The sequence below is a fragment of the Monodon monoceros genome, unplaced genomic scaffold, assembly GCF_005190385.1.
Source record: "Monodon monoceros isolate NGI ecotype Baffin Bay Population unplaced genomic scaffold, NGI_Narwhal_1 Super_Scaffold_13, whole genome shotgun sequence".
Lineage (NCBI taxonomy): Eukaryota > Metazoa > Chordata > Mammalia > Artiodactyla > Monodontidae > Monodon > Monodon monoceros.
In genome coordinates, this window is record NW_021703769.1 from 14,370,359 (window position 1) to 14,487,757 (window position 117,399).

General features: G+C 48.7%; 3 protein-coding genes across 11 annotated transcripts; 1 reads left to right on the top strand and 2 right to left on the bottom strand.

Annotated features, from left to right (window-relative positions):
• The first annotated feature begins 17,989 nt into the window (after positions 1–17,989).
• NCOA5 (nuclear receptor coactivator 5) lies at positions 17,990–48,768 on the top strand. Of its 8 annotated transcripts, XM_029220519.1 has the most exons (9): positions 18,002–18,136; positions 29,886–29,952; positions 38,442–38,768; positions 40,424–40,560; positions 42,057–42,183; positions 44,051–44,250; positions 45,604–45,924; positions 46,374–46,817; positions 48,614–48,768. In XM_029220519.1, the coding sequence occupies exons 2-9, from the start codon at positions 29,915–29,917 to the stop codon at positions 48,757–48,759; spliced, it is 1,740 nt and encodes a 579-aa protein (XP_029076352.1). In that variant the 5' UTR covers positions 18,002–18,136; positions 29,886–29,914; the 3' UTR covers positions 48,760–48,768. The 8 variants fall into 8 exon arrangements, with proteins under 8 accessions (XP_029076351.1, XP_029076352.1, XP_029076354.1 ...); XM_029220518.1 differs by lacking the exon at positions 48,614–48,768 and having other exon boundaries at positions 17,990–18,136; positions 46,374–48,330; XM_029220521.1 differs by lacking the exon at positions 48,614–48,768 and having other exon boundaries at positions 45,604–45,947; positions 46,374–47,169.
• Positions 48,769–49,113: 345 nt separating this feature from the next.
• On the bottom strand, positions 49,114–87,267 carry SLC12A5 (solute carrier family 12 member 5). 2 transcript variants are annotated; one of them, XM_029220516.1, is made up of 26 exons: positions 87,077–87,267; positions 73,842–73,936; positions 73,363–73,494; positions 72,841–72,987; positions 71,975–72,029; positions 71,344–71,474; positions 69,143–69,384; positions 68,144–68,355; positions 66,343–66,513; positions 65,935–66,033; positions 65,729–65,786; positions 63,671–63,845; positions 62,970–63,088; positions 62,552–62,650; positions 61,514–61,633; positions 61,058–61,162; positions 59,343–59,511; positions 56,747–56,942; positions 55,748–55,917; positions 54,973–55,104; positions 53,973–54,080; positions 52,938–53,060; positions 52,646–52,845; positions 52,288–52,302; positions 51,888–52,021; positions 49,114–51,677 (listed from the first exon to the last, which is right to left on the bottom strand). In XM_029220516.1, exons 1-26 carry the CDS (start codon positions 87,195–87,197, stop codon positions 51,586–51,588), a joined length of 3,420 nt encoding a protein of 1,139 aa, XP_029076349.1. In that variant the 5' UTR covers positions 87,198–87,267; the 3' UTR covers positions 49,114–51,585. The 2 variants fall into 2 exon arrangements, with proteins under 2 accessions (XP_029076349.1, XP_029076350.1); XM_029220517.1 differs by lacking the exon at positions 87,077–87,267 and adding an exon at positions 79,616–79,824.
• A 4,234-nt stretch (positions 87,268–91,501) lies between these two features.
• On the bottom strand, positions 91,502–99,097 carry MMP9 (matrix metallopeptidase 9). The gene is made up of 13 exons (XM_029220909.1): positions 98,955–99,097; positions 98,216–98,448; positions 97,704–97,852; positions 97,279–97,407; positions 97,017–97,190; positions 96,639–96,812; positions 95,693–95,869; positions 95,416–95,571; positions 94,080–94,365; positions 93,820–93,959; positions 93,322–93,472; positions 93,127–93,230; positions 91,502–91,805 (listed from the first exon to the last, which is right to left on the bottom strand). The coding sequence occupies exons 1-13, from the start codon at positions 99,090–99,092 to the stop codon at positions 91,687–91,689; spliced, it is 2,130 nt and encodes a 709-aa protein (XP_029076742.1). The 5' UTR covers positions 99,093–99,097; the 3' UTR covers positions 91,502–91,686.
• Positions 99,098–117,399: the final 18,302 nt, after the last annotated feature.

A 117,399-nucleotide genomic window follows, 5' to 3' on the forward strand; every position in this document is an offset into this window, starting at 1 on the left:
CAGGGAACTGTCACTCAATAATGTTTGGACTGGGCCATCCCTCATACCTATCTTGATTCCTGGAAAAGAGGATCTTTGTAGCCAGAGGCCCACAGGGAGCCCAGGCATATGCTGGATGCTGAACAACTGTTGAATGAATGTGGGACCGTGAAATGAGACTGAAGGGATCCATTGGAATCCACCTGCTCGTTCCCACACCATCCAGGGTAACTGCCCATCTTCCCCAGATGACTGGACTCTCTAGCTGGGATTCCCAGGCCCAACAGTGGACAAAAATCTTTCCCCTCAGCTCAGCAGAGCTGGGTTGGAATTTATCAAAGGGAACTAAGGAACTCAGGAAAGAACCTAACCAGAAATTAAGGAAACCCACAAGCTAGCAAAACAGACGGGTGAGTTGACAAAGAAGTTCTTTATCATGATCTGGTTAAAGCCACTCACTGCCTTAGCTGATCCTGATACCCAGACAAGGGGACCTCAGGTCTGATCCTCAGCCTTCTCAGACTCTGATGTCTGGAATAAGAGATGGATTCGGTTGGCGGAAGGAATCCAAGTTCTTTACCATGACCTCGAGATCCTGCGTGATCTGGCTTCCGCTGACCTCTCCCCCAACTTGCCCACTTGCCTGCTACACTGCAGCCATCCAGGCCTCTCAGCTCCCGCCTCAGAGCCTTTGTCCCTGCTGCTCCCTCTGCCTGAAATGTCTGTCCTTCCACACTACATCTGCTGGCTATCTCACCATTCAGCCCTCTGGGTAAATGGCACCTCCTCAGAGGGGCTTTCCCTGATTACCTTATCTAAAGTGAGTTCCTCCACTACCAACTCACCTTTCCCACCGCTGTCCTCTCCTGTAGCACCCGTTTTAGTCAGGGTTGCCATTGCAAGCAAAAGAAGACAGAGTTGGCGAACGGAAATAGAAGAGAGCATTGGAAGGATGTCAGGCAACTCGTAGAATTGATGGGAAGGCTGAAGAATCAGACTCAGGCAGGAACCACAGGAGGCAGGACACAGTCAAGACTCTGCTACAAAACAGGTCTTACAAACCAGCTCTGTGCTAGCCCAGCTCCAAGAGCCCTCAGTGATCCTGCCTCCTGGCCTTCCCGCCCTTGGGTAGTACCCTCCTCATTGCGCCAGGGTTGGTCTGTGTGACCAGGAGAAACCAGAAGTGATGATATGTCACTTCCAAAGTTAGTTTCTAAAACTACTGAGGCTTCAGTTTTATGTGCTCTGTTGCATATACTCTCTCTGCCTCTCCTTCCTCTCTCCTTCTTTCTCCCTATCTCTCTCTCTCCCATCAGGTGCTCTGGGGGAGCCAGCTGCCATGTCATGAGGATACCCAAGTAGTCTATAGAGAAACCCACATGGATGGCAAGGAACCGAAGCTTCTGGCCATCAGCCACATAAGAGAGTTTAGAAGTGGATCCTCCAGCCCCAGTCAAGCCTCAGATGACTTCACACCCAGCTGACACCTTGACTGCAGTCTTGTGAGAGACCCCCTAATCAGAACCACCCACCTAAGCTGCTCCTGGATTGCTGGCCCACAGAAACGGTGAGATAATAAATGTTTGTAAGTCACTAATTTTAGGGTAATTTCTAACACAGCAATGGTTAACTAATACAACCTCTAAATGACTCTGAAGTTGAGCATTCCCTCAAGGTTCAAAGTCTTGGGAAGGGACATCAGAATGGCCATCATGGCTTACGCTCCATATTCTGGTTGCCAGGAGGTAGGAAAGACTATCTGTGTCCTCTTGTTCTCCTTGGTCAGTCCTGCCCCTGCCCCATTCTCCTCAAATAAGAAGGATGTTTAGATGCTGAGCAGCCAAAACAACTTATTTGCACTGCCACAGTCCTTCAGGACATTTGCCACGAGTTGTAGTTCTTTATGTGGAAAGGCATTTTCTCCTTTTCCCTTCCTCCTCCTAAGTTTGGGCATACACCAGACCCCCAAAACAAAGAATGCAGATACTTTCTTGGCCCAATAATGTGGAGGAAATATCCTCAAAAGTCAAAAGTCTGATTGCCTTCAAAAATGCCAAACCCTGAGGAAAGAGCTATTCTTCTCAGCGAATTAATAAGGGAAAGAAAATAAAGTTTGGGAATCTAGATGAAGAAATACAATTCTGCATCTTTTCATATAGCTGAAGCCCAGTGAATAATCAACTCTTTCCTGCTCACGGTATATATATGAAGCAGACACTTTAAAAAGACCACAGAGGGGAGTTCCCTGTCGGTCCAGTGGTTTAGACTCGGCACTTTCACTGCCGTGGCCCAGGTTCAATCCCTGGTCGAGGAACACAAGCTCCCACAAGCAGAGCGGCCAAAAAAAAAAAAAAGACCAAAATATTACCTATGGTCCCATCCTGAAATTAAATCATTATGTTTATTTGTACGTGTCACCTTGTTGTCCTTGTCCATATATACCTTCAGATTTTTCTTTCCCAAGGATATCATAGGTAAATTTCCTGTTCTATATTTTCCTATAACATTATACCATACGTATTATTTTCACTTTCATAAATGCCTGTTTTTTTCTCTGTCTTTACCGCCCCCTCCCTGTAACAGCCTGTTAGGTATCTTCCTTCATATCTAAGGATATGTTTGGTTGTTTAGTTTTGGGGGGTTTTTTGTTTGTTTGTTTTTTTGGCTGCTTTGGGTCTTCGTTGCAGTGCGCAGGCTTTTCTTGTTGCGGAGCACAGGTTCTAGGCACGCGAGCTTCAGTAGTTGTGGCACATAGGCTCAGTAGTTGTAGCACACAGGCTCAGTTGCTTCGTGGCATGTGGGATCTTCCCGGACCAGGGATCAAACCTGTGTCTCCTGCATTGGCAGGCGGATTCTTAACCACTGCGCCACCAGGGAAGTCCGATATGTTTGTTTATTTCATAGAAAAAGAAATCTTATCACTTTTCTGCAATCACTTTCTCACTTAACAATATGTGGTGGAAATCATTCCAGGCTAGTAGACACAGATCTGACACATACCTTTTTTAATAACTGTGTAATATTCCATGGTGTGGACTTGTCACAATTGATTCAACCATTCTTCTGTTGACGTACATTAAGTCTGCATCCAAGTTCTTACTACTGCAAAGCATGTTGTAACAACACACATGCTTGTACACATGTTTAGGCATTTGTACTTTTATTTCTATAAAACAGATTTCTAGATATGGAATTTGTGGGTGTGTGTATTGTAAATGCTAACAGATATTTTCAAATAGTTTTTAAAAACTATATGAAGGGACCTTTACTTTCATTCTCACCATCACTAGACGTCATCATTCATTTTACTATTTGAGAGTTTGATCGATGAAGAGAGATATCTCATTGTTGCTTTAATTTACACTTTCCCAATTATTAGTGAAATTCAACACCCTATCAGAGGTTTATCAACCATTGGAATTTCCTCTTCTATAAACTAACGGTATATATCCTTTGCCCCCTTTTCTACCAAATTGTCTTTTTCTTATCAATTTCATTTATTCATTCAACAAATATTCTTTGAGTATTTACTGTGTGTCAGATGTTGAAGTTATACTACTAACTAGACAAAGTCCCAGACCTAATGAAGATGAAACTGCACAATTCAGATGGGACTTGAACCCACGGGCCAGGACTTGAACCTAGCCAGAACCCAGATTGGGACTTGAACTCACTGTCTTTTCATCGAGATCACACACCTGGTCTCAGGACTTAATGAAGCTCAGGTTCTTTACGTCTCATTACAGAAAGAATTCAGTGAGAGACAAAGTGATAGGTAAGAAGTGGATTTATTTAGAGAGGTACACATTCCATAGACAGATGTGGTCTGTCTCAAAAGGCGAGAATGGCCTTGGGAGAAACATACTCCTCAGACAGACTGTGGACCATCTCAGAAGGTGAAACGGACCGAAATATGGGATGGTTAGTTTTTATGGGCTGGGTAATTTCACAGGCTAAGGAGTAAGAGGATTATTCCAACTATTTGGGGGAAGGGGCAGAGATTTCCAGGAATTGGGCCACTGCCCACTTTTTGACCTTTGATGGTCGGCCTCGGAAACTGTCGTGGAGCTGGTGAGTCATTTAGCATATGCTAATGTATTACAATGAGCGTACAATGAGGCTCAAGGTCTACTGGAAGTCGAATCTTCTGCCATCTTGGACCTAGTTGGTTCTAACCAGCTTATGTTGTATCCTCAACGGCTATGTCATTCTTATAGAGGTTGTGCCCTGACCCGTTCCCTCTCAAAGAGATCTTTGTATATCAGTATTAACCCTTTACTCTGTCATCCATGTTGAAAATCAGCTCAGATGTCTAATTGTACCTCCAGGCTTTCCCTGTAAACATTTTCTGGCAGACTGTTAATCCTTATGGTTTCAAATTTTATGATGTAAAAATACCTAATGCCAAGCTCAACTAGCCACTAATTTGTTAAAGAGAGCACTCAGTCCAATCTCCTATGTAGCATCTTGTTGGTACCCCACTCACATGCCCTCCATATACACGTCCCTGTTCCCTACTTCAAGCACCTGTGGCCTCTGCCTGGGGGGCCTTGTGTGGTTACTGGAGCTTGTTTAGCCCTTGAGCTCAAGACATAAGTGCCAGAGTTAATGCTTTGGGGAACAGCCATCTACAAATGACAAGGATTTGATGGATGAATACCTATCTCCCTCGTTCCTTAGGTGGGATAACTCAGAGGTGCATGTTCTACACTGTCTCCCCCATCAAGATTAAGCTCCATTGCCCACAGTGTAACCTGGTCCTTAACCCACCCTGTAATGGCTTCCTTCCCCTCCCTGTTTCACTTCCCCACTCCCCCCTGTGTACTTCCTGAGGCCACCTCCCAAATAAACCAGCTGCACTTAAGTCCTTGTCTCAGTTTCTGTTTCTGGGAGAATCCAACAAAGGCGGCTTCATTTGCATATGAGGAACCGGGGTAGTTAGGTGGGTAGGAATGTGGCCTCTGAAGTCAAAGGCCTCAGTCCAAAGCCAGGTTCTGCTCCTGACCATGTGACCTTGAGCACAGTCTTAAACTCTAGTTTCTCCTCTGTTAAAATCAGGGGCTTCCCTGGTGGTGCAGTGGTTAAGGATTGGCCTGCCAGTGCAGGGGACACGGGTTCGAGCCCTGGTCCGGGAAGATCCCACATGCTTCCCGTGCGCCACAACTACTGAGCCTGTGCTCGAGAGCCCTTGAGCCACAACTACTGAAGCCGCGCGCCTAGAGCCCGTGCTGTGCAACAAGAGAAGCCACCCCAATGAGAAGCCCAGGCACCTCAACCAAGAGTGGCCCCCACTCGCCACAACTAGAGAAAGCCTGCACGCAGCAACGAAGACACAACACAGACAAAAATGAAGATAAATAAAATAAATAAATTTATTTTTTAAAATGGGCCTAGGGCTTCCCTGGTGGCACAGTGGTTGAGAGTACGCCTGCCAATGCAGGGGACCCGGGTTTATGCCCCGGTCCGGGAAGATCCCACATGCCGCAGAGCGGCTAGGTCCGTGAACCATGGCCGCTGAGCCTGTGTGTCCGGAGCCTGTGCTCCGCAACGGGAGAGGCCACAACAGTGAGAGGCCCGCGTACCACACACACAAAAAAAAAAAAAAAAAAAAAAGGGGCCTAATAGCTCACATGGTTATCATAAGAATTTAGTTAATTATGTAATTTTCTTATAATATCCAGTAAAATATTTATATTACTCATTAATATTAGAAAACTGAGTCTTAGAGAGTATATGTGCCAGGTCACACAGGAGCCTGGCACTCGTCTGTCCCACTTCAGAAGATTCTACTCTTGTCTTCCCATGGGCTGAGGATGTTACAGTCACAGGGTTCCACTTGTCCTGGACTTCAAATTCTCCTACACTTATAGGTAGAATTGGGTGTTTATCAGTGCTGTCCAATAGACCTTTCCAGGGTGAGGGACACATTCTGTGTCTGTGCCATCCAATATGATAGCCACGAACTATATGTGCCTATTAAACACTTGGGAGGTGGTGAGTGCAGCCAAGGAAGTGGGTTTTTTATTTACTCCTAATAAATGTAAATAGTCACATATAGCTAGTGGCTACCATATTAGACAGCTCAGGTCCAGAGAATAGGGGTTGGGTGATGGTGGGAAGAATCTCTTAGTTCTTTTCTTCTTCTCCTGTTTTCTCTTTCCTCCTGTCACCTTTCTTAGCCCCAGCTATTCAGCCCCCTCTTCATAGCACTCTCTGTCTTTCCCTCCTTTGTACATGCTATGTTCTATGGAAGGAAGCAGTAGGGACTGTGACAACCGTTGTATTTTCATACACCCAGCAAGGTGAAACAAACTCCTTTGTGATCCCCATTTTGAAAGACAAGACGAATACCTGCTATAAATAAAGCTGAATAAAGATCCTTTTCTAGACGGCTTCCACTGTTCCCTGTTCCCTGTTCCCTTACGGTATTCACGCTGAGATAATTTCCAGCTTCTCAGATCCTCAACAGTTATAAAACATACCATTACCTCATTTTCATTTCATTAGATTTACAGGTCACAAGACTACTTTGATCTTTACCAAGTTCATCATTAATGGTTTCAAAGTAATGGTTCTTTCCGCTTCAGCATGAGCTCAATACAGAACTTCCTACTTGTGTATTCTTTTATCTCCTGCTTCCTACTTTTAACTCTGTCTAGACAATAGCAGCTAATGGAGTTTCCCAGATGCCAGTGTGTATTTCACATCCACGAAGATGTTCCATACAGCGCTCGGTAACCCCATAGCAAAAGCAGCAAAAGTAATTTCTTTCTAAACAGTCTAATCCTAGTGGATGGCATGAAAAGGTCTGCCTGAGTCATATATCTGATAAACCATCCACTCTCCAAGCCTGATGGTACCTTTCATCAACTCTGCAGGGCATGGTGGGGCACATGGCCTTTGGAGCCTGACAGACATGGGTTTGAATCCTGACTCTGTTGTTTATCTGTGAGAAAAAATAACTAATCATCTTTGAGTCTCAGTTTCCTCATCTGTAAAATGGAGGAATAGGATACTTACTTGGCAGGATAGTGGAAGGACTAAGAGGGTTTATATAGGAAGCAGGATATTGAAGTCATTAAAAGCATGGACTTCACCACTAGTAGAGTGTCCCGTGACCTTGGGTAATTTACCCACCTCTCTGAGCCTCTATTTTCTCATCTATAAAACGGGAATAGTAATACCTACCTACCTACCTATTAGGGTGTTACAAGGATTAAATAAGGATATGTATAAAGTCCTCAGACTGTGACTGACTCACCTCTTAGTGTACCCTGAGAAGAGTGCCTCATCCCAGTCATTGACTACTTTCTTTTTTTTGGTTGAAATATAGTTGAGGTATATGTGAGAGGTGTACAATATAGCAATTCACAATTTTAAAGGTTATACTCCATTTATACTTATTTTAAAATATTGGTTATATTCCCTGTGTTGTACAATATATTCTTGTAGCTTATTTTATACATAATAGTTTGTACTTCTTAATCCCCTACTCCTATATTACCCCTCCCCCTTCCCTCTCCCCACTGGTAGCCACTGGTTTGTTCTGTATATCTGTGAGTCTGCTTCTTTTTTGTTATATTCACTGGTTTGTTGTATGCTTTAGATTCCACATATAAGTAACATCATACAGTATTTGTCTTTCTCTGACTTATTTCACTTAGCATAATACCCTCCAAGTCCATCCATGTTTTTGCAAATGGCAAAATTTCATTCTTTTTAATGGTTGAGTACTATTCCATTGTATATATAAGCCACATCTTTATCCATTCACCTGCTGATGAACACTTAGGTTGTTCCATACCTTGGCTGTTGTAAATAATGCTGCTATGAATATTGGGGTGTGTGTATCTTTTCGAATTATTGTCTTGGTATTTTTGGATGTATATCCAGGAATTGCTGGATCACATGGTAGTTCTATTTTCAGGGTTTTTGTGGGGTTTTTTTGGCCATGCCACGCACGGCTTGTGTGCCCCAACCAGGGATTAAACCCGGGCCCTCAGTGAGAGCACAGAGTCCTAACCACTGGATCGCCACGGAATTCCCAACTTTTAGTTTTTTGAGAAACCTGCATACTGTTTTCCACAGTGGATGCACCAATTTACATTCCCTCTAACAGCATATGAGGGTTTCCTCTTCTCCACATCCTCGCCAACATTTGTTTCTTGTGGGTTTTGTTTTTTTTTGTTTTTTTTTTTGTTTTTTTTGCGGTACGCGGGCCTCTCACTGTTGTGGTCTCTCCCGTTGCGGAGCACAGGCTCCGGACGCGCAGGCTCAGCGGCCATGGCTCACGGGCCCAGCCGCTCCGCGGCATGAGGGATCTTCCCGGACCGGGGCACGAACCCGTGTCCCCCGCATCGGCAGGCGGACCCTCAACCACTGCGCCACCAGGGAATCCCCTCTTGTGTTCTTTTTGATGATAGGCATTCTGACAGGTGTAAGGTGAGATCTCATTGTGGTTTTGATTTGCATTTCCCTGATGATTACTGATGTTGAGCATCTTTTCATGTGCCTGTTGGCCATCTGCATTTCCTCTTTGGAAAAATGTCTATTCAGGTCTTCTGCTCATTTTTTAAAATCAGGTTTTTTTTTAATGTTGAGTTGTATGAGCTGTTTATATATTTTGGATATTAACCCCTTATTGGTCGTATCATTCGCAGATATTTTCTCCCATTCAGTAGGTTTTCTTTTCGTTTTGTTGATGGTTTCCTTTGCTTTCAAGTTTAATTAGATCCCGTTTATTTTTGCTTTTATTTCCTTTGCTTTAGGAGACAGATCCAAGAAAACATTGCTACGATTTATGTCTAAGAGTGATTGACTACTTTTTTTAGATTCTTAAGTTTTTTTGTGTGTTATGGACCCCTCTGACCATCTGGAGAAGCCTAGGGACCCTTTCAGGAAAATGTTTGAAAATGCATAAAATATGATAAATAGGGTTACAAAGAAAATCAATTATATTGAAATACAGTCATCAAAATATTAAAAAGACAAATGTGTGATATAGCACTGTATGTGCTTCTTTATTAATGGTTTAACTAATAAGATCTAGTGGTGAGTCTAAAATTTTCATAATTTCAAAGTAATTATATGTGCAAACAATAATTCAAGACATCTCTAATAATTGTGATATGAAATATCTGTGATTTCTGTTGGAGACAATATAGCAGGCTCTGCTAATACTGTTGTTTGTTGACTACATTCCTAATTGAAATGAATGCTTAATTTCTGTAAGAAGTAAATGAAAATATGGAAGTAGGTTTTTCCCAGTTCGTGAACCTCAGGTCAAGGGCCCCTGCTTTATACTTAGTACCTCTTTATCCTCAGCTGTGGGATTAGGAGGTAACCCATTGCATATCCCATTGCATAACCTCTGACTGGAAAGGTAATTTTAAGATAGAAGAGCACGGTTCTATGAGTGTGCAATAGGCTGGCAAACTACGACCAGCTAATGCTCATTGAGCAGTACATGGCAGGCACTGTTCTAAGTGTTTTAAATATGTTAACTCAGCAACATTCACAATAATCCTTCGAAATAGGTCTTTTTACTATCTCTATTTTACAAAGGAGGAAACTGAGGCACAGAGAGGTTAGGTAACATGCCCAAGGTCACACAGCTAGTAAATGGTAGAGCCAGGATTTGGACCCAAGTAGTCTGAATCCATAGTTTGTTCTCCTAGCTACCATGCTATACTATCTCTCTACTCTGAATGGAGAGGGGGAGTGAGATTTAAATTAAAGCCCTCAGGATGAATAGGAGTTAAAGATGTGGCAGAAAAGGGAGGAGAGGGAATGGGAGGGTCAAAGGTCCTGAGGTGGAAAGAATGCTGTGAATGTAGGGCCTGAAATAACACCAATGGGGCTGCAGGTTGGAAAGCAAGGGGAACGGTGTATAAAATGAGGCTGGATGGCAGAAGGTTTCCAGATCTTGCAGGGCCTTGAAGGCAGTTTTATCGTTATCCTAAAGGACAATGGGAAGTGACAATCAGATTTCTTATAAATATGTATGTATACAAACAAACTCTAGCTGTAGAAGAGAAAGAATTGGAGGCAAGAAAAGTGGAAGCAAGGAGCCTAGTTTGGAGGTAAGCTAGGAGTGATGATAGTTTGGACTGGGTGGTGGCCAGAGGTACCTAGAGAAGGTACCTAGAGAAGTGGACAGATTTGAGAAAGACTTGGGGTCAGGTGCACTGAATGTGGAGGCAAGGGATAACTCTGGGGCAGACTCTATTTCCCAGAGACAGCCAGAGCTATATCTCCGATCCACACACTCTTCTTTTTTTTTTTTTAACTTTTTATTTGATATTGGAGCAGAGTTGACTAACAATGTTGTGTTAGTTTCAGGTGTACAGCAAAGTGATTCAGTTATACATATACATGTATCTATTCTTTTTCAAATCCTTTTCCCATTTAGGATGTTACAGAATATTGAGCAGAGTTCCCTGTGCTATACAGTAGGTCCTTCTTGGTTATCCATTTTACATATAGCAGTGTGTACATGTCAATCCCAAACTCCCTAACTATCCCTTCCCCCCACCCTTCCCCCCTGGTAACCATAAATTCATTCTCTAAGTCTGAGAGTCTGTTTCTGTTTTGTAAATAAGTTCATTTTCTATCATTTCTTTTCAGGTTCTACACATAAGCGATATCATTTGATATTTCTCTTTCTCTGTCTGACTTACTTCACTCAGTCTGACAATCTCTAGGTCCACCCATGTTGATGCAAATGGCATTATTTCATTCTTTTTAATGGCTGAGTAATATTCCATTGTATATATGTACCACATCTTCTTTATCCATTCCTCTGTCGATGGACATTTAGGTTGCTTCCATGTCTTGGCTATTGTAAACAGTGTTGCAATGAACATTGGGGTGCATGTAGCCTTTTGAACCATGTCTTTCTCCGGGCATATGCCCAGGAGTGGGATTGCAGAATCATATGGTAGCTCTATTTTTAGTTTTTTAAGGAACCTCCATGCTGTTCTCCATAGTGACTGTACCAAGTTACATTCCCACCAACAGTGTAGGAGGGTTTCCTTCTCTCCACACCCTCTCCAGCCTGTATTGTTTGTGGATTTTTTGATGAGAACCATTTTGACTAGTGTGAGGTGATATCACATTTTGGTTCTGACTTGCATTTCTCTAAGAATTAGCGATGATGAACATCTTTTCATGTGCCTCTTGGCCATCTGAATGTCTTCTTTGGAGAAGTGTCTATTTAGGTCTTCTGCCCACTTTTGGATTGGGTTGTTTTGATGATATTAAGCCTCTTCACACACTCTTCTTACAGTGGGACCATGCTATTCCTCTCATGGAGAGGTGGGCCTATGTTCCTTCCCCTTGAATCTGGGCAGCCTCATGAGGCTATACGACTTCCAAGGCAATGTCATACAAGGCCATACAGCTCCTGCCTGGTTCTTTCAGCCACTCTCTCAGAGCCCTGAGCTCCATTTAAGGAGCACAAGTGCTCTGAAACCACCATGCTGTGAGGAAGCCCAAACTAGCCCATGTGGAGAGACCACGTGGGGAGGCCCTGAGACTATGTGAAGCGAGATGTCCAGCCAGCCTGCAGCGACTCCATCCCCCTGCTGTTCCAGCTGCAGCCACTGTCTGACTAACTCTGAAGCAGAACTTCTCAACCAGGCCCTTCCCAAATTCCTGATTCCCAGAAACGATGAACAAGGATAAAATGGCTGCTTTACATCACTAAGTTAGAATCTGGAACACTCATCCTTCAGATTTTGTCTCTACTGACTTGGCCGGTTTTCCAGTTCTAAACCTGGTAAGAGAGATTCAACATTCTCATTTGGGGTTATTTGTAAGGGACTCTGAAACATGGTAACTAGCATTTACTTATGCTATCTCTGCAATTTTAATTACCCAGCCCAGTGGTTTGCAAATCTGGGAGGGCTTTTTTAACAAAAAAATGGATTCTCAAGTTCTACCCTAGACTCACTGAATCATAATCGCCAGGAAAGAGTGAGCCATTGACTCAGCTGAACTGTCTTACTCGCTGATATTATCCTTAAACAGTTTTATGATTATTATATTTATATTCTATTTCTATACCCCAACCTATGTAGGCAAATTAGGAGATGGATCCTTTGAGAATTTCAAGGGAAGGGAGGCATTAATCAGTTTCCCTGGTCATCTGAGGAGTACAAACAGCATTCAATTACCTATGTCAAAGAATTCTCTTGAAATGTTTTCACTAGTATATTTTACATGGCTCTGGAAATAAAATAACTAAATATATTCCATCCAGAGTAACAATAATTGAAATGGTGTGAATCGCCCCAAAAAGGAATATTATGAAAACAATGAATAGCCTTTAATTTAATCCTCCTATAGAAAAGAATGTTCTATTTTATAATAAAGAAAAGATACAAAAATGCCACCTACCTGTGACATCATACATCAAAACCAATCTTAACTGAATTAAAGATTTAGTTATTTAAAAGAGGAAAGTAAATCATGGTAAAATTAGCAAAGGAAAATATATATTTATAAACTTTCTGGAGGGAGGAAAGTAAAAAATGGGTCAGTTGGGGGGCTTCCCTGGTGGCGCAGTGGTTGAGAATCTGCCTGCTAATGCAGGGGACACGGGTTCAAGCCCTGGTCTGGGAAGATCCCACATGCCGCGGAGCAACTGGGCCCGTGAGCCACAACCACTGAGCCTGCGCGTCTGGAGCCTGTGCTCCACAGCAAGAGAGGCCGCGACAGTGAGGGGCCTGCGCACCGCGATGAAGAGTGGCCCCCGCTTGCCACAACTAGAGAAAGCCCTCGCACAGAAATGAAGACCCAACACAGCCTAAATAAATAAATAAATTTATTAAAAAAAAAAAAAAAAAAGGGGTCAGTTGGGCTTCCCTGGTGGCGCAGTGGTTGAGAGTCTGCCTGCCGATGCAGGGGACACAGGTTCGTGCCCCAGTCCGGGAAGATCCCACATGCCGCGGAGCGGCTGGGCCCGTGAGCCATGGCCACTGAGCCTGCGCGTCCGGAGCCTGTGCTCCATGATGGGAGAGGCCACAGCAGTGAGAGGCCCGTGTACCGCAAAAAGAAAAAAAAAAAAAAAAAGGTCAGCAAGGCTGTGTTCCTTCTGGAAGCTCTAGGAGGAAATCTGTCTTCTCGCTCTCTCCTGCTTCTAGAGGCCTCCTGCATTCCTTGGCTTATGGCCCCATTCTCCATCTTCAAAGCCAGCAGTGCAGTAACATCTTCTGATCTCTCTCTCCCCCTCCCTCTATCTCTATCTCTGTCTCTCACCCCTGCTCTGCTTTTGCCATCATATCTCCTTCTCTGACTCTGACCTTCCTACCTCCCTCTGATAAGGGCCCTTGTGATTACACTGGGCCCACCTGGATAATTGAGGACTATCTCCCCACCCGAAGATCCTTAGTCTAATGACATCTGCAAAGTCCCTGTGCCATATAAGGTGACATATCCACAGGTTCCAGACATTAGGCTGTGGACATCTTTTGGAGGACATTATTCTGACTACCACAGTTGCATAGAGCTATCCTGACATAAATGGGTGTGTTGTGGAGGCCGGACTCCCTGAAGGCTGGGAGGGACCTTAGGGTGACTGCACTGCATTTCTGAGCCACCTCTTTCAACGTACAACACACTTGCCAAGTGGGGGCAAAGTCATTCTGATCCGCTTTGTTGGCAGAATCTTGCTTTGAGGAGTATTAGGTCTGTTGGGCTCACCAGGAACTCATTATCATCACAATAAAGTCCCCTCCACCGCCACCCCAATGTCCTGGGGAAAAGGACGCACTGACCAGCTTCCAGCGACATTTGTTCCATCTGTGAACAGAGTAGGCCATGAAAAGCCAAGGGCCTCTGTTTTCTAGGGATGGTCTAACAACTGTTAGCAAAAGCAAATCTATAGAAAGGTGCAAACCATAATGTCATAAAATAAACCTAGATGAGATCTATGAGCTGACGAGGCCACATGGTGAGCCAGGCATGATATGTGCTACTTCATTTAATTTAACTTACTTCATACTGACCTTACGAGGTACGTCCTATTCTTATCCCCAACTTACAGATGAAGAAAATGAGACGGGATGCAAACTATTATATACAGAATGGATAAACAACAAGGTCCTACTGTGTAGCACAGGGAACTATATTCAATAGTCTGTGATAAACCATAATGGAAAAGGATACGAAAAAGAATGCATATATATATACGTGTGTGTGTATATATATATACATATATATATACAACTGAACCACTTTGCTGTGCAGTAGAAATTAACACAACATTGTAAATCAACTATACTTCAATAAAATACATTAAAAAATAAATAAATAAGATAATGAGACATGGGAGGTTAAACAACAAGCTCAAGTTTGCCCAGCTACAAAGTGATGAAGCAGAGTAGTGGACGTGGGACTGTCTGATTCCACAGTCCACATTTGGGGAATCTGGGTGAAGGACATTCAGGAATTCTTCATCCTACTTTAGCAACTCTATTGTAAATCTGAAATTATTTGAAAAATTTCAAAATATTTCTAAGAATCATGAAGTCTAGAGCCAGAGGGTTCCGTGATGTAGTAAATGAGAATTGCACTTAACCTGCAGCCTGTCTGAACTCTGCACATCCTCCACATCAATAGAAAAAGGCTGAGAAGTGGTCTCATGAGACAACTAGCAGAACAGGGTGGCAAGAGACTCCTCAGTTGTGGAGTGCAGTGCAACCCGGGGGGTCAAGAGCCCAAGTCACTCACCTCCAGTCTCTGTGGCCTTGGGCAAGTCATATCAGCTCTCGGTGCCTCAACTGACTCACCTGTAAGATTGACATACTAAGAGTATTTACCTAGGAGAATACCTACATGACATCACAAGAGGGAAGGAATCCTCAGACAAGACACTGAACACTACAAACAGTAAAGGGAAAGATTGAAACATATGACTACATTAAAATTTTAAACTTTTGAATGATGAGCTACCATTAACAAAGTAAATCGACAAACCACAGAAAGAAGACCTAACTAACGCAAGATCAGTATCCAGAATATGTAAACAACTCCTATGGATCAATAAGAAAAACATAAATAAACCCGTTAGAAAAATGGTCCGGAAATATCAACAGGCAGAAACCTGGATAGCCTGTAAGAAAAGATGCTCAATATCACTAAATTCAAGAAAGTTAAAACTAAAACAACAAAGATATCATTTCACACCTATTGTCATAAGCAAAAATAAATGAACAAAGTCTGAAAATATCAAAAGTTGGCAAAGATATCTAGAAATGGTACTTATACATTGCTGGCAGAAGTATGTATTAACAATTCTTTGGAGAGCAATCTGGCTATAAACCTCCTAAAGCTCAAGATGTGATATACTACAAAGTCATCAGTTCCACTCTTAAGTGTGTATTCTAGAAAAGTATGACATGTATACACAAGGAGGTATGTACCAATGTGTTCAATGTAGCACTCCTTGTAATAGAAGTCTAAGTGTTCCTTAGTACAGATACATAAACTGTGACTGATTCATACAATAAAATACTATGCAACAAAAAAAAATGCATAATTTAGAGCAGTAGTTCTCAAACGTTAGGGTGCATCAGAATCACCAGAAGGGCTTGGCAAAGGGCAAATTGCTGGATCCTATCCCTAGAGTTTCTGATTCAATGGATCTTGGGTGGAGCCAATTTTTTGCATTTCTAACAAGTTCTCAATGTTACTACTGCTGCTTGCTGGTCTAGGGACCACACTTTAAGAACCACTAAACTAGCTATATGTTTCAACACAGTTAAATCTTGAAAACCTAGTCCAGTTTCCAGCAAGTTGTGAAAAGATACATAATATATCTCTAAACACAGTAAACAATAGCATACAGATTATGGATATATATTTTTTTCTTTATAATAAAGATACAAAATATACCTGAAAATGTATAGAGAGTGATTATCTCTAGAAGAGAGGGGAAGGAAATGGAAGGAGAATCTTAGTAGTGAGTAGAAAGGTATGTGTTATATTATTTTATGTAGTTTAACGCATGTTTGAAATGTTAAGGAATTTTTAAAGTTTAAATTATATAGTATCAGAACAGAATAGAGAACCCAGAAATAAAAATAAAATTTTAAAAATATATAGTATCTATCACATAGAGTTGTTGTGAAGAGTAAATGAGATAATGTGAAACTTCTGGGTGGGTAAAAATAGCAGGATGCAGTGGAGTCACAGAATCTCTGTCCTTGTGTACCTAACCAAAAAGTAATAATAAAAAATTAAGTTAAAGGATACCCCCCAAAATTAAGAGAATTCAACCAAACAGTGAAAAGGGTACAATTTGGACTTTCCTGGCGGCGCACTGGTTAAGAATCCGCCTGCCAATGCAGGGGAGATGGGTTCGAGCCCTGCTCCGGGTAGACGCCACATGCCGTGGAGCAACTAAGCCTGTGTGCCATGACTACTGAAGCCCGTGCTCCTCAACAAGAGAATCCACCGCAATGAGAAGCATGTGCACCGCAAAGAAGAGTAGCTCCTGCTCGCCGCAACTAGAGAAAGCCCGCGAGCAGCAACAAAGACCCAGTGCAGCCAAAAATAAATAAATAAAATTTGTTTTTAAAGAAAAGGGTACAACTTTATGGCATAAACATCAAAAAGGGGTAATCAAGGAAAGAAACAGAAGATTCTAAACTGAGTCAGCGTGGTTTTCAACCTGACCCAGAAAAGGATATCAGGAAAGCAGGTGAATCCACAAAATCCTGAGCCTTCTCACCTAGAGTGAGTGAACAACCTGGGATAAAGGGGAAACTCCTGGGAGGAGAAGTCCCTATCTGCCTTCAGAACCTCTCAGTGGAGTCGGAAAAAAACACACAGCTTCCATTTTCCCAGGTGCCATGATGAATTATGGAAAGGATCTGAAGGCCAAACATATCTGCTCATAGGCATCAGACACACCCTGTACTATTCACAAGGAGAAAGACTAGACAAAAGAGTGGATCCCTATTTCTTTCCTTCAGTTATTTTTGTTTGTACACAAGTGTGATTATTCGCCTAATTCTATCTCTCCACTGCACAGCATCTCCAAGATAGCAGGGATGGGCCTGCCTTTGCTTATGATAGTGCCTAGCAAGTAGGTGTATAATAAATCATAGGGCCACCTAGTAGGTGTATAATAAACATTCAGTGAATAAATCAGTGAAGGAGGGAGCATATGAGTTGGTGTCAAAGAAATCTGATTTCCCATAGTGTTCAAATTTCACAGCCACCGTTTTTATTTTGCATGAACTATTCACAAGGAGAAAAACTAGACCCCATGGGGTCTGGGGCATTTCCTAACTAATAAAAAGGCCTACCTGATTCACATAGCCATCGGTGTGATTAATAGAGTGTATTTACAATTGTGTGAGCAAATTCTATTCCCTGTGACAAATATATTCTACAGATTAAATGAACAATACAACATTTTACATGCTTCACGGTCAACAACTACATTCTGGGAAATTTCTTTTTGACACTGAATGAATATTCCAGAAAGAAAGAAATAATTCAAAAAGAACCTGTGACTATATCACCAGAATCCTTTTGCCTCTTGTTAGTGAAACTAATAGGACACACAGCCTCTTTAAATGTAAATTTAAATAAAACATTTTCTCTACCTCTCTGCTCTCTTTGTTCCTTGTGATCCGCAGATTACGGGAATATATATACTAGTCTCCAATACACACATCTATAGGTGTTGAGTTTTATGCAAGACGAAATCAAGGTATTCTAGGATTTAAATGATCTATTTCCACAGTTAGAGAGGAAAGAAAGTACTCTGAACATCAGAAGAAAGGCGAAGCCCTTTAGGGGGAGGGGACCAGGACTGGGACCCATCCTCAGCCGGGGACGCCGTTACTAGGCAACCCCTCGCGTTCTCAACCACCGCCCGAGCCACTTCCACGCCCTCATTGCTAAGGAGATCGACGCTCCAACTCAGCCCTGCCGCAAACCTGCGCGCTCTTGCGACATTGCCGCGCCTGCCGCTGCGTGCGCGCCCTCTGCCCCCACTCTCCGCCCCGGCCGCCATTGCCTCGTGCCCGCGCTGGTCGGTTGGTGGCGCCTTTGTCCTACGGCGGGCAGGTGGGCTGAGGCGGAGGCGGCAGCGGCGGGCCTAAGGCGGAGAAGCGGCCGGGAGCCCGCCGCGCTGGTAGCGGTGAGTGCCGGGAAGCGGTGGCCGTCCGCCGAGGCGTGGGGCTGACGGGCAGGCGGTTGAGGGGGGCCGGGGCCGGATGGGGAGGCTGAAGCGGGAGGGCCCGCTCGACGCGCGGCCGCGGCCTCGGCTCCTCTCCGGGTGCGCGCTGGGCTGCGCATGCCCGGTGCGGGGCGCGGCCTTCTTTGGCTCCCGTCGGGCACAGGCCCGGCCAGTCGGAGCGGCTGGAGGTGGGCTCCGGGCGGGCGGCGCCGCATTGCCGCCTCCAGTCTGTGCGCGACCCGCCGATAACAGCCCTCCGGGCTCCTCTGTAGGCTAGGGCTGCACACCCCGCGCCCCCTTCTCGAAACGTGAAGTCGCTCGCCTGCGGGTCCTCAGCGAGTCGGTGGCGCAGTCGGGATTCGAACCTGGGACGAGGTGGCCGGCCTCACCGGGCGTTCCGCTGGGCGCGCGGCGCCGGGCGGCGAACCGAATGCTCTGTCCCCCATCGCCGCCGCCCGCCTCGCGGCCCCTTGATAGCATCCTCGAGGCGTCTCGTTGTTCTGTGACACCCTCCCCCCACACACCCGTTTTATAACGCGGACCCGGGTCCAGAAAACGGGGAAAGCAACCGGCCCCGCGGTTACCCTGGCAACTAGCGACCGAGCCAGCGTCCCAACCGGCTGTCTCTCTTTCTCTGGACCCCGGGCACTTTCCGCACCCGGACGACCCGCCGGGGGCTTTTTTTAGAACGGCGTTTCCCCTGTTTCAGTCTCTCGCGTTGCACTTTTATGTGCGTGTACCCATTGTACTGCTGTTTATTTACCAAATGTTACTTTTTTCTTCTTTAAACTGACTCTTTTCTCCTTATTAAATATATTTGTTTAAGGTGGAAACGTAAATCACGAAGCGTATGATGGAAAGCCAGTTATTTTTCTAATGCTCATAAAGAAATAAATACTTATGTATTAAAATAAACAGTGCGTCCTGATTCCTCCTGAAATTATTCTGCGTTCCACGCTCTGGGAAACGCTGCGCTAGGAGTATGGGGTTAATTGTGCTCCTTCTGCGTTTAGCTCTGTGCACAAAATTGTTCCCTGAGGCATAGCAGATTCCATGAAATGCCCCAGGGTCTTCGGGGATAATAATGTTGTAAGCTTCCTCGTTGTAAACTGTTCTCGTTATTGACTTAACGCGGGATAGTCCCAGAGAACTTCAGGGACTGCGCTCAAGGGCATCCGGTGTGCCTCCTCAGTTTTCTTGTAGCATCGTGGTGTGGTAGCTACCGGACAGTTCAGAAAAGATGTTTCTGCCAGCGCCGATGGATTTGGCTTTTGACAACTCTAGGTTTAATGTTTTGTGTATGAGTCAGTCTGGGTGTGAAAACTAACTTTGGTGTTGACGTTTCCAAAACAGTAAAGCCCAAGCTTTGCGCTGTGAATATTGGAGATCACTTGGCTATATTTCGACATCAGTTTCTTCCTTCATTCTGATTTCTTTGCCTTTCTTTTAGCTCATCTGTCACTCTCCAGATATTCTTTGAAACCTCTGACAGTCTTTTAACCTAAAACATAGAAACAGTGATTTTCCTTGTAGGCTGTGCTGGAGAAGGCCCAGTGGAAGGAATTTTTCTAGGCGCAGGTTGTTCAATGGCACACGCCTCTGAACACCACACTTTGAAGGAGGCATTGGTGAATTAACTTATTCATTAGTTAACCGTCTGTTCCTATTTGCAGTATGTCCATAAGCTCTCTTTTTGTGTGTGAGAGAGTAGATTGACTCTAACTCACTGAGAGAAAAGTCAGCATAGGCCATTCAAGGGTTTTTTTCCCTCAAAGGCTGTGTGAAAAATCCATATTCCTTGGGATTACTTTGTATGAGCACAGTGTAGAATTTACGGAAGGCTAAGGTAATTTTCTTCACATTTCTAAGCAGCAGTCCTGTGTGGAGAAGAAATGAGAATGTTACTTTACTCCAGTCAGTTTCAGAACTTCAGCAAATGGAGCCTCATCTACCAGTGCTCCAAGCCTAAGAATAAACATTTTTTGGAAAGGCTTTAGAAGTCTGATGAGAAGGAGCACCTGATGGTTTGAAACTTCATTTTAAATAACCATTGCAAGCATTCATTCTCTATGGCCTGCAGATGGCAGTGCCTTTGTACAGCTTATTATTTTTGTGCAAATTGGTGGAGTTCAGTTGTGCTTTTAAGAATGGAAAACCTTTGGAGGAAGTGTATTTAATATTTTATTCTGTTCTGTTTACATTGTTTCTTTGTGTTGGTTTTTTGTTGTTGTTGTTGTTGTTTGCGGTACGCGGGCCCCTCACTGCTGCGGCCCCTCCCGTTGCGGAGCACAGGCTCCGGACGCGCAGGTTCAGCGGCCATGGCTCACGGGCCCAGCCGCTCCGTGGCATGTGGGATCTTCCCGGGCCGGGGCACGAACCCGTGTCCCCTGCATTGGCAGGCAAACTCTCAACCACTGCGCCACCAGGGAAGCCCTGTTTCTTTGTTTTTGACTCTCCGCACTAGGAATGAAACATCTATTCCTACACTCACTATTACTCTTGGTGGTAATGATAACATACAACTAGCAGTGCTTATGGTTCACAAAGCAGGTTTACAAATACCAACTCATTTTCTCCTGCCAATCCTCTTGTGAGATAGGTAGACCTGTCTTATTGTTATATCTTTTTTGCATATGAGGAAACAGTGGCTCAGAGAGGTTATATTTCTTGCCCAAATAACATATTAGTAGAACATATTCAAGAAATTATTGAAGGTAAAAGATTTTGTGGTCAAGCAAAATTGGGAATTGTTGAGGTAAAGCATTGTTCTTACTCCAAAACTTCTCAGAGGCTTTAATATACTAAACATGTGCAATGTAGATGTCCAAGAGAGGAAGGTATTGTGATGCCTTTCTCTTGCTCTCCTCCCAGGAACATCCTATGGTAGTAGTGTTCCCCCAAACTGACCACTCTTTCTTCTTTTCTCGGTTTGCTCTCTGTACCTTGCCGTTAACTAATGATTACCATATGTCTTTAAGACAAATACTTTTAAAGCTCTATCAGCCTTTTTGTGCCAAAAGATTTGTCCTGTGAACAGCGTACACATTGTCCAGACTATTCAGTTACTTGAAGTAAACTATCAAGAAGTTAAAAGAGCAGTGACCAACAGAAAATTACCCTCTGTGTAATTCTCATTAATGAGAGGCATTAAGGAAAGGATCAGGGTAAGGCCACTGGCTGAAGCAGCAGCACATTAGGGAAATATGGACTGTACTGACAGCTAAATATATAATACCAGCATGCCTGCTGCTTTTTAAATGGTGGTTTTATTACCACCAGATACGAGTATTTATAGGGATGGTCATTTTCATTCTTTATCCTGTCACTAAAAAATAAAAGATAATAGGTCAACTGGACCAATTACTTTTATGTTAAGAAAATAATTCCCCTCAAAGAATCAGAACTTTTCCAGACCATAAGACTCGTTTCCCTTTATTTCATGTTCAAAACAACATTATTGTTGACCTATGCAAAGACCAACAACTTTAGGCAAAGAGCAGGGGAACTTAAGTTGCATTCGTGAACAGTTATAAAGCAGAGTGTCTTATAACTTTAGTTCTAAAAAATATCTTGAGTGGTCCCCTGGTTTGGATCTGGAGTGATTGAATTACTGAAGGTTAGGTTGATTCTGCAATTAGTGGGCAGGCTTTGAAGAACTTTGAATTGTAAGTACTTTGGCTTGAAGTTGCATACTTAATCATGCAGTTGGAGCTTGAGATAGTAATAACAAGTATTTAGGGTCAGAGATGATACAAGAAATTAATTTTTAATCTCTATTCAGAAATTACTTCTGATATCCAAAAGAAAAAATAGGAAAAACATGACTTTCACTCAATTTTACAACTTAGAGTTATAAATATATAATTGAACTTTTTTGCAGCCTTTGGTAAACTTACAGTAGGACAGCATCAGAGTCACTAGAACAGCTTTTTGGAAATACAGATTCTTGGATGCAGCTCCCCACCCCAACTCCTAACTGACCTATCTTTGGAAGAGAAAGCTAGAGAATCTGCCTTTCAGAAGCCACCCGTGCAGTTTTTATGTACGTTAAGCTTTTGAGAACCCCTGATTTAGGACTTTAGAAAATGAGCTTTCACTGAAAATGGAAGGTTGAAGCAGGTTCTAGTACTAATCTATTTGTATAAGATTACTAATGGGAATTGACAGCTCTGGTTTATGGTTGAGTTTCCGTTAATGCGTTTGTTTTAAGAGAGACATTAATTTTAACTATAAAATGTTTTTTGGCTTCATAGTTTGAACTAGAGGTAAGAAGAATAGTTATAATGTCTGGAGTTTTCAATATTTTAATCCCTTCCATTCACATCAGTCAGATGCTTTCACCTTATGGAGAAGAAAGCAGACCTACCAAGATTGCATGGTCTGCTTAATAACTTTAGATTTGCTTCACTTTGCTTGTAATAGTGTGAATGTGAAATTATATGTATGTGTCCATTTTTCTCTTTGTTGCATTTAGGTATGAAAGCAAAATGCCTCAGAAGTTCTAGCCCCTGCCAGCAAAACTATACTGACAGCTCTAGTTTGCAGAATTTAGAGAGAACTTTAATGGGTAGTTTGACCTTTTTTAGCCAGAGAAGTGGATAACATGCTGTTAAAAAGTGGCAAGCTTGGTGGTTAATATTTTTCCTGCCAGTTTATAACTACAGGATTGGAAAAAGAAGCTTAAATTTTCAGGATACTTTTTAAATGATCAGATGAAATTGAAGGGAAGTGATGGACTGTACACTCCTTGTGGGGGGAGGGGGCACTGACCTTATAATTGGATATTATTATTACCTTTAGCACTATGGAAACTTGGGTTGATCCCATTTCCTTTGGAGGTTGCTATGTGATTATACTTTCTATACTGTTTTCAGGGATTGTATTTTTACAGATTTTAGCCATTGTGACATGTTCTTTGTAACATGTTTATGAGCTATTTCCCCTTGAACACAGGAGTTTAGAAGGGTTTTTAAATGGAGAACCTAATTATATGTTATGCATAAACTACAGGGATAAATAGATAATAGAGTAGTACTGTAGTTCCCAAATACCTGCCAAGAATCACCTGAGAAACTTGTTAAAATGCAGATTCCTAGGCTTCATCCTCAGATTCTAAAAGTTTGAGAAGGGTCTGGGAATCTGATTTTTAAACATCTTCTCAGATGGTGCTGATGTATCTTCATTAAAGAAATGTGATGTGGAGAGTCAAAAGAATATATATATAAACGAAGGGAGAGGGTGAGGAGTTGTTTAATGGGTATAAGAGTTAGTTTTGCAAGGTGAAAAAATTCTGGAGACCTGTTGCACAGCTGTGTGAATATGCGTAACACTACTGAACCATACACTAAAAATGGTTAAGGTGATAAGTGTATATGATGTGTTTTTTATCACAATTAGATTTTTTTTTACGATATTAGAAAAAAATGAGGAAGAGCGGTTTGTTGTTTGTTTCTTCGTAATCAGTGGATTGTTGCTATTAAATACTGATTCCTCTGGCCATCAGTTCATTTTATATCCCTTTATTGAAGGTAAAATCATAACGTTTTAAATATTTTTCTACCACATGGTCCCTTCAGTGTCAAACCGATGATCCTTCAAGGACATTATTATAATGGGCAGTAGTTTGAATGTCTGAGGTTTAAATACATTCTTTTTTTGAATATACATACAGTAAACCTTCCTTAATTTGGCTTCACTGAAACTCTGTTTATGGTAGTTCAGCGCATAGACTCCTAACAGGCCCTCTTGCCACCAATTTCTTCCTTTGCCATGGCAAAGTTTTTTGTTATCTAGTTTACTCTGGCTTGCATCTGTAATTTCTCTCTTTTCCTGCTCCTATCCTCCCATCCCCTACATTAAACTCCTATGGTATTTCTAACTTATGTCCTTCACACCACTCCTTTCCCTTTGCATGTGCTGTAGTGACTTCTCTCTTTCTGGTAAACTTCTGCTCATTCTTCAGGACTCATTTTAAATGTTACTTTTAGGCCTTCCCACCTCCTCCACCTCTCCCTTGCCCCCTATTCCTCCCAGTCTTCTCTCTGCCCTGCCACACACATACACATAGTTAGGCCTTCATTATCTCTGCCACAATCCCACTTTAAATTATATTGTGATTATATACATGTGCCTCTCTCCTTTATTAAGCAGTGAACTCCTTTAAGGCAGAGACTTTAGCCTTGTTGTTTCCGTATATCTTAAGACCTAGTATAGAGTGTGACACGTGGTATGTATAGAAGCATTTGATGTACTGTACTTTTTAAGTTCATTAATTTAGTTCTCTAAGGATCTCTACTTGTACAGTTTACTGAAATTTTACCTGTTTTAAATACACCTGTATTTTGAATTTTTTGTAGGTACAACTTTTTTAGTAGTTTAGATTAGCTCAACCTTTGTCAATCCAAATTAGTGAGCTTTTTCTCTTAGCTGATAATCTTGAATCAATATAACTAATACAGGTAGAATATCCACTTTATCAGGTTCAGAGAAATTAAGTGACTTGACTAAATCCGCCCGCATCCCCCCAAAGTAGGACTAGAACTCAGATTTGCTGATCCGAGCCAAGTGTTCTTTTCTTAAAAGAAGTCAAAAGGGCCGAAAATTAAATGTTGACAGAGAATTTTTGTCTGAGAGGTTGAAGTGAATAGAATGTCAGTAGCAAAAGCCAGAAACATTGTGGTTTGAGGTGATAGAAATCGAAGTTGTAATTGAATAAGCAGGTCCTATCCTATTGAGTGTCTGGGGCACTTACACATTGCAGTGACCAGCATAGACTGTGCCTTTTCCAGATACCATCAGCATTTGATCAGGGAGTCCTCGCCAGTATTTAGAATGGAAATCAGGTCTTTCTACTCCCTGTTGGAGTCAGCATAACATGTTTAAGCACTTTAGTGTCAGACACACCTGGTTTTGAGTTCTAGCTCTGCCTTTTGATCATCTTGTGACCTCAGCTAAGTCACTTAATTTCTCTAAACTTCAAATTTCCTCATTCACAAAATAGAGATCATAATAGTACTTAACTCCAAGAGTTGTAGAAAGGATTGCATGAGATAATGCACATAATGTTCTTATGCAGGCTCTTTCCCCCATTCCTGTTCCCTGGAATAATATTCTAATACCATTAAGGGCATAATAATTATTTTAATTAGAAATTGAAGGAGATAATCAAATATGAGGGAACGTGTAGTTTTCAAAGTGAGCTTAAAGGATTGATTTAGAAACAGCAAGCAGGGCATTCTCTTATCCCTGACTCTTTACAGTATAACTCATTATGATATCCCTGATGTTACAATATATCATCAAAGTCATCTTCATAAGTATAGTTTCAATGAGAAGTCCTGTCCTTTCCCTTCCCAGTTTTAGGAGTTACTGTGTGATATCCACTTCTCATCAGTATGGTTTTCCAAGTACATCACCTTTGTCATCATGTATCTCCAATTTAATAATTCCTGATTGTTGGTTGGTTTTCAACTAGACCTTTTGGCAAGCTTTATTTCATTTGTAATCACTTATTGAAATTGTAGTGAATTCCCTGGCGGTCCAGTGGTTAGGACTCTGCTTCCACTGCAGGGGGCCTGGGTTCAATCCCTAGTCAGGGAACTAAGATCCTGCAAGCCCTGTGGCGCAGCCAAAAAAAAAAAAAAGAGAGAGAGAAAAGAAATTGTATAGGCTTCTGGGTTATTTCAACCAGTCGTGGTACTGTCAAATGTTGTGGTTCAAAATGCACTTGTTTAAAGTAGTTCTCACTGTTTTCCATTGTGATAGTCTTTGAAGTATAAAAATTGGTGTTAAGGTGAAAAGAATTATTTTACAGTGATACAGTTAAAAAATAGAGCATGGGGCTTCCCTGTTGGCACAGTGGTTAAGAATCCGCCTGCCAGTGCATGGGACATGGGTTTGAGCCCTGGGCCGGGAAGATCCCACATGCAGCGGAGCAACTAAGCCCGTGCGCCACAACTAGTGAGCCTGTTGTGCTCTAGAGCCCGCATGTCACAACTGCTGAGCCCACGTGCCACAACTAACCAAAGCCCGTGCACCTAGAGCCCGTGCTCCGCAACAAGAGAAGCCACTGCAATGAGATGCCCGCGCGCCGCAACAACGCAGCCAAAAGTAAATAAATTAAAAAAAAAAAATAGAGCCAAAGCAGTTTCTGATACTATGAATGAAACATGCATTTTTATTTATAACATATCTAAGAACCATTGTGTGAACCCTGTCTGGCATATTAGTCTAAAATAAAGTTGTAGATTAGGCATTGTGTCTTCCTTTGGGAGTTCTTTACCCCATTCTTTTGTGATTTAAAATAGCTCTGCCACTTCCTGTATAACATTATGTTTTCCAGATTTTTTTCCCATTTTTTCCTTTTATGTAAATCCCTTCAATTGATGCTGTTTTTCTTGTCTAAAAATTCTTACCTGAGTAGTACTTTTAACTGTTTTCACCCGTTGGAAATTATAGATATTCAGGTGAAAGTTAAGCACCTTGTGGTGATGGTGATTTTGAATGGCATTCACATTGCTAATAAATTGACAAAGTATAGAACTACCAGCCAAACTGAGGTGGAAGAGACACTAAGAGACTGAGTTGGCCCGGATAAAGTAAAGCAGGAGGGAAAAGAAGCACCATTTCTTCCCTTTTCTATGCAGAGGAGGCATTCCACCTCTCCTTGGAGGCTCTTAAGTTACCACTGCCCTCTTGTTAATTATATTCTCTCCAATTTTGTTTCCCACCTAATGTCCAGAAAGATTCCCAAATTGTCTTTCCGTCTGTTTTCCCTTCTCCTTTACATTAATATTTCTGTTTCCTTGGTGTAGATTATGTATCTCAGTAAGGATTAAGAAATAAAATAATCTAATTCAACTAATTAATACAAAAGCCTCCTTTACCAGTCCCAGTATTTTCATTTTCAGAGAGAAACTTGTTCAAATGAACCTCCAATTGATGAGTTTTCAAATTGTTTGACAGAAAATTGGGATGGGGCAAGGTTTTTTTTTCTGATTCTTTAAATCTTTGCTGTACCATGATAAGCCCCCTGAAGTTATTTCCACTTTTGGTAGCTTCTGTACTCTACCTGTATTTCTGAACTCCTAGGTTTTCCAAAAGTTCTGTGTGCATATATGTTAGGATTTTTTCTGTATGGGAATTGGTGGTGATAATAGTTTTTCATAACTCTCACTGAAAACCCCTCCACCTCTACCCTAACCTGAGCAGGGAGTCCTCTTAGATGGCAATGAGACTATCAAAATTTTCCAGGTCTCATTTTCTCCATATCTTACTCAAGATGGAGGTTTAAGGAACTCTTAAATAGGAATGAATAAACAAACACTTGACATACCACACTAAAAGTTTGCTAACTCCTAAAATTAAGAAAATAGTCTAAGAATTCTCTTTTTTGCAAAAGAAACGTAAGCCACACCATCCAAATATAATTCCTTTGTACTACTCCATGAAAATAGATACTAGGAGGCAAATTACAATCAGAATCGTTTAAAGATATAATCTTGAATTTTTAAATCTTTCAAATGATTGCAAAAAAATTTCACCAACTTCAAAGGAAAATATTTACCTCCTTCATTCTAACCGGAACCAGTTTTGCTCCAAAGGTGTATGGTACACGACTACTTTGGTCTCCCCAGTCCTGTATATAATGGCCCTCACAGAATTGGATATAATTATACAATGTAGTAGTCCTTTTCATATAATGAGGGCAAAATTATATAGTATTTATAGACACCGATTAGAGTAGTACCATATGTTCCATACTGTCACCTAAACATTTGCCAGGTCAAGTCAATGTTTAGATGAGTTTTCTTCATTCACAAGGCCATTTAATAATACATGGAATCCTGCTGGGAAATATGGTACCTATTTATTTATTTTTAAATAGCTATTTATTTGGTTGCTCCGGGTCTTAGTTGTGGCAAGTGGGCTCCTTAGTTGCGGCAGGCAGGCTCCTTAGTTGCGGCTTGTGAACTTTTAGTTGTGGCATGCATGTGGGATCTAGTTCCCTGACTAGAGATTGAACCCAGGCCTCTTGCTTCGGGAGTGTGGAGTCTTATCCACTGCGCCACTAGGGAAGTCCCTATGGTACCTGTTTAAAAGAATCTGCACACCACCAACACCACTCCCCATGTATTCCAGTGATACTTTGAAAACTACTTAAATAAAGACATTACATTTGTCTCTGAATCATAGTCACCGTATATTAGAAAGCAGTACAAAGTAAGTGAGCAGACTAGGTCAGTAGGCCCTTCTAAACCTGAAATGATACTCTTCACAATTATATATAAAAGGAACTAGATACTCCCTGTAAGACCTGTCATTATACAACATGTAATTCAGGCCTCAGTGAACTTTAAGGGTTGTAACTTGTGACATGCAGTACCAAACCCATGGTCAGGTATTACTGGCCAAGTCCTTCAGAGAACATATTTTGTTACCTTCAGTTTGGTCAAAAGCCATTCTACTAAAGATAATGGACTTTGACTTAAAATGGAATTGAAGATCATTCTCATTTGAACAGGAACTCAAAAGTTGACAACATAGCAGGGTAAAGGCTATACAAGACCTCTTAAGTTTCGTTATTACTGTGGTCTTTCACATGATAAGATTCTGGTTAGAATTTTTCAAACACATAATTACTATTTTAAAGCACTCTATGTGAGTGCTTAATACCATTTAATGTCACTAGATACACTGTTAACTGCTTAATATGGAACAAGGAATAAAATTACACTGCAGCAGAAAGCAGTTTTATTTCTCCATTTACTAAAGTATGAAATCTTTAATGTACTTATTTATCTTTAAGGCATATAAAAATTGTCAGGTGTTATCTTTGGGCATGGATTGGTACTTTAGATACTTCATCAGTTTTTACTTACATAATGGTGTTTTTACTATTCAGTTTTTGCAGAGCAGGTTTGTTTTGTTTTTAGCAGGGAGGCTTTAACTGCACAAATTGGCTTTCTGTAAGTTTGTATGTTTCCACTGTTCTTTATCTGGTTGTGTATGCTAGGCTTCTGTAACGAAAACTTACGATCAGTGTTTTATTACCTAACCTTACTATACCAAATGCCAGTTTTTATTCTTAGGTACTTGCCTATGAGGGTTATAGATGTTAACATGTCATATACTTTGTTTAAAAAGTAATAAATTTCTTTCCTACATCTCATCCTGGAAGATTGTATCCAGTGGAATGCAACACAAGGCAAACTAAAAGGAGGCCCTGCTTCATGGAATATTTGAAGTTTTAAGACAGTGGATTCCAGCCATTACTTCTTTATAGCATAAAATGGAACTATTTGCCTTTGCTCTTTCTTTTTTTTTTTTTTAATTCTCTTTCTTCCTTTCTCCTCCCTCAAAAAAGAATCTTACAGCTGGTTCTCCAAGAGTTTAGAAGACAACCTTTTCCCCTTTCAGAGGGGGCAGTTGTTAGGGTTAGGCTTGGCATAGTGTTAAAGCATTGACATAATCAGTTTTACACAAATTATGTGTTAGCTAGAAAACTAAGGGACATTCCCTACGAAGCCATGACAATGTACTGCCGTAACTTAATAAAAATTGCCCAAGTGACTGTGCGTCTGCTGAATGGATTTTCTTACACCATCTGGTTGTCATTGTAGTTTTTTTGTTGTTGCTTTCATTTGAAATGTGCTGATGATCTTGTTTTTATTCCGTAGCATTGAACAGATGGGTTGATTATTCTTTTCAGATATTAATAAGGCAGCGGAAAGAAGAAATATGAATACGGCTCCATCAAGACCCAGCCCCACACGAAGGTAAAGTACCCTGAAGCAGTGAGTTACCTTGGGAGAGTTGGGCTCTGGGGAGTTAAGCCCAACTTCGTACATCAAGGGTCTTTTCTTCCCCCCAACAAATCAGAAACGTTCAAGCAAACAATAAGAACATGAACCTTGTGTGAAGGGCCTTGCTGCTTTTTTAAAACTTACATCAGGAGATGCAGAGGAAGCTTTGTGTTTTCCGTGACAAACCCAGCAAGTTCAGCTTGCAACATAAGTTGCAGGCGATTGGAAGAGGATAAACCTCTGTCTGTCCCCAGCTCACGTGTCAATGGGAGCCTCCACAGCAGGAGGAGTGCCCGAGGGTCGTTGGTGTGTGCTGCGCTGCCCTGCAGCAGGCAGCAGAGATTCGACTCTTCATTCCAAATGGCTGCTGGTCCAGATGTTAACCCAGGTTTACAGAAAGTGCTGCTTGAGAGATTGCTACTGTGCCTGTGCTGCAGATCCCCTGTGTGCTCGCATGCTTGGGTTACCTATCGAGGGGAAATAAAAAGGGCAAAAACACCCCACCTCTCAGAAGTCTCCCTTTTTCTTAGCTTTCCTGGAAATAAAAGGCATTTCCCCAGATGTTCTTCCACTATTTACAAAAGAGGTAGTCCTGATGTGTATCCTCAAGATGTGCATTAAATTGGTCCCTTCTCTTAAAGAAGAGCCTTATTAACGTTACCATTTATACCAAAGATGAGAATATTGTATTCAAACTGTCTGACTCCGTAAACAGCACACAAGTGGATGTAGTGTGTGCGGTTTTGTGTGGAATGTGGACATATATATCTCATATCTGGTGTCTCTTCATGGCCCAAGTGGATATTCAGTATGGGTTTTGACTTTTTCCCTAAGTAAAACACCAGTTTTCTGCCTAAACTATATACCACAGTAAACTACATTTCATATGATAAACTGAACACTGCTGAGTACCATGAATCCTAGTCTGTACTGGTAGCTCCACAGGTCACCTAGGGATATACCCAACTAGCTGGGCATTTACACATAACATACAGTTGTCCTGCTTTGGAACAAAAACACCTATAGTTTGTTACCTACTTATAGGAAGGAATGGCTGCTGTGTGTTTGGTGTATATGCCCCCACTTGGATGTGAGGATATTTTCTAAGCTACCAGGATTAAATTACGCGTGTCTGTTCTGCAGAGCTCAAGCAGACCCTAGAGGCAAAGTAATGCTGCTGATTTCAGTTAGATTCTTTGAGCACTCTGCCTGCACAGAGGAGTTGAGTCTGACACCACAACTATAGCTACACCACAGCTGTTAGGTGGATACCCTGGTCATCCATTGGTTTCACTGCAGAAATGAGCATATACATTGGTATTCTGTTTGTTCTCTCTAACACCATAACGAACACCTGCAGCTTGCAGGTAAATACTGTATTGATTCATTTTGTGTGTATGTGTGAGTATGCTAAAGAACATAAACGAATCCTGTAGAACTTCAGCAAATCCATATAATGTCTGCTTCCGTTGTGCTGCATCTAACCATGCTGCAGATGTTGGGCAGTCCCTTCTGTGTTGCTCCTTGCCCCAGTAAACATGGAATACAGGTGGCTAAGAGTTTGCACCTGTTGGTCAGAAGTATGGGGCTCCACTGGAAGTTGTGGTTGCTAAATGACTTGAAAGGAGATACGGTGTATATCTAATTTCTAAGGGGCTCTAATGTGTGTGTTTCTGAAGTAGGTAGCTTACCAGGAGTGTGGAATTGGTCACTAAAACACTCCATTGGTAAAACCCTCCTCCTTTCTGTTGTCCCCATGATGCTTATGATATCTAGATAATGTTGGTGTGTTTCCGCAGGCAAAAACGGGGCAGTGCACATCACAGAATACAGAGTAGTTCCCATTTGTGCTATGGGTTGAGAAGAATATTTTATGTCATTCCATTAACAGTATACCTAACCAGATGCTTTTAACATTTCCAGGTGATTGTAGGCATTCAACCTGCATTGGCAATGTAGGGGAAATAACCAACTCACCTGGTTGGAATCCAATATAGCCATTGCCAGGGCAATTTATATTTTAAATTGCATTAAATTTAAAAGATTAATTTCATCCCAACCTAAAATGCCACTCCATAATTTCATCTGTGATAGAAGAAATATTTTATGCTGTTTTTCTTCTTTTAATACCCCCCCCAAGGAAAAACATACAACATTGGAGGGGGCCTTTTAAAATGTTCTCCTTAACCAGATTTACAAATATAAATACACGTTACTTTTATATACCTTTTAATATATCATCTTCCTCAGAAATAAATTCTAAAATGAGGTTGTTTGGGATGTGGATAGGGCTGTGGCTTCCCACTTTATTTACAATCAATAGAAGGGACAGCTAGGCTAATTCAAATTCCATTAAGAATCAGTCTTCCTTGGTGATAGTCCCTAACTGGATTCCTCATCGTGTTGTTTGCCATGATTAAGTTTCATATAGTCATGCTTAGTAAGGTTCGGGGAAGAGGGGTGTTCACATTTAGTAAAATCTTTTCTGGGCCCCATCTAAAAATCTAAGCAGAGTTTTTTTACATTTAATAAAAATAAAAATTTTCAAACCTTAAAGCCAGATAAATTGAACATTGTATTCAGAATAGAACACTAACATTTTGATCATTGCCCTGATCACGAATTATCTCAAGATATACCAATAGGGTAGAAATAAAATACAGTAAGTAGGCAAAGTGTGTGGTTAGTCTGGAAGGGGCTAATCATTTCTCTGAGGGTGAACACTGGATAGCACTGTCTTTTTGGGTGCATGCTTCCAATCAGAACCTTGAGATAATTCCAAGCGAACCAGTATGTTGACAACAATCCAACTGCCTTCATTTGGCAACCCTAATCATTTTATGTGCCCCCAGGCATAGAGAAATGCATTATTCACAGGAAAAAACCCCACTACCTATAGCACACATTTCCCTTAAGTTGTAACTCTGTGTCTTCAGTGTTGCTACTTTTAATAAGAGAATTGTTTTTAAGCATGTTGGCAGGACCTTTGTAACATCTTGTTTTGCTGGACTTTAACCTTGAGTGTCAAAACACCTCAGTATCTTTGGGAGTTTTCACAGGATTATCACCTCTTCAAATGTCTCTGTAAGCCACGGTTCTGCTGGCTTTGCTCTCCCGTTCAGTAATATGCCTCCCTAATGACTCCAGCTGTCAGAATGTGGTTCTGACAATATTGGCCCAGCCAAGCACAGAATTCTGCATCAGGGATCCCTGCTCTGGATCAGATTTCAGCCTGAATTCTCATCGTTTAATCCTTGGACCACTTCATTGGACTCCATTGTATGCATTGAGTACATTGCATAGTTACCATGCAGCTTGTCTAGCATTGGTGCTAGGCATCAGTCCTTACCTTCCTCAGAGACTGGACCATGATTCTAGTCGTACCTCAGTTCTCAGTTTTCATCTTCAGCTCAACACTTCGTCAATCCAGGTCTGGAATATATCCTTATGCAGACGTGGCCTCCAAGTGAGACTCTGCATTTCCTAAACCTTCCTGCATGACCTGAAAAAAAGCAAATAGAATTAACTTGTCTACATCAAGAACTCTGCAGAGAATTTCCCTATGTATTCGTGAAGGATGTTAGGCCTGGTGCCTCTTTGGTGAAAATCATCAAGGATTGGTTCATCAAAAATAACCTAGTCATCATCAACTATATTTCAGTTCTTTAAAGAAGAAAAGAAATAACCTAACTGTAGACAAGTTTCTTATGTAGCCCGAGGTGATTTCTGTGTATCCACAGTGTTAATTCCTTTGATAACTGCTTGCTCCTTGGGTATGAGACAGCCCTAGCTCTAGGTGGGCTTCACAATTAAAGATTGCAGGCTGTGATTACCTCTGCACTAACACTTAAAGAAGAGCCGTCAGTTCTCAGCAAGTGCCGCCTCTCTCTACCAACAGAAGAGTCGTATTTGTGTTTGAGAAAATCATCAGTGTGCTTCCTAGGGAGAAGCATGGGCACTTATAAAATTTGGATTTGTATGTGTGATATCTCATTGCACCCCATTATCCTACCTGCACCTAATGGCAAAATTCTGTACAAGTCTGTTGTCTCTGTTTCTAACAGCATGGAGCGCATGGTGGGGGATCAACATCACACAGCAGCCGGCCATTTAGAGAATGGTATTTGTGGACAGTATCTGTGACAGAACAGAAGTACGAAGAGCTGATGAAGGATTTTTTTTTCAGGAGCAAAAAAAAAAAAAAAAGGCTGGCCTCCCAAGGAAAATATTAATGTGAACAGAAAGAAAAAAAGGAGATGCTGACAAAGAATAGGACAGAGGCCTTCCTCCCTAACCTTCTGTACAGCCAAGGCCGAAGGACACCATCCTGGGCTTGAGGTCTCAGTCTCTAGACAAAGAGAAGCTCAAAGTCCATCAGTTGTCCAAGATAATCATCTTATCAGTAAGCTGTCAAATGCCTAGTGCTCTGCACCCCCCTGTCACCCCAGGAAGAGGAGCACTTCTGCCGGAAGCACCTCACTTGCCACGGTTTTTCCCTTCACCCATCCCTCCTTACCTCTCAGATGTTTCCAAATGGTGTGACTTTATTTCTCTCAAGGCAAAGAGTATTTGGCCTTTTCCCCCCTCCTGCTGAATAGCTGAGGAATTTGCAACAGAATTTTAGTGGGTTTTATCATTTGCCTTCAGTTTGTGGACTCTGGTTCTGAAATTTCTTTAACAACTATTCAGTTTCTTTTTAGCCTCTAGTGACCTAGTACCTGAGGGTACAATGCATTGGTCTCCAGTTAAACACCTCTGGTACTGTGGGATGATATAGTGAACTGTATTCTCCAGAAACTTACTTCTAACCCATTTGTTATCTGAGGTCAAGCATCTCATTGAGCAGGCTTCACTTGCGGCACTCTGGATCCTGCACACTGTACCACCTTTTTGTTACCCGGTTCTTGCTTTGAGAAACATGTTGGGGCCAGAAGCAGGAGCCCTTTTGTTCTGGGGAGTTCTTTGTTTGGGTTCTAAAGTGACCTTAAAGGGTTTTTTGTTTTTGCCTCCAGAAGAGCAGCAGTCTGCCATACTGCTCGTCTTTTGGAGAAAGGAAAAAAGCGTTGCCTTTTCATTTTAGAGAATTACTATCCTCTCTGTCCCTGTTTCTACCACTCCTTTGGTTCTTCCCCATGTGAATATTGTCTCTTCTACATTTTTACCCAGAAGGTAATTGAGGGGAAATTTGTAGTTTTGTTGCACACAGACTTTAGATTCATTGAGGGGAGGAGAGTGCTTGCCTTCCCAAACTGGAAGCACGAACCCAGATTTGGGGAATCTAGGGTGTTATGGTCAACCTCCAGGGAAAACTCTTGACAGGTGAGTAAGGTATTTCAGTGGATTCAAAAGAACGAGCACCAAATATGGCATTTATAATTATCCTGAGTCTGTGAGAAACATGCTCTGACATGGTGTTCTTATCCCTGTCCCCACCCCTGTTTTCACCAGCCCACGGCTTTGTGTGTGGTCTGTGGTCTGTCAGGTTCATGATCCCTTTCAGCCTTGATTGCCAGGGAACACTTGAAATCTGATTCCACCTCTAATAACTGTTTCTAACTGCTCCCCAAGGCAGGTTTATCTGCTGATCATTAATCCAGAAATACTTTACAGTTGTCCCTTTCCATTAGATCCTGGGTATTTGCCCATATTATATACACTAGATCAGATGTTACACGTGTTAGGCGGATTTATGTGACATAATAAAAGTTGAAGTAAAAATCTTGGTTAGTCTGCACTTTTATTTTAATAGGAAAAATGTTTAGCTGTCCTCATTTAAATTCTCTAGTCTCCCATATGTTTGCTCCCACAAATCAGGAGTACTTGTGAGCCTTAAAACATATGACAAGGACTTTTCATAGAAGCAGAATTGGCATTTAAATTGTTTTTGCTGTGACCATGTGGATGAAGTGAAATTGAGGTTTTCTTCCAAGCTGAGGGCATCATGATGAATGCCCATATGTGTAGTCATGGTAGATGACAAAACTACAAAGAAAACATGATGCCTGCTCTTGAGAGGCTTACATTTTTAGTTGAACAATTCAATTCATTAAACATTTACTGAACTCTTTTCTGTGTCCTATGGATACAAAGCATTTGGAAGAACTTACTGTTTGGTAGGGAAGCCATGTAAACAAATAACTACAGAACAGTGTGATAAGTGCAGCAGTAGAAATATGTGTGCAGAGCAAGACTCATTTAACATATTCATGGAGCGTCTGCTACATGCCAGACAATATAAACCTATGCGGTGGCTTTATCGTGGAGAGTGAAACTGACAGTCCTTGTCCTCATGGACTTACAGTCTAGTAGGGCAAACAGACATTAAACAAATTGATACGTGACGTCAAATTGTGATAAATGAGTGAAAACAAAGTGCTATGAGAGAAAGTGGCCAGGATTTAGGGACAGAAGATAAACTTTTAAACTAACAGAATCAGGGCTAGTTATAGCTGAAAGGTCAGTATGGTAAGAAAGTGGTGAACTAGGGAGAAGGTGAGACTAGGTTGAAGAAGACAGGAGCCAAGGCCAGGGAGAATCTTACTAGCCTCAGTAGAGATTTTAGACTGAATTCGAAATACTGTGGGAAACCAGTGAAGGGTTTTATATGTGTAAAAGATCACTTTAGAGTAATCTGGAGAAAGATTGGGAAACAGGCAAGAGAAGAGGTGAGAAGACTACTTTAGAAGGCTCTTGCTGTGGTTTTGGGGAGAGGTGGTTTGGGGTTGGCCTTCAGTGGTACTTTATAGAGGTAAAGAAATGGGCAGAATGGACATCAATTTCAGAGAAAGAGTTAACAGAATTTGGAAATGTGATTGGAAGAGTGGATGCGACTTTAAGGAAAGGATGACATCCAGTTTCCTGGCTTGAGCAACTGAGTAGGTAGATGAGATGGAAAAGAATGGAGGAGGAGGAGCATATTTGTTGGAAAAGATCAAGAGTTCAGGGTAGGTTCTACGGAGGAGGTAATCCTTAAAGTGGGTCACACGAGAAGACGTAAAAAGGTAAACAGATCAAGATGAGTAATAGAAATAGTAAGTGCTCAGAGTTTAGCAGGAGGGGTCAGCGGTTGCTAGAGATTAGAGATTCCGTGGAAGACATGGGACATGAACTTGCCTTTGAGGATTGGGTGACACCTGAGTTAGTGCAAGAAGAACATTCCATGTTGAAAAGCCATATGAACAGAAATACTGAGATGCGTAGTGTGAGTTAAGTCATAAGAACAGCTTAAGTAAAACTAAGGAGGTTGAATCAGGAAATGGGGGAGAAATAATAAATGCAGAGGGGCCAGATCTGTTAGGGAAGGGTGCCCTGAAGCGTGATAGCCAAGCTGCAGTTGGTGACAGGTGGAAAGTCAGATGATTAATCTGGTATTTGCTGAATGAGTTGAAATCTGGAAGATTGGGTTTTGATCTTGTTTTTTGGAAACTCTTGGTGGTGCCAGCATAAAAATAAGAGTTTGGATTGAACTTAGAAATCCAATGAGAATGAACAAGAAAAACAAGCAGGATTCAAGTGACTTAATGGGGATAGAGAAGAAAAATCAGTTAACTTTCAAGAACTTAAACCATGGTAAATGGGAAGATGATTTTAGGCAGAAATGAAAAAGTCAGTCTGGGTCTGATTGGGTTGAATAAGAAGTTGGGGATGAGTTCCCAGTTGGGTGGGATGTCTCATGAAGAATATTGAAGCAGATCAGGCCAAACATACCTGTGACTTCAAATACTGTTTTTTTTTAAACAAAAAAACACCTTGGCAAAAAAGGAATCAGGTTCTACATAAACCTCAGACTGAGAGAGACCACTTCTCAATAAGTATGTTAAGAAGGTAGAGAAACTGAGTGTTCCTGTACCTGACTGTATGTCTCATATTGTACTTCTTTCTTTTTTCCCCTTAATTTGATTAATCCTGCTAGATGTTTTAAGTGACGTTTTCTGTACTTTAAGGACAATGCCTTTGATCACCGTTACTTTGTATGAGATGGTGCCATTTGCTCATTTTTTCTTCATGAGTCTTGCCCCTTATTATGACACACGCACGCACGAACGCATGCAACGTTCCGCCCCTTTTAAAGTCTCTTTCGAACAAGTCTGATGGGAGGAAATAGGTTCTGGGGGAAGACACTTTCACTTTGAAAACCTGTTGAGATAGAGATGATAGTTTGACATGTATACAGAATACTGAATTAGTCCCTGAAGCCTGATGAACACTATGATCCCAGTCAGAACTTTTGACTCTGGATCATACATTCTTCCCTCAATATCCTAATCTTTTGAGATTCTAGAACCTACTAGTCTTTATTTGCTGACCAGATGGTAACTATCCTTAAAATTTTAATCATGTTCTCACTGACTGCCGTATTTTAGAGAAGAATGCTTGGAGGGTGGGGGCTTCCTCCAATAAAGAGCTGAAAGGTTGGCTCCTTCAATTTCTTTGTCTTAGCATTTTCTTGCTACCTCCCACAGGGATCCATATGGCTTTGGAGACAGCCGAGATACAAGACGCGATCGATCCCCCATTCGAGGAAGTCCAAGAAGAGAGCCCAGGGATGGCAGAAATGGCCGGGATGCTCGAGATAGCAGAGACATGCGAGACCCCCGAGATTTGCGGGACCACAGAGAGAGCAGAGACATTCGGGATCACAGAGACAGCAGAAGTATGCGTGATGCTCGGGACATGAGGGATCCTAGAGACTTTCGTGACCTAAGAGACTCTAGGGATTTTCGAGATCACCGGGACCCCATGTACGACAGATACAGAGATATGAGAGACTCCCGAGATCCCATGTACAGGTACCTGTATAGCTGTTCTGCTTGGCTTTTTTGTAATAGTCTTTTTTATGTGTGTTCTGCTGAGCTAATGGAAAGCTCTGTGTAGCAGTGACTTTATCAGCCCTATATTTCCAGTGTCTGTCAAATGGTAGATGTGCTGCTTAATAAGTATGTGGTGAATGTGTGAATGATGATGAACTGTGCTTAGTGAATGAATCTCCCTGTGGCCTCTGAAAGGCGACATCATGCAAATGGAAAAAAAGATGGAGTACAAATTGTTTTGGCCGTGCAAAACCGCAGGGAAGATGCACAAATGGCCAATAAATACGTGAAAAGATGCTCGACATACTTAGTTATCAGAGAAATGCAAATTAAAGCCACGATGAGATACCACTTCATACCTACTAGGATGGCTATAATAATTTATTTTAAAAAGAAGTGTTGGCGAGGTGTGGAGAAACTGGAATCCTCATACATTGCTGGTGGGAATGTAAAGTAGTATGGCCACTGTGAAAAAGTTTGACGGTTCCTCAAAAAGTTAAATATAGTAGAATTAATGATCCATCAGTTCAACTCCTGAATATATATCCAAAAGAATTGAAAAGAGGAACTCACACAGATGAATGTGAATTACATAGCAACACTATTCACAGTAGCCAGAAGGTAGACACAATTCAGATGTCCATCAATAGATGGATAAAAAAATGTGATATATCCATAAAACAATATTATTTAGCCATAAAAAGAAAGGTAATTCTGACACCTGCTACAACCTTGATGGTCCTTGAAAACATGCTATGTGAAATAAGCCAGACAGACACAAAAGACAAATACATGTTTTCACTTATATGAAGTATTTAGAAAAGGCAAATTCATAGAGACAAAGTAACAGCAAAGGGGGTTGAGTCTCTGTTCGGGGTGATGAAAAATTATTTATGTGGATTTTTTTGGTTTTTAACCACAGTTTTTCAAAAGCACAGGGAAGGAGGCTTGGGGTGGGGGCATGGAATGGTTCCTCAAAACTAATATCAATAATTACTACCAGGGCTTCCCTGGTGGTGCAGTGGTTAAGAATCCGCCTGCCAATGCACAGGACACGGGTTCGAGTCCTGATCCGGGAAGGTCCCACATGCCGCGGAGCAACTAAGCCCCGTGTGCCACAACTACTGAGCCTGTGCTCTAGAGCCCTTGAGCCACAACTACTGAAGCCCGTGTGCCTAGAGCCCATGCTCTGCAACAAGAGAAGCCACCGCAATGAGAAGCCTGCGCACCACAACGAAGAGTAGCCCCCGCTCACCACAACTAGAGAAAGCCCATGTGCAGCAACGAAGACCCAACACAGCCAAAAATAAATAAATAAATTAAATAAATTAAAAATAATAATAATAATAATTACTACCAGTTATTTTGTATTTACTTTAGCCCAGAGAGCTTACTTTATGCTGAGAACTTTCTGTACATCCTCCCAGTCATTTTGGAAGGTAGGTTAACTCAGTCCCAGCCACAGAGCTGATAAGCAGTGAGTCCCAGATACTAATTTTGTCTGTCTGATCCCAAAGTCCTATGCCTTACTGTGCTTTACTTCCTCACAGACAACTGGGTCTTGAAGAATTCTCTGTATTTGATTTTTTCAGGATAAGACTTTTAACTTTGCGCACATTTCTGTAACTTTTCAGGAGAGAAGGCTCTTACGACCGATACCTGCGAATGGATGACTACTGCAGGAGGAAGGATGACTCTTACTTTGACCGTTACAGAGATAGCTTTGATGGACGAGGCCCTCCAGGCCCAGAAAGTCAGTCTCGTGCAAAAGGTAAAGTAGCAGAAACAGCACTTAGCACTGGTAGGACACTTTACAAAAGAAAGAGGAAGCTAATAACCAACTGGAAAGGGGCTAATGACTTGGCTAAGAAATTCACAAAAAGAAGAAATACAAATATCCTATTCATGTGTAGAGAACATTCAGCTTGAAAATCATTTTTAAAATGCAAAGTAGTCCCATCATCTGGTTTAGTCATCTAACAAGAAGAAATAGATGCGAAATTCCAGCAATAAGAAAAAAAATGAACAAAAGATGGGAGCAGAAGAGGTCATTTGCTTTTTTTTTTTTGCTCATTGACCAAGTAACTAAAACTGTTTGCATTATCTATGTAGTACGTGGGGTTTTTTGTTTTATTTATAATTTTTACCTAATAGCATTTACTTTTTAGGTAAAGACAAACATGTTTTTTATTGATAAAAGCCTTGATTTTCTCAATATATTCAATACATCTTTAAAGATTTTTAGATTGTTTTACACCTGGTCAAGTTAAGAACCTCTTTTTTTCTTTCTGCCTTTCTCTCTCTCTCTCTCTCTCTCTCTCTCTCTCTCTCTCTCTCTCTCTTTCTCGCTCGCTCGCTGCATTGGGTCTTCGTTGCGGCTCTCAGGCTTTCTTTAGTTGAGGCGAGCAGGGGTCACTCTTCGTTGCAGTGCGCAGACTTCTCACTTCGGTGCAGAGCACGGGCTCCAGGCCCGCGGACCCCAGCAGTTGTGGCATGTGGGCTAGTAGTTGTGGCTTGTGGGCCCTAGAGCACAGACTCAGTAGCTTTGGCGCACAGGCTTAGCTGCTCCACGGCATGTGGGATCCTCCTGAACCAGGGCCCGAACCCGCATCCCCTGCGTTGGCAGGCGGACTCTTAACCACTGTGCCACCAGGGAAGCCCAAGAACCTCATTTTTAATTTGTTACAAAACTTACACTTTACTGCCTGATTTTGTTTGTTTGGGGTGGGGGTTGTGTTTGTTTGTTTACTGCCTGATTTTTTTAAACATATTACAATTACCCGTCAATAGGGGACTTAAATAGCTGTCCCCAAAATGAAAATTAGAATAATAATGAAATACCATCTTTTACCTATCAAGTTGGCAGGAGGTTTTTTTGGTTTGTTTTTTGTTTTGTTTTGTTTTTTGATGACAATACTCAATGTTCACTAAGATGTGGAGAAATAGCACTAGGTGCTCCACCCCTGTGAAAGGATAAATTAGTAACAGCCTTTCTAGAGGGCATTTTGGCAGCATGTATGAGATTAAAACAACCACGCCATTTAATCCAATCATTCCATGTCAATGGGTTTATAATAGTAAAAAAACAATAATAAGGGTTATTTTTAGGAGGTAGTCTAGAGGATTAATTCAGAGAAGTGTGTGTGTGTGTGTGTGTGTGTTATGACCTTTGCCTACAAGTAGTTCAGGATTGAAAATAAGGCCTGTGACTTACTTTTATAGAAAGGCACGGTCCATGTTTCAGTTTTCTCTGGTGTCATCCTGCAGAGCGTTTGAAACGTGAGGAACGGCGTAGAGAAGAGCTTTATCGTCAATATTTTGAGGAAATCCAGAGACGCTTTGATGCTGAGAGGCCTGTTGATTGTTCTGTGATTGTGGTCAACAAGCAGACTAAGTAAGAACCCTTTGGATATTTTTCCTGAGTGAGGAGAAGGATCAGAAGAGAAATTTAGGTTCCTTGGCAGCTGTACCCACTTAACTTGGGCTGTTGTGTACTCTGGCATTGTTATACTGTGTTAACCAGGGTTCTTTCACTTGTAGGTGACAGAAGACCCATTGCAAACTGGCTTAGGCCCAAAGGGAAATTTTTAGTTTGCTTGACTGGGAAGTTCAGGCATGGCCACATACAGGGTCACACTGTCATAAAGACTTGTCCTCTCTGTTGCCTTCACTCTGAGACAAGCGTTCTACTCAAAAAGGCAGAACAGCACTGGCTCTAGACATGTATCTTCTTAGCTCAGCAAACCAGTGGAAAGAGAGCTGCTCTTTCCCATTGCTTCCACCTGAAGTCCTGGAATTGTTTCTCATTGGACTGCCCAGGCTTACTTTCCCATCCCTGAACTATCACTCTGACCAGCAGTGCTGGGATGCCCTGATTGGCCAGGGCTAGGTCATGTGCCCACCCCTAGAGCTAAAAGTGGAATTAGCCCTGTGGAACCATATGGACTGAGTGGGAAAGGGGTCCCTTCCCAAGGAAAATCAAAGAGGGGAATATATGCTTGTCAGGCAAAGCAATAAATGTCCCCTTTGTGAGACAACACTGAATCCCCAGTACTTTGGAAGGCATACGTCTCTGCATTTGTCAGCCAAGAGCCAGGCTTTCTTTGTGAAGTGCCGTGGCCTTGCAGAGCTGTTAGGTGACCATGCTAGCCAAGCCAGAGTTATAGCAGTATTTTACTCTACCTCTGTTTCACATTCTTTCCTTGAAGAAGCAGAGTGGAGGTGTAGAAGGGAGTATATAGCAGCTTGCAAGTTTGAGAGTAGCTATGTTCCCTTTCCCCAAGTGGTTAGTAAATAACTTCATGTATTTTCTAGCAGTTTGGGGTTAAAGAGCTAATTTCAAGGCAGAGACTAGGGAAATAGGTGTTGAGACACCAAGCAGTAGGCAGCATTCACAGGCTCTGGGCTGCCTTGTTTAGAAACAGATGCTGCTTTAACTTGCAGATGGCATTTTTTTTTGCCCCCCCCCTTTTTGACTCATGATAATGTCATTTTCTGAGCACCTACTCCGAACTACTACATGCTAGGCACTTAAATACATTTTTTAATCTTCACAGTAATCCTGTTTCATGTGTATTCACTCATCAAATTTTTTCTATGTGTGACAGGTGCTAGGTCCTGGAGCTGTAATGCTAATAAGCACACACACATGGCCCCTTCCTCTTGTGGAGCTTATACCCTAGTTGGACAAATGACAGAAATAAATGTATTGGTGATGTGTCTTATAAGAAATATATCAAGGATCTGATTTAGATTGCAGAGAAAGTCAAGGAAGTGACGTATCAGCTGAGCCATATTAATCCTGTCTGACTGGTAAAGAAACTGAGGTTTGTAAGAGGTAAAGGGACTTGCTTAAAGCTTCAACTTTGCAAGTAAATGTTAGTGGTAGGATCCAAGCCTGTCTTTCTAGCATTTAGAACCCATGCTTTTCCCACTATGTTGTGTAGCCTCTACAAAGACAGACATGTGTTACAAGTCTTAGGCATCAGGATGGTGTTTAGGAATGAACATCAGAGTAGAGAATGAAGAGAAGGACCTGGGTACTAAATACTGTGCTATTGGCAACTTTATGTGTGACCATTCTGAGCCAATATGGAGAAGGAATTGGTCTAGATTCTTGGAGCCTGAAGAGGGCACTAGGGAGACACTGGTAGAGCTGGGATTTGAAGTCTTCATAGGAGCTCATACAGCTAGCTGAGGTGCCACAGTGGGAGTTGGGAGTTGGTCAGGGAGTACTCACTGGGTCCTGTTTGTTTCTACAGAGATTATGCTGAATCTGTGGGGCGGAAGGTTCGAGACCTAGGCATGGTAGTGGACTTGATCTTCCTCAACACAGAGGTGTCACTGTCACAAGCCTTGGAGGATGTTAGCAGGGGAGGGTCTCCCTTTGCTATTGTCATCACCCAGCAACACCAGATTCACCGCTCCTGTACAGTCAACATCATGTTTGGAACCCCACAAGGTATGGAGGCCCAAGCGGGTCAGAATTTCAGAAGTAGTCACTAGTCCATTAATTTTTTTATGCCTTACTCAGAAGCAACAGGTTTTAGGTAAATGTATTTCAGCTCAAATGTAGTAGGGCCCTTTTATAAGTGCACGGCAGAGACTTGCATAGTCATTTAGTCGTCTGATACTCTTTCACTGGATACAGTTCTGGGCCTGCTGTATATGACATTATATTTAGCACTTAGGTATATACAGTGATGTGCTGGCAAATGTTTAACAACCAGTTCTGGGGTGGGGGGGCGGTGTGGTTTATAGCATTTGCTGATTTCCATGGTGTAAATACTCCCACTGTGTTCTATATCAAGCTACCAACATGAAGTCGCTTCAGGGCAAGTTGGGAAGAGATGCACACAGTCTGCTCTCAGCAGTGAGGGCCGACTCCAGCGCAGCTCTGGCACATACTACACTGAATGCAATAGAGTCCTTGCTTTCACCAGATTTTCTAATGAGGGACAAAGCATACAGCAGGCAATTAGGACACTCTGTAAGTGTGCTAGAGAAGTGGGTGGAGGGGCCGTGAGAACAGGGAGGAGGCCCAGAGTAGGTTCCTTGAAGTCCTTCCCTGAAGTAGCTTTTAGCCCTTTGCTCCCAGATTGTTGAGACTCAGCCAGCTGATTCCCTGCTCATTGCTTGCTCTCACAGCACAAACCTTTTGCTTTTCCCACCACCCTGGGGCTTTCTATTTGCCCCACCAGTTTTACCCATAACGATAGAGTGTAGAAGTCTCTCCAGCGGGTCATTTGTCTTTCTGAGGAACAGTCCCTCAAGATGTGTGAAGACATTTATATCGAGTGCTGAGAAGTCTCACAACCCTGTAAATCATTGTTGCCCAGGGGTGAGGAGAGGAGGTTATTTAGGGTCACAATTTGATCTTAATCCGTAACCTTTGAACTGATAAATTAAAAACACAGCTCTATCCTTAGGAGTACAGCAGAGAGCCAGGCTTTACAGAAGGGCTTTTTGGACCCCCGTGGCCTGCCTTCTGTGGTTATTCTCCACATGGTCTTTTTGAATCTGTGAGAGACTGTCATTTTTCTTTGGTTTTTACTACACGTCTGTGATCTAAGAATTCCCCAAAGAACTAGCTCTGTACAAGGGTGTCTGTTGCCCAGCAAAGAAATCCATTCCCCTATCTTCCCAACCTTCATCCCCCTCCTCTCCCAACCTCTCCCCATCCCCATCCCAAGGCTTTTTGTCACTGTAATGGTTTTCTTGCTCATTTGAGGTTAGGAAGGGCTTGGTAGAGTCCAGTAGGTGGGCACTCAAATCTGTCATGGGAGAAAATAACTCAGGTCATTCCCTCCTGCAGAGCATCGCAACATGCCCCAGGCAGATGCCATGGTGCTGGTGGCCAGAAATTATGAGCGCTATAAGAACGAGTGCCGGGAGAAGGAACGCGAGGAGATTGCCAGACAGGCGGCCAAGATGGCCGATGAAGCCCTCCTCCAGGAAAGAGAGCGGGGAGGCCCTGAGGAGGGGCTGCGCGGGGGGCACCCTCCAGCCATCCAGAGCCTCATCAACCTGCTGGCCGACAACAGGTACCTCACTGCTGAAGAGACTGACAAGATCATCAACTACCTTCGAGAGCGGAAGGAGCGGCTGATGCGGAGCAGCGCCGACTCTCTGCCTGGTGAGCTACGTGGCAGGGCCGAGGTGAAGTTCTGACTCTGCATTTCTCTAATCCCCAGGCGCTGTTGGGAGGGTGGCAGGCCCAGGGCTCTTGGGGTGGGCAAGGGAAATGAGCGCATCCCTTGGGCTCTCCCGTGGGCCAGCCATGCTGGTGTAATGATAACTTAAGACCTGGGCTCTGCTCTGTAGTTAACGTGGTGGGTGGGCTAGTATGCTGGCTCCCTGGGAACCAAGGTGGACGCCCTTCTTTCTTTAAGTAGTTGTCTGGAGGAATGAAGCTGTTTTCTGGGAACAGCACGTACCATGAAGTGGCTCCTTTGGGAAATTGATGTTATAGTCTGTGTACTGTGTGATTGATGTGATCAGTGATTGTTGTTCTTCCCTGGGCTGCTAAGCCTCCTGCCCATGGAGGGTACTTTCAACCAGATACCTCCTCCTTCTGTCTTGTAGGCCCGATTTCCCGTCAACCACTCGGGGCGACCTCGGGTGCCTCGCTGAAGACACAGCCAAGCTCCCAAACGCTCCAGAGCGGCCAAGTGCTCCCCTCTGCTACACCCACTCCAGCGGCACCTCCCACCTCCCAGCAAGAGCTTCAGGCCAAAATCCTCAGCCTCTTCAATAGTGGCACGGTTGCGGCCAATAGCAGCTCTGCATCCCCCTCAGTTGCTGCCGGAAACACCCAGAACCAGAATTTTTCCATAGCAGCGAACAGCCAGCCTCAGCAAAGATCACAGGCCTCTGGCAATCAGCCTCCAAACATTTTGGGACAGGCAGGATCTGCTCGGAACATGGGCCCCAGGCCTGGGGCTCCTTCCCAAGGGCTCTTTGGCCAGCCTTCCACTCGCCTGGCACCTGCTAGCAACTTGGCTAGCCAGAGGCCCGTGTCTTCCACAGGTATCAACTTTGACAATCCAAGTGTACAGAAGGCTCTGGACACTCTGATCCAGAGTGGCCCTGCTCTCTCCCACCTGGTTAGCCAGACCACAGCACAGGTGGGGCGGCCCCAAGCCCCCATGGGATCATACCAGAGGCATTACTGAGGCTAAATCTCAACTACCCCTGGTCCCCTCTTCCTCTGGCCTCCCACCTATTGCGTTCTAAATAGAGTTATTTGGAAGATGTTCTCTGCACCTATCCAGGTCCACATCGAATGTCATAAGTTTCTACCATCTGCTCTCTTCTGCCCAAGGCTATGTTGCTTACCCCTTCCAGAGTCTGAGTTTATACTGCACTGGAGGTGTATTTTGGTGGTGGTGGGGTGGGGGTTTGGGGGGTTTTGTTTTTGTTTTTTTGTGGGTTTTTTTGGTAGAAAGTAAATATCTCTGGGGTCATGGGCAGTATAGATGTCTGGGCTCCATTTGTATTTCAGTTGTCTCTCTGTCAGCTGGATGTGGGGCGGGAGAGGAAGAAGCAGCTGAGCCCCAGCTGGGTGAGCTTGGGGTAGCATTTTCATGTTGAAAGCCACTGCCTTTGTTCATTCTGAACCTACCATGGGTGTCCAGCCTCACACAGGCCCACCAGAGCTCGAGCTTCTGCCTGCAGCTCCTGTGTAGGGTTCCAGAGCAGCAGGTTGGGCTTGGTGGGCACAGTGTCCTCTTACCCCATCCCACATAACATGGGGTCTGCTTGAGGACTCAGAAGCTGGCTGGCTACTCAGCTACTGGAGTTGTTGAGGAGTGGCCAAGCCGGCGGCTTTTCTGCCTGACCCAGGGTTGTTGGTTTTTGGTTTTCTCTTTTTTTCTTTTTGGCTTTCATTTCAATGAAAGATCTCCCGTGGACTGCACAGCTCCAGTCACCAGCAGTTTAACACAAACTGTGAACCTGGGCCCCAGCCACTCTTACCCCCTAATATTTCTGTTAGCCTCTCCCTCACCAGTGGTAGTTTCATGGAATCGGCTCTGAGAAGGCAACTCTAGACTCTGGCAGTGAACACCCATTTTTTTTTTCAGTGATTGCTTTGAGCTTTTGGCTCAAAAATCAGGCTCTTGTTCTGTTTTCTAAGCAGCAGGAGATAGGGACCATTTTGATGTCAGACTTTTGGTAGCTGGACATGTTCTTGATACAGGAGGCTGTTCATAACTTTTGAGCCAGAGTGAAGATACTAGAGGGAGGACTTCTGGCTGCTGCTCTACATGGAAACAAAGGAAGCTGCCCTCTCCCTAGGGATGGTGCTCATTAGAGCCTTGCGGATCAGTCTCAAGGGGCCCCTGGCAGAAACGAGGGAGAGCAGTGACTTCACCTGAGTCCCTGCCAGTGGCTGAGTAAACAGTGGTTTCAAAAACTCAAGGTCCCCAGATGGCAGCATTTTATGTTCTGACCTGTTTGTGTTATATAGTGTTTTTTTCCTCTTTGGAACTTTTGTGTTGTTAATAAGATGAGATGATTACTTTTTAATTAAAACGAAAAAGTGAAAGCTGTGTTGTCTTTCTTGGGTGTGCATATCCGCAGGGCCTCTTTGTGAGCGTTCCTTCCCAGAGTTTGAAGGTGAGGTTCCCTGACAGCACTGATGGGTTTCGGTCTGCCATGAGCCTGCAGTCAGGCCTCAGAACCTCTTAACCCTAGCTTCTCTCCTTATGCAGCTCACCTAGTACAGTTCAGAGCAAAAGCCTGCTGGTTAATTATAATGCTATGTAAACATCCTTGTTTGTGGCAGACTTGCATTGTGTCAGAGACTTATCCTCTTATTCTAGGAAAGGAAAACAGGACTTGTGAAGAGGCCTTTCCTGGCCAAAGGCGAGTGGAGAGTGGGGTGCTCTCCTGTTTTGATTTTGTCTCACTTGCCGCCCTTTGTCCAGCCCATTATGCAAGGAGTTGGCAGAAGCAGAGTCACAGGTAGGAGCTCTGGAGAGCATTTAATAGCCCCATCAGGAAATTTGGAGTGGGTGTGGTGAAGTGACTGGCACAAGGCCTCCAGTGGGTTAGGGACCAACATGCTGACATTGCTGAGCCTGACCTGGAAGTGCTCACCATCTCATAGGAGATGATGTGGTTGCAATGCCCCTGCTGCCAGTGCCTTTGTCCCTCTAGGACAGGGCCCCAGAACTACCAGTACACTAGGCAACCCACCTGGAGTGGTGGTCAGTGTTTCTGATTAAGAGTCTAGGGTCCTCCTGGAGGGCCACCTTTTAACACCCCTCTTCCCACCTAATTCTTCCCCCTGGAGTGTCCAAACAGCACACCTCAGGCTGTGAAGGGTATAATAAAATTATTTTTATTGCATTTTGTGCAGATGGGAGTCTAAAAAATTAATACATAAAAGCTATAAAGCATTAAATGGGAGCATTCAACAATAAAGGAAAGAACCAACCCTCTCCTTTTCATATTGGCACAAAGAACACAAGATCAATACTGAGGCAGAATGCGGAATACTGAAACACATGGAAAGTTAAAGGCAGGCCTAATAATAGTAATAAATACTCTTGATTTGGTTTGCAACCTCTCCTATTTACAAGGGTTTTCAACTTCATTGCATTGCCCTGCACATAGATCGTCTAAAACAAAAGCAACACTCGTTATCACTACAAGGCTATTGAAATATTGCACTCAGAATAAAAGTCACTTGAATGGACATGAAACATCTAGCTACATGATTATAAAGATAATTTGATGAGTGACGTGTGATAACGTTCATAACAAATATTGCACATGTAGCACAGAAAACTTGGGGTTTTGTTGTGGGATGTCTGTTTTCATCAACCGAAACTGCTCTTGCCCACCAGTCTAGGCCCAGATAGTGCAACTTTGGTTCCCTAACTGATGTTAATATACCCCCTTTCCCTTCTACCTAGCCCAGGAGTGCTCAGCACCCCAGAAGGCTAGACCCAGCTGCGTCTGTCAGAGGGAGGTTCTTTGGAGGATGAGCGTGGGGAGTGCTGGTGTCTGATACCTCCGACTTCTGATTACTACCTGGAAGAATCTATCCAGCCCCCTGATCAAATTTCAGAGGGGCCTTGGCCTAACCGGCAGACATCCAAACCTACCTCCAGCCACACCTGGCCCAGTCTAGGTGGCACCAGCTCCAGCTCTGCCTTGGGCTCAAAGGAAAGGAGGTGGTGAGGTCAAGAGTACCCAGTAGCCTCAGCTCTGGGAGGTGGGCAGGATGTCTAACTAGATGCAAAGTCCAGGGCCCAGTCCCAGAGGGCGCTGGAACGAGCATGCAGTGCCTGCCACCCTTAGTAAGGTGCCCTGGGGGAAGGGAGCCCGGCCAATGCGGTTTCTCTAAGGGTAGAGGGCACCTCCAACCGGGCTGGTGGAGCAGAAGCGCCAAGGACTGGTGTTGGAGAAGCCAAAGGCCTTGGGTCCTAGTTGGAGGAGGGCAGAGAGGCGCTAAGAACAAAGCACATAGCGACTCCAGCCCTCCCCTACGCCCAGATGCCTGGGAGACGCAGCTAGAGGCAGCGAGGCCGGGCCCCGGGACGCGGAGAAGGCGGCTGGGTCCCCGAGGCCAGAGCTGCCAGATGGACACAGAGGAGGGAACATCAGGGACAGCGCTGGGGCCTCCCCGGTGAGTCCGGTCCCCAACCCAGAACCGCCCCTGCCTCCCTCATCTGTCCCAGGGAGGAAACTCCAGGGGAAGGGACGCCCTCCAGCTCCCCGATTTCAGTCTTTGGCGAAGAGCCATGGGATAGGGGGAGCAGGCGACAAGCCGATTGAGGAGAGCCGCCTGCTCCCCCAGCGAAGGCACCGGGGCGGGGCTTCCTCGGTGGGGCGAGGGCCTCTCTCGGTTTCTCTTCCTTGAGGAGCGCCCCTCCCCTATCCTGGCCCCAGCTTGCATAAGAGCCGATGAGAAGAGGCTGCGCCCGTCTCTGCAGCCACAGTGGAAGCTCACTCCGCTGGGAGGCGAATCCAGGAAAAGCTGGACACTTGTCTCACTTCGTCTCCGAGAAGAACTAGAGGGAAGGGTCGGAAGCCAAGGGCGCGAGGAAAGGGTGAGGAGACGTCGAGGGGGTGTCGAGGGACCACGACTCTCGCCTGGGCCTAAAGCACTTTTGCTCTCAAAACTCTCGGACGTCAAGGAAAACCCAGCCTCCCGAGGCCTCCGCCTTCCCTGGGCGCCCCCAGCGGGAGAGCTCAACAGTGGCGAGAAGAGAAGTCCGTTGCGCTTCTAGTCACAGAAATATGGGGACGTTAAAAATACACGCGATGTCTCCTGTACACTATGTATAGGCTCGGCCGGCCGGCGCCTGCGGCCGCGCGAAGACAAGTGACGTAGACGGCGGAGCGCAGCCTCCCCACCCCGCGCCCTCCGGGCCGCCGGGGGAGGGGTGCAGAGCGAGGACGGGGCGGGGCGCGGGAAGAGAGGGAAAGGGCCGCGCGGACTACCGGGGGTCCTCAAAGCCCCAGCTCCGCTCCTCTCTGCGCCTCCTCCGACCTTTATTGCAGCGTCTCCTCCGGCGGGGCGAGGCCGGGCTTAGAAAAAGGGCAGCCGGGGCCGACAGAGCGACGCGCCAACGGGGCGCTCGGGGCTCTGGTCTCCGCGCGGGGCGGTCCTCTCCGAGTCAGCCCCGACCGACGTGGCCTCCGGGCTTCAGGAAGCGGGGAAGGGGGCCAGGGCGCGGGCACAGGGTCTGTATGTAAACGGTGACAGCGGCGGGGGGCGCGGCGAGGGCTCCGGGGCCGCGCGGGCCGGACGCGCTCGGGCCCGGGTGGCAGGTCCTGGCTCTCAGGAGTAGATGGTGATGACCTCGCGGCCGCCGCCGCGGACCAGCATCACCCGGTCCAGGTGCTCGGTGAGGACCTCGAGGAACTCCATGTCTGAGCGCCCGTCAAGGAGAAAGACCGTCCCCTTCCCTCCCGTTGGAATTAGGGTCGCGCGTGTTGGGCGCCAGGGGAACGCTGGGTTCGCGTCCCTGTTCGCGGTGCTGATTCTGAAGCAGACCCGGCTCAACTCTTCCTTCCCAGGGCCAGGACCTAAGTCCCCTGACGTCCACCTCCCGCTTCCTCCCAATTTTAAGCCCAGGATACAATTTTCGTCACCGTTGCGGTTGCGGGGAGGCCCTGGCATGTTGAGCAAAACAAGCTTGGCGTCCCGGGATTTCTTGACGATGACCTCGTTCAGCCGCACAGCGGTGTGCATGCGCCGCACGTTGGACTGGTTCCTGAGGGAGGGACGGAGGGAGGCACGTAAGGCTGGGAGAGGGGAGAGTTGGATCCAGTCGCCCTTCCAGCCCCCACCCCCACCCCAGCACTGGGCTGCTGGGATCTAGTCCTTGCAAGCCAGGGACCACCAACCCTAGACTTCTCCAAGCTGGGCTATTCAGAGACCCCAGAGGTCAGGGACACGAACTGAGGGTTCATGGTGGAGTGAGAAGAGGAGGGACTCTGGCCAACCTAGGTGAGAAGTTAAAAATTCTGAAGCACTTACAAGTTCTCCCACTCCCTTCGGGAAACATAAGAGAAGCAAAGAGAGGAAGAAAAAGAGAGGGGTCAGAAAAAGCAGGAGAAGCTGAGGACTACTTGAGCCACCATAAACCACCCTGTGTGCAAACTGGTCCCGCTCTCCCAGACCCCCAGGCTTCGCCTTTCCACTGCCTGCCCCTGGGAGTTCTGACCCTTAGCAATCAAGCCCAATCTGAGTCCTCAGATGGGGAAACCAAAACAAGGTCTGGGCGGGGTCTTCCGACTACCAGGCCAGGACCCCTTCTGCTCATTTGCTCTGCCATGGGGAGCAAGGACCCTGTAGGCTCACCCCAGACCCTAGCCCTTAGCCCCCAGGCCCGTACGGCTTCATGCTGAAGAAGTCCTTGATGCCCTCTGAGGAGACAGGACTGGGGCCCTTGTTCTTCTCTGCCACAGATTTGTCCTTGGTCCAGGTGAGATGCACTTTCTCTGGATCTGCCTCGCCCTCCCGTTCGGGCTCCTCCCCGGGGGACGGTGAGCTGCTGGGGCAGCTGGGAGCACTCTGGTCATGTATCAGCTGCACCTGAGGGATAAAAGAAGGGACAACATGTGACTCCTTTGGAGGCCAAAGTTCCTGCTCGCACTGGCTGGAGCCAAACCACCCCCGCTGCATACCTCCTCTTCCGGCTTCTCCTCACTGTCACCAGCTGTCTCTTCTGGGACGTTGAGGCGGAGCCGAGTGTTGGCTGGATTCTTTCTCCGGATTGAGCCCCGAGACTCATCTGTGATACTCTGGATCTAGGGAGTGACACATGTTGGTGCCAGCTCTGCCGGAAATCACTACCCATGCCCTGCAAAGAGCTACCCCCAGAGCTGATGTTCAGCCAGGATGTGCACTTTCGGGACCCCTACCAGTTGTTAAACTATTGCAATGCTTCCACATCAAATAGCTATTGCCGCCACTGACCTGGCCACTCCAACCCCTCTCCAGGACCCCTGGCCTCTCCACTATCCAGCAACCAAAGGGTTAACACCTGGTCCAGCTGGGCTCTACCTTAGCACTACGGTCCAGTGCCAGTTCTGACTGGTCAGAGCACATGCCATTTCTTACAGTTTTACTGTCACCCACCTCCAAGATCTCTTCTGTCCCCAACCCCCAGGGTACCATAGCTCATTTCCCCAAGGACCCCACTCCCTGGGGTGGGGCTTTCATTCAAATGCCAGAGGGCTAGTGGTCCCACGTTACCCACACTGGGGAGATCTTACACCCATACCCCATGAGAGCTCCTCATTGTTACCCCTGAGAACTCAGAGGTTTGCCCCCAACTCTCATCACCAGCTGCATCCTGAGATATCCACGTTACCCACTCTCTCTAAGACTCTAAGGGTCTATCACGTAATCCCTTGTCCCCCACACTGGCAGCCCACGCCCCTGAGGAATCATCATCCATACATATTTAACACCCACTGTTCTCCCTCGGGCCCCAGAAGTCACACAGTGAGCGGAAGATCTGTCACGCATGCCAAAGCCCCTCTGCGTCCTGGCTGGGAGGCTTGAGAGATGCAGCCACTGTGTGTACCCCTGCTGCTGGGGAACCCAGTGCCAGAAGGTGGCAGTGCCAATGGCCAGGATTGGGCCATCCCAAACCCGTGCACACCCAGAGCTGGCAGCAGCTTGAGACTCTCCGAGCCCAGCCAGGGCAACCTCACCTCCCTCTCCCGCTCATTCTTGGTTAAATGCATCTGCTTGAGGATCTGGGAACGCTGCTCCATCACCAACGTCTTCTCGTAGGTGTAAGCCGAGATGTCGCTTTCATGCTGTGGGCAGGCAGGGGTGGAGGAGGGGAAAGGGGGGGAAAGTATGAGCTTAGGCGCAAGGCCAAGGGGAGGGAGGCAGGCCCCCTTCTTTCTGCCAACCTAGGGTTTCCCTATCCAATGACCTAGTTTAATCAACAGTTGTGGGAGGCAAGGACAAAGCAGAGGGCGATGCTCTTTGAAGGCAATGCGGCTCACTCCCTCCTCAGCCAAGCACAGGACTGGGCGAATGAATGGGTGAATTAATGAATGAGTGGATTAATTAATTACCTGGGTGAATGGAGACGGGGGAGAAATATAAAAAGGAACACAGAGATGAATGAATTTTGTACATGGATGAATGGATGAGTGAGTGAATAAATACATTAATGGATATGTGGGTGGATTAATGAATACACAGAGAGATGGGTAAATGGATAAATAAGCTGAGAGGAATGGACAGACAAGAGGCTGTAGAATGTGAGTGCGAGGAGCATGGACTCTAGAGCCAGTCTGCTTGGGGTTGAATCCTGGCCCTGCCACTTAGTATGTGTTCGGGGCAAATTACTTAACCTTTCTGTGCCTCAACTGCCTAATCTGTAAAATGGAAATGCTGATAATTGTATCTATTTCATTGATTGCTGTGAGAAGTAACATACATAAAGGGCATAGGACAGTGCCTCGCATGTAGTAAGCATCATTAGACATGGCTGTTCTTACGAAGGAGAGAAGCGTGTATGGATGGATGGGTGGGTGGGCTTTCGGGTGAATACGTGAGAGGCTAAAAAGTGGAGGCAGGGAAGGGATCCAGCATCACAAGCTGATGGGAATTGGAGTTCCCCATTTGGTTCTGGGGCCAAAGGGAAAGAGTCCAGAAGGGATTCCAAAACGTCAGAGGTGGCTCCTGGGGACTCACCATCTCCACCACTTCGACCTCCGCGGTGATACGTAAATGGTACAGAAATGTGGTCAAATCCTTCTTCATCTGGATGCTATTGTCGTCCATCTGGGCCACAGTGAAGATTCGCATCTTGCACTTCCGCCAGACCTGGAGTGGTGAAAGGGACCCAGAAAGGTCCAGTCCAGGTGCAGTGCAGAGACCCAGGGCCAGAACGTAGACAGGACCCTGTCCCTCACCCTTCCCACGCACCTTCCCACACATACATGCAGCCCCCCAATCCTCTATCTCAAAGGCCACTCCCTACAAAGACGCCTCTGCGGGGCTTCCCTGGTGGCGCAGTGGTTGAGAGTCCACCTGCCGATGCAGGGGACACGGGTTCGTGCCCCGGTCCGGGAGGATCCTACATGCCGCGCAGCGGCTGGGCCCGTGAGCCATGGCCGCGGAGCCTGCGCGTCCAGAGCCTGTGCTCCGCAACGGGAGAGGCCACAACAGTGAGAGGCCCGCGTACCGCAAAAAAAAAAGTTTTGAAAAACGCCTCTGCGTAGATGAGGGTCCCCTCATTAAAGCATCACTCGATTGCGTTAAACATTGCTCTCCTTTATAATTCAAGGACATCTGCCAGGGGAGACACCTTCAGCTCCCAGCACCTCAGAATTAAGGAGGGGATTGGAGCCCTTTCCCAGGAGCTCACGTGGAGGCTGGCCCCTTCCGGAGCCCAGAAACCCCGCCCATGGATGTGGGCACGAGCACACAAACGCGCGGACGCTCACTCACGCACACGCATGCGCACCTTGTGGTGCCGCAGCAGGAAGGGCAGCAGCATGAGCATGCCGCCGTCGTGCACAATCCACCAGACGTCGATGCTGCCCTCCGAGAAGCGCTCCGGGTTACCAGGAAACATGGAAACGTTCTTGGTGACCAGCAGAGCCAGGTGACCGGCCGTGGTTTCCCGGACCAGCTCTGGAGGAGACCAAAGAGATGGCCAGACGGTAAGACAGTGACCCTGGTCCCCTTCTGGCACCCAGCACCCCACCCCCACCCCATCCCGCCTTGGCCGTGGGCTGAGGAGTCAGAAAAACCCCACCTACCTGGGCCTCATCGCTTGTTTGAATTTGGGGAAGCCTCTCTGGGCCTCCGTTTCCCCACCGTTCAAGTGGTGATAACACCTGCCCTTTCTGATTAAGAACTCGACCATGCAGGGCTCACTTAATCCTCCCAACCACCTTCTAACTAGGATCTACCGGTAAAGCCGCCTCAGGGTTTACCAGCTGCGTGACCTTAATCTCTCCGTGCCTCAGTTTCACACCAATAAAATGGAGGCAGCAATGCCTAGCCCTCACAGGCCTGCTGAGAGAATGAGAGAAAGCCTCCACTTGTCTGGCACACAGAACACAGTCTGTAAGTGTTAGTTATTGTATTACTTAGTACCCACTACTACCAAGGCATCTGATGCCCAGAGAGGGTGAGGCACTTGTGAACAGTCACACAGCAAGGAAGGGCCAGAGGGGAGATGTAGACCCGGGCCTCAGCGACTTCAAAGCTGTAGCTCTTCCCACTCCCTGCACTGTCTTCCTGCCAGGGTTGTGAACCCTGCCGGAGCCAAGACTGTCTCCTCCACACCTGAGTCCCTGGGCTCCCCGCACAGTGCCTGGCACATGGGAGGCTTTGAGCGCCATCACCTGCATGTGCCGACTCCATACCTGTTACGCCTGGGAAATGATCCCCAGGCCCAAAGAAGGACCGCCCCCCACACCCAGGCCTCTACCACCCCAAGCCCACACAGCTTTACCAATGAAGTTCCTCCACGTCTGATGAGCTTCCTTCTGCCGCCAGTTTCGGGGCCAGCCAACGAGCACGGTGTTGTGCTGCAGCCCCCCGAGGCCCCCGGACTGAATCAGGTGGGACACACCATCTCGCAGGTTGGAGGAGATCACTACCTGGCAGAAGCCCTTCACCTTCTCTGCCTCCATCAGGCGCCGGATGGACTGCGGGGAGGGGAGGGCTCAGAAAAGGACCAGCCTCAGGCCTTCCTAGCCCTGCCCAGCCCCTTGCAGCCTCCCTAGCCCCCATCTCTCCCCACCATCAGCCCTCCATTCCTGAAGCTCAGCTCTGAGCATGTCGGCCTCTGGCACCCCATCACCTATGGCCCCCGTTCCCCGCTGCTCAGTCAGAGCTCTTCATGTTGGGACACCACACTTCCCACCGCCCTGCCGTTGCTCACACAGTCCCCCTGCAAGCTCTCACCCACCACCCAGAGCCCCTCCCCGGCCGACCCCATTGTCCATGACACTCTGCCTGGCCCAACTCAACCATCACCTTCCTCAGACACCACCCGTCCACCCAAACCACGATGAAACTGGGCCCCTCTGCATAGCCAGACAATTTGGTTTTTAACAGCTTTTAAAAGTCAGCATGACAGTAAGCATTTAAAACACACATTCAATCTGCACAATGAGGGAAGTGTTCTTATTACTCTCACTTTATAAGTAAGGAAATTGAGGCTCAGAGAAATTAAGACTTGCTTCAGGCCATACAGATAATGGATGTTACTGTAGAAGTTCAAGTCCGGGGGTCTGACGCCATCCTTCACACTCTTAACCAAGCCTCTGATGTCAAACAGAAAGGGCTCCTGGGCTTTCCTGGTGGCGCAGTAGTTAAGAATCCGCCTGCCAATGCAGGGGACACGGGTTCGAGCCCTGGTCCAGGAAGATCCCACATGCCGCGGAGCAACTAAGCCCGTGCGCCACAGCTACTGAGCCTGCGCTCTAGAGCCCATGAGCCATAACTACTGAGCCTGCATGCCACAACTACTGAAGCCCACGCGCCTAGAGCCCATGCTCCGCAACAAGAGAAGCCACCGCAATGAGAAGCCCACGCACCGCAACGAAGAGTAGCCCCCGCTCGCCGCAACCAGAGAAAGCCCGCGCACAGCAACGAAGACCCAACACAGCCAAAAATAAAAAAGAGAGAGAGAAAAAAAGAGAGGGCTCCTATTTCTATCTCTGCCCCCGCCTGTTTAATTCAGCATGCAGCGGCTGAGAATGCGCTGTGCACGGGGCCAGGCCCCAGGGGAGATGGAGAGGCACAAGACCAAACCCCAGCCCTCAAGCTGGTCACAGGCTGGTGGGGAAAACAGAACGTACACGGAAGGCTCTCAAGCCCACCTGAGGTTGACAGGTGCTACGCTAGAGTTAATAACTGCAGAGCAATGTTGGGCAAATCACCTCCCTCTATGAGCCTCAGATTTCTCATCAGTCAAATGGGCATCGTGACAGCTACCTCGTCCAGGAAGAGGGTGGATGACATAACATGATGTGAGTAGAGCTTAGTATATACAGCCTGAGAGATCCTAAACACTCAACACATTGTATCGCTCTGCAGTTATTCACTCTGACCTCAGACGGGTTTGAGAGCCTTCTGTGTGTGTTCTGTCTTCCCCACCAGCCTGTGACCACCTTGAGGGCTGAGATTGGTCATCTACCTCTCCACGTCCCCCGGGGCCTAGCCTGGTGCCTGGTACACAGCACATTTGCAGCCACTGCAAGTTGAATTAAACGGACCAGTGGAGGCCTCCAGCCCTGGGCCCTGACAGATCAGTGTGAACGGCCCAGTGAGGCAGAAACAGCAACTGTCGCAAGCCATTAGGTGTGTCCCTCCCCCTCTCATCTCACCTCCCTCAGGCCCCCTTTCCTCTCTCCACTTCTAGCCATGGCCCCGAGAGGAGAGAGACCTGAATCGCAGACAGAACCCACTTCCCCTGTCACCCACCAGACACCTGTTAATGACGCTTAATGCAGAGCCCAGCTGCCCCAGCCCACACTGGCTGTGTACACTGCTCTGTGGACACGGACCAGGGGATCAGAACAAGAGCAGGTGACCCAGAGTCAGGGACCCGGGTTCAAATCCTGACTATGCTTCCAGTCACCTTTGTGACTTCCAGCAAGCTGCTTTCCGTCTCTGGGCCTCTGTTTCTCCCTGGGACAAACGGGTATTCACCCTGCCGACTCCACTTGGTGTGGGGACCAAAAGAGTCTACCTATGTGAAAACACTTTAAAAGATTTATGCTTCGGCAGGTGGAGTAGGGGTCTAGCAGTTTTAATGTGAGTCTCTGTTTTCTGTCCTTAAACAAATGACCTGACTTCTCTAAGCCTCAGTTTCCTTATCCATAAAATGGGCACTTCCGGCTCTGATCGTCTTTGGTTCTGCGAGTTGGATTCTAAGGAACTCAACTGCTGAGCCCTTGGACTCCTCTTCTGAGGAAGAGGACAGAAAAGCCGGAGCCCCAGCTGATGGCAAAGGTGGTAGGAGGGAAAGTGGAAAAGAGCAAGGACTGTCTTCCTGAGTGCTGCATCCTTCCGCCCTCCCCACCAGGGCCTCTACTTACCTCCTCCGCCCGCTGGGCCTGGGGATGGTTGTCCAGAAAGGTGCCCTCAAGGACAGAGCCCACAATGGTCAGGCCCTTCCCTGCCTTGAGCTGGGAGGTCAGCGAGAGCAGCTGTGGATGTGCCACGTTCTGGTCTTGGTCCACACGCACCAGCACCAGCAGCTGTGGCCTGAAGAGGGTGCGAGGTCACATGATCCATCCACCACCTACCCAACCGCCATAAACTCATACACCCGTACGCCACACGCTGGTGAGTTCACTAACCACACGACCTCCATACTCCTGTCCACCTATACACCCACCACTCACCCATCCACCTACACATCCATCCATCCATTTCCTTGAGTATCAAGACATCCAACCATCTCCCACACGTCTATCCATCTACCCACCCATCCATCTCTCCATCTACCTCAGTCACCCATGTTTCCATCCACCCCCCCACCCATTTTATCCTTCAGTTATCCACTCATATCCATGTTAATTTACCTACACATCCTTCTACCGCCATCCATTCACACATTCACCTATTCACCCAACCACCCTCCCATACATATACACATTCAGCCATCTACCCATTGATTTATCTGTTCATTTCCTTATTCATTTAGCCACTGCAGCCAGCCAGCCACCATCAATTTAATAGCATTCTCTAAACACCTACTCTGGGCTAGACCCTGTGCTAAGCATTTGAGGATTCACAGACAAATTATGCAAAGCCCCGGTCTCTGGAAGCCCAGTTTAGTAGACATCAGCAAGGACAAGCCAACGATGTCCTAGGCATAGTTCAGGGTTCCAGGCCTTACTCTTAGCAAAACGAACTTGAGGGAGAAGAAGGAGGGATTGGCCTTGCAGAGCAATCAGTTAGAAAGCACCCTGGGGGGCTTCCCTGGTGGCGCAGTGGTTGAGAATCTGCCTGCCAATGCAGGGGACACAGGTTCGAGCCCTGGTCTGGGAGGATCCCACATGCCGCAGAGCAACTGGGCCCGTGCGCCACAATTACTGAGCCTGCGCGTCTGGAGCCTGTGCTCCACAGCAAGAGAGGCCGCGACAGTGAGAGGCCCACGCACCGCGATGAAGAGTGGCCCCCACTCGCCGCAACTGGAGAAAACCCTTGCACAGAAACGAAGACCCAACACAGCCAAAACTAAATAAATATTTTTTTTTTTCGAAAAGCACCCTGGGCTGAGAGGCAGGAGGTGAAGATTCTGGGTCCAGTTCTGCCTTCCATGACCCCTGAGACCTTCTCTAGGCCCTGACTGTCACGTGAATAAAATGGAGATTGTTATTCATCTAGAGATTTCTAAGAGGCCCTATAACTCTCAAGGTGGATGATTCACCTCTCCCAGAGCAAATGCTACATGATACTACGTTTACCTGTCTGTGCGCATGCCTTGTCCACGGAACTGTGAGCTCACTACATCCCCAGAGACGGGAAGGGGGCAGGGCATAGATCACGTGTTCATATATTTTTTCTAACGCATGATGGAATGAATGGATGGATGGATAGATGGTCGGGAGACTGGCCTGGCGGGTGGGGTTTCGGAGAACAAATGTCTGGAACTCAGCTCAGCCTCGGTGTTGTAGGTGGGAAGGGTTCAGACAAGGCTGAACACCACTCAGCAACCCCAAAATAAAGCAAGCGGGGTGGGTTGGGCCCTGTTCCCTGCCTCTCCCCCCCGCTGAGCCCTCACGCTTGTACCTCCACCACTGACCTCCAGTTCTTGGTGTGCGGGGGCCCTTCCTCTAGGCGTAACAGGGCGTAGCGAGCCGCACTGAGAGACAGGCCTCGGATGCCATCGCCCCACTCCTTCTCCGCCCTGGGGCCGGGAAGGGGGATCGCAAGAGGCAGAAAGCCAAGGAGAGTCAGGGAGAGCCGTCCACCCTGAAGTGGCCACCCCAGCACAGAGCCGTCTATCTCAGGCTCAGAAAGGAGGTCCCTCCTGCCACCTCCATTTCTCAAAGCTTCAGCCCCTCCCCCTGCTCCTGTTTCGTCTCTCCCCATCCCATCCCATCCCCCTTTGCCCTCCACTCTAGTGCCACCTTCTCCCACTTCCTGCCTCATCCCCCCGACCGCCCCACCCCCGAGCACTCATCACCCCTCTCTCTCCCCTCCTCACCTCCTCCCATCCCTCAGTCTCGCCCAGCCCTCCCCGCTTCCCCGCGCTTACCCACGGTACTCGATATACTTGTAGATGAGCCCAGCAATGAGCATGGCCACCAAGGCATAATACCAGGAGCAGATGAACATGAGGGCCAGGCAGAGGCTCATGCCCAGGAACGAGAGTGTCCTGGACAGGGGGAGGGAGAGCCGGCCTCTGAGCCCTGGTGGGGCTGTCACTGGTGCCTGGGCTCAGACAGCAAGAGTTAGATGGGGCGGGGCATGGGCAAGACCTGGGAGGCTACAGCCAGGTCTAGGGGAAATCACACCGTCATCTCCATGAGCACCACGGGGACGTGGGGCCTCTGGATGAATGAGCAGCCACAGACAGGGCACCTCCCCTCGCCCCACCCAACTCCTAAGTCACCACCCTGCCCTGTCCCAGTGCCTTAGACCCTGCCAGACCGCCCTGCCAGGGAGGTTCTGAGGCAGGAGTGTCTGGGGAAAGTTGGAAGCAAGATCTCCCAGGAGGAACGTGACCCCAGGGAAGAGGTGACTGGCACAGCAGTAGCACTGAGATGGGGGGCAGGCAGCCTGGGTTCTGGGCCAGGTGTGCCATAGTCTTGCTGGGTGGCCTTAGGCCACCTTTCCCTATTGGAGCCTCTGTTTCCCTTTGGTAGAACAAGCATGATCATTCCTGCCCTGTCTGCCCCACAGGCCTATTGTGAAGATAAAGAGCCATCAAGGAAAACGATCAGAAGTCCAGCCCCACATAAGGAGCATCTTCCGTGCGCCAAGCAGTGTAATGCTTACAAGGGCCTATGAGGTAGGTGCAGTTATTGTCCCATTTCACAGCTGAGGAAACTGAGGTTTCCTTGTCAAGACTGGAAGGTGTTGCACACTATTGACAGGAGAGGGATTCTGGCTGAGACTGTTTATACAGTGTTATATTATTACTTGTGATTATAAGGAGACCTTCTCCAGGACTTTTCTCATGCTAGTTGTGAAAAGTGGAGTTTGGGATCCTTAGACCTGGAGGGGATGGGCTGGGGTGAGGGGGAGATGAGAGGACAGTCCTCTGGGGCAGGGAGGGGGAACGGGCACCCACCAGTGGTAATAGCGAAAGCGTGGCCGCCAGTTGGGCGTCCTCAGCAGTGTCTGTACCGCACAGGCCAGGTTCACAAACATGTAGCACATCAGAAAGAACCTAGAACACAGAAAGGTCCCAGGAGAGACAGAGATGCAAGGGGAGACAGAGTCAGAAGCACAGGGAGAGAAAGGAAAGGGAAAAAGAAACTGGGGAGATGGCCGAGTCATGTTCTGGGGCTTAGGAAGAGGTTCAAAGGCCAAATCCCCTTACAACATGCCCTGGTGCATGTGGGGGTGAATCTCCGTATAACAAAGGACAGGTTTCTACGACAGTGGGGTTGTTAAAGTGTTCGGGTGGGCTGTCCAGGGTCACAGCTGAAGGATCCAGGTAGAGAGACCCCCAGAGATGATGGGGAGGGCAAGAGGCCAGCACGCACATAGAGAGGATGGGGGCGACCTCGTCCAGGGATGCAATGAGGATGCCAATCTCGCAGATGCAGGCGGTGAGAAGCAAGGCCCACGTTGGCTCTCCGTTGGCTTTGCCGTGGCCGAAAACCTGAGGACAGAGCAACCATCACAGGGGGCTGAGACCTTAAGGACTTCTTGTCTCTCTCTTCCAGTCTTGGAGACGAGTACAGCAGAGGCAGGGAGAGGATGCTGTATTTCTCATCCTTTAAATGTACCCAAGGGGATACCAGGTTTTTGCTGTATCTTGCCCACTCTGACATTGGTACCCCAGTGCAGTGCAGTTCAAATGATCCCTGAAGGGGAAAAGGAGGGGACACATGGAGGAGGAGCTGCAGGGGGCCAGCAAGCAGCCATGACTGAGTTCACCATAAATCTTTTTTTTTTTTTTAAGTACCACAGAGAGCACCCTCCTCTTACTTGCCCTTTGGCTGCCTCCCTGAGTCCCCGCCCAATCACGAGGCCAAAGGAGGACCATTCATTTTTCCCCTAAGCGCGGACAACCCTGCCCAAAGAGATGGCCCTGATGTTGGGCCCAAAGGCACACCCGTTCTTCTTAGTGGCGGCACAGGGCAGCAGGGCCCTGCTCCCTGGGTGGCCGCCCTGGGCAGGGGCCTGGCTGGCTGGTATAGGCGGTGGACTGCTGTCCCCACACCCTGCCCCTGCCGCTGACCTGCAGGAAGGGCACTATGCCATCGCGGGAGATGGCCTGCAGCAGGCGTGGAGCCCCCGTGAGGCTCTGCAGCCCAGCCCCGCAGGTGGAGAAGAAGGATCCGATGACAATAACCCAGGGGGACGGCCAGGCCAGGGTGCCCACCACCAGGTTGCCATTCACAGCTTCGCCAAACCTGGAATGAAGCAGCAAAGGGACAAGAGATGCTGGGTGAGCACCGCCACCTGGATTTCCAAGGTCTCCCGCACAAACTGCGGGACAAACTGTACGTCCTCTATGAGGCTAGGCTGTGCAGGGGAGAAGGGACAGACAAAGCCCCTGATGACCTGGGCACTTTCTGTCTGTGTGACCTTGGGCGAGACATTCAACCTCTGTGTGCCTCAGTTTCTTCAGCTATAAAGTGAGGATCGTTATAAACCTATCTCACACAATTGGTGGGAGGGATAAGGAGATAACATATGTAAAATACTTGGCACAGTGCCTGCTACGTGGTACTAAGAGTGATACTATTTTTTTTTATTGAGGTGTAGCTGATATTCAAGATTATTTAAGTTTCAGGTGTACGACATGGTGGTTCACAATTTTTAAAAGTTGTACCCCACTTATAGTTATAAAATATTTGCTATATTCCATGTGCTGAACAATATATCCTTGTAGCTTATTTATTTTGTACATAGTAGTTTCTACCTTTTAATCCCCTACCCTTATCTCGCCCCTCCCCCCAATAGTGATTCTAGTACGAGGTCAATTGTGTAATACTATGTCATCCTGGGCAGATATCTCTAACTATTAGAACCTCAGTGTCTCCATCTGAAAAATGGGGGTTCTGGCCTCATCGTGTAGTGATGGTATGTGGCGTGAGGATCAAGAAAAGCATTTTCTAACAATGACACTGTCTTCAAATGGAAGATGCTACCTCAGTAGGTAGAGAGAGCCCTGTCCCTTCAGTGTGCAAGCAAAGGTACACTCAGATGGGCCGTTGCTAAAGGACTTCAAGAAGCAGATGAAAGATTATCCTGAATGACCTGCCGAATCCCTTGCAATCTTGTGGGAGGTCTACGATGAAATGAAATGAGATAAATGGAGGTTAAGTTGCCCTAAAAGCTAATAGGTGTAATATATGCAAATTGCCCATTTGGCCAGGTCACCTCCCTACTTAAAATCCTTCAGGGTTTCCCCCATTTTTTATAAAGTAAAGCTCCAGTTTCCTGGCACCAAAACCCAGGCGTCCAGGACTGGCCCTAGCCTAGGTCTCCAGCCTCATGTCCCCACTTCCTGGAAGCCAAAATGGTGCCTTGGAAACTGACTTCTGTGACAGGACCTCCTGTTTCACCCCGCTGGTCATGTATGCACACACCCTCCAGAGGTGTGTGCTCCAGAAGCCCTGAATGCTTACAGCTACTGGTACCCCTACATGCGCGCGCACGCACACACGGCTCTTGGTCCCCTCTACTTTGGCCATGCTGTTCCCACTGCCTGGAGTGCCCTTCCCCCTCCTACTTTCCTAGGTAGTCTCTACCACTCAGCACGTAAAGTGGGAAGGAGAGATGAGAAAGCGTGTATAAGGCACTCCCACAGCATCTCCTCTTCCCCGACCCTCTGGGACTGGATCGCAGCCTCCATAACCCCCAGGCTTTGCTTTATCGCCACCCCTACAAGTCTGTTGACAAGTATGGTGACCAGCTCCAAAGAGCTCCTTCAGAACAAAAATCATGAGTTATTTATCTTTGTTATTTATCCCTGCCCCCAGAACCCTGGACAGTAGCTAACACATAGACATCCAGAAGTAGTAAATGAATTAGTAGATTTTAAAGAAAAAGGAAAGGAAAGTATCGTTATCTTAAAGGAAATCAGACACCGCTCATGCTTCTTGAGTTGGATTGACAAGAGAAAGGTGATTTATAAGAAAGTGAGTTGACAGGCAAGCCCTGTGGCCTCCCTCCCACAAGGCCCCTTGCCCACGTTTCAACTACCCTGCCAGACCTGTTTCCCAGAACCCGGCCCTCCATGCCCCCCCGCCCCCCCCAGAACAGGATCCTCCCTGATCCCCTTACTTACTTGTCCCGAAGGACGACCCCCTCGATGCAGGCCCCAAACAGAACAACGGAGCTGATGTCTGCAGCGGAGCATGAAGGAGAATCCCCAGGGTGGCGCTGTCCTTCTTCCCCACCCCTCCTGAGCCAGCCAGGTGAGGCGGCAGCTTCAGAAGCCCTCCGTCCAGCCCTCCCCACCCACGGTGGTCCCAGCCCAGCAGTGAAGGATACAGACAGCGGAGGTGGTGGCGATGGCCAGGATGGTGCCAGTGGGAATTGACTTCTGGGCATCCCGCAGGTCCCCAGAGCGGTTAGAACCAGCCATGATCCCTGTGAACAGAGGAGCAGCTAGGACAGGAGCCACAGGAGACCAGACAGACTGAGAAGAAAGGACATCAGCCTCAGAGTCAGGAAGCCGGGGATCTAGTCCTGGTCCACTGACTCCTATGAGACCTTGGACTTGTTACTTGGCTTCTCCGGGCCTTAATTCCCTCACCTGTCTGTCCAGTGGGAACTGAACTGTTGGCTCCTGCCTATGTAATGGGGCTGTTGGACTCAGAAATTCCCCACATCGTGACTGACTCTCTCCCTACCCATCCACTCCCAGCCAGAGTCCTCCCTTTCTGAGCTCCCCTTCACCTGTGACCGAGGGGAAGTAGATGCCAACCAGCAGGGTGAAGTAGGAGGTCATATCGCTGAAGACATAGGGATGGTCCATGTCGACAGGGGTACCATCTCCCAGGCCCACCGAGGGCATCCCACGCCTTTCCACAATCACCCCCTTGGTCAGGTAGGAGCTCCAGAGGTTCTCTGTGGGAGAGACAGGATGCTCAAGGAGAAGACCAGACGTCAGGGTGCCAGAGCTCTGGGGCCAGGAGGTGGGGTGGGCAGAAAGAAGGGTCAGGGTCAACCACCTCTCACTCCCCCTGGGCCTTATTTCCACCAACATTTCCGAAGCTCCCGCTTTGGGCCAGGTCATGTGCAGGGGCTTTGCACATGGATCAGATCTAGTCCTTGCCCTCAAATGGTCCGGTCTACTGGGGGACATAGACACACACATCTCAGGCTGATTCAGTGTGTCCCAAACTGATCTCACCACCTACTCACTCCAAATGGCTCCTTTCCTGTATCCCTTATTTTGGTAAATGACACTACCATCAACTCAGAGAGCTTGACATTGCCCTCAACTGCACCCTTTCCCCATCTCCGTTTCAAAAATCTCCAACTCCTGTCCCTTATTCCTCCTAAATATTTCTCAAATACGCCCCTTCTCTCCTTTCCAGGGTTCCTCCACTTCTGCACTAAATGTCAAATTTAGTGATAATTGTGACGAGAACAGGCAATTCTTGTGTGGAGGGCTGTCCTGTAGCACTGTAGGGTGTGTAAGAACATCCCTGGCCTCAGCCGCCAGATGCCAGTAATAACCCTTCAGTCGTGATAACCCAAAATGTCTCCAGACGTTGCCACACATCTCCTGGGGGGCAAAACAGCCCTGGTGGAGAGCCACTGTGCCATTCCCACTGCTGTCACTCCATCACTCCAGGTAAGAAAACCACTATCTCTCACCTGGACTCAGCATTAGCCTCCTCCTAGACTCCCTGACTCGGTTCCCTCTCTGCTTTTAGCCCATCCACGTTAGCAGCCAGAGTGAACCTTCACAAGCAACAAGCTGACCCGGTCCGTCCCTTTACTCAGAACCCTTTGGTGGCTCCTCGTTGCCCTCAGAACACTGTCCAAACCCTTCAACGTGGCTTCCAGGGCTGACCACAGTCAGGCTCACGCCAGCCTCTCCAACATCATTTCTTGATTGCCCCTCCTTCCTTTGTACTTTATGCCCCAGTCACACCAAATTACCTGTGGTTGGAAGGACACAATATGCTCTTCTGTGTCTGCATACTTTTAGGCAAGCTGTTCTTCTGCCTGTAATTCCCTTATTCCCTTTGTATAACTGAAAACCTCTTATTTGTCCTTCAAAACCCTTCTCAGATGAGTCCAGGAAGCCTTGTCTCACCACCTTATACACATGACCACTCCCTCCCTTGGGAGGTCTCTGTTCATTGAATGCACACCTACACATGTCCTAATTTATTTGCTATTACTTCTGTCTCTGCTATTAGACTCCTTGAGGCCAAGAACTGTGACTTATTTATGTTGTGTTCCTGGTGCCCAGTGCAGTGCTAGGCAGTTAGCAGGTACTTAGTGAATACTTGTTAAGCTGATAACTTTCTTTCCCACTAGGTGGTAAGGTACGCGAAGGCTCCCTTTCATCTCTACCTCTCATCTCTACCTCTCCGTGATCCCAAGGATAGAACATGGCCCAGAGTAGGTGCTCAATTAAAACTGATCGAATTTAACTGAATCCCAAGGAGTCCCTTAATCCTGTTTAAGCCACAATCCCTGCAGCATTCCCTGGGCACCAGACCTCTTCCCTCCCTCAGACCTTTGATGAGGCCACTGGCAGCGCCAGGAATGCCCTGGATCTCCGTGACATTGTTTCGGGTGAAGTACTCATCACAGGTGGCGTTGAGGAATCGGGAGGAGCAGAAAAGGCCCCAGAGCCGTGTGGTCACTGTCTCATTTCCTTCCCAAGCCAGCTTGGCACAGACATCAAAGCCATGGCGAGACAGTGTGCGGTTCCCCAGGAGGCAGATCCTAGGGAGATAAACAAGGGAGGAGGGTGGTGAGGGACGTAACTTTGCCCTGGTTTCACAGTAGAACCGCCATGGGAGCACGAAACACGTAGATGCCAGGGCCCCATATCCAGAGATTCTGATTTAATTGGGATGGAGCCCAGGATCTGTGTTCTTTCAAAGCTCCCCACAAGTGATTCTTTTCTTTCCCCCAGGCCCTGGGAGTCCTAATCCCTGGACCACCAGGGAATTCCCTCCCCCCAGGTGATTCTAATATGCAGCCACGGCAGAGAACCACTGCTTTCGGGCGATGCTATTTCAGCATCGTGGACAGCAGTCTCCGTGTTCCGTTCTTCTGGGCAGTGGGATGTAGGGGAATGTGCCCTAGGGAGAGAGGCAGAACCAACAGGGATCTGAGCCCCGAGACCCTCTCTTCTGTGTCCTTTCCCATGATAGAGAAGGTGTTTAATACTAAGAGGTTGTCACATTCCAGAAGCTTGTCCCTAACACAGACCGGTCTTCCCTTTAGAAATTGTTCCACTTGGCTCTTCCTAAGTCCACCTCACCAGCAAGCCATTGACCCTCACAAGGAAAACTGTGCACACCTCCAAAACATGTTATCCCATCCTAAAGAGATTTCCCTTAAACCAGGAGAGGTTTTCCCTCCCAAGGGAGTTTTTTGTAAATCCACAACCACTCTGATTCTGAGAGATGGGGGCAGGGGAGTTGGCAGAGACTAGTGTGAAGACCCTGAAACCAGTCCAGGGAGGAGGGGGAGGATGCCTGAGGCTCAGGGCAGTAGCACTTACGGGAAGTTGGGTGGGTCAAAGGCAGATTTGATGACCCCGGCATAGATGGCCAGGATGGAGAGGATGACACAACCCAGGAAGACCAGGGCAAACTTGTTGACATACTTGACGCCCACAAATACCACGGTGGCCATGCAGGTGAGCACGCAGGTGCCGTACACACGCATATTGTTCAGCATGGCTGCTGCCTCCCCACTGGCATCTTCTGCCTTGAAAATGGCCATAGCTGGGAAGAGGTAAGCCTGTGGGAAAGGGGTGCGGAGGTCAAGTAAGGAAGTAACCCACTAAGTAACCAACTAAGAATCACCCCAAGGAAATAACCTGAGGTGCAGGCAGGGCTTTGGAGAAAAGATACACATCACAGCATATTTACAGTAGTACAAGGCTGGAAGTGACATCCAATGACAGGGGAATAGTTAAGGAAATCATGGTCTATCCTGCAAGGACTATTATACTGTCACTAAAAGATTGTATTGCAGAAATGTTGGGAGCAATTATTAAGTTCTATTCTTTTGTTATCAAGTATAGTTCTTAATGGTTATTTATTGTTTTTATTATTTCAATAAGAAAGGCAGATATAAATTAGACATTCATCCCTAGAGGATTGGGTAAATAAATCATGATATTTCTGAATAGACTACGTAGCTGTTAAAAAGGACAACATAGATTTATATGAACTGACTCGAAAAGGCTATCCATGTTATATTAGGTAAAAACAATCAATTTTTGAAAAGAATGTGTCTTATCTCATTTTTGTAAATATATATGTGTACTTACATGTGACTATATACACACATATGTGTATATATGTCTGTCTGTGTGTAGATACATCAAAATGTTAACAGTCGTTTCCCCTGAATGGTAAAAATGTGAATAATTTTTATTCTTTTTGCACATCTGTATTTTCCATAATTTCTATACTAAATATTAATATATTTATATTCTTACAAAAGTTATTTTCACTTGTGATATTTGCAAAGAGGGTTTTGCATTATTAGAGAAATCTATAGAGTTATATTTTCTAAAGACAGAATACAAGATCACAAAAAACTAGAAGGATGCACCAAATGATGGTTTGCCTTAGGAGATTGTTATTTCCTTTTTTACATTCTTTGATTTTTTTCCAATTTTATGCAATGGGTAGAATTGCTTTTATAATAGTTCTTTGATTTTGTTAAAGCCATAGAGGTCTATTATTATTCTCTCATAATTTGGCTTTTGGGGTCCTTTATTCCCCATCTACCCTCCCTGCCCCTGGACGCCTCCATTCCATCCCAAAACCAGAAGCTGCAACATCTGTTAGTTCTAGTTCTCTGAAGCCGAGTGGTTGGGTGGACAAGCACGGGCTTCAGGGTCAGGAAGACACAGGTTCACATCCCTTCCATACATCCCTTAAACTCTCTGAGCCTTGCTTTCCGCATCCATAAAATGGGGACATCTTCTAACTAATGCAAGGGTCGTGAGGATAAAATAAAATGATACATTGAAGGCCACGGGGCCTGGGTAGAGTAGGGGTTTGGGAAATAAATGTCAGCCCCACTTTCTATATACCAAGGAACCCTCTTCAGCTCCCACCTCACCTCCTCCTGCAGGGGCGGGAAGAACCGAGACCAAAGTCAGCAGCCGTCCACTTCGAACACTGCCCAGGGACCTGACTTCTCATCAGTCATTGCTTCTAACAGATCTCTTTCTCAGCTCCCTCTTCTTCTCCTCTGCCATCCGCTAGCCATCAGCCCTCTACCACTAACATTCACAGAGCGCTTAGCACTGTCCCTGGCACACAGTAGGCAATTACTGTGTGACATGACTTATTATTTCTTATTTCATGATTTTACTCTTCCCAACCCACCTCTGCCACTCGGTAGCTGAGTGACCTTGAGCAAGTCATTTCACCTGACTGAGCTTATCATTTGTAAAATGGGCATAATAATACTTAAACCTCATGAGGATTCAAGCTAATGACTGTAAAGCACTTGGAACTCTGCTGAGAGCACAGTGGGTGCCTGATAAACGACAGCTGTTCATGTTACATAATTAGTGTATCCTGTCTCCCCAACTAGACTGTGAACTCTTTCCAGACAGAACCATGTCTGATTTTCCCTTGGCCTTACTTAGTGACCCAGCCTACAGGAGGTGTCCAGGGAGCATCAGTTAACTGACTGACAGCCTGGGGCCCACACCTCCTCCTTGGCCCCTCTCACCAGCAGGATTTCGATGGTGCCCAGGATGTACATGGCCCCAGCAAACGTAGTGCCCAGGTAGAAGCAGAGGCCCACAGCGCCCCCAAACTCTGGACCCAGAGACCTGGAAATCATGTAGTAGGAGCCGCCAGCTGCAGAAAAAACCCAGTATCAGCAAGAGGTTCGAGGGGCACTGGGCTGCCGTAGGGGATGAGGGAGGATCAGAGACAGTGGTGGGAAGGAGGTTGCTCTGGGCCTCCCAAGCCTTACAAGCTGTAGCCCTAGGACTGAAGGGAGACCCAGCCAGACACTCTGAGTGGCTTCTATAGCACTAATTCCCATGTTGCTAATTACCCCTCTAAGGAGGTCATGGCTCAGAAAATAGGATGATGGAGAGGAGGGTCTCAGGCAAAGGGAGGAGATCTTGCATTGCCCCATTCAACACCATCAACACCTCCGTCCCCTCCCCTTCACACGGCTGCCCCCATGTATCCCACGAAAACGTCGTAACCCAGCCCCCGAATCTGCGGTATTGCTTCTCTGGGGTCCTGATGGCACCCAAAGCCCAGGACACTGTCCCTCCTTCCAACTACCCAGGCCTCCCTCCCAACCATCCAGGCCCCTTCCCCTCCAAGAAGCCCCAGTCACATACCAGGCACAACACCATTGGTTGCAATTGCACTCATGGAAATGGCTGTGAGCATCGTCTGTGAGGAGAGAGATCGTCAGAGTGGCGAATAGGGTGGGGGCCAAACCTTCTACCCCATAAACACCCGCCAGACCCACAAGTCCTCTTCCATCAAGCTTGTCCTCGGTCCTGTTCCAACTCCTACTCCTGCCAAGTCCTTCTTGTCCAGAAAACCCCTTCTTCACCAAGCACATGAAAGAAACGCAAGCTATAGCATCAGAGAGCTCTGGAAACCCCAGCTTGGCCTCTGACCAGCTGTGTGACTGGAGACAAGTCACTTCAGTTCTCTAAGCCTCAGTTTCTTCATTTATTAAATAGGCAGGAGGACTAGCTTCAGCACTGGCTACTCACACGCAGAGGGGGCTCAAGGGTCACGTGTGAGGAAACGTAAACGTCGTGAGAAGTAGGTGTTTAGTGAACATGTGATTTTTTTAGAGAGGATGGGAATAATTCAGTTACAAAGCTGTTTGGGACCCGTAATCCCATTTTTTGTGAGTCAAGACCTACTGAAATGTTAACTACTGTGAGACTGTAGGTGAGTTTTATTTATTAATGTACACCTATCTTTTTCATCAATGAGTCTGCGGTACCTGTGTAATTACAGCCAAGCACACACACACACAGCCAGGTGAAACCTGGTTAATAGCCATCAGGGACTAGCCTGTGAGGTGCTGGAAGGACCAGGAAGACCTAATTTACTCTCAAAGATTACACGCAGTGGTTCCTATAAAAAGATCAGGTCTCATGCTTCCCCCTCCTCCCCCTCCCCCAGCCAGGTCCCTGCTCAGCCCCAGCTGCCAGGCGTCAGGAGAGGGGAGCGTGTCACTCACACAGGAGCAGCAGATGAAGACCATGCAGAAGGACTCCATGATGCCCGCGATGCCCACCACCCAAGTGAGTCGCAAGAAGAGGATGACACCAAAGATGTTCTGCAGGCATGGTAGGTACACGCCCATGAAGGTGCCCATGCGGGGGGCCTGCCAGGGAGGCCAGCGTCAGTTTCTGCAGCCCCCCAATCAGTGCCAACACCCCAGGCCCACTCCTCCTACCCCGGCCCCTCCATCCCCCACTTTCCTCTTCTCTCCATCCCCGTCCCTTCATCCCTCTTCCCTCTGATTCTCATCTCGCTTCCCTCCTCCCTTCAGGCCTCTATCACCTACCCTTCAAGCCACCCCTCCCTCTCCCCTCCATGTCTATCCCTCACCTCCCATCCCTTCCCCTCCCTCAGCATCGGCCTCCCATCCCTCTGTCTCCATCATGCATCCCTCCATCTGAATCCATCTTTCCTGCCCCACCCCCTCTCCCCTCCCACCCTCCCTCCTCCCTCAGCCCTGCCTCCCCGAGGCCCTCACCTGCACCGGCTTCTTCTTTCCACCCTCATTGTTTTCTGCCTCTTCGTGCTCCCTACTTCCCTGGGGCAGGTTGGTGTAGTTGGCCAGGCCACTGAGCAGGGAGGACACCATGGGGCTGGTGTCCATCTCCTCCTGTGGAGGGAGGCTCTCAGTGTTGGGAGGCTAAACCCTGGTCGGGGGTGGGGGGCTAGACGGTAGGAGGCCGAGAGAGATGCAGGCCAGGGGCAAACCGTTGAGGCTAGGATGAGATGAGCAAGGAGGAGGAGAGCAAGGAGAACAGGGAGAGAGGGGGTTGGGGTGAGAAGGGGGATAGCAGGGGAAAAGGGGAGGAGAAGAAATGACAGGGAGGTTCAGGGAGGAAGGTGGACCTGAGGGAGAGATGGAGAGGAGGGGACTGTTCCCCAGGGAAGGAGGGAGGGGGTGGCTGACGAAGGGGGAGGTGAACTGTGGGTGGAGGCCCAACTCCCCTGGCAACCCACCTCAAACAGGGCCATGTTCTTGCCATCATACTCCTTCCCCTTCTCTGTGTCGGTGCTGTTGATGAAGGGGCTGCTCTCCTTGGGGTTGCCATCACCTGAGAAGGCGGAGGAGTCAGGGGCCTGGCACCAGCTGGTTGTGGCCCACATACCTGGACGTCCAGCTGAGTGGCCGCTTTAACTCTCTGAACCTCGGTCTGCACATTGGAAAACTGGAGCTAATACTACCTCCCTTGCAGAATTTTAGCTGACAGCACATACGAAGAGCCTAGTGCGCTCCCTGGCTCGTACGGGGTATTTAATGAACGTGGAAGTGCTCCCTTGCTCTTGGGGGTCCTACTTCATTCACCAGGGCACCCTAGACTCTCCAGCGTCCCCTCCTTGACCACAACTAGCCCATCCTGGTGTTTGGGGGTGGGGGAAGGCAGAGAACCCTGCAGCTGAGGCCCCAAGGATACTCCACCTCTTGGAAGAGTGACCCCCCTTTGGCATCTCCTGTGTCCCTCATTCATCTTCAGTCAACAAGTATTTACTGGATGTCTCCTGTGTGCCAGCGTGGGCATGGGCGTGGAGGAGTAAAACACAGAATAAGACACCATCCCAGCCCTTGGGGAACCCAAAGGCAGGGGAGATAAACCAGCAGCCAGGAATTTCCAACCCAGAGGATAAGGTCCGCGGTAGAATATGAAAGAAGAGCTGTGGTAACACAGGAGGAGAGTTCAGCCCAGCCTGGGAGGTCACGGAAGGCTTCCCAGAGGAAGTGACGTGTCGGCTGAGAACTGAAGGATGAGTAAGAGCTAGACTGGGAGGGAGGCGGGAGGGTGTTCCAGGCAGATAGAACAGCAGAACAGCATGTTCGACGGCCCAGAGGTGAGAGTGAGAGGAGTGGGTCAGAAGAGCTGGAGGAAGCTTGATCCGGCAGGAGTCTAAGGAAGGAGTACGGTGGGGTGGGGGGCAAGGATGGGGAGTAGCATGTAAAAAAAAAAAGAGGCTAGGAAGGTAACTGCGGGCCGGGTCCTTAAACGACTAGCCGGCCATGTTAAGGATTTTGGACTTCATCCAGAGGACAATGGGAAGTCATTGAAGAGTTTCAGGCCAAAAAACACCATGAACAGATTTGTGTTTTAGAGCAATTGCTCTGGTCTTTAGATGAAGAATACAGAAGCTAGTTAGGGACTTTCAGAAATCTGGGCAAGGGCCAATGATACCCAGACCAGAAGCAGGGTGGAACCATGAATAGACTCCAGAATTATTGGCACACATTTCTATGCCAGATATTTGAGGATGTGGGAGGGAGGAATCTAGGATAAGGCCTGGGTTTCTAGCATGGGTAAATGGGTGGATATGGTGCTATTTAATAAACAGGGGAGGGCTTCCCTGGTGGCGCAGTGGTTGAGAGTCTGCCTGCCGATGCAGGGGACGCGGGTTTGTGCCCCGGTCCGGGTAGATTCCATATGCCGCGGAGTGGCTGGGCCCGTGAGCCATGGCCGCTGAGCCTGCGCGTCTGGAGCCTGTGCTCCGCAACGGGAGAGGCCACAGCAGTGAGAGGCCCGTGTACCGCAAAAAAATAAATAAATAAAAATAAATAAACAGGGGAAAGAAGGAGATTGGGGGTGTGGAAGTTGCTGAATTTGATTGCTGGTGAGGCGCTATAGGACACCCAAGTGAATATGTCCAGAAGCACTTGGATGTACGGATCAGTCTGGGTCCCAGGAGAGAGGCCAGACAGGAGGAAGACATGGGGGTAGCCCATGAAAAGGCGTGTAGGAAGTGTGTGAAACCGTGTGCCTGGAGGAGATCATCCAAGAAGAAAGCCTCTAGGGCATTAAGGAGAGGGTCCTTTCAAAGAGATGTAAGGGGCCCTCCACAGACACACTCCCTTGGCTTCAGCCATCACACTTTCTCAGTTTCAGGGCTGAACCCCAGCAGTAGACATCTCTTTGGACTCCGGAGAAACTCTCCAATGACCAAAACAGAAGTGAAGTTGAGGCCCTACATATTCTGAATTTCCTGTCCCCTCATCTCCTGGTCCCTCTCTCTCTCCCCATCTCCCCAAATCCTCCCCAGCCTCTCCTCCTGGAAACCTTCCTTCATCTCTCAGCCAGGGTCCATCCCCAGAGAATGACCTGCTATAACCAATCTCATCCCGACTCAAAATTGTGGAAGTGATGCCTCACATCCTCAAGGGAAACCCACCACCGTCTCCTGTCACCATCTCCACTTCACTCATCAAGCCAAGAACTTCTGCTCCCAACAGGGGCCTCCACCAGCTCACTCTTCTCCTCACATATGTGGGTTCCTGGGACTCGCAGACCGGTCCTCCCAGTGGGAGCCTGACATGTAATAGGTGCTCAGGAAAAAGTCTGTGGAGGTGAATTCCCCCAGGCTCCCTTCCTGACCCCCAGTGTCTCAGAAGAGCTGTTTGGGGCCAGAGAAAAGGAGAAATAAAAGTGAGGTGGGTCCCTCCTCCTTTTAAAATGCTGGCAAGATGCTTTAAAATGCTGGCAAGATGTTCCTATCACACTACGGTGGTAACTAGAGAGGTTGAAGGGGGATGAGGTGAGAAGAAATTTCTTGATGGTTAAGAAAACAGGCTGGAGCCAAGGAGATTTAGGTTCCAGTCCCAACTTCGGTGGCTGTGTCGACACGTTGGGCAAGTCACTTAAACTAAGCCTCAGTTTCCTACTTTGCAAAGGGATAATAATGGTGTTTAACTCATAGGGCTGTTGTGGGGATTAAGTAAAATAATGCCTGTTGGGCGTGCCCGGCACCTAAGTGTAGCTACTGCTGTTACTGTTACAATTACGATTACTAATAGACGTGGTACCCCGTCCAGCCTGGGCTCCCTATCCCACACGCCTTCCCCGGCAGCAAGATTTAGGGGCCCTGTCTCCTGTGGGACTGGGTCCCTCTCTCCACAGCGTCCGCTCTTAGGGGCAGGACAACCAGACACGAGAGCCCCCCATTCCTTTCACACCCCCTCCCCTCCTCCTTCGTGGGGGCGCGGGGCGCGTGCAGGGCGGGGAAGGGGGGCGTCCCGGCCCGAGACCCGGCATCGAAGCACCTCCGCGCCGGTCTCCATGGCGACGGCGCGGGCAGAGAGCGCAGCGCGGAGCAGAGCCGGCCACGCGCCCGCAGCGGCTTATGTAACGCGACGCGCAGCGCGGAGCCGGACTCCCGGCCGGATCGCAGCCCGGAGATGAGGGCAGGGGAAGGGGCGGTTCGTAGGCTTGTCCTGGGTCCCGCCTTTCCACCCGCCGCCTGGGTGGGACGCCAGGCCCCCGGTCTCGTCTGCCAGGGCTGATTTCGTCCCCTCCCTGGAACACCGGTTGAAGGGGAGGGGTGAGCTTCATGAGTTCTCAGAGGAGCAGGACTACGAAGGGGGAACTCGCCCTGATTCCCCAGAGCCAGGAGTCAGGATGATGGGAGAGCGCCGTGCAGCGCGCGCGCGAGAGGCAGGGCCAGACTGAGGCTGAGCCCTCTCGCCCCCCCCCCCCCCCCCCCCCCCCCGCCCCCTGGGAGCTCTCCGCCCGAATCGGCTTTCAATTAAGCGGCGGCGGCCAGAGCTCCCGGGGAGGAAACAGGCTAGCGGCGCGGGCTAAGGAGCCTCCCCTGGGGGCCTGGGGCCAGGCCTGGGGGAATCCCCAAGCCAGATTGGGGGAGTAGGGGAAGGCGTCAGACCCCAAGAGGAAAGGAGACCTGGGGCCAGAGACAATAAATATCCTTGTGTCCTTTCGCCCAGAGGAGCCTTCTTACTCTGGTCATTCCCACCTCCCCGAGGTCAGGACCAAGGGTCCCCTCCTACATTTCCAAGAACCTAAGTTCAGAGATGCCAGTGGTTGTCGGCCTGGTGGTCTTCCCTCAAGCCCAGGAGGTCCTTAGAGCCGCCTGTCATCGTCTCCAGGCACCACTGGGAGGCCTTCTTTCTCTCTCTGGGACCCAACATGCCAGACCCAGGTCCTGGCCACTCTAGTTCCAGATCCTGGACACTGATATCTAGGGAGAAAGTCTCCCCACGAGCCTGCTACACTCAGAGTCTGGGAAACTTATGGGGAGGGGGTAGAACTGAGGGAGTTCCTAGTTAGACTACTGCTTCACACACAGAGGCCACTTTTCTAAGCCACATGAGACCCCATGGAAATCCCATGGCGCCCAGTAAGACGCCATCCTCAGGGTAGAGAAAGCAGGGACTGGGGGATTGGACCCATACCCCGTGTCTGCGGGAGCAGAGGCCCCTCCTCAGAGTGGTGACATCTGAAGGGGATCCCAGGTGGACATGGCCCCCCTTCGTTCCCTAGGAACCGCGACGGGATGCCGGGCTCTGCTGCGGACTCGACTTTGCCAAACCCTCTCCCTCCCGCAGCCTAAGCCCGCTGTGGAGGGGGGCGGCTGCGGACTGAGGTAACCTCAGGGTGACTGTGGAGATGGATGAGTTAGGCAGCCAGTAGTTCCTACCCGTACTCAGCCTCAGGGAGGAAGAAGGGGTGTCAGACAAAGGATCGGGGACCCTGGTGTCCACAGCCTTCCCAAGCGACCCCTTGGCTCTGACTTTGACCCAGGATCCGGAGTACTTCAAGGCCAGGCTGCCAGTCCCTGGAAGACCCTGCTCTTTCAGCCTTGGGCCATCCGTGGGGGAGGTCTGCAGGAGTCTCGGCCCAGAGGGTCAAGCAATGCCCAGGGGAGCGTTTGAGGCGCTGAGCGCAGACAGCCAGAGCGGGAGGCGCGCTAGTGCGCAAGGGACGCAGCGCCGCTGGAGGGTGGGGGCTGGGGGCAGCTGACAGCCGTGCTGGGTGGCTGAGACCGCGGGGGGGCGGCGGGGGGCCCGAGAGCCCGAGGGGGTGGCTGGCCTCGCAGACCTCAGAGCAGGGAAAGCGCGGAGGAGAGTGGGAGCCGCGAACGGACTCGCTCCAAGCCCCTCGGCTCCTAGCGAGTCTCCGCACCCACCGCAGCGCGTCCGCAGTGTCCGCGCCACGGCGCCAGGGATTCGGCCGCTGGGACCCCATTCCCGAGGCCTCACTGGGGAAGCTAGCAGAGCTGACAGGAAAGACTCTCCCCTGCCCCGCCCTTGAAACCACATTGCTATGCCAGGGTACCCAGAGGAAGGGGAGGGGGAGGAAGGAGGGTGATCTTGCTTCCCGTCCCAAACCCACGGGAACGCGAGAGGGAGAAGGAGATTCCGCAAAGTAGAGCTGAAAATCCCCGGAGGGGGTACGCTTCGGTCTGAGGTCGGACCCCGGGCAGCTTTGGGGGAGGAGGCCCGGACCGCATCAAGTGACCCCTTAAGGAGACACCGCAGCCGGACGGGGGCTGTCATATGGCTCCAATCCCCCCATAGGCACCTTCCCCCCATCTTTCAGCTGGAAGACTCAGAGCGAGGGACTGCCGCAGACTGCGCCCCCCGCAACCCCCGCGCTCTGCGCCAGGACGCCAGGGTCCCTCCTCGGGAAGAGGAGCCCTCCTCCCTCCCGTCGAGCTACACGTCAGCCCGTTCTAGCTCTTCCAACCCCTTCCCACCGCCTCCCCTGCTTAGCTACCCCACGTCTGCCCCCGGGCCGCGGGCAATGGCAGCCCCTTGGCCCCCAGCCCTGTCCCCGGGCGCGGCGCATTCCAGCACCTCGTACAGTGCCTGGCGCATTCCAATGGAGCTGGGCTCCAGGCCGCCTTGGGCGCCCACCGCCCCGGTCAATCCCCGCCTCTCCTCTGAAGGAGGCGGCCCCCGCTCTGCCTCTAACCCCAGAGCCACTTCCTCTCCTCGCCGCCCCCGGACCGCTGCTTACCAGGGTTGGCTCCCCCATCGCCGTCCTCGCAGTCCGTCAGGTTGTTTAGCATGGTGGCGGCGCGGCGCCGGGCCCGGGGATGGCTGCGGCGCCTCACCCGCGCCCCTCTGCCTGCCTCCGCCGCTTTCTCGCTCGCTCTAGCTCTCTCTCGCTCTCCGCTCCACGGAGGAAGAAGCTGCAGTGCCCGCCCGCCCGGCGCACACACACTCGCACACGGACACACGCTCACACCCGCGCGCGCCCCCTCTCAGCGGCGGCGCTGCTCGCCTCATCCCGTATGCAGGAGGCATGAGCCACTGGCGGGGTTTTGCGGGGGGGAGCGCGGGAGGGAGAAAGAAGAGGGGACAAGGGGCGGGCAGTGCGCTCTTGGAGGCCCCCTCGCACGAAAACTGGGGGCTTGCGCGGGTGGGATGGAGAGGGTGCTGCGGGGGATGGGGACCTCGCCTCCCTTGAGCAGACGTAGCTCCGCCCGCCCCCCACTCTCCGGCGCAGGCGGGGCCGGCACGTGGGCAGGTGCCATCCCGCGCCCTAAAAATAACGGCAGGGAACTAGGTCGCGGCCGCGGGGAGGCGGCCCCGCAGAGGCTGCCTGGCCGAGGGTCATCCGCCCCCTAGAGGGAAGATGAGGGGGGCTGAGGCGGCAGGGGTAGGGCGCCATGGAATATGGGTCCCTGGAGAGCCTGTCTGCAAAGCTGGGAAGGCCAGCCCTGAAGAACGGTGGAGAACCAGACCCTCTCCCATAAACACTGTTCAAGAGGTTGGAGCTAGGGATGTGTGGAGGCCAGAGCTTTTAACCGAAGCACTGTGCTGCCCCCGTGGGGTTCAGGGTCACTGGCTGAACTGTCTGGCTCATCCTGTCTTGAAATGGGAGGCATGAACCTGAGGAGTTGCAGTGAACACTTCACTGCGCTTAGACTGATGGAAGTCTTAGCACCTCACCTCCAAGGCAAATCACTGGAGCCCAAAGACAAGGACCCTCTGACTGTGGAATGACCCTGGGAAGGAGAGGTGGTGAGGAAGAGAGAAGGCAGCAGTGAGGTTTCAGGGAGCGCTGACTCCCCACTGGGGATGGTGCAGCCTTTAGGGAGGGCAGGCGGGTCGGAGGCTGGCCAGGAACAGAGTGGGGGAGGGGAGAATGAGGCCGCCTGTCCATTTGGGACCAGATTTTCTCCCGGGGCGAGAGTGTCTAATCTCCTAATCCAGGATTGCTTTCTGAGGATTCCAGAACTGACATGCTTTCTGTGTTCCTCCCCCTCCCCTGACACCAGTCCCGTAGAAGCTTGATTGTCCTGGGACCCCTCAGCACCCTTAGAATCCAGGCTTAAGCCAGGGGTGGAGAGATCTCAGGAAGCGGCATCAGAGGTTTGGACCCTTTGAGTCCCTGGAAAAACCTAATTATCCAAGGAGGAGAGCAGATCAAGGGGAAATGATTTTCAGACTCACCCAAGCCTCCAACACTAGCCCTCTAAATTCCAGGAGAGTTCCAGGGCTGGAGGATCGTGTCAATCATCTTAGCTAATGCACAGCTTTCATTTTACAGGTGAAAAAGCTAAGGCCCAAAGGGTGGGGGAAAGATGACTGCCTGTGGACACTATGCCAGTGAATGGCAGAACTTGGTCTAGAATCCAGTTTCCTTTATTCCAGTTTCGGACTCTTTTCCTCAACATAACCTCTTTTTAAATGGGTCCTGCCTCCAATAGAAGGGACAAGAATGCAGTCATATCCAAACTGCTCAGTGGCCTCTGATCCTTGGCTGCTAAGAAAGGTACAGGGACAGGGACTGGGTCGGAGATGAGCTCCCTCCCTTTTCTTGTGCTCAGCCTTCAGACGTGCAGCTGGAGTGGCCTCTCAGCTTGCAATTGGAGATGGGCCCAGAGACCTTCAAGGATCCTTAAAAAACGAAACAAAACAAAACAAAACTGTCCACTCGACCAGAGGCCCCGTTCTAGGATGGGAGTTTTCAGCACCATGGACAGGGCCCGCTGCTCGGATTCCGTTGTCGCATTATTTGTCAGTGGCTTCAGATTCGGTCAACCACAGAGTCTTCAGCAGCTGACTGGAGGGGCCCTCTGAGGGATCCACCAGTAAGCTGTCCCTGCCACTGTGTTTTATGGACGCCAGAAGGACTCTTTAGGGTGGAGAGCTAGGTATTCAGACCAGGTGTGAGAACTGGTCCTCTTGGCTTTCCCAGAGAGAAAACCACACACACAAAAAAGTGCAGTGAGTTTGGATTGGTGACAGAGGTTTAAAGGGTTGCAGGTGGGTAGGCCAGTGTGCAAGAGTCTCTAAGCACTCCACTCCACGCACCACCACCACCATTATGTTTTCTACTACTCTGTAGAGACAGGTAATATAGTAAAATGTGTAGTATGTTTGTCTGAGAAGTGCTGTGAAATAAATACTGAGGTTTTTCAGAAATCCCGGGTCTGGGATGTTCCCCTGGGGGTATTTCTCTTCATCTGTGGTCCAGAGCCCTGGCTGCTCAGGGACTGAGCCCGCCAATGGAGAAAAGCTAGATCCCAAGGGAGTATAGGGGAAGGCAGGGGTGATCCTCTTCCCCTGGGCATCCCATCTGTCCACCCCCACCAGACCTCCTATCTCACAAGGCATCTGGGATTCAGGAGATGCTGGTGCTGTCTGTCCTCTGCCCTCAAACTCTGTGTTTCCTTGGGCAAAACTGAGGTCCTCTCAGGGCCTGTGTATCTCCATCTATAAAATGAAAGGGTTAGACTGCATAACCCATGGGCCTTCTTCCCACCCTGAAAACTCTCAGTGCTCTCTCAATTTATCTCAGACTAAAGCCAGGGAGCTCTTCATGAGGAGACAAGACCAAGTGAAGAGACAGCCGCAAGGGGAGACCCCAGTCCTTTGATTCACACCCCCACACACACACCTCTCAAGAAGACTGATCTCTATTCTGGCTTCAGGCCAACCCTCTGCAGTGAGGCTTTCAGAAAGCACATTGCAGGCACCTCCTGCACTGCCAGCCTGGCCTTGGCCAGTAAGATGACCCTCAGCTCTGAGCCCCAGGAACATGGCTGCCAGCTCAGCACCGCTTCCCCACCCAGAGCCCTTGGAAGATCTAGGGCCAGGGGAATCTTCTCATTAAAGTATCGCGAGATCCAGAGCTGGGCAGGGTCTTATTTCTAAACTCCGAGTCTCTAAAATTCCTCTCCCCTCCCACCTTATGCGTCTCATAGAGAAAAAAGGCCAGGGAAGCTGCCTCCTAAATATCAGGATTGGGGAACTGGAAGGAACTTTGTAAGTTATTTTTTTAATCAGTCCTCATTTATGGGGAAATTGGAGTCTAGAAATGGAAAGGTACAAATTTTCTCCATAAGGTGAACTTGTGGCAGATGGGGGGCTAGAATCTGGCTTCCTGACCTGCAGCCCAGGGCCCCAGCCACTGAATCAGGACCAGGAACTGTCTGGAAGAAACTGGAGCCACCTGACTGGGTCCTCTTTCCATGAAAGGCAGGCACAGTGTTCCTCCTTATGGCTTAATCCCTATCCATCTTTGTCTCTATATCATTAGCCCCACGACCTAACCCACCCACCCCCAGCTCTGGCCTCATGGAACCAAGGCCCTGAACTCCTTTCTTCACTCTTCTCTCCCCCACCTGCAGGCCCCGTCCTCCAGACCCCAGACCCTTGCAGTGAATTGACGAGGCCGGCACAGAGCACACCCCATACACACAGGGCTCGCAGCAGACACGTCAACCACCATCGTCTCCGTGGTAACCGGGGGCTTAATTAACAGGCTGCAGCCTTGTCACCATGGAAATGGCACCCCAACAGCCCCCCATTCCTCGACAGATTCAGCCCATCTTCCCTCTTTTGCAATCAGGACCCCTTTCTCACTGTACCCCCCCATCCCCACCCCACCTGGAGAGCTGGTGCCCGCAGATCGCTCTGGTTCATTGAGAAGAGGGGAGGGGAGATGAGGGGGATGAGAGAGAGAGAGAGAGAGAGAGAGAGAGAGAGAGAGCAGCCCATCACCATGGCAACTACAGCCCCGTTCATAACCAGTTTGTTGCCATGGAGATTTCCAGGCCTCACCTTGGGCTGAGGTACTGGGCTGTGAGGTTCTGAGTCCTGGCTTGAGGAGTGGGTGACTGGAGAACTCCTTGGATAGGCTGGAGATCTCCAGATCAGGAATTTTTACCAATAATTCAGTCTCATTCTTCCCAATTTACAGATAAAGAGACTGAAACATGAGGTTTGGGTATGGGGGAGGCAGAGAACATCACTCTTCTAGATCATCAAAGAATTTGAGCATTTTTATGGCTAGAAGGACCCTCAGGTAGCTTCCTGTTCAACTTCTTTATACTACAGATGGGGAGACTGAGGCCCAGAGAGGGGAAGCAATGTGCCCAAGGCCACACCACAGAGGCTGTGCTAGCGAGTGGATAGGCTACATCGTGGTCTTGCTCCAGCCCCCTAGCATAAGTTCGCTCCCTCTCACTCCATGGGGACACATCCCAACTCCTGTTAGTCTTAACCAGGCCCAGCGCTCTTCCCAGTGCCCTGTCTTCCTCTATGAGAAACTGAGGCATAGCAGGGAGTGGTGCAAAGGGATGGGGGAGTCGCTCAGAATTGTAACAGCTGGTCCCAGGTTCAATTCTGTCCAGCCAAGTCACCATCCATCTTCCCATGGTACAAATGAGGCAACTGAGGCATGTGGGCTGCTGCCCAGTGTTAATGGTAGATTCAAGGATCCCCTTCTGACTTGCTTCTTTCCTCCCCTGTAAGTCGCATTCCCACTTATAGCTGATCTCCTGGCAGCAGGAAGCACCTCCAGGGGCAAACTCCACTCCCTGGGTCCAGAGTGAAAGGTAACACTTGTATGTAAATGACCTACAAACCCTCCCCCAACCGTTCCCCCACCTCCCACATGCTGCCATCTCTCCCTAAGGGGCCTGAGTGATGACAACAGGTGGGGAGAGCATCCCCCTGGGGCCAGAGCACTGGCACAAAAACAGCTGTGGCAAAGATACCAGCAGATTTTATGTTCCCCTAGGGAGCCCTTGTCCACTTCCCCATGTAGCGACCTACCAAGGAGAGGTGCTGGAGGCTGTCTCAGGGCCTAAGAGTGGTTCAAAATCCCCAAATTACTCTCAAGATGGAACTTCAGTAAACTGCTGCACACAGGTACCCATCCCACAGATAGACACAGAAATACACACATCAACATGCCAATCAACACACTGGCATACAATGACACACGTAAGCACTGACTCACTGACTGCCCCACAGGTCAACAGAGCTAGCGTGGGATGCTTCTCCCTCAAGACATGCAAAGACACACACACACACACCGCCTCTGCCACAAGCCCACAGCGTTCCAGATTCACATCCAATTTGCACACACACCTGCACACCAACACTGGGAGCCGTACTTTACTTCATTATGCAAGAGCTTGGAAATGGGAATGGAAAGACGGAACAGTCACCTTGGGATAAGAGAGCGAGCCATCTTATTCTCAAGCCAGGGGGTGGCGAATGACAGGAGAGAAGGCAAGGTAGGGGAAGCAGGAGTCTACAGCCACTCCTCCTCTTATCTGATGAGCAGGAAGCACCTACTAAGTGCCGGGCTGTGGGCTTGGTACTCGGAACACAAAGTTAAAAGGATGTGGTCCTTGGCCTTGAGATGTAGGAGACACACAAGTAAATAACTTCCATCCATTGGGACATGTGCTATAATAGTGCAGTGGTCAGGCAGAAGAGGAATGTCTGCCTCTGCCTGGAAGTGAGGGAACGTGAAAAAGATTTTCAGAAAAGGTTAAATGAGCTATAACTTACAGAGTGAGGAGGAGTTTCCCTGGCTAATGGAGGTGGGAGAAGAACACGGACAGGTATACCAGGAGCAGATGAGGGAAGCGTTTGAATGACAGACTAAAGGGTTTGCCATTTATCCTACAAGCGAAGGGGGGGCGGGGGGGGCGTTGTGTGGTGTGAACAGGATTGGAGGCAGGCAGACCAGTGAGGAGGCTGTGGTCATGGCCACGTGAGAGATGATGGAGGTTTGGACCAGGGTGATGATGACAGGAGGAGAGATGTGGCCAGACTCAGGATAAGTTTTGAAGGTGAAGTGGCCAAGACATGAGGACCAATCAGATCTGGTGGGAAGAGAAAAGGGGGCGTTGAGAATGGCTTCTAGAGCTCTGACTTTTACTCCTGTGGGGATAGCAATAATTATAATGGCTGATGTAAAATATGCTCGTGTATCTACGTCTATACCAACTGTGAAAATGAGAAAAGGGGCAGATTATGGGAAAGATGAAGAAAGGAAAGAGCCCCCAATATCTGAATGACAACGTCCAGGAGGCGGTTGGTTCACGGGACTGGAGCCCTACTGAAATATACGCCTCAGTTTGGTCATCTATCCAATGCAGAGGTTCGCCAAATAAACCCCTAAAGGGTTTTTGGTGCTTAGTTTTGCTGGGGTCAGGGTGAGCTCACCTGCGGCTCAGCAGCGACCCCTGGCGGCCCGGGGAGGCTCTTCCTCCTCCCCGCGCTGGGGCCAAGCGAGTTCTCCACGTTCCTTTCAGGCCTGAGGGGCCCAGAGTCAGGCAGGGGACCCCTGAAAAGTGGCCCCTGCGGAGAAGACTGTGTGTGCATCCAGGATTCTAATTCTTCACCGAATTAGAAGGATCCCTTCCCTCCTCTCTCTTCTGTACCCTGCATGTAACTTCCATTACAAGACCACTGCAGTGGGCCCTCCAGGAAGACGCCCCCAATACAGCCTGAGCTGGCTCCACCCACCGCTTGTGGAGCTGGAGTAGAAGGAGCTAAGAGAATCCCCCAGGGACGGGACTAGAGTGCCCACGGAATCCTGCCAGGATCTAGCTGCCCGGGGTCCAAATTTCTCATTCTCCTGTCTTCTTCCCGGGATCCCCAGGCGCTGTCCGCGACGCCTCCTGGGTGACTGAGGATTGGAGACCTAGCGACCCGGACTCACGTCTCCTCCCTCCCTCAACTCCACCCCTATACTACTAGCCCAACCCCTTCGTCTCTGGTCCCGTCCTTTTCTGCCCCCAAAACGAGATAGTCCTGCCTCCACCCATTGGCTGTGGACGCACACGGCCCTCCCTTTCCCTGGTTCCACCTTCTTCCCCTCTGGTCCCGCCCCCTACCCGAGATGACCCCGCCCCTTTATTGCGCTCCGGCCCAGCACCCTGGACCCTAGCTTCTTTATAAGATCCGCCCCTTCGCCTCTAGCCCCACCCTCTTCCCTGTGTCCCCTCCCACCTCAAATGTGGTCCCTCCCTTCATCATTTCCCCTCCAGCCTTCCCCCAGTTCCCTAGGTTCCACCTCCTCTCCCTTCTCTGGCCTTCGGCTGGGACCCCCTGCCTACCAGTCCTGGTCCCACCCTTCCCAACAGAAGGCCCGCCCACCGTGTCCCCTCCCCTTCTCTCGCCACGCCCCACTCCGGCAGGCCCCGCCCCCTGCGGCCTCTACCTTTGGCGTCTTCCCCTGAGAGGCGACGGAGATCGGCTGCTGAATGCCGGTGGGACTCCGAGTCAGAGGTCCCGGCAGGCCCCGCGGGGGGCAGTGAAGTGACAGTGAACCTGCGGCTCATGGTGCGGAAAGGAGCCGGGCGGCCGCGGTACGGGCCCGGATCGCACAAGTGGCCGCAGCCGGGCTCCAGGAGGCAGAAAGAGCGTATTCCCGATCCCCGCCGGCCGCCCCCCGCCGGTCGTGGCGCCGCGCAGGGTCCTAGTGCCCTCTGTGCTGAACCACTGTATCTGGCCACTGCGCTTTGAGGCCCTGGGCTGTCAATTCCACTGGAAGCGCTTGAGGATCCAACCTGCTGCTGAGAGCCACCCCTGCACCTCCCCTGCACCAGGAGCCCGGGCCCTCCTCGGCTGGGGTCTCCTAAACACCTGGGTTTAATTCACTCATTCAGCACATCTTGATAGCGCGCCTGTGTTTGAGGCGTTGGTGCTAGGCACTGATACAGCATTGGATAAGATCAACTGGCTTCCTGCCCTCGTGTGGCTCAAATTCTAATGAGTGAGAGGAGAAAGATTACAAGTGAGCAAACGCATGGACAAGATAATTTGAGACTGTGGTATATGTTAAGAAGAAAAAGTAGGGCCAAGGGGTAATGACTAGGGGGAAGGACTACTTTAGGGGATGGTCTAAGAAGACCTCTCAGAAGATGTGATATTTGACCTGAGCCCTCACTGATGAGAAGGAGCCAGCTAAGCAAAGATCTGGAAGAAGAGCTCTCTAGCAGAGAAAATAGCAAGTGCAAAGGCCCTGGGGTGAAAAGAAGCCTGGACTGTTCAGGGAGCAGCAAGAAGGCCAGTGTGTCTGGAGCAGAATGAACGGAGAGTAGAGTGATGGAGATGAGGGAGGAGAGGAGGGCAGATCGTATGGTCTCTTGAAGGCTTCAGGGAGGAGTCTGGATTCTTTTCTAACCTACAAGGGAAGTCATGGGAAGTTTTTGAGTAGGGGAACGATGGCTGCTGGGTGAAGACTCAATTAAGGGCAAGAGTGGAAGCTGGGAGTCAATTAGGAGGCTCCTGCAACCCCCAGGTAAGTGGTGATGATTAGCGGGGCTAGGGTGGTGGCAGTTGTCCAATTCCAGATACATTTTGGAAGTAGAACCTACAGGACCTGCTGCTGGATTGGACATTGCATGTAAAGGAAAGAGGAGTCAAGGAGGACTCCTAGACTCTCATGCACTGCTGGTGGGAGTATAGATGAGCAACACCACTTGGGAAAATTGTTCCGTCAGCTAAAGCTGAACTTATACATACCTGTCTACTCAGCAATTCCACTCCAAGATACATGCCCCAAAGAAATGGTCCGTGAGCCACAACTACTGAGCCCATGTGCCACTACTGCAGCCCGCGGGCCTAGAGCCCGTGCTCCGCAACAAGAGAAGCCACTGCAGTGAGAAGCCCCGCACCACAACAAGCTAGCCCCGCCCACCGCAACTAGAGAAAGCCCTGCGCAGCAACAAAGACCCAAAACAGCCAAAAATAAATAAATAAAATAAATTTATTTTTTTTTAAAAAGCCAGACACAAAAGAGTATATATTGTAAAATACTCTTTAAATAAAGTAAAAAATAGTCAAAATCTATCTTTAAGCTGTTAGAAGTAATGGTGGTAACTCTTGGGATGAAGGGGTGGTGATTAAACAGGGGCATGAGGGGGCTTTTAGGGTGCTAAGAATGTTTTGTTTCTTGATCTGGTTGCTGGTTAGACAGTCGTGTTCAGTTTGTTGAAACGTACACTTATGACGGGTCAAGCTGTCTGAAGGTTTGTTACATTAGAGCAATGGTTCTCAACTCGGGGCAGTTTTGCCCACCAGGGAACGTTTGGCAATATTCAGAGACGTTTTTGGTGTCACAACTGGAGGAGGGTGGCACTGCATCTAGTTGGTAGAGGCCACCTGTGCCATCTAGTCCTACACCAAGACTGCCAGCCAGGAGCCACAGATTCACCATCACCTCCCTGCACCCTGTCCCCATGTTAGGGCCCGTGATAGAGGGAGGGAGACTGACCCTGAATGGGTCTAGCATCTGTCCATGGATCCCACTACCTCCTGGAGGAAGACATCAAACACCCTACAATGTATGGACGGTCCCCCACAACTAAGAGTAATTTGATCCAAATTGTCAATAGTGCCGAGGTTGAGATACCCTGTGCCAGAATAAGGAGTTTAACAGATCCCTAGATTTTAAGACTGATCAGGTTCTAAGCTCGATTGAGGGCAGATGACGTTGTCTTTTATTAAGGTGGTGACAACCGATGGAGGAGTATGCTTGGAAGGTGGCGCCCGAGAGCTCAGGTGGAGCCGGTATATTGAGATATCTCTTCGGCACCTAAGGATCATGCGGAGGTGGCAGTCGAACATCTGATTCTGGAGCTCAGGGGAGAGTATAAGCCTGGGGATATAAATTTCGGCGTCCTTAGCAGAGAGATGCTGTGTAAAGCTGCAGGGCTAGACGAGATCACAGGGAATGCATGTACACAGCGAAGACGTCCAAGGATAGAGCACAAGGGCACACCATCATTTAAAGGTTGGCAAGAGGGAGATCCTAGCGAGACGGGAGAAGAACCAGGAGGAAGGGGTGACCCAGAGAACAAGTGAAGAAACATTTCAGGAAGAAGGGCATTATCCACTGGGTCAAAAAAGCCGAGAGATGGTATGGAACGAGCCCAGAGAAGTACCCACTGTATCGGGCTACGGGAAGATCACAGGTGGCTTTGAAGAGAGTCATTTCAGTGGAGGAGTGCAGTGGGTGTCAGGTTGCAGATGACTGAGAAGAGAATAGGAGACAGTGAGTAGAAACCGTACTTTGGGGATGTTTTCCTGTGGATGGGGGTGGGCAGTAGAGAAATGGAACAGAACTGAGAGACAGGGGTCTAGAGGGATTTTAAACAAGCCATATTAAAGAACATTTGTATGCCAGTGGGTGTGGGTCATTCCTGAGTGAAAAACAGGTGAGTTAAGAGAGAGGGGCCCCACCCACAGGAAGCTTAGGAAGAAGTTCCCTGAACCTCTCCTTACACTCCCACCCGGGGTCCCGGGTGTGGGAGATGATCAAAGCTGACCAAGCCCATCACCTCCACTCACCTGGCCCGACCCTTCAGTCAAGTCCCTCTGCCATCCTGGAGGGTCAAATCCATCCTCCTCAGCCTGCCACTTCGACCTTCTCTCATCTAGCCCACACCACCATTCCTATCTCAACCATTCCAGAATCCTCTCTGCTCAAACCACATACTAGAGTTCTGAGCCATTTCTAGTTCCCCCAAACGCCCCCTTGCCTTTTCTGTCCTCCCAGCATTTACCCCAAGAGCTCACATTCCAATCCCAAGGGAATTATCACCAGCTAGGAGACTGCAGGTCAGCTGTGTAATTCTGTGCCACAGTTACCCCATTTATAAAGCAGGGGGAGGGAGTGATAGCAATAGTAATAGTACCTCTAAGGTAAGAGTAGTACCTGTCTCATAGGGTTGTTTTAAGGACTGGCTGTGTTAACTCACATAAAGCACGTGCAACAGTGCCCGGCACATAGTCAGTGCTGTGCTAGGGGTAGTTCCTATCATCATGTATATAATCCATATTTTATTTATCCACTGCCTTGCTTCTGCGCACTTAGGTTGTTACCAGTTTCTCATTCTATGAACAATGCTGCAATTCACATCCTTCTAGGTGTTGTTTTGTGCACACATGGGCGAGGGTTAGAGAGTAGGAACATTTTTAGGTTTAATCGTTCTTGGTAAATTATCCTCGAAGAAGACAGTCTTCCTTGCACAAGAAGAAACTCTTGCTCACCCTTCCGGATGCAGTTCAAGTTCACATGTCATCTTGGCTGGGAAATGTTTCCTGACTTCAACCACAACACGCAGAATCACACACACAAACACACACACGCGCGCGCGTGTGCCATTATTCTAGAAAAAGGGTCACACGCTGCACACTCTCCAAGTGTGACCCCACCCCTACCAGGCACAGAATGATCACCCTTGTAACTAAGCTGGACTCTCTGGGGTTGGAGCCCGGAGCCTGCATTTTAAGCAAGTTGCAAGGGCTCTCTCAGGCACCTGAAAATTTGAGGACCACTGAGAGGTCGTTGAGGATAGAAACATAGTCTAACTCATTTCTCTATCCCCAGTGCCCGGCATAGGGCCTGGCTCCATGTAAGGGCTCAATAAATGTTTGATGAATGAATAATAGGTTGGCCATTTCCTCAGCTATAAAATAGGAGTAATTACATTATACCTTCCTAATAGGAAGGATTGAACGTTAATATTTATGAAGTGCTTAGAACATTGCCTGGCGCATAGTAAGCCCTCTGTTGGTTACACACATACATGCGTGCATGCATACAATACATACATTAATCTGCTCCTAAAGGTTAAAGAATCCAAGTTTATTAAAAACATTCCAACGAAAAAAGAAGGTGGGAAGAGAGGGCCCAGCCCACCTCCCCTTCTCCTTGTCCTTCAGAACAGACCCACCAGTTTGGATCCGGCAGACTGGCTCGTTCCCTGTCGCGATGGCCCCTGTGGGGACTCCCACTGCAGTGCTGAAGCCGGCTGGGGGGCCCTAGTCCTCGGGGCACTGCAGGAGGTCAAATGTCACGTAGCCCACATTGTCCACCTGATTCACCTCATTCTGGGAACTCACGCGCCAGTAGAAGCGATCCTGGCAGAAGTATGCTTTCTCTGCAAGGGAAAGGCAGGACCAAGAGGGGTGATTCCAACCTTCCCACATACACATACGGAAACAGGAGTCAGATCTTTACAGTCATCCCTCCTGCCCTTTCGAGATCTTTCCAAGGTTTTCATAGGACACCTGTGTCCCCCCCGCCCCCCACAGAGATGCTGGAGGGCACAGACCTCCTTGTCCAAAGCACTGACACAGAGCCTGGCACACAGTCGATACTCAGAACAATTCATTCAACAAATCCCATTCATTCATCCAACAATATTTATCGTGCCAAGCACTGTTAGAGGCACTGGGGATACAGCAGAGGAAAAATGCAGGCATGACCTCAGTTCTTTTGGTGCTTACACCCTAGTGGGGTAAGACTGACGATTAACAAGCAAATGCATAAATAAATGAGATTGGTTTTGACAATGGAGAAAGTGATGGAGGAAATATTAAAAGCGAGCGAGCAGGTGAACAGATAATGAGGGTCAGAGAAGGTCTCTCCAAAGAGGTGGCCTCAGTGCTGAGACCTAAAGGATGAGAGGGAGGCAGCCCAGTGACAATCTGGGGAGAAAACCTTCCAGACAGAGGGAACAACCGGCACAGAAGCCCTAAGCTGGTAATGACCTTGATGTGTTCAGAGAACAGCCAGAGGCTGGTGTGAGTGGAGCAGAGCAAAGGGAGTGACAGGAGTAGTGGGAGGGGATGAGGAGGGGGGAGGGGGTCAGATCAGGTCATGTTAGTTTCTTTGACCTTGGAATGGGTCTAGAGTCACCCACAAAACCATTGCCCTCCACTCCTAGCCCCTCCCAACTCTCACAGAATATATTAAAGGTATTGGACAACCAGTATGGCTTGGACTAGGGTGTTTGCAGAGGAGCTTGTGGCGGCTGAGTCAACAGAACTTGTCAGCTGATTGGAGGTGAGCAGTGAGAAAGAGAAAGCAAGTGTAACTCCAGCTACCACTCCCATTTTACAGATGGGGAAACTGAGGCTCTGTGAGTAGCAGTGACTTGCCAAAAGACACATAGCTATGAACCGTCTTATTTATCACTGTATCCCCAGTGGCAGTATGCCTACTTGTAGGGGAAAGGGCTTTCAGCTGGGGAGACAGGAAATCTGGGTCGTAGTTCTGGTTGTACTCCTGTGTCCCTGAATGATCTGGTAAGATCCCTGCCTCCGTAGGGAACTCACCTGTGCTGGGGCATTTGCCTCAATCTCTACGGGCTTTTCCTTTTCTCTCTCAGAATTTGACCAATCACTAAGGCAGGGGACCCTACCGTGGGAGGTGTCTCAGGGAGGGATCCTCCCCCGACCCTCGTCCTCATCCCTCACCTTGGTACTGAAAGATGTCGTGCGTATTCATGGGCACCCCGGGGAACATCTGGTCCACTGGGGTGGCGCTCCGGGGATCCACCTTCTGTGTCTTCACGTCGAACCTGCAGGACGGTAGCGAGGAGACAGTTGCCGAGCCGGCGGGCAGTCGGATGGCGCCTGGGCTCCCCCTGCCGGCGGTCCCGGGACTCTCACCTCCAGAAGCTCTGCCGGCTGAACAGCAGCACCTTACCCCCGGCGCGCGGGAGGGCCCCGGTGACTTGCGCCACTTCCGGGCCCAGGCCCAGCTTGTCCAGACGCCTTGGGCCTAGCACCGACGAGCCTGTGTACACCCACACTTGGCGCCCTGCAGGAGAGAAGGGTCACATCGGTCTGGGGGCGGGGCACATACTCTCCTTGAATATCAAGAGGGAGAACGCAGCGAGGCGTTTCCGCGCCCGGTGTGCCCGCGGTCTGTGTGCCCAAGGAGCAGAGTCTCTCGGTACGATTGTGCAAGGGTGCGGTGAGGAGGGCTGAAATTCAGCCCCTGCTAAATTTGCTAAATTGCATCCGCCAGAAGGGGGCGTCTTTTTCTAATACACACAAGACGTTTTATGTATTGTCCTCGGTCTCTTGGTCCTTCTAGGTTGGTGTGTGTGTGTGGATTTTTTTGGGCGGGGGGCGGATAGGGAAGGAAGAAAGGAGGAAACTAACCAGAGAAGAAGAAAATCTTCTTCGTGAGCGGATCCTCAAAAGCGGAGTCCAGCTTGCGGGGCAGCGCAGGCCACGTGTTCTTGATAAAAAAGGGACCCTGCAACGGGCGTCCCCCGCTCTCAGAGAGTCGCCAGTACCTCCTGGACGAGAAAAGGGAATGGCTGGCACTGAACCTTGAACACAAGGTCAGTGGGCGGGGAGACACAGGCCGGTCCCGCCTCCAAGCCCCTTCCCGAAACCTCACAGCCCCTGCCCCTCACCCATCCTTGAAGAGATGCAGGCGATTCCCGATCTCCGCGATGGCGTCGAAGATGTTCACGTTGCAGACATCGTCTGCTGGATCCAGGGACCTTGTAGGGATCGCAGAAGGGCCAGCAGTGGGAGGACCCGTGGGGCCAGCTGAAGGGGGGCCCGTGGAGCCAGCAGTGGGGCGTTCTGAGTGGGGGGCAGTGGGAGGCCCCGTGGCGCAGACCGTGGGAGGGGCGGTGGGCTGCGGTTCAGCTGTGGCAGTGGTTGGAGGCCGTGGTTCAGGTTCGGGGCGAGGACCTAAAAAGAGACACCGCATAAGACAGCCCCTGTTCCCACGGAGCGCTGTGCCCATGGACTGTCTGCTCCCCCAAAGCCTACCAGCCAGGCCCCTGGCGCTCACTCTCCCCACTCTAGATGCTGGAGCCTGCCTTCCCCCAACCCTGGGCAGGCCGTTTCCTTTCACATACTCACCCCCATCCCCAGGCTGCTGGGAGAGAAATGCTTTTTGAGCTCTCGACCTGAGTGCCAAACTTAGTGCTAGGAGCTTTATAAACTCGCATTAGGGGCTTCCCTGGGGGCGCAGTGGTAAGAATTCGCCTGCCAGTGCAGGGGACACGGGTTCGAGCCCTGGCCGGGGAAGATCCCACATGCCGTGGAGCAACTAAGCCCGTGTGACACAACTACAGAGCCCACGTGCTACAACTACTGAGCCCGCGTGCTACAACTACTGAAGCCCGCGCACCTAGAGCCGGTGCTCCACCACAAGAGAAGCCACCACAGTGAGAAGCCCGCGCACGGCAACAAAGACCCAACGCAGTCAAAAATAAATAAATTTATATTTAAAAAAATTCACGTTAGCTTGTTTGATCTTCAGGAAAAAAAAGAAAACCTATGAAGTAGATTCTTTAATATCCCCATTTTTTAATGAGGAAATATACTAATGATAATAAATGGTGATAATAATAAAAATGTCAAACAGTTATGTGGTGCTTACTATATGCCAGACATTATTCTAGCTCACTTAAGCCTCCTAACAGCCCCATGAGGCAGGTGTTAGCCCCACTTTACAGATGAGGAAGTTGAGGGGTGAAGTAACATAGCCAAAGTCATCTAGCCAGGAAGTGGCTGGACTGGCTTTTGAACCTATGTCTGTCTCACTCTAGAGTCTGGGCTCTTTATCACCATCTCCAAGCACTGACCTGGCAACAATTGTACCCATTGGCCAGGGTCTCCAGAAGATAGATGTTGGGGTCCTAACTTTCCCCTCCTCTGCATTCTCGGGGTACTCGCAGCTGGCAGAGCCCAGCCTTTCCCTCTCCTCCCTCCATCCCTGCCCCATACCCTCACCATACAGATGCTGGATGCCCTGCACATCGTCCTTATGCAGGGGGTGCTTCTCAGTGAAGCTGTACATGGGGTACATGAGCGCCTCTGGCACGGACGAGTGATCTAAGCCCAGCGCGTGGCCAAACTCGTGCGCCGCCACAAGGAACAGGCTGTATCCTGGACGAAAGAGGGAGCCTGAGACGTGAGCCCTGAGCCGAGCTCCCAGCCCCAGCCATCCCTCCCGGACACCACTGCCCTGGCTGAGGTCCCAGCCTGGGAATCTCAGAACCATGCCCACCTTGATCCGGGCAGAAGCCCCACTTCTTGTCTCTGTCGAAGTTGGAGGTGGTGGCGCACCAGAGCTGCCCATCACGGCGGCCCTCTCTGGTGCAGGCCGAGTACTCCTTGCCCAGGAAGATGAAGGGGAAGACGCACAGCTCCCCCGCCGAGTTGCCCTCGGTCACCGTCGCGTCAGCTGGAGAGACCCAGGGCCTCCGGTGAGCCAAATGGGTGGGTCCAATAAAGACCCAGGGGCGGGCCAATCATGAAGCGAGAGACACTTGGAGGCCTATTTTAAAAGCTTGGGCGGGGTAGGGGTCTTCCCTGGTTGCACAGTGGTTAAGAATCCGCCTGCCAATGCAGGGGACACGGGTTCGAGCCCCGGTGTGGGAAGATCCCACATGCCGCGGAGCAACTAAGCCCGTGCGCCACAACTACGGAGGCTGCGCTCTAGAGCCGCGAGCCACAACTACTGAGCCGCGTACTGCAACTACTGAAGCCCCCGGCACCTACAGCCGGTGCTCTGCAACAAGAGAAGCCACCGCAATGAGAAGCCCGCGCACCACAAGGAAGAGTAGCCACCGCTCGCCGCAAATAGAGAAAAGCCCGCGCACAGCAACAAAGACCCAACGTACCCAAAAATAAAATAATTTAAAAAAAAAAAAAAAAGCTTAGGGGGCGTGGTGCCGCACACAGCCGCGACCAGGCTAGACTGGTGGGCGGGGCCTGAGGATCAGAGGCCCAGGGAGAGGCTGCAAGCAGGGCTAAAAGGCGAGGCCTCCGCGAATGCGGCGGCAGCAATAGGAAGGCAGGGGGAGGAGCCGTGGTGATGGCGGCCAGAGTCACGGCTGTCCTGAGGACCGACGAGGAGTAGAAGGACAAACTGATGGGTGGAAGAGCCACGCTCGGGGACCAACGCGGAATTAGGGAGCGAGGCTGAATCAGGTAGGTGGGGCAGATGGTACCTCGGGTCGGGCAGAAGCCATAGAGCTTGTCCTGGTCATAGCTGGCGGTGGTGGCGCACCAGCGATAGCCGTCCGAGCGACCGTCGGTGGTACAGGCGGAGTAGAAGCGGCCCTCGAAGGTGAAAGGGAAAGCGCAGGGCTTGCCGTCCGCATTGCCGTCCTGGGTGTAGAGTCCTGGGAGGCCCACGCGATTACCCGAAGGCGCCACGAGTTTATTGACCCACAAGCCACCTGTGTCCTCCACCCCTCCTCGCCTCGTTTCACAACGGGGTAACGGACCCAGAGAACAGGACAGTGATTTGCAGGCCACACAGCACTAGCGGCAAGGCTGGGATAAAACCCCAGTGTTCTGGACCCTCGAGGAGGGTGGGTACTCACTCTCGCTGGGGCAGAACCCGAACTGGCGGTCGGTGTCGTAGTCGGCCGTGGTGCTGCACCACAGCATGTCGTCGGAGCGGCCGTCCGTGGTGCAGGCAGAGTACGAGCGGCCCTCGAAGGTGAAGGGGAAGTGGCAGGTGGCGCCCTTTGCGTTTCCGAAGTAGGTCGGAACCACTGCAGGAAAGGGAGACGGGGTCAGGGCGGCTGGTGATGCGCGTGAGAGGAGAAGGGAATGGGGACCGGGGCGGTTCGGGAATCTCACCGACGCCTTTGCCCAGAGACCACAACTCTTCATCGTCGAAGTGGGCGTCTCCCTGAATGCCTGGGCCAGGAGGAAAGGCGTGTGCCAGGAGCCCGTTCTTTCCATCGAAGGGATACCCATCTCCGTGCTCTGAAGAAGCAGGTGGAGAAGAGAGTTAGCCGCGTATGGTTGTGCAGGTTGTGCACTGCCCAAGGGCGCTGGACTGAGTGCGGGCTGAAATCCACCCTAGGAGCTGCTGTCCAAGATTTGCGTCCCCGCGCTATGAGGTGTCGGTCAGCAGGGGGCGCCATAAGGGCGAGCGGCAGCCAGGGCTGCGGGCATAGGCAAGAGAAATCCGGGTCCAGGGCCCCCTCTACTCTCTCCGAGGTCCTCCCTCCTCTGTCCCCTCTCCGATTCTCCTGGCTTTCCCCTTCTCGCGTTCTCACCCCTAACACCAAACTGGATGACTATGTCGGCTTCACGGCCGTACACGCGAGTGAAGGTGAGCGGCGTCACCGCGCTCCAGAGCGCGAAGGCGCGGGCAAAGGCGTCGTCGATCACGTCGCGCGGCAAGTCTTCCGAGTAGTTTTGGATCCTGCAGGGAAAGGCAGGAGGCTACAGGTCGGAAGTGAGAGGCGGGATCCGGAGCAGCAGCGACACCCCGTGTCTCAGCAACTTCAGATACACAGCGCTATGTGCGCTCCACGCTTTCAGCTATAAAGCACTTTCAGACGCATTTTTCTCTTTGGACTCTCACAACGGCCCTGACAGGAGGACTTAGACTGCGAGGTCGTTTCCCATGGGGGAACGAAGGCTCAGAGGTGGAGCCGCTTGCCCTGGGCTCACTAAATCCCTGGTTTAGTGAAACCCAGGGATGGGCCTAAGACGGGACGTGTTCACCACCGGGCGGCCTCTCCCCACTACGCCCCGCTCGCCCCCGGGGGGCCCAGCCTCGCACCAGTAGGTGATGTTGTGATGGTGCCACTTGAGGTCGCCCTCAAAGGTCTGGAATCTGCCCAGGTCTGGGACGCCGCAGCGTGGGGCACGCATGGCATTCAGGGTGGTGCTGTCCAGCTCGCCCGTCTCCGGCAGGGCCAGGCGCCGCTGGAGACGCTGCAGAGGCCGACGCAGGGACTGATCATCCTTGCTTATCTCTGCCACATGAGTGTAGCCATAGCGGTACAGATATTCCTGTGGAAGGAGGGGCAGAGACATCCCAGAGCCCTGACTTCCTTTCTCTGATCTGCTGGGTGAGGACTCCATCCCTCCAGGCTCTCAGGGACTAGCAACAAGGCGTTGTATCCAGGACTGGGTACCCTGCATCCCAGTGCCTGTGCCCACCCAAGAATCTCCCCTCCCTGTAGACATCCTCAGCTCCTTTCCACCCCCGGATGCCCCTGGCCCATGCCTACCTCAGGGCCTCCTAGGGTTTACCCCTGTTCATCCCCAGCCCATCCCCACTCCAGAGCCCTCCAATGCCCCTTCACCACTTCCCATTGCCCATCTAAGAAACCCTCATTAACCCATTCCTGGCAATCACTGTCCAGAGCATCCCAGTGCCCGAGCCTGGACATCTCTGTTCTCCAGAGGTGCCCATCACCCCCCAACATGCCCCTAAGTATCTCCTCTGAGAGCCCATGTCCTTCCTGGGATTCCTAGCCAGCCCTTCCCAACTCTAGGCTGGAGTGTGTGCCTACCTCTGCCAGCTGCCTGTCGGTGAGACTGCTTCGTGGTTCTCCCGGGAAGACCACAAAGGTGGGCTGGTGTGGTCTGGGGGCAGCAGAGCAGCAGCCCAGCACCAGGAGCGCCAGGACCAAGGGCTGCCAGGGGTTCATGGTGAGGGTAGCAGTGTCTGGCTGCAGCTGCCCTTGTGGGGACTTTAAAGAGGCGCTGTCAAATGAATCAGTGACCCCGCCCCTCTTGAACAGGCCAGGGCGAGAGCTGACTCAGGGAATGGGGTGGGGGGGGGGGCGGGGGTTGGGCAGTCCCAACATGAGAAGGCAAAGAAAGGGCTCACACCACCTCCCCCTCTCCCTCCTTCCCACGGTCCCCATTGCCGAGTCAGGCAGGACCCCAGACCCACAGGAAACCACAGACCCATAGGGGAAGGACTGGGTTTTGCAAACTGCAGAGCTTGTGAGAACTATATGAGAGCGAGGGAGGGAGGCACGGCTCGAGCACTCCCTGAGCCCTCCATCTGAAGGCCCCAAGTGGTCAGCCTGAGAGAAAAGCACGGAAAATTCCCTGAGGCTTCTTTCTGAACCTAATGATCCCCCTTCCTGGTCAGACCCCCTCGTGGGCCCCTCCCTACACTCCCAGGCTCTGTCCTCTTCTCCTTCCTGGAAGCCTTCCTTGATTCAGCTTCCTCCTCTGCTCCATCTGAGAGCAGAAGGCATGGGCTCTGATGACAGGAATCGGGGGATTCCACGGGGACAACCCCCTGTCTTCAACAGGCTGGATAGTTCAGGATAGTAAAAGGGGGAGTTTGCGGCATCTGGAAGCCAGCAGACATGGCTTCATTCCTTCAGTGCCTTGGGCAAATGTCTTCACCACAGTGAGTTTGTTTCCTCAGCTGTAAAAAAACCCTTCTGACCTTTACCCCTTTCCCGTGGCCGGCTGGGTCCAGCCATCCAGGGCCAGCAGCCCCCTAAGTGGCCTGCTATGTCCCAGGCCCTGGGATATTTACTGTAGCTAAAGGCAATGAGGTCGGGGTGGGAGAGGAGGGTCTGGAGGTGGGGCTGTGGTGGACCAGGGTGCATCCTACGGCAGGGGTCCTGTAATTACGTGCAAATATCTGGACAGCCGGCTGCTGTCTGCACTCTCTATCCACTGGGTGTGCGTTGATTTAGACTTGCCCGCTTGGGGAGACTGTGTGAAATCGTCTTCCGCTTTGTGTGGAAGAAAAGAAAAACCTGTCTCCCCCCACTCCCCACTGGTGTCAATTGAATAAATGTACGTGAACTCCAAAAAGTAAATAAATAAACAATAAATTTTAAAGGGCCCTTTGTCCCTAAATTGATGTGAGGATAAAATGAGATCAAACACATAAAATACTTAGGACAGTGTAGGTTGCAAGTGTTCAAGAGATGGCTGTGATTGCTTTTAATTATCTGAGCCAAGACCATGATTCTGACCTGGAATCAGGAGACGGGGTCTTGGACTCCAATCTGCTGTGTGAACTAGAGTAAATGCCTTCCCCTCTCTGGGCTTCGGACGCTTCAGCTGCAAAATCACAGGAGCAGGGTGCGGATGATCTCCAGGAGCCCTTTCACTTCTCCAGAACTGCTCAACCCAGCACAAGCTCCAGCCCCAATTATCACCCCTTATGCCAATAACAAGCATCTTCCTTCCCTCCCTTCTTTCCAACCAGCCAGTGTGAGGCAGGATCTATATTTGCCTTCTTCAAAGCATTATTTGGGAAGGACTACAGCAACAATTTGACAAGCTGTATTTAAAGGGCTTACTATGTGCCAGGCATTTTATATGCTTATCTAATAAATCAGTCTATGAGATGGAGGCAGTTAACTTCCTTTATGGGAAAATTGAAGCCCTAGAGTTCACGAATTAACGAGCATCTGTCTTGGAGTCGCATAGTTCTGGTTTTCAGTCCCAGCTCTGCCATCTCCTGGCTGTGTGACCCTGGGCAAGTCAGTTCACCTCTGAACCATAATAATAATGCATTCTTTGAGATTTACTGTGTTAAGTACTGTGTTAAGTTCCCTATAAGCATCTCATTTCATCCCCACCACTCTGTGAGGTAGGTTTAAGTACCCCTCCCATTTTTAGAAGAGGAAACGGAAATTCAGAGTGGTTAAGGAGCTTGGCTATGATCACACAGTGAGTTAATACAACAGAATCAGGACTCAAGCCTAGGGCTATCTGGTTCTGAAGCTTTTCACCTTTAGTACCGTTTACAGGAAATGAGATGACTGGGGGCGGGGGCGAGACTTAAAACTGGGACCCTTCTCCACTAATCCTCTCCACCAACTTCAGATCAGAGAGGAGGCTCAGGTCTTTGGGGAATCAGAGGTTAGGACAGGGGACTCGGGAACTGTATTCCAGACTTGAGAGTATGGGATCATAGAGCAATATGATTTTAGAGATGGAAACAAAGAGACCCTCCAGTCGAGGGGATCTTCATCTGGTAGCAGACATGGGCTCTAGGAGAATCCATGAACCACCCCCAATTTGCCATCAATTGTACAAAATGCCATATCTTTGTACATATGTCACATCTCTCAAATTTAACAGTATTGATGTTTGGGGCCAGATAGTTCTCTTTTTTTTGCTATCCTGTCATTGTGGGATGTTGGGTAGAATCCCCAGCCTCTACCCCACACCGGTAGCACCTCCCCCTGCCAGTTATGTCAACCAGAAATGTTGCCAAACATTACCAAATGTCCCCTGGGTGGGTGGAAGGGTCAATATCACCCGCAGCTGAGAACCACTGATCTATGTTGATTTTTCTATGTAAAGGGTCCAAAACTTTTATCATATACTCAAGCCATTGATAATAATCCTCAAATCCTTAAAGACCATTTACTCAAGAAATATTTGTTGCGTTTTTATGGGCCAGGCATTGTGCTACGAAATGGGAATATAGTAGTGGTCAAAATGGGCTTTGTCCCCAAGCTCATGGAGCTGAAAGTCCAGTAGGGGAGAAATTGAATAAGTAATTAGTAATGGAGAGACAAACATCACAGGAAGGAGGTGAACTTATCTACTCCAAGTACCGCCACCATGTAGATGAGGAAACTGAGGCCCAGAGTGGAGAATTTACCTCTCTTAGGTCACAGAGCAAGCCAGAGACAGAGTGAGGGGGGCAGAAAGGAGTGGTAGCTAAGAGCCTGTGCTCTGGAAATCAGCTGAGAAGTTCAAGTCTCCAACCTGGCACCGACTTACTGTGTGATCTGAGTCATTGACATAACCTGTCAGTGCCCCAGTTTTCCCATCTGTAAAATGGGGCAATAATAGTGCTTACCTCATGGGGCTGTGAGAATCAAATGAGTTCACAGATATAGAGTGCCTGGCGCATGGTAATAAGTGCTTGCTGGGGTTGGAGTCCAAACCCTAATTGTGATTGCCTCTGGGCTAGCTGGCTGTTTTTACCAACTGGGGAGCAGGGAGAGGGCATCCCGCCAGGAACCCCAGAGCTTGATTCCTGGAATCAATCCAACCCTCCTTTCCTCACCACCTCCCAACTTCCTCCTTTACCTCTGGGCTCCCCAACCCCCCATGAAGGGGAACTTGGGGGAGCTTGGCTTTCAACACAGCAATGGCAGGAAGTGGTTCTGTCACCACATCCCTTCCCCACTTCCCCCAGCCCCTCCTTCCAACACCACAAGAGAGTTTAGCCAAGGCACTGGGAGAGCAGGGTATACCCCCAGGTGCGCACCCCCTCACCCTGTCTAGAGTCAGAACTTGGACTCTAAGCCCCTCATCCAGGTGGAGGCCCCATCAGGATGGGGAGGGGGCTGATCCTGGAGCCCTGAGTCACCAGCTGGATGACACAGCTCTGCAGGCTGCTATTAGTAACTCCAGGCCCCCAGACAGAGGTCAGCCTCACGGGATGAGGATTCTCTCCCCCTCTCTACACTGGGGGAAGTCCAGCCTGTTTCTCCCAAACTTGCCCAAGAGGGGAGGTGCAGCCAGGCCTGAGAGGCTCCGGCAGGATGTGAGGAAGACACTGGTGTCTGGGACAAAGCAGGATGGCAGCGTGTGCGTTGCAAGACACTGCCCGAGGGGAGAGTATCATCAAGCTCCCTCCCCCACCACCCACAAACACACCTACCATCCTAGCCCCAGGGTGCTGGCAATTCCCATGCTGACTCGCAGAGGCCCTAATAATAATAATACCATCATGCCCGCCACTATCTGTGTTGAGCTCCTTCTATAGGAAGTCATAGAATTATAGACTTTGGAATCAGGCCTCCTGGGTTCAAGTTCCAGCTCCTACTCCTTCTGGCTGTGTGACCTTAAGCAAGTTACCTTCCCTCTCTCTGCCTCCATTTCCTCATCTGTAAAATGGGAAAGGGAACAGTCCTTACTTCATAGTGCTGTGGAGGGATTCAATGAGATTAGACACTGCAAGTTTTTAGCACACAGTAGGTGCGGGGGTGGGGATGGGGCAGATGTTAGCGATTATGACTCTCTTACTCTAGTGCTTTCACCCGTACAAAGTAGAACTCATGATCTCATTTAACTTTACAAATTAGGATTCATGAGCCCATTTTACGGGTGAGGAATCTGTGAGGCTCAGGGAGTTGCCCACAGTTAGCAAGGAGGAGGCCTGGGATTGTGCCTGTGCCCCCAGCCACCTCAGTCAGTGATCATTCTAATAGTCAGTGCCGGGGTCAGGGGGTGGTGGGGGGCACTTGACAGCTTATCCAGCGCTGTCATGTCCCTCATCACCTCTGATTTGTACCTAATGGCGGATCTTCTTAACATCCTATTTGAATTTGAGCTTTCAGAATCCCTTGGCATTCATGGGAGGCAGAGATTGGAAGCCATTTTCAAGGTGACGGACCCGAGGCCCGGAGAAGTGCTTCAGGTTGCTCACTGTCACACAGCTGATGAGTGACAGATCTCCTGCCTAGGCCTTCTGACACCACATCTCATGCTAAGATCAGGTCACTGGATCTGGCAAGAAGGAAGTCGATGGGGGAAGCAGCCTCTGGGGTGGAGGATGCCCAGAAGTCAGGCTAGAGGGGGTTAAAGCCTAGGAACCAATAGAGAGAACAGGTGTGGGGTATTTGACGGGGCTCCATAGGAAAAAAAAATGGAGGGGGGTGAATAAAAGAGAAAAAAGGAACGATCAAGGTAGCTAGAAGAGGCAGAGGAACAGTCAAGCGGAGTTTCCTTTAAGGAAAGAGGCAATGATGCTCTGGAGGGAGAGGTGTGCGAATTGAGAGGGCAAGAGGATGCACCTGGGACCAGTCCCTCTGACATCGGATTGCCCACTGACAGGTAAGGCTATGCTTGGGGTCCCAGCAAAGCAGGTGTAGCCCCCAAATACACATGTAAAATTTGTATGTTTGTATTTTTTTAATTAAGGCTTTATTTTTTTTACAGCAGTATGAAGTTCACTGGAAAACTGAAGGGGAAGCACAGAGATTTCCCATCTACCCCTACCCCGACCTGTGCATAGCCTCCCCCATTATCAACATCCCCACCAGAGTGGTACCTTTGTTACAATCGATGAAACTTCACTGACCTATCGCCATCACTCAAAGTCCATAGTTTCCGACTCACTCGTGGTGGTACCTATTCCATGGGTTTGGTCAAATGTGTAATGCCGTGCGTCCATCATTATGCTGTCATACCGACTAGCTTCACTGCCCTGAAAATCCTCTGTGCTCCACTTATTCATCCCTTCCTGCCACAAAGATTGTTTTTGATATTTGAAAAAAAATATCCTTAAAGTAGCCAGCATGGGAAAAGTCAGATCTTTGGTGAACTTCCTTATATAGTCATTTTTGGGTTTAGTGTCGTTTTACTTTAGGTGACATAAGGGGAGGGGAGTCATATTCTCAGCGCTTGCAGCCTCTAAAGGTCTAAATCTGGCGCTGTTCACAATGGGGGTGGGGGACGGGGGGAGGCCCTAGCCCTCAGGAAATCCCAGGTTAAACATTCAGTGGTCACTTGGAGTGGTCACCCCAGATACATGGAGAAAGAACCCTGGGGAACAGAGCAGGAGAGAAGAATCCACACAGCACACAGGGCAACTGGCAGCTTCTTTGCCCCTTTTACACACCCGAGTTGCACCCCTGCTCTTGGCCGGGCACACTTTCTCATGCATCTTCTAGTTCTGCGGTTCTCCGAGTGTGGTCCCAGGACCAGCAGCAGCAAGCACCTGGGAACTGGTTAGAAATGCAGACCCTCACCTGCCCACCCCCCTGGCCCAGAACGATTGAATCAGCACCTCTGGGTGGGATCCAGCTACCTCTGTTTTGGTTTTTTTTTGTTGTTTTTTTTTTTGCAACCTCTGTTTTAACAAGTCTGCCAAGTGATTCCGTGGCTTCAAGTTTGAGACCTCTGCTTTAGAGAGACAGTTTTTGACCCCATTTACAGATGAGGAAACTGAAGCTCAGAGAGGTGAAGCCACTTGCCCAAGGTCACACAGCTAGTACCAAAATTAAGTGGGAATCTAGGCCTTTTGACTGTAAAGCTGATAATATAATCCTAACCCCAGTATTATAACAAGGATCGATGTTCAAATATTTAACAACTAGGCCCCCCCTCTCTGCCAGTCAGAAGTGATCCTATCCAAAGAACTCCAGGAGGCCCCTTGGGGAGTGGGGGGGGGGTGTATGAGACCATTATTAACCCTTTCATTCCTGGATCTGCAGTCCTAGGGGTCTGGAGGAAGGGACTAGGGTTCTGGGGCACTTAAAGGTTTCGAAGCAGCATCTGTTACCAATGGGTAGGGAACTGTTTCAATATTTTAACTACTGATGCTTACCAGCTGAACCTCAGCCCTGACTACAGTCCCCTTCCTAGGAGAGGCTCCTTCTTGTACCACCAGTGGAGGTCCTGGAGCTAAATTTAGCCCCAAAAGAGCACAGGTATAACAAATGTCTTATGAGAATACCGTTCAGCAGCGCTTCTCTAATTTCGCTGCACACTGGAGTCTCTTGGGATTTTCTTTTGAATAGCGATGCTTGGGTTTCACCCCCAGAGATTCTGACTTAACTGGTCTGGGGTATGGCCTGAGCATTGGGTTTTTGTTTTTTAAAGCCCCCATGATTCTCATATGCAGCTGGGGATGAGAGCAATGCTCTTCAGAGCCCCTGAGACCTGTAAGAGACTCCAGATCAAGAGCTCTTAGCTTGCACCAGTATATCCTGAGGCTGGGGACTTAAAAAAAAAAAAAAAAATATATATATATATATACAGGTTCTCAAGAGACTCTGATTCAGTAATCAGTGGGGCCCGGAATTGGATGTTAGCAAGCTCCCCTGGTTTCTAAATCGGTGACCCCGGAAGGTTGTGGTAACTGAGAGAGGCTCAGAGATTCCACCCTCCTCTTCCCCAATCCACCCCAAACATAGCTGAAGCAATTGAGAACATTTTGCCAGGAAGTATCCAGAACCAATTTCCGCAGTTCTTCCTTCCCCTGTGCTGCGGAGACATTGCTTCAAAGAACATACTCTGAAACACAGCCCAAGACACCCTCCCAGGAGAGCCGTTTTCTGGATGCGCCACTGCAGAGCCCCAGGCCTGCGGATTGCCTTCCCTTCCCATTAATCCTGGGACACCCTCATTTAGATGTGATCTGCATACATTTGCATATTGAGCTCCAGCGCCCCCCTCCTTCCCCCGCCCCACACCCCCGTGGCATGTTAGAGGAAAATAAAATTAATGTATTCAAAAAGCCCGCTGAGATGCGTTCAAACCTCACGCAGCGCTGGGACTTTGATACACTTGAAGCCAAGGCGATGGGATAAAGGGAAGATGGCACAGACTCGGTGTGGATGCAGCAGGATGGCCGGCGGAGAGGACGCAAGTTAGAAGCCTCCTGAGGTCTGGAATCACAGCCTAGCACCTGATGACAGGCAATGCGGGATTTCTCCGGCGGGAAAAGACAGGGAGCACCAGTAGACAGGGTGAAGGAGCTCCCCCTTTCACAGGGGTGGGTGAGATTCCTTCCCAGCCTAGAAGGGGCCTGGCTTGGGGACCACCGCAAAGGCCCTTCTATATCCAACCACAGGCTCCATGAAGAGACTTCCATGTGACAGCTGTTGCCGTGGAAGGGGCTGGAATCTGACAGTCCTGGATTTGAACTGGGGTAAATGACTTTCCCTCCCTGAACCTCAGTTTCCTCATCTTTAGAATGGGAGTAATAAGCTCATTACATGGTGATGGGAGTCATGTCTCTATTTGGTTACCCGGTGATGGACTATCTTTCCTAGGCCCCTTCTGAGGCTGGTAAGGAATCTAGTGTGCAAGTGGCATTGCCAGCCCAGCAGCCCTGAGAATTCTCAAAGGCTGTCCCTGCCCACAGCTGACCAGCTCCCTCTACCTCCAGCTCACTTTCCTAGTCTGACCTCACATTACTGCTGGGAGGCTCCAGAAACCTTTTCTATACCTTCCTTTTTGCTTAAGTTAGCCTGAACCAGTGTTGGTTGCTTGCAGCCAAGGGCCCCCATTGACACAAGGACAATTCTCTTCCTTCTCTTCAGTTTCCTGAGTGTCTTTTTTTTTTTTTTTTTGCGGTACGCGGGCCTCTCACTGTTGTGGCCTCTCCCGTTGCGGAGCACAGGCTCCGGACGCGCAGGCTCAGCGGCCAGGGCTCACGGGCCCAGCTGCTCCGCAGCATGTGGGATCCTCCCAGACCGGGTCACATCCCGTGTCCCCTGCAACGGCAGGCAAACCCCCAACCACTGCGCCACCAGGGAAGCCCTCCTGAGTGTCTTTGATTGTAAGCACCACTAGCCTCATTTCCAAAAGCCTCTTCCAGTGCAACATGGCCCAAATCCACTTCTCTCCAGCCTTGCTCCTCCCTTGTGGCTCCCCCCTCCTGCTTCTATTCACAGCACTCTCTCCTCTCCAAGCCTCCCAATTTCCAAACCATCTGCATGTAATCCTATAGCGCTGCCCTCCCACTCTCATGTCATCCAGAGAGTTGACAATCTAGATAATCATCTTAGATCCATCCCCTCTGTATCAGTCTGCTAGGGCTGCCATAACAAAGTACCACAGACTAGGGGGGCTTAAACAACAGAAATTTATTTTCTCATAGTCCTGGAGGCTGGAAGTTCAAGGTCAGGAGTCGACAGGGTTGGTTTCTTCTGAGGCTTCTCTCCTTGGCTTGTAGATGGCCGTCTTCTCCCTGAGTCTTCACATGGTCTTCCCTCTGTGCATCTGTATGTCCTAATTTCTTCTTCTTATAAGGATACCAGTTATACTGGATTGGTATCCTCCCTAATGACCTTGTTTTAACGTAATCACCTCTTTAAAGACCCTCTCTCCAAACACAGCCACAGTCTGAGGTGCTGTGGGTTAGAACTTCAACATATGAATGGGGAGGACACAGTTCAGCCCATGACAGTCTCCATCCTCTGTATCCTCACTGCCACTGCTCCAGTTGCAGCCCTGCCACTTCTCACGTGGTAGTACAATAGCTCAGCCCCTCTTGTACCCAAGCACCGACACTCCAGATTCATCTCATTGATCAGCTGTCCCTGACCATGCTGAGAAATCTTCCATAGCTTCCTAACATCTCCAGGATAAAGGCTGAACTCCTTAGCCTGGCATCCAAGGCCCTTCAGAGCCAGGCTCCAAACTGCTCTTACAATCATCATTGCAATTAAGGCCAGGAAAAATGGCAATGTTGTCTAGCGCTTTGCTATTCAAAGTATAATTCATGGACCTACAGCATCAGCATCACCTGGGAGCTTGTCAGAAATGCAGAATCTCAGGCCGGCCAGGCCCCAAACCTACTGAATCAGAATCTGTGTCACCTGCACAGACCCCAGGCCATCTGTATTCACACTGAGCTTGATAGCTTACAGACACCAAAGGCATCCAGACAGGGACTCATAGGAGTGGGACCTGTGGTCACCTTGTTGGGTCAGAAACTTGACTTTGTCCAGACAAAACCGTCCAACTCACAGGAGTCTGGGATGCACAGCAGATGACAATTCCGAACACACAAATGAACTTGACTCTGCAAGGCTATTAACAATGCCTAACTCACAAGTATAAACAAAGGAAAAGGTTGCCGGAGATTGCTCCCTGATGGGAAAGGCAAGTTTCTCATCTCTCATTTCCATTTGGCAAACATTTATTGAGGCCCTGCTGAGTGCCAGGCTGGGCGGTGGTTGGGCAGATGGAATGAAAGGGGACTTGAGCTTTGTTCTGTAGGGGCTCACAAACCAGGAGGGAGACAGACCACAAAGACCTGCATTCAATAACCAGTGTACATGCCAAGGGCGTCCACCCACACACTCTATTCCCCTATTCCTCCAACCTCATGCTCTGGCCTCTGGGCCTTTGCACTCTCCATTCTTCCCCCCCCCCCCGCCCCTGCTCCATCTCAAACCCTTCCCACATCTCCCCTCTCTGCCCTCCCCACCTCCCCCCCCACCCCGTGCTGGCTAAATCTTATTCATCCTTTAGATTTCAGCTGAGATGTCATTTCTTCCAGAAAAATGCTGCTGATCACCACCACCCCCAGGCTGGGAAGGGGGGCTCTTCCGTACTCCCATGATTCCCCTCAACTCACCACTTCCCTTATTGTGGCATTTTTCGTAATTCAGAGTGAATTTCCTTTTTATTCATTTATCTCTCCCCACAGGTTGAGGTCATTATGAGGGCAGGACCCATATCTGTTGTGTTCACGGTATTCGCAGATATTTCTTAAACATAGAAAAAATAATAGTAATGGTCAGCGTTTTTTTGAGCTCAGGCACTGTCCTAAATACTTCTATGTATTAATTCATTTAATCTATGACTACACAGTTCAGTGGGTGCTGTTATTTTTCCCATTTTACAGATGAAGAAATAGACACAGAGAAGTTAAGTAACTTGCCTAGGTATCCCAGCTATTAAGTGGAAGAGTAGGGATTCAAAGCCCGGCAGTCTGGCTCCAGAGTGTGCATATTGGAAAAGAGGGTGATTAACTCTCTGGGAGAGAGGTCAGAGGTCAGGGAAGGCTTCAGCAGGAACAACACCCCAGCTGGGTTTTGAGGAGTGAATAGGAGTTTGCCATGTGGAAAAGGAGCAGGGCTTTGCAGCTTCAACAACATCCAATCTGGGCTCCACCTGTCAGTGCAGTAGCATTTTCCTGAAGGTCAAGTGGAAGGCAATTGACTCTCTAGATACTGTCCAAGGAGGCTTAGACAGAGTGAGTGCCTTAGACAGCATCCAGTTTCAGCCTGAGTCACCCACGGGTGGGCGAGGCAAGTTACACAAACACTGGGGCTCCAGTCCTTCAGTCCCTGGGTGGGTGAGAAGTACACTCCCCAACCCTCTTGCCCCCAGATTTGAGGCTCATTTCCCAAACCACATCCCCTTTCCTTGCAGGGATTGGAGCATCATCTCAGAGGGAAGTTCCCGGCAAACACACCTTCGGGCAGGTGCAGGCCCAGAGCAGACCTGGAGAGCCAGGGAGTTTCCCCAAAACCCCATTCAGGCTGTCCTGAGTCTGACCTTACAAACTCTGGGAGCCTCCTCTGTCTCAGGAGTCCCCCAACTTTTAAAGCCCCTGAACCCTTTTAAGGAACTGGATCTCAAGGGACTCACAGCATATAAGATAGTTTAAGAGGAAGTGCTGTGCGGCTCCCCATCTCTAATGACCCCGACCCTGAGAGGAACCCTGAACCCTGAGCCCTGATCTTAGCCCAGCCACCTCTTTTTACTGCTGAAAAAACTGAGGCCTGGAGGAGGGAAGAGATTTGCCAAGAATACAGAGCAAGTCAGGGCCAGCACCTGGATAGGAAGTCCCATCTCCTGAGCTGAACCAGCCTCTTCTCAATAAACAGCACCATCTCTCCTGTCCTTCCTGTCCTGGCCTCTTGAATGCAATCTGGAAGATTCTACCCCCCACCTTTATTCATCCCATTCATTCATTCAGCAAACCGTTACTAGGCACCCAGCTGGGCCCCTGACCTCAGGGGGTAGCAAACGGATGTGTAAGACACATTCACAGACATTTACAATCCCTTCTGACAAAGCCACATCAGAGATCGTTCATCCCTTAGTCTCAGGGCCTAGCACATAGTAGGTGCTCAATAAACACACGTGGCGCACTTAGGAAGGAGTGACATGGGGATGATGGGCTGGCAAGGTGGAAGGGCCACCTTAGACCTCAGAGCGCCTCCCTCTCCCTTCTCCCATCACTCAGCACCATCGTGGGGATGGACAAGAGAACTCAGACCCAGGCTCTGCCTGAGCTTTGTGCTCTGGTTGGTCTACACCCTGGGCTGTCTGAACTGATAGCCATGGGGCCCAAGTGGCTGTTTTAATTAAAATTAAATAAAATTTGAAAATCCATTCCCAGGTTTCATTAGCCACATTTCTAGTGCACAAAAGCCACACGTGGCTGGTGGCGACCATGCTGAACAGCGCACGCTACAGAGCATCAGCAATCATCACAGAAGTTCTTTGGACTGTGCTGCTGGTCTAGAGCAGGGACTCCAGGACCAGTACATTTTCCAAGGTACTTGGGAACTGATGTAAGGTTGTCAACTCTTCATTTTGTCAGAAAATGTTAAAAGCAGTAACAATAATTTTTAAAAAAAGAACATGGACACTAAGAGTGATATGAAATTCTTGATCGGGTTCTCAGTTTTAAAAACCCACATTAAGGGATAGTCGTGGGACAACTGGAAAATTTTGAAGATAGATTGCATATTGGATAATTGTATGTGGTTATGTAGGAGACTACCCTTGTTCTTTGGAGATTAGGGGTGGAGTTTTAGGGGTGAAATAGGATGTCTGCAACTACCTTGTGGTTCAGAAAAAAAGGTATTATATATGTGTGTGTGTGTGTGTGTGTGTGTGTATATATAGAGAGAGAGAGAGAGAGAGAGAGACAAAGGGAAAGCAAGTGCATCGATGTGTTAACAACTGAATGTCTAAATCTAGCTGAAGCTTAGAGGATTGTTCATTGTACTATTCCTGTAACTTTTCTGAAAGTTTGAGAATTTTTCTAAATAAAAGTTGAGAGAAAAAGAAGTCAAGATAATGGTTACCCCACTGCCAGGCAGAGCATGGTGGGTTGAATTGTTCCTCACCCCCCTCCGCACACCCCCGCAAAGATATATCCACCTGGAATCTGTAAATGTAACCTTATTTGGAAAAAGGGTCTTTGCAGATTAATTAAGTGAGGGATTTTGAGATGAGATCATTCTGGATTAGAGCAGGCCCTAAATCCAATGACTACTGTTCTTGTAAGAGAAAGGCAGAGGGAAATTTGGGACCCAGAGACACAGGGAAGAAGCCCACGTGAAGATGGAGGCAGAGAGATTGGAGTGATGCTGCCACAAGCCAAGGAACTCCTGGAACCACCATAGGCTGGAAGAGGCAAGGAAGGATTCTCCCTTAGAGCCTTCAGAGCTAAGTGCATCCCTGCCAACACCTTGATTTCAGACTGAGAAACTGCAAAACTAACAGAATAAATTTCTGTTGTTTTAAGCCACTAGGTTTGTGGTTATTTGTTACAGCAGCCCTAGGGCACGAACACTGGTGTGTTCACTTAAAGAAAATTCATCAAGCTGTACACTAAAGATCTGTGCGTGTTTCTCTACATAGAGACATGTACTTAAAAATAAAGAAATCAGAATGACTCTCTACTATCGGCATTCATTTATTTTAAAATTTTTAAAGAGGAAGTTTCGTAAAGACATAATCTCAAAATAAAAGACGGGCCCATCAAATGACATTTAACTTTATGACACTTTTTTCCTTCATTTTACTAAGCATCCGAAAACATATCTCATGGTAGATGAGCACCAGCTGCAGATGGGCTGTTCCAGAATCACCTGGGGAGCTTTAAAAGATACAGAATCCCAGACAGAGGGGTCACCAGGACAGATAGAGAGTCCAGAAATAGAGCTGAAGACTGTGAGAATGTACTGCTAAAGGTGGCAGTTCACGTTAGTGGGGGAAGACAGATTATTCAATATGGTGTTGGTCCAACTGGCTAGCCACTCTGAAAAAAATGAAGCTGTATCTCTACATCCAATCACCAAAATAAATTCCAGATGGATGAAAAATGTAATTAAGAAAAAAAAAACACCCTAAAAGGACTACAAGAGAATGTGAGACATTTTTTTTTCATAATCTTCAGGTAGGAATTGCCTTCAACAAACATTCACTGAATATTTATTCTCTAACTTTGTGCTTGGTGCTAGAGATGGGGACCAGTGGAGACCCTTGTTCTCTGGGAACTCACAGTAATGAGGGTTGTCTAGAACAGTGGTTCCCAGGTTCTAAGATTTCACTAACCATTCATAATAATTTTAAAATTATTTGCTTTTTAATAATCTTTGAGTGGGGAAAGCATTTCTATGCAAGATACAAAATTGCAAAGCTATTATGAAAAATATTAATAAATTTTGGGAATTCCCTGGAGGTCCAGTGGTTAGGACTCCATGCTTCCACTACAGGGGGCACGGGTTCAACCCCTGGTTGGGGAACTAAGATCCCACAAGTAGTGCGGTGCAGCCAAGAAAAGGAAAAACAAACAAACAAAAAGATTAATAAATTTTAATACAGAAAAATAAATGGCCAAACCCAAAATGGCCCTAAGGGGAGGGGAGGATGGAGCTAGGTTGCTTAATGAATATGCGGTTTTCTTTTGAGGTGATAAAAAAATGTTTTGAAACTTGATAGAGGTGGTGGTTGCACAATATTATGAATGTACAAAACACTATTGAATTGTAAACTTTAAAATGATTCGTTTTGTTATGTGAGTTTTACTTCAATAAAGATAAATAAATACGAATACAATTTTTTTTAAAGCTAACTAAAAAAAACACACCCAAATGCTGCAATGGGAAAAAATATTGCAACACAAAGGGGAGACAAAGAATTCATATACAAAGAGTGCTAACAAATCAGTAAGGGCATGGAGCAACAGACAACCTCATGTATCATTGCTAAGAATGTAAATAGGTGCGAACTTTTGAGAATGTAATTTGGAAATATTTAAATGGAAATACCTTTTGACCCAGCAATTTCACTGCTAAGATTTTTTTCTTACAAGTATACTTACATACACATTAATTGTACTATTCTTGCAACTCAAGCAAACATAGGTGCAAAGATGTTTATTGCCACACTGTTTATGATAGCAAACAATGAACCTAAGTGCCCACTAGTAGGGAACTGATTATATATGGTACATCGATAAAGTGGAATCCTACCCAGTCATTAAAAAGAATGAGAAATAGGGCTTCCCTGGTGGCACAGTAGTTAAGAATCCACCTGCCTATGCAGGGGACATGGGTTCGAGCCCTGGTCCGGGAAGATCCCACATGCCACGGAGCAACTAAGCCCGCAAGCCACAACTACTGAGCCCGTGAGCCACAACTACTGAACCCCACGCGCCTAGAGTCCATGCTCCGCAACAAGAGAAGCCACCACAACGAGAAGACCGCGCACCGCAACGAAGAGTAGCCCCCGCTCGCTACAACTAGAGGAAGACCGAGCGCAGCAATGAAGACCCAACACAGCCAAAAATAAATAAACTTAAAAAAAAAAAGAATGAGAAATATCTCTACGTGCTTATGGAAACTATCCAAGACAAGAACTATTGTGTGTGTTGGGGTGGGGTTGGGGGGTAATGTCTGCAACAGTATTATATATCCAGTGTGTGCAGATTCTTAAAACATTTCTGGATGGTACACAAGGACCCGACAACAGTGGTTACCTCTAGGAAGTCACACTGAGATTGGTGGACAGGGAGAGAGATTTTTGCCTGAACTTCACACCTTTTGTACTTCTCAATTTTTTTTTAACCATGAATATAGACTAGTTTTTGGATATATTACTTTTTTTCAAGCAGGTTTTTTTAAATTAATTTTATTTATTTTTGGTTGCATTGGGTCTTCGCTGCTGCGTGCAGGCTTTCTCTAGTTACAGCAAGCGGGGGCTACTCTTCGTTGTGGTGCGCGGGCTTCTCATTGCGGTGGCTTCTCTTGTTGTGGAACACGGGCTCTAGGCGCGCAGGCTTCAGTAGTTGCGGCACGTGGGCTCAGTAGTTGCAGCGTGCTGGCCCTAGGGCGCGCGGGCTTCAGTAGTTGTGGCACGCGGGCTCAGTAGTTGTGGCACGCGGGCTCAGTAGTTGTGGCTTGCGGGCTCTAGGCACACAGGCTCAGCAGTTGTGGCACATGGGCTTAGTTGCTCTGCGGCATGTGGGATCTTCCCAGACCAGAGATTGAACCTGTGTCCCCTGCACTAGCAGGCGGATTCCTAACCACTGCATCACCAGGGAAGTCCCTGGATATATTACTTTTTAAGGTTAATTTTAAAATTATGAAATAGTTGAGGCATAGGCAAAGTATAGATAATAATGAAACAAACTCACGTTCCCAGCACCCAGATTAAGTAATTTAACATGACAGATACAATTTGAAGACTCCTGCGCACTTTTCTATGATCCCACTCCCCTCTTCCCTAGAGGTAACATCATTCTAAATTTGGTGATATCAGACATACATGTTTTTATTCCCATGTATATAAAAAATCTTTTATAACTTCCATATTTATCAATAAACAATATATTATTTTGCATGTTTTTCCTTTATACAAATAGTGTTAATTTATGTAGTATGGCTCTTAGACCCAGGCAAATCTGGCCTTGGTCCTCAAGTTTTAGAGGGGTCTCCTTCTGGCCCTTCTCTGTGCCCCACTCCATGGGGCAAGGCGTTCAAGGGAATGTGCACACCTGGGGCCTGTGAGCCTCTTCGAGACCACACTCAGGGTACCCAGGACCCCAGGACTTCAAGCCCAAATGGCACCAAGCCTGCCTCCAGCTTCTGTGCAGGACTCTTTCCAGGGTCCAGCCTCCTGAGGTTGGCCATCAACCTAAGTGTGCACCCCTAGGCCAGAGGGCTGGCCAAGAACCGACTGCTGGGAAGGGGTGGAGGGGGGGAGTAAATGGGGCTGAACCTGGGCTAGTGTTCCCTCACACGAAAGTGGGGGTGGGATGCAGATGGGGGCTTGGCCTTGGTTGGTATTTTTGCCTTGGACCCTCCCCACATTAAATTCTGTGCCTTTGGATGCACAGAAATATTACATTTTTTGAGCATTATCTATATTAATAGCTATAGCTCCTTTATTGATTTTCACTCCCACACAATATTTCTTTAAAGTTTTAAAAGTTTCGGATCCCTGGCCCCTGACGCAGAAGATTCTGATGGAGGGGAGGGGCTCCATAGGCTAAAGCATCTGCCCCTTCTGGAAGCTCTGCGTGTTGCAGCTAGGCGGCCCGGTTTGGGAACCAGGGGGAGGTAAGCCCCTCCTGTTATGTCCATGGCTTTGCACAGGCTAACACTGTCACTTTTTGCTGCCCCTCCTTGCGGTCCCCAAGGTCAGCCTGGACTGGCCGCTGCACAGGCCACCAGCCCAGCTGCCTGGTTCCGGCCTGGGAGACGTGATGGAGGCAGCGGGCGCCCCCTGCTGGAGATGGGTTCCCCCATCCCTCCACCCCACTACGCCCCACCCCAACCCCGGCCGCGCCCCCATCGCCTACCTTTCCCTCCAACCTCTAGCGCTCATTTAATGCCAGCTCCGCTGGGATGCAAGTAACTGCCATGTCTTCTGCTTTCAAAAACGTTCACACATAAAATAGACATTCTAATAGCTCTCTTTCATGGAGCCTTTATTAGGGATAAAGGAGGGCCTTTGAGAATCTATGGGGCTCAAGTCCTGATCAATCTTCTGATCGCTGTGTGACCTCTGGCAAGTCATTGGACCTCTGAATAACTCTGAGGTTCCTCAAGAATAAAACAGGACAGTAATGTCACCTACCTCACAGGACTGCTTTGAGGATTCATGTGGTGCCTGGCATGCAGCAAGGACTCGTTACCATTAGATGCCAGACCCAGGGCTAATGATTTCTCACCGAGACAGAGAGATTACTTGTGCCAGCTGCTGTTCTGTTCTTTCTGTTGATTATATCATTTAACCATCACAACTTCATGCGGTGAGTGCGCTTATATTCACCCCCACCTTACAGAGGAGGAAACTGAGGCACAGAGAGATCAAGCAACTTGCCCAAAGGCTCACAGCTTGTTGGTGGTGGAGTATTATTTGAACCCAGGCAATTGTACTCCAGAGCCCATATCTTATTGCTACATCCTCATGGCAATCTGGGGAGGCATGTACTATGCCCATTATACAGCTGGGGACACTGAGGCTCAGAGGGGTGAAGCGACTTGCCTCAGATCACACAACTAATTAGTACTGGAGCCCTGGCCTGGACTTGCCCCAGTTCTGTCTCTCTGCATTGTCTTGTGTAGTTCCATGACAACCCAGCAGGCATGGTGACCCTGTGTGACGAAAGAGGATGCTGAACTAAGACGGCTGAGTGACTTGCTCAAGGTCACAGAGTCAGTTAGTAGGGAGCTTTTTCTGTTGGGGGTGGGACCAAGGACATTCTATTCAGGGGTCCAGCACCTCTGCGGCACCCTG

What these genes read in the sequence shown, in the direction of transcription:
- NCOA5 (XM_029220518.1), top strand. Translation starts at nt 29,915, where the DNA reads ATGAATACGGCTCCATCAAGACCCAGCCCCACACGAAG. An exon ending in AGACCCAGCCCCACACGAAG is followed by an intron (nt 29,953 to 38,441) that starts GTAAAGTACCCT and finishes TACCTCCCACAG; the next exon opens with GGATCCATATGGCTTTGGAG. An exon ending in CAGCGCCGACTCTCTGCCTG is followed by an intron (nt 45,925 to 46,373) that starts GTGAGCTACGTG and finishes TCTGTCTTGTAG; the next exon opens with GCCCGATTTCCCGTCAACCA.
- SLC12A5 (XM_029220516.1), bottom strand. Translation starts at nt 87,197, where the DNA reads ATGAGCCGCAGGTTCACTGTCACTTCACTGCCCCCCGCGGGGCCTGCC. An exon ending in GGGGTCGTCCTTCGGGACAA is followed by an intron (nt 63,846 to 65,728) that starts GTAAGTAAGGGG and finishes GCTTCATTCCAG; the next exon opens with GTTTGGCGAAGCTGTGAATG. An exon ending in AAGTATATCGAGTACCGTGG is followed by an intron (nt 61,163 to 61,513) that starts GTAAGCGCGGGG and finishes TCCCGGCCCCAG; the next exon opens with GGCGGAGAAGGAGTGGGGCG.
- MMP9 (XM_029220909.1), bottom strand. Translation starts at nt 99,092, where the DNA reads ATGAACCCCTGGCAGCCCTTGGTCCTGGCGCTCCTGGTGCTGGGCTGC. An exon ending in CATCACAACATCACCTACTG is followed by an intron (nt 97,853 to 98,215) that starts GTGCGAGGCTGG and finishes CTTTCCCTGCAG; the next exon opens with GATCCAAAACTACTCGGAAG. An exon ending in CGGGTTCTGCCCCAGCGAGA is followed by an intron (nt 96,813 to 97,016) that starts GTGAGTACCCAC and finishes TGGGCCTCCCAG; the next exon opens with GACTCTACACCCAGGACGGC.